At 54.8% G+C, this 136,643-nt stretch overlaps 6 protein-coding genes across 11 annotated transcripts in view; 3 read left to right on the top strand and 3 right to left on the bottom strand.

Moving 5' to 3' along the window:
- Positions 1-39,001, top strand: part of CBFA2T2 (CBFA2/RUNX1 partner transcriptional co-repressor 2) — a 63,495-nt gene extending 24,494 nt beyond the window's left edge. For 2 of the 5 annotated variants that reach the window (XM_035547938.2, XM_050713930.1), the window contains exons 2-11: positions 20,182-20,325; positions 23,908-24,149; positions 26,392-26,481; positions 27,044-27,225; positions 27,857-28,110; positions 28,849-28,934; positions 30,076-30,271; positions 33,393-33,464; positions 33,852-34,042; positions 36,559-39,001. In XM_035547938.2, coding sequence (XP_035403831.1) covers positions 20,182-20,325; positions 23,908-24,149; positions 26,392-26,481; positions 27,044-27,225; positions 27,857-28,110; positions 28,849-28,934; positions 30,076-30,271; positions 33,393-33,464; positions 33,852-34,042; positions 36,559-36,843 — 1,742 coding nt within the window. In that variant the 3' untranslated portion in view covers positions 36,844-39,001. Of the gene's footprint in view, positions 1-19,689; positions 19,775-20,181; positions 20,326-23,907; positions 24,150-26,391; positions 26,482-27,043; positions 27,226-27,856; positions 28,111-28,848; positions 28,935-30,075; positions 30,272-33,392; positions 33,465-33,851; positions 34,043-36,558 lie in introns of those variants that run through there. The other 3 variants (XM_050713931.1, XM_050713929.1, XM_035547939.2) reach the window with 3 other exon arrangements.
- A 1,387-nt stretch (positions 39,002-40,388) lies between these two features.
- NECAB3 (N-terminal EF-hand calcium binding protein 3) lies at positions 40,389-67,194 on the bottom strand. The gene is made up of 13 exons (XM_035547940.1): positions 66,960-67,194; positions 63,085-63,109; positions 61,956-62,064; positions 52,994-53,019; positions 52,554-52,651; positions 45,554-45,690; positions 45,254-45,375; positions 44,886-44,965; positions 44,624-44,677; positions 43,955-44,067; positions 42,657-42,734; positions 42,197-42,288; positions 40,389-41,539 (listed from the first exon to the last, which is right to left on the bottom strand). Exons 1-13 carry the CDS (start codon positions 67,047-67,049, stop codon positions 41,511-41,513), a joined length of 1,053 nt encoding a protein of 350 aa, XP_035403833.1. The 5' UTR covers positions 67,050-67,194; the 3' UTR covers positions 40,389-41,510.
- A 3,973-nt stretch (positions 67,195-71,167) lies between these two features.
- Positions 71,168-74,505, bottom strand: E2F1 (E2F transcription factor 1). Its single transcript, XM_050714082.1, has 7 exons — positions 74,304-74,505; positions 73,840-73,944; positions 73,112-73,331; positions 72,776-72,925; positions 72,524-72,638; positions 72,204-72,408; positions 71,168-71,763 (listed from the first exon to the last, which is right to left on the bottom strand). Exons 1-7 carry the CDS (start codon positions 74,503-74,505, stop codon positions 71,513-71,515), a joined length of 1,248 nt encoding a protein of 415 aa, XP_050570039.1. The 3' UTR covers positions 71,168-71,512.
- Positions 74,506-79,367: 4,862 nt separating this feature from the next.
- On the bottom strand, positions 79,368-85,072 carry PXMP4 (peroxisomal membrane protein 4). 2 transcript variants are annotated; one of them, XR_007708894.1, is made up of 5 exons: positions 84,906-85,072; positions 84,477-84,539; positions 83,855-84,053; positions 80,690-82,868; positions 79,368-80,391 (listed from the first exon to the last, which is right to left on the bottom strand). XR_007708894.1 is itself a non-coding variant. In XM_035547941.2 (4 exons), exons 1-4 carry the CDS (start codon positions 85,043-85,045, stop codon positions 82,605-82,607), a joined length of 666 nt encoding a protein of 221 aa, XP_035403834.1. In that variant the 5' UTR covers positions 85,046-85,072; the 3' UTR covers positions 79,368-82,604. The 2 variants fall into 2 exon arrangements, 1 of the variants encoding a protein (XP_035403834.1); XM_035547941.2 differs by having other exon boundaries at positions 79,368-82,868.
- A 168-nt stretch (positions 85,073-85,240) lies between these two features.
- ZNF341 (zinc finger protein 341) lies at positions 85,241-109,367 on the top strand. Its single transcript, XM_035548406.2, has 15 exons — positions 85,241-85,294; positions 89,166-89,276; positions 90,630-90,817; positions 91,636-91,788; positions 92,471-92,710; positions 93,838-94,033; positions 95,259-95,343; positions 96,413-96,603; positions 97,580-97,773; positions 100,845-101,053; positions 102,469-102,565; positions 104,117-104,249; positions 104,697-104,808; positions 105,595-105,665; positions 106,849-109,367. The coding sequence occupies exons 1-15, from the start codon at positions 85,264-85,266 to the stop codon at positions 107,361-107,363; spliced, it is 2,526 nt and encodes an 841-aa protein (XP_035404299.2). The 5' UTR covers positions 85,241-85,263; the 3' UTR covers positions 107,364-109,367.
- A 3,405-nt stretch (positions 109,368-112,772) lies between these two features.
- Positions 112,773-134,471, top strand: CHMP4B (charged multivesicular body protein 4B). The gene is made up of 5 exons (XM_035548430.2): positions 112,773-113,095; positions 129,540-129,717; positions 130,512-130,626; positions 131,013-131,139; positions 133,662-134,471. The coding sequence occupies exons 1-5, from the start codon at positions 112,900-112,902 to the stop codon at positions 133,727-133,729; spliced, it is 684 nt and encodes a 227-aa protein (XP_035404323.1). The 5' UTR covers positions 112,773-112,899; the 3' UTR covers positions 133,730-134,471.
- Positions 134,472-136,643: the final 2,172 nt, after the last annotated feature.

The following is a 136,643-nucleotide window of genomic DNA, read 5'->3' as shown; positions in this document are numbered from 1 at the left end:
CTGGCGGCGGTAGTTGTGTGGGGATGGGGCAGCGCGTCCGAGTGAAGCCGTTTTCAGAGCTGCCCGCTGGATGACGCGATTTTCAGTGTTAATCTGGAGAAGGAGAAGTCTCGTCTGATTTTGGGTATTACCCTGGCTCGGTCGGAATGGCTGAGGGCCCCCCATAGGTGCCTCGGCCCCGGGGCACCCAGCGCTTCCAGCAGGCAGCGACCGCTGCCAGACCGAGGGAGCCTAGACGTGGAACAAGGGGAGGAGGCGAAGCCGGGGCGGTTTGGGCAAATAGTGACTGCAGGCAGGGATTTGAAGGCTCTGAGGAGGGACGAGAATCACTAAAGGCAAGGAGAATAAGTGGTTAATCTGAGGAGTGCATTACACAGGGAGTGCCCCTAGGAAAAAGAGCAGAAACTCCATTTAACGGTGAAAAGGCCAAAGCAGCGCTGCCAGCCCGGGTCCTGCTCCGTCGGGTGACAGGAGTGAGGGCCCCTGCCGGCCTCCAAGGCCCTGCGCTTTCCGCAGGCTGCATCCGCTGGGCGTGCGGGGGGCGTTCGGCCCGCCGAAGCCAAAACCGAAGGGAACCTGTGGTCAGGCTCTTGGGTTTGTTCCTGTTTTGTTCCTCTTAACCTTACAGGAGCCGTGCCCCCAGGAGAGGTGGCTTTCCTTTCTTGCTGCAGCCGTGCTGGTAGGATCTTGTGCCGGCCCCAAATCGCCTCACCTCCATTTCAGAGGGCACGGGGCGCTGCCGCACGGCGCTCCCCATGGCTTTTGGCTCGCACCAGTTGTTGCTGGGGGACAGGGCACAAGAGGGAAAGAACGTGGTTTGACTTCAGAAGCCAGGCTGAGCTCTCAAGGCAGCTCCTCGCTGCCCAAAGTGCCCCCTGAGCGCGGTTTTTTGTGAGCTCTTCTGCACTGCTGCCTTGGGGTGGGTGAGCCAGGTGGCTCTTGCTTTTTCCAGCTCTGATTTTTTTTTTAGGGTTTGGACAAAAAACAAGATTTGCTTGACGTGCGCGCACAATGTTTGTAATATAGCTGGACAGCTGAACGAAGTCAGCTGAGGACTTGGGCATATGTAATGGATTTAAGGGAACGCTGGCTGGTGTCTTAAATCTGAACTGGAGGTGGTCGTAATGGGCTGCTGGTTGGGTTTTCCCCGTAATAAAAGGGCTGACTTGTTCTGGGTTAGGTGGGAAGCTTTGCTTTGTCCCAGCATCTAGTGAATATTTCCACGTTGGGTTGCTTGTCAGGGGCTAGGTATGAAGTGGGTTTTGAGAGAAATTCCGGGGTGGTCCCTGGGGACAGCATCCCCCCAGCTTTCTGGGAGCCCGTTAAAGTTTTTGTCTTAATTGACGTGGCATTCGGGGAACTGCTCCCGGTGGGAGCTGGAAAACCAAGCGGCTGTTGAGAGCAGGAGCCGGGAGGAACTGGTGGGCAGCGAGCCTTCAGCTGAGCGGAGAGGCTCGTGTTTGCTTCCCGGCTCTGCGAGCAGTCTGCGAGGCAGGACCTCGACCTTCCCACCGCTCCGCGTGTCAGCCGCTTACGTGCGAAAGGACAATAGCAATTCCAGAGGTTTCAAAGCGTTTTAAAGCGTAACTATCATGGCTTTTATAGGGGCGGTACAGTGGCGTTTTTATAAGCGAAGCTCAAGGCTTTAGGATAACGTGTATGGAGTCCCCTGGGCGCGCTCCCAGCCGTGGGACTCCCGTCTTTGCCACCAGAGGCAGGACGGGACGTGTGGGGGCGAAGGGGGACGGCCCCGAGACCACTGTGAAGACCCAGCACTGCTGCAGACCTGCTGCTGGGTTTCCCCCGCTCCTGGGAGAGGTCCAAGAGTCGGTTTCCCGTACAGCAACAGGACACCAAAAAAAAAAAAAGAAGCCGCCAACGAAAAACCCACCCAGTTCCCCAAGGCGTCAGTAACGGTCCCCCACTGAGCCGCCCCAGCCGAGGTGGGGAGGAAGAGGAGGAGGAGGAGGAGGATGCGCGCGGAGCCCGCTGCAGCCTCGCCGCGACTCAAACCTGTTGCTCTGCGGCAAGCCGGGCGCGCTGAAAGCCCTCGCCTCGCTTAGGATGCTGGCGGAGCGTCGGGGGAGCGGGTGATTGTGGGGGAACAGATGTGCCGTGCGCTGCTGCCGCGTGCCGGCTCTGTGCCGCTGCGCCCAGCACCAGGTGCAGCTATTGTTCCGGCTGGTCCCTATTCATCCGCCCTCGTCTGCTGCGCCCCGCTCGCTCCCTCATTGTTTCCCAAGGAAATTAGCATTAAAAACCCATCCGAAACCCCCACGTCCCTCAACTGCAGGTGACTGTTATTGGCCCCAGCTGCCACCCTCGTGCTTGATTACTTCCATATGGGGTTGTGGCAAGAAGTAGGATCCACTTATTGATTTTTTTTCCCTTTTTTTTTTTTTTTTATTCCCCCCACCCCACACACACTTCAGCACTCCCAAAGAACAATGCCCTGAAATCTATTAAGCCCCCGACAGGCTCTGCATCCCAGGCACTGTTACAACTGCGATGAACATTTTACAAGGAAAGCTAATTACACCCTCTCCCTGCCTTCTTCCTTTCTTCAGCCCCCACCCCATAAATGTAAAATAGCCAGAGGGCAAGTGGCAGTAAATTAAATCTTCGCAGTGTCCTGAGAGGAGGTCTCTTGCTAGCAGGAAAAAGTCTGGTGGTCTTTCAATGGTTGTTGTTGGGTTTTGTTTGCCTTTTTTTTTTAGTCAGAAAATGGGAAACCCGTCTCCCTGGCATGTTTTTATACCACACCTATAAAACAGACGAGCAGATCCCAACGTGGGTCTGGATAGAAAAGGAAAAAAAAAAAGAAACAGTTTGGTTGTTAATTTGTTAGTGTAGTCAAATGTTGAGAGGAGCTGAAGGGAAACTACATGCAAATCGAGGCTGCAAAATTCTGGGAGCGTGATTTTTCCCCCGGTACAGTGCATGCAGAGGGCAGCAGGTCGCATGGCACCCAAACCCCAAATCTCTTCTGGGTTTCTCGCTCCAGAGCAGCACTGGGGCAGCCCGGTGGTTCCTAGCTGAAACCAGGACGGTCCAGAAGGAGGATGGGTTGTGTGCTCCTACGGAGGAGCTCTGGGTGTCCCATGGGACACGCTGGGTCTCCCAGGAGGAGTTTGTTCAAGCTGCAGCACTGCAGCTGATGGCTCCTGGCTGAGCAGCTCGCTGGGGGCCGGTGTTCTCCAGAGCGCCCTGGACGAGCTGTTGCGTGCGCCGCCTGGAGCTCAGCGGGCTGGCTGGAGAAGAAAGCCCTTCCACGCCCTGTGAGCCTCAGCCATCGCAGCCCGAGAGGCTGTTTTGTAGAGGATCAGCGGGTTTAACGGATACAAACCTTGCCTTTGCCTTCTTGGAGTGCCCCAGCAGCCACATCCCCGAGGGTCCGCGTCGTTCCTTGCTGGTGATGCCCTGGGCAGCTCGTGCCCCTGCACTGCTGAAACCCATAAATGTATCCGAATCTGAAACCTATACATGTATCCGAGTCTCTGTCTAGAGAAGATCACAGATGTTCTCTTCTCTCCTTAGAGCAACCTGTTAAGAACTGGTAATTGTCCAGACTGAAGCAAAACTAAGGAAAATTGTTACAGACTATTTTTACTTTCCTTCTCAGTTTTTTTTCCAGGTTATGCTCAGTCTTTAGAATATGGCCCTTCCAGTGGAGGAGCCGTATTAGGATGCTTGGGATGGTCAACCTCTGGCCTTGCTTTCTGCCCAAGTCTGAGAAGGGAATTCTCATTTTCCCCCAGCTACTCACTGGAAGGTGTGTTAAAAACAGAAAAGTCTTTTTGTTCGGATAACGCAGCGTCTTTGGGCAAAGCATCCCTCTTGCTAGCCTGGAAGACGCTGAGGCAAGTGTTCATGCACGTCCATGTCTTTGGGAGCAGCTGGGGCTTGGCTGGTTGACCTCACGAGTAGGAGTGCCAAGTTTTGTACAGGCGAGGACCAGGCTTGTCCGGAGGCTGTGCGTCTCACGTAGGTTCCTTGGCGTTTGTCCGGCTGCCTTCCACCCCGAGGACCACCCTGCCTTGACAGTGGACTCCGCCAGTGTGGTTTGTGAGAAGGACTCGGAATAAAACTCGGGCTGGCACCTGAGGAGATGGGTTTTACTGAAGCAATCGGATCACTTGCTGCACGTGCCTCCTACCTGCCACAGACCCACCCTGGGCGAGCTGCCCAGCGTGGGGCGGGTTGTGCACATCTGGCAGTAGGCTTGTAAAAAACAAAAACAAAAAAACCCAGCCCCTTAAGGTGAGTCGCCAGGTAATGGGGTCAGCAGGATGAATGAAGCCAGTAAAACAACCACACGCAGTATCCTGAGCAATTTTCCTCAGACTTGTTTTAAACCCTTCAAAGTCAAATCTCAAACTTAGGGGGTTTCTTCTCCCTAATTAAATTAACAGGCCATATGGTGTTTACTGTGAATGCCTGCAATATGGAAGGAGCTACCTCCTGGATCACTTTCTTTTTCAGAAGAAGCTGCTTTACCTGATGTCGCTGTTCTGAAATGTTCTTTTCAGCAGCGGGTGAGATGGGTTATTTCAGCCACCGCGCCGCCGCTGGTGTCACCTTCTGGTCTGGGAGATGAGCTGTGCCGTAACCTTTTCTGTGTCTGCAGCCGCCTTTGTCTTCCCCCAGCGTTTGTAATGCTGTTGTGCTGCCCAGTGGCAGCACGTACAGGTCAGGGTTGGTTTTTCAGGCATTTTCACATGTGGGTAATGATTGCTTTCTTGATCTTGGAGCTGAGGAGCATAGAAAACACCTCAAGGTTAGGGTTTGGGTGGGTGTTTTTTAACAACTACTACTACTTTTGTATCAAGGGAAACGTTACCATCTCAGGAGTACGTGAAACAGAAGGTTTTGGAGTTCTGTTCTTTATTAATGGAGTGCTTAAAAACGTAAGTTTGCTTGAGCTGCTTTTATCTTTACGTGAAATCTGGAGGAGGAAATAAAGACTTTGGGGAAGTAAATCACCGGCTTGTTACTGGGCCCTTGTATTTAGGTGAATAGCAAAGGGGGGAAGGCATCTCCAACCCTACAGGAGAAATGAAGGAATCAAAGCTTGGATTTTGCTGTCTGTGTTCAGCTACTCTAAGTCATTTAGCAGGGTTTGGGGTAAGCGTAATTCTTGCGTGCGTGTGGCCTTTGCCATCGGCTCATCCTGCATCTCTGCGGTGTTGGAAGTTAACCTTTCTCTACAATCTTAACTTATTGGTAGATCTCTTCTGCAGGGGCTCACGGGCGGGCTGGATTACCCTTCATCTTCAGCCAGGCTCGGTGTGTGCTGGGCTATGTGGGCTCCCAGGAACAGACACGTTTCCGTCCGCTGAAAACACCCTGCTGCATTAGCATATTCCCTGTAACGTATGTTCAAAGGGTGTTTCTGTGCAGAAGAGCCTCTCTAAAGATAGTATCATGAAGTTCTGTGTTGTCAACCAGGGACACTTGATCTAAAAAACAACATTTGATACACAGACAAGGTTTGCAAGTGCCATCTGGATTCTGGGAGATGAGCTGGGTTGTGTCTGTTTTGCATAAACTCACCCGGAAAAAAAAAGTACTTGTAGGCAGATTAATTCTTCGGGATCACCTGAGCAGGACTGTTTATTCCACTCAAATGCCCTCGGTGACATCGGACACCGGTGTAATCCCATACTGCTGGGCAGCATGCGCTGGTTGTGCATCCTTGGGGTGCTGGAAATAGTCCTGGAGCTCAGTGCTGTGCAGTACTCGGTCCTGCCTGAGTGCGGGACTGAAACCCAGGTGCAATCTATTTAAATGCTTTTGAGCCTGTAATATTTTCATCTGTTCTCCAGCCCGCTGCAGGACAGGACCCAAAGACAATGCAGAGCCCTACAGAAATGGCCATATTTTTAGGGAGATGGGGGTGCAGGGCACACAGATGCCTGTCCTCAGAAGTATACCAGCACCCCAGCAGAAACCCAAAGAGCATCAGGCGCAGCCCTGGGCTGAGCAGCGAGCTTGCTGTCCCTGTCCTCCCAGAGACCTGGCGGCCAGCGGTGCTTGCATGTAAGGTATAAAACATATTTTACTTCAGGGCCTGTTTTTTGACATTCTATTTATCCTCTCATATGCAAATCTCATTTGCCTAATGGGCTGGTGAGTGTAATTGAAAGGCAGCCTGCACTTACATGATAGTGAAAAGTCTCACCTGTGCCCAGGCACAGATGGGTCCCTGCCTGGCTGCTGCATCATTAGAGGGAATTTATAGGCACCGTGTCACAGGCTTTGCTGTGACTGGGGGGAGGATAGCAGCTTAAAACAAACTTTTTTTTTTGCTGTTTTTATTTTTTTTTTCCACTTGTTGGTTTGTGGGGTGCCGTCTCTCTTTCCCAGTTTGCAGTTGTGGTGGTCACACTTCTTGTTTAACCTCTGTCACCGCTCCAGGTGATGGCGAGCAGGTTACTGCTGACTAGTTTGTGGCAACCCGCAGACAGACCTAGGAGTTTGAAGCCCTTTCTGTGCTGTCGCAGGACGATGATTTGGAAACAAGTGCATCAGCAGCCGCCCCGTTTGCATCCCAGTCCCCTGGGAGCTGGGCCGAGCCCATCCTTCGCTCCGTCCCCTGGGGAGCTCTGAAGCCACCAGGGCTGTCCATGGGAGACCTCCGTCTGCGCCGACCGTGTCCGTATGGTGTCTGTCTGCTTGTATGGGGCTCTGGCTTCAAAAGACCTTACAGGCCTGTAGGTGCCCACCCACACCATCTCTCTCCCGGATGCCTTTAAAATCCGCCCCACGTGCCTTGCTGCCAGGGCCCAGCGCGGCGGGATTGTGAAAAGCTGGCTGGGTGCAGGGCGAAGGGAAGAGCTTTTTGTGTGGTGATGTGAGGAGTTTTTCTCACAAACGTCCTCTTGGCAGGGATCCCGTGCCTGTCGTTGATCAGGAGTGAGTGTTCGCTGGGCCGCAGGTACCGTGCTCAGCACCCGAGGGGACGAGGCACCTCTGGGAAAGGGGCAGAGCCCCGGCTGGCCAGGGGGCGAGGGACGCCTGCGGCCCTCCCTTGGGACTTGGGCACCCGCACGAAATTGTTAACGCCAGGGGTGGAAATGACTTCTGTACCCCTCTGGCACGCTGCAGGCCTCTGGTTTCATAGAGACCTTGTTTTAGGTCACGTTTGGCGCAGTGTTAGCCCTGGGGCTGGTCGGCAGCGCCTGAGCTCCCGCTCCTCAGCCCTGTTGGGCCCTGCCCTGCGTTTGGGACCGAGCAGGCCATTGGCGTCATCCTCCAGGGACCCAAGGAGGCTCTTCCAGTCACTTTTCCTTTGTCCTTCTATGGCTGCTTCGTTCTGGGCAGCGTTTGGATGTTTTGTCTTGTTCTGGCAAAGAAGACCTGTGTTTTCACCTGACCTGCCCTCCTGACCATGATGAGCTTCAGGGCTCACACATGCCCTGCTCCGTGCTTTACAAACAGGTTGGCTTTTTCTAGTTTAATTTAGGCTTTTGGTAATAGCTTCAGGCGTCCTTGGTATTACTTTTGCCTCTCTGTGGTCTAGTTGATTGGTACAGATGGTGATCTTCTGCCTTGAGATCTTCTCACTTCTTTAAGAAGTGCTTGTGCTTTTTTACTTGGTGTTATTGACCAGTTATTGGTGTGCTGCTTGGGGTGCTGGTATTTCTGGGTCTGTCTCGTATGAGTGGACTTTTTTAATCTTAGTTCCTATATTGTTCAGTCTGAGTATTTTCTACTCATCAGACACCCTCACCCCTTAGACACCAGATCTGCTGGGCCCATTCTCGTTAGCTTCAGGTCCCTGCATACTCAGTGCATCCATGATGCTACAAGAAATCCAGGTTTGCTCAGTACTAGCTATTTTTTCAGTCAGTGATGTTTTTTTAGGTTGATTTATAATGATGGGAACCAAATCATTGAGCAGCAGAGCTTGGGAGAAGGAGGAAGGGAAGAGAGATGCAATCCTGAATCATTGTTTTGAAGCTTCTGACTTAAACCATCCTCCTGTGGATCTTTGGTAATTAGGCTTAAAAATTCTGAAATCTTGAATTATTCAATGACTTTAAGGAGAGTTGGTTGTGGCTTTCAATCCATCCTCTTATTTTAAATGAGAATGTTTCCTCCTCTGGTAACTTTCAGGCTGTTCCCCTCAGACCTCCTGTAGTATTAACGCTCCAGGTGCTCTGAGATGCCCCTGCTGTGTGTAGGATACACATTTCTGTAAGGTGTGTGTCTGCACTGTGTGCCTCTTCATTCGGGCAGAGCAGGACAGGACTGAGAACTGGGGCAACTTATGAAAAATGCACGTAAGAAAAACTCTGCTCCAGCGAGGCAGAGTCACTGTGAAGGCACCATCTAATCTCAGAGATGTTCAGGTAAGAAACCCTTCCATAGAAAGGGGTGCCATTCCTGAAGGAGGCCTGTGTTTGCCTGCCGCTGTTCTTCTCTAACCATTTCTGGGTTCTTGGAGAACACAAGACCCCATAAACCCTGCCCTCAGCAGCTTTCTCCCAGCCCTGGCCCTGCGTGGGCATGCCCTGCAGCGTGCTGCCTCTGGGGCTGCCCAGCCTGTGCCCAGGTTGCCCATCCTTGAGGTGTTTTAGCTGGCCCTCCTGGTTCGGCTACGCTTGGAAGTGCAGCTGAAAACCTGCGGTTTTGCCCTCTAAAGCCCTCCTGGTGATGAGCGACTTCCCTTGTGGTGTGCTGGAAGTCAGAGGGGGATTTAGGTGGCAGTCTGCAGCCAGGAGCATCGGGGCTGGGACATGAGGATTTGCTATGCTGGACGCGTTGGTGAGAAAGATCCTCTTAAGGATGGGTGGGAGCTTCTGTAGAAACAGAACAGCCTCGTGCCAGTGCATGGGCTGCCTGCTTCTCTGCTTCGTCCCCTGCAAAGCAGGCACGGGCTTGCCTGGGACCCGCAGCAGCTCTGCAAACGTCAGCTGGGACGGAGCACGGTGGCCACATGTCATGATGCAGAGGCAAGTGGTTTGACCTCGATCTCTTTCATTTGAAATAGCATGTCTGCAAGCGCAGAGGTTAACAATGCACCAGCAAATGAAACGGACCCTGCTTGATGTGAGGTTTTTCCCAAAGGGAGCTCCCTGGATGACTGATCCTGGGCAGGCAAGGATTCATCACATAGCGAGGAGAGAGGGACCGCTGGTGGGAAGCCCTTAAGCAAAAGGGCTCACTGCAGTGACCTAGAAACAGCATCTTTCTCAACATCTGCTAAATTTCTTACAGAATTGGCTAGAAAATCACTTTCTCTTCCACAACTTTATTTTTCCTACTAAAATTAAGATCTGGGGAATAAAACATTGGGCAGTGAAAAAGAAGGGTCAGCAGCCTGGTAGCTCGGAGCAGACCATCGTGGCTTTTTTCTGCTTCAGGCAATGAACCAAACTTGCAGTGTGGAGGCTGCAGGATCTGTCTGCAAGATATATAGGCTGTCCGATGCTCCCTGCTACAGCCTGTGCATACCAGGCAGGGTGCTTGGGTTGGGAACATCACTCTCAGTGCTCATCCGAACGTTTTGCAGCAGCCCTGCACAAAGAAAGGGCTGCATCGGCGGCGAGCGCTGCTGCAGCGTTGTAGCTGTGGCCATGATTTTGCAGCACCGCAGCTCAGCTGCCTGGGAACAGAAGGGCGCTGCAAAATCACAGCCCTGCTGCTGCAGAAATGTTTCCTGAAGGTTCCCTTCCCTGGGCTGTTTTGTTAAAGAGTGAGGTGGGGCAGCTGCAGAGGGTCCCAGGCTCCCGGAGTTGGAGCAGAGGTGAGATGCGTAGCTAACATCTGCCGTGTCCACGTCTCCTCGTCGACGGATGGTAAGCAGCGAGCGCTGCCGACGTTGTGCACACCCTGCTTGTCGTGCCCGTGCCGGGGTGAGTCCGTCCTGCAGCCGGCGACGGCCTCCGTGCCGCTGGCCCCATGCAGGCTGCTCCACGGGCTGCTTCTCCTGCCGGGGCCGCTCCTCAAAGTCTGCACCAGCATCTCGTAATTTTCTACTGCGAGCCCATATAAATCAGCGGATACGTTTCCATTGACCATTAGGAGCTGTGGAGAGCCCCTCAGAGCTAATTAGTAATAAGAGGATGCCAATTAAATGCTGCTCCCTGGGCTGTACTGTCACTTCTCCGATACTGCTGTGTTGAAAAGGAAGGTAACAAAATGGAGCTCAGCGCATATGTATTCCATCTGGAAAGCAGGAGAAGGGTGGAGCCGCTTGTTAAATGGCAAGCGGTCCAAGTTTTAAAAGGGTTTATGAGTGCTAGATAAAATCATATCCTAAATGCGGTCTCAAAGCCTCTGCAAAGGTAGAAAACATTTACAAAAGTTTGAGCTTGCTTTTGTGACTGTTCTCCTTTTGGGGTCACCCGTTTACAGGTATGATAGTTGTGTCTTTATCTAGTCTATAGTGTTTAATATAAGCAGGAAGAAAAAACATTTCCACGCCGCAAATTATAGCGCAAAGTTGTTCTATATAACATAGGGGAATTCTCAGAACAAATTAGTTTCTTTAAACCTTAGCAGACCTTAGCACAGCTTTGTTTTAAAAGCAGTACTTGCAAAAGTTTTGAAGGCAGTCTCACCCATACTGAAGGTTTTGTTTTGTGAAACTGGAGTCCCACCTTAACAGACTGGAGGATGAAATGAATTTCGTGCTGTTAGTACCCTGTACAGCAGGCTGACTTTCCCAGAGAGTGCTTGTGCTGAAAGCCTGCTAAAACTGGTGGGCACTGAATAGATACCAAAAACTAGGCCACTAATTAGGAGTGAGAAGAGTTTCGGGGTTGTTCTAAATGGGTACCTCCGTAACCAAGATGTGCTCCTGAGGAGCATCAAGGAGGGGGAGGAAGGTTGCAAGACACCAGTGGTGTGCGAGGGGCGGGCAGCAGAGCTGGTGGCTTTGGCCTTGAGGCGCAGAGGCCGCCTTGCACGCTCGGTGCTGCCGAACGGAGGCTGGAAAGGGCAGGCCTTCGGGGACAAGCCCTTAAAGCCAACTTCTTTAATGCCCTCTCATGCCAAAAGATTGGCAGAGATGGTAGAAGTGCTGTATGTCACCCCTGTAAGCGCGGTTAACTCAATTCTTGCTTTCGCTATACGCAGCATTCGCTGTAAGTGAAACTCGGTCTCTTTGTTCCAGACACGACCTTTCTTTGTATGAATAAGTCCCACAAAATGGTCATTTCAAAAAAAAAAACCAAAAAAACCTGACACCAAGCTGTTGCTCCGAGACTCTTTCTAAATCGTATCCCTTTTGTACTTGTTGTGTCTGGGCTCCGCCGGACTCGGGAGCCGTTAATCTTCCTCGTGTTTTCTCCCCGTGGCAAACGAGAGGCAGATGTTCCCATCTGGAGAGCCCGCGCCAGCCTCCGCCGCTCCGCTCCGAGCCCAAACGCAGCCGGGGTGCTGGGAGAGCCGTGTGGCGGGCAGAGACTTTTGGGGACTAATTCTTCCGTGATTGTCAGAATTGTCTGTTTGATAGCCAGGGCTGCTAGCGTCTGGCGTTCGAAACGCTTGAGCCTAATAAGTAAATGGTGCGGGGGAGAAAATATCTCCTCGTATCGGAATAGTGGGGGCGATTGAAAACAAAAAAAAAACAACAAAAAAAAAAAAGCCTTGATTCTGTGACTTTAAAAGGAGCAGTAAACAAATGGAAGAATGACCAACTCTTTAGCAGCAACTAATGAAACTAATCAGCGGGCGTCTCGGGCGTTGGACGAATGCAGTTGGCTCCGACGAGGCCCCGGTTATAACCCGGCAGGGTGGGCTGAGCCGTGCCGGGGTTGGCTCGGGGGGGAGCGCTCTCCTGATCCCCACAGCGCTTTCCTTTCCACCTTGAAGGCGAAATCCTGGCCGCTGCCTTGGTTTTGATGCCAGGGAGCCGAAGCTCGGAGCCAACTCCTGATATCCGAGTCCCCGAATGTGTTTGCTTGGGCGTGAGCCGTGCGGGGAGGGCAGGGATTGAGACGGCTTCTTGGTAAGCAGCCCCAGCTCCCAGGTGGCTGCTGAGCCAGCTGTGGGTGGCTGTTCGGCCAGCTTTCACTGTCTTAGTACTTACTCATAGGACCATAGACTCATTTAGGTTGAGTAAGACCCTTCAGATCACAAAGCCAACCAGCAGCCTAACACTGCCAAGTCCGCTGCTAAATCATGTCCCTGAGCAACGTGTCCACTTGTTCCTTGGTGTAGGGATACCGGGGGTACCATGCTGGTTTATTTCCTTGCAGAAGCAAGGCTATGAGAATCTGGGGGCCCTGAGCAAGCCTGTGGGGGATTTTAGATGCGATAATAGCTCGTGGGGTGGATTTCTGCAGCCCTTGGTTTGCACCACTGGCTCCGGTATGGATCCATCTCATCTGGTTGGGAACAAAGCAGAGGAGAATTGCTGCAAAGTCCAACCTGGGCTACTGATGAGTCTGTACAGTCAGGAACATTAATAGGTTTTTATAAAAGTCACTGAAGGGCAAGACAGATAACGATCTGCAGTCTGCCTTCAGGAATAAATTATTAATCTTATTTCCCTTATTAACTGCTTTCTGGACTGGTTGCGAACGATAAAATACTTTGCTCTTTCAAGTTCTTCTATCCAAGCTTCGTATTGAATTGAGATTTAAAGTGAAACAGCTGTGTGTGGGAGAGAAATAGATGGCAATGGAGCTACACGCGTTTATTTTTGATTTATAAAATGCCTGTCCCAGGCTCAGCAGCTCCCTCCTGAGCGAAGCGAGGCTCTCCTGCGAGGTGCCGAGTCCTCTCCACTCCCACAGCATCTCGCAGATCAGGAGCCTAGATGTGCTATAAACCCAAGCAAAACAGTGTAAAAATAGGCTGATGGCGTTTAGTGGAGGAAGTATCCCTGCAGTAACATAAGTTACCCGCTGCAACAGATGCTGTAGTATCGTCTTATACAACTCCCTGCCTCAGCGCGGAGGCAGGCGGACAGGAGCGAGTGGACTCAGTTGACCAGCGTTGCCACTGACGCGTTTCATGCTCGTGTCCCCCAGTTCTGCCTGTAAGTTCTCATTTATTGACTCGAGCAAATGGAGACCTCTGGAAGCCACCCTGAATGCAAACAGATGTCAATATTTGTGTAGAAATGTAACCTCCTAACTTCAGACCTCTTCGCTCTCCCTCTTCCCATCTCCCTGTCCCCCGGTGAGGGCTTAGTTAACCCAGTCCTCCTTGTCTTCCTCGGGCTGCTGCGTCAGCTGCCTTGTTTCCGATGCTTATCTTCTGCCTTTCCCTTTCATCGCTTTCTGATGCAGTGATGCTGCAAAAAGATAAAATATGGGGTCTTTCCTAGGCGACGTGATTTCATTTTGAGCTTTGGGGAGCTGCCTGGAAGCAGGTGATGGAGAGATTGCGATGGAGCAGCCGTAAACAGCGTCTGCTGGAAGTCTGAGTAACGGCTCTGTTGCCTTGCATGCAGATGAGAGGTTATCTGCAAGCCTTAGAGAGCTGCAAAGGTGCTCTGCAGATGGCTTAGAGCTGTCAAGGGGAGGGAAAGGCAACCTTAGAGCAGAGGAAAGATGTTAATAAAATTTAAATGTAATTCTTCCCATTTCTCAGTTCCTAAATGTGAAAAATATTAGCTTGGTGGAGACTGAAAACAGATGGTGAGCAGTTGGAGCAGATAAGCATGTTATTCAAAATAAACATTCGCCAAAGCTGGGGAGGTGGCGAACCATATTTCATTTCACCCTATTTACATTATCGGGTCAGGTTACACTGATGCTGCCTCTCGTTTGCATTCAGATTATCAACAGGGAACCCTGCAAAGCAAGCCTACTGCAGCGGGCCCTTGTAATCACAGACACGGTTGGGCTGGAAGGGAGGCTTTGGGGCCATTTCCCTGGCCTTTTCTCCAGGACAATATATTAGGTTCGTTGTGTTAAAGGAACTCTCCTAGACCGTTGGCAGGGTCCTGCCAGCCACCGGAGAGGGCACCGGGGTCCTCGGCTTCCCTCTTGCAAATGGTCTCTCTTACCATTTAGACAAGCTTTGTGTTGCTTTAACCTAAAGCTGTGACTTTTACCCATTTAAATGGGCGGGAAATGAGCCTCTGCTTCAAAGGGCTGTTTCTAGAAGGGTTCGTCTGGCTGACCTGTAGGCATTTTATTATTTATGCCTCTAGTCCGAGCGGTCGTCTGAGGTGCTAGGGCCAGTGGAAATGGAGACACATCTAGAGCGCGGCTCATCTCACCTGCTTTGATGAATATTTTAGGACGGGCTGAGCTGCCCTCGGAGGTCTCTGCCTTTCAGTGGGCTCCAGAAGGTGCCTGCGTGGCCGGCTCCAAGCAAGCGCCCGCGTGCCCGACAGCTTTGTTGTGCCAGACCTGACCTTGGGCTCTGCTCCGGGACAGCAGCCGCAGAGGCAGGTCTGAACCTGGGGCTCTTCACTTTGAGGCGAGGGGTGGCTCTTTAGGGTGGCTCTTTAGGTTTGGGGCACATTCTGCCTATTCTATATGAAAGGTGAAAACATTTGCTCCAAGTAAACCTCTTCTCTTCGCCTGAAGCCATTACCTACTTCACTCCTCTGACTTTGAACCCCTAGACAAACCCGTTGTGGACAGGGATGTGTTCAGAAGACATCGACTAAAAGCAAAACCTTGTCAGGGCACAAGCCGTGCTGACGGGGTCTCATTTTGAGACTGCTGTCTCCATCCTGCAAGCTGCAGAAGCGAAAAGCTGTGCGGCACTGTATCCTATTTAATGTGCTTCTTCCTTATTTCTTCCAACGTGTTTCATGTTTTGACTTCTACAAAAAGCTGGAGCACGATAAGCTAGAGTGCCTGAATCTACCGAACGGGTTTGTGAGGAGCAGTTCAGGCTCCGTGCAGCTTTTGGCAGGAGGAGCCACAGCATCGGTGCCAGTGCAGGCAGGTTCCTCCTGCCTTCTGAGCTGGTGACAGAGAGCCAAGGGGATCCTAGACCTGCATCAGAAATACTTGGAGATACCAATGTCTGTGCTGTGTGTGCCCTCCAAACACTCAGCCACGGGCTTGAATCGCTTTCCTGTAAAGGAAGAGGAAAGGCTTTACTCTCTTGAGCTGGCAGCAGGGTTTAAGAGCCAGCACATACTCCCTGTGCTCACGCAGGGGTTGCTGTATGGTGGTAGTTGTGCCCGTATAAACGTTATTATGTAAATTGGTATAAAGCTCTACGCTCTCTGTATCATATCGGTGGCTGTCTCTCTTCCTGTGCCCTTTGCTCTCTGCAAACTCGGGGCTCAGCTGGTGCCGCCAGATCAAGGCTTCTGCTTTTGCATCGCTCTGCAGAGCCAAGAGCAGAGCGACGGGTGTGCTGGGCTGTCCGCCTGCCTCCCCGGGCATCCGCGGCCGTCCTCGGGCTCCTCCTGATCCTGCTTTGCTGGGGAAGGTAACGTCCTGCTTCCATCACACAGCATTTTTCTTTCTTTTCTTTACTTAGTTTGCTCTCTAATTGCTAAAGGCATTTAAGAATTAATTTCAGCTCCCGAGTATTTGAGATAGTCCCTAACGTGTGACTATTTTTACTCGTGCCTTTTTCCTTTTCTCAAACCCGCAAGCACAAGGAGATTAATAAAGCGGCTTCTTTATACAGTTTACAATGGGAGCAAATGTTAGCCATTCTTCTGAGGTTACCTATCATAGCAACACTCTCTTTATACTAAACGCGATAGCCAGAAGACTTCTTTGAAGAAAATAAACCCAATGAAATCTGTCTGGGTGTTCAGACTGCCTGCTCCAAGGCATGTCCTGCATTGTACAGCTCAAGGGAGCTCAAGCCTTGGTGAGCAAAGCGTGGGGCTTCTCCCCTGAGCACCACTCGGAGCCCCGGATTTTCGCCTGATGTGTGCAGCTTGGCTCTTCCTCCTCTCCACGCAGGGGACCTCGTGGTCTCTTGTACACCTGGGTCCGTAACTGGGACACACGGTATGTAGGGCACGCAGCATAAACTTAAATATGCCTACAGCTGTCCCCGATCCAGCCAGAAGCTTTGCAGCATCTGAAATCTGTAACTCCGATCGCTGTGAAATCTGCTCTTCAGACTTCATCAGCTTTTTGAGAATATGAAATTCTCACACCAAGCCAAGACTAAAACAGCATTGCCGTGCTTGGGTTTTGCTTTGCTCCAAGTGAATCATCTTCCCATGTGGATCTCCAGCACTTCCCGGGCCTGAAGGCAGCTCTCCCACCTGCCCCGCGTGGCCACGGTGCTTCATCCTCTTCCCAAGTTGACATTTGCTGTTTCTGGGCGCCAAGTTAGCGCGTGGCGCTGTGATGTCTTGATGGTTGGCAGCTCAATGGCAAAAGCGTTGTGCCATAAACACATTCAATCTGTGTCCTGCAGGCTCTGTTGGAAAAATAACGACACAACATTTGTAAATGTTTCAAAAGGAGATGCCATGAGAGCAAACCTTCCAGCCGAGCCCCCTTCGGCAGGGACGGCGGCTGTGAGGAGCCCGGGGTGGCTGCGCGTCTGGCACCGAGGTCTCGGTTGGGGTTGGAAGGAAGCCTTTCTGATGGAGAACCCATCAACATTTCCAGTGTAGGCAGACGTCCTGCTCTGAGACTCGGAGCATTCGGTCATTGACAAGAATTGCTCTTTTTGGCGGTGTGACCCAAAGAGCCCCGGTGGCATTGAAGCACGGTTTCAGGTGGCTGACGCGCTGCTGGGACTTGCAGGCGTTCTGAGGAGCTTCTCAGCATCCTCTGTGCATCTGGGTGTTGCCATTGGTGAGCAAGTAAATATATCCAAACACCGAAATGTGGAAGAAAGAGTTGGGGAAGGCGTCGTTCCGCCAGGGACAGACCCGCTGGCTCGTTCGTAGCCCCGGGTCAACGGGAGGCTGACTCGAGTCCTCGTTCACGGTCTGCTTTGCCCACATGACTCTCATTAAATGGATGTGTTTGGACTAAAAATCGGGAGTTTTAGAAAGATGGTTTTTATCTGTGTTTATAGATGCCCCGGGTCATTAGCAGGAAGCTTTTAAATTTAACAGTCCTGTTTGCTTCTTGCATGTCTGTCAGCGCGCCCGGAAGAGGAGGTGTTGGCTTCTCCCGGGGCTTGGGTTCGGTGCCTTGTGCAGTAGCACGGCGGTGACTGGGTTTATTTTGGGGGAATAAACTCCATCTGACTTCCCCCCGTCCCCCCTGCAAATTAACTTAATTAGCTCTGCTTTCTTTGCAGGTGCTCCGGCGCCGTATTTAACATGCCCTAGGACCGCTTTAGGAGGGAGGAGGAGAAACCTAAAGGATTGGTCTCTCTTCCCCGATGGAGCAAGCGAACTCAGACCAGGCTCTGACTCTTTGGCTCTTCTGCTCCATTTGCTTAGGGTGGGAAGAAAGAAGGGGTTTGTTTCCTCCAGCCGTTGCCATAAATCTACCCGCAGGAATGTTACCTGTGTGCACGAACACTGGTGGTCTTCCTGCGGCCGTGTGTTGTTAGTTGTACGACTGCTGTGTTTGTGCTCGAATGGCAGGGAGAGGCACGTCAGTGTCAAATCGTGTGAGTGGGACCAAACGCGTCTGAATAGTTGGCAGTATCGTATTAGTGTCGTTATTACATTATTGTGTTAAAATTGCTTGTAGCTTCCCGTGGCTTTGGTATCTCTCCGCTTTGTTCGTGGTAGCAAAGCCTAGCAAATTCTGGTTTTTGAAGGCAGGCTGAAGCGAAGACACAAACCTGCTCCCGTGGCAGTACCACGAGTGTGGATTTCACAGCGATTCCAGCCCCACCGCCCCAGTTACTCCAGCGGTGCTGAAGTGGCAGGAAAACACGGGTCCCCAGCATATATTCATCGCTGCCCCTGCCTCCCCCACATAGCCCCGCAACCAGAAAAAAAAAAAAACCACACTAGGAATAACGAACTGAGTTTGTTACCTCGCTGGCTTTAGCGGGGACGTGCCATAAGGGAAATAAAGGAGCCAGCTCGTGCAGGGCGCGCGGTGGCAAGGCAGGTGCTCGTGCCTTGCCGAGCGGATTCCCAGCCAGCGGCTGCCTGCGGAGGGCTCGCCTGCCAGCTCGCCGCGGCTGCGCTCCCGGAGGCGGCAGCTTCGTTGTCAGAAGTGGCGGAGGAGCAGGTTTGGTGGTGGTGTTCCTGAGAAGGCTTCGCTATCCGCTCAGCGCTTCTCTTGGTGGGAACGCAGCGTTTAATAGGAGCTGCCGGAATTTGAGAGCTGGTTTTCTTACAGCTGATAGGTATTTGTAAAAACAGCGGTGTTGTGTGGCACGGGTGCATTTCCGTGCCACCAGCGGTTGATTACGGCATGCGGTCTCTCTAACAGCAGTTTAAAGAGGCATCACCTGCCCTTAATTATAGGAGCCAGCTGTCCCAGGCGCAGGTCAGGACGGTGGCTGCCCTGTGTTGGTTTTTCCAACGGTGGATTTGGAAGCACTCTCTTTCAGCAGGCGATGCAGGCTGCGCAAGTGGCAGGAGCCCCGATCAGATGCTAGCAACGACCAGCATCCATTTGGCAGGGGCATCGCGCGGCGGGGAGCTCGCCAGCCGAGCTGCACGTGGCGGAGGAGACCCGGGCAGAAGAGCCCTGCCTGGCAGGGAGGGGGCACGCACGTGTCGCTCTGCTGCCTGCCTCCGTCCCTGCGACGCGCTGCGAGCTCCTTTGGCAGCGTGCTGAGCAGCGACGTTTGCTTTCCTGGGAGCACAAACCCATTTTGCGGGTTCAGATGTCTCCGCTTACCAACAGCAGCCGAAGAAAATTGCTCCATTTCACCCTCTGTAAGCATCGAAGCCTCGGAGTTTCATCTCTTCTCAGCTGGATCGAAGGGGAGCTCTCCCGCTGGACTCCCACTGGCCCCGCTGCTCACCACTGCCGGGTGCTGGTGGTTGCACCACATCGAGCTGCTCCTCTGGGCCCTTGGCTCCATCGCCCAAAAAGCAGGTGGCCCGAAGCATGGCATCCTCTGGGCTGCACGCAAGGGAGGGAAGGGGAAGACAACTGGCAGCCCCTTCCCTCCCCACGCCGCCCCCAAACCAGGGCACAGATGGACATGCTGGAAACCTGTCAACGTTTTTGTGAGGGGCATGCTGGAACGCAGTCACAACTCATTAGTGAGCTAATCAAATGAGACAGGCGTCGCTCGGAGGAGCAGAAACTGGTCAGCGCGTTGCCGAAGGGATGGCTCGCGTCGGGTGGCCCCGCGCTGCTCAGCGGAGGTTGCGGTGCCCAGTGCCTCCTGGGGAGGTTTTGGCTGCTCTTCGGAGATGCTCAGGCTTCGTTTATAGTGTCAGAAGTATTTTTCTGTCTGGATTTAAAAACAAAACAAAAAAAAGGCTTGCATTAGCACGTATTTCCTATTTCTGTCTTGTTTCCTTCCGAGGATGAGTTTGGAGCCTGATGCTGGAGCGAGGAGTGCAGCCACCCCAGCCGAGCTGTGTTAGACACTGGAGATCCCACACAGAAGAGCGGCTGAAGATGCCTTGTGTTGACTTGTTTTCAAGACACTTTGACAATTCCGGTAGCTTGCTGGCGTGGATGCCACCCGCCTCACAGCTCAGACCCGGCAGTGGTTTTGGAGAAGTCATCTCGGGGCCAGGCGCAGCAAACACGGGGCGGTGCGCGCTGCCTGGGCGCCCAGCCTTCGGCAGCAGGCGGGAGGCGAAGGGCAGGGGCTGTGGTTTCGGCAGGGGCTGGCGCTGCCTCCAGGCACCCGTGCGCTTCCTTGTGGGCCAGGAACTGCGTCGCCGCGTGGGCTTGCTCATGCGTGCGTGTGCGGTCGCGTCTGTGCAGCGCGGGGAGGCTGCGCTCGGCGTTCACGAGGGAGAGAAGGGGCACAAAACGCTCAATTTGTGAGTTTGCTTTTAAAAACCAAACATGCAACCAACCCCTGAACTGTGATGGGCATACCTGGGAGTACCGAGGGGATTTAAAGGATGAGGGGAAGCAAAGCAAATAGGAAAATGTTTGTGGAAGCATTTTTGGGCTTGAGGGGTGAGAAAGAATGGTCGAGAGACTTTGATGGTGAACATCAGCATCCTGAGCCTGTCTGTCAGGGTCTAGGGGTGCCCACTGCACCCCAGGTGTGTGGCCACCTGCACAGGTCCATACCCTGCCCCTTCCTGCGTGCAGAGCAGCCGGGCAGGCTTGTGTGACTGTCCCTCCTCTCATCTTCACCACCGCAACTCTGCTTCGCGAGCTCAGTGGGGAAATCCTCGTCTGTGACTGTCAATAACGTTACCACATTCTCTTTGTACAGTTGCTGGTGAGAAGAGGGTGCCAGTGATGCCCGGATCGCCTGTGGAAGTGAAGATTCAGTCCAGATCCTCTCCTCCCAACATGCCGCCGCTCCCCCCCGTCAACCCCGGCGGCCCCCGGCCCGTGTCCTTCACCCCAGCTGCACGTAAGGCACCAGTAACACTGCCTGTCCACGAGACTAATTCCAGCGAGGAGGGAACTTGGCTTGTAGAAGTCACTGGTGGGGTTTCAGCTGTTTGCCAGGGCCGCTCGCCAGCATGGCAAGCATTGGCAGTGCCGCGTAGTGGTAATGGAGCGAGGGCTGGGGGCATCCTGCTGCTTCGCTGCTTATGCAGGACGTGCGATGGGGTCTGTAATGTTCCCCCACCATCTGCCAGCTCCTGCCTTGGCCCCAGTGCTGTTGCAGTCGCTTCAAGTCACTCTCCTTGCAGGTGCAGCCCTGATTTCTGCAATAAACTCCTTAAGAAATTGAAGTCTTTTATCAGGTTGGCTTCAAAGGAGCCAAGAGCTGGGTTTTTCACTGTATCTTTGGAGGAGTTAATTCCCACTCTGCTGTATCTTGCTTTGCAGACAGCATTTCTGCAGCTGAGATTAGAAAGTTTTCGTCTTTTAATTTCCCAGCCTCAGAAATTCCTTGCTGTCCATCCAGATTCTCTTTTCTCCATGTTTGCTTCATAATCTTTCCTATTAAGCTACAGTTCATCCTTGTCCTGCCCAGCCGCAGAGCAGCCTCGCACACGCCAGCAGCTTCCTTCACCTAGCAGGGTGTTGCTTGGAGGTGGCTTCCCCAAATGGCCTTTTTCTAGAACGAACACAAGCTCCTTTTTTCCCCCCTTATACAACATTTAAGCCATCGTCTTTTAAAAGCATTATTCCAGAGCAAAGCAATTTTACTTAACATTTGGGCTTGAAATTATCTTACCCCCACAAGTGGCACATACATACTTTTCAGGCTCTGCCTGCCTTTTATTCCCCGTGCTGACAGTCTCCCTAGCTGGTTTTGTATTGCTTTGCTATCCACAGTGGTGTCTGGGATATCTCACAGTTTCATGTTGGCAGGGGATTTCGCAGATTTACAATTCAGCCTCTCTTTTAGGACACTCACTAATGTATTGAGTGATGCTGGCAATAACGCTAATCACTGGGTTATCCCGCCAGACACGTTGTCCCCATCTTTATACACTGAGGGTTTTTTAATGGCTCTCCTTTTGCGAAGGCAGAAAAAGACCATTAGCAAAGTGACAGAAATTAATTTTTCCAATAAGGTTGTTTGACACACTGTTAAGGTCCAAGTAGCCTGAATCTGCTGATTCCAGATGACTTAATTGCCTCTTTTCAAGAGAGATGAGAGCTACAACCTGTAATGAAGTTTACTCTTGCTTTTTAACATCTCAGCTGTGCCTAAGGGTCTTGGTCAAAGCCAGCCTGCGCGTACCCTGCCCTGTAAAAGCCCACAACATTGGTAAGCGAGGAGGAGCACGCTAGAGGAGGGCTTTGCCTGCATGCAGGCAGCAAATCAGTAACAGAAGGGTTGGAAAAACAAGGAAAGTCTTAGACTGTTCAGTACCTAAAGCAGATTTTAATGGTGTTGCCCTAGGCGATGACTTTTCTGTTCCTCCTCACACCTGTAATTCCACCAGGGTCTGTGCGCCATCTCCCCAGCCCCGCGCTCGCTTGCTTCGGCGCTGCTTTCTCATCTGGAGCACAGGACCTGGTAAGGCTCTGTGGTCTGTGGCTGAGCAGATCCTGGAGATAGGCAGGATCAGATAACTGCCAGCTGCTCTGCGGTAATCCAGTTTGCAAGAGGGTCAGACAGGGTGAGCCTAAAAATGCTGAGAGCAGTTACCGGAGCTGCGTCCATCTAAAGACAGCCCCGGCTTGCTGGGCTACCGCAGCATCGCCCGAGTTCATCAACCGCTGCCTCCTGCCCTGGGCAGCTCCCTGCCCCTGCAGCCCCTGCAGCCCCTGCTTCTTCCTGCCTGCACACAGAGCAGCCTGTGCTCTCCTCCTCTTTCCTGTGAAAGAAAAGAGGAAGAGAAATAGAGAATGGGGCAAAGTGCCTCGGCCGCAGGCTTCAGAGAGCACAGAGCTGAGCAGCCCGCCTCTGCTTGAGCGGAGCTCCTTCTGGGTGGCTTTGCCCCATATTTATAACATTTGTATTATGAATTAAATGCTCATTATGAGTATTTGTCATTACCTTTCAAATTAGCTCAGTGCTCGCTGGTACACCCCGTATTGCTAATCCTGTGGGTGCGTGCAGTGTCTCTGCAGGACATATCTGCTCCTTCACTGGCTCAGGGAAGCCGGTGTGGACAAGAAGTTCTCAAGTTGCATTGATCCATAACAGAAGGCATGAGCTCATTTTGCCTTTACACCTCTGTCCTCACAGTCTGAAATGAGAATTTACCTTCATTTCATCGTCCCTGTGTGTGCAAAGGGACGTGTCTTTGTTATGCCCCAAAAAAGCCTTTCACCCCTTGGTTAGCACGAGCCAGCTTTGAAGGTCTCTTCAGCCTTATCTTTCCCTTGGATCTTAACTGACTGTGGTTCATCTTCCCCGGGCTCACCACGGCAGGTCCAGGTGTGTGGAGCCTGCACAACCTCGGTGTGCCCCAGGGCGGTTTAACTGCTCAAGTACGTCCCGTATTTTTCTCTGAAAACCCCTAACCGGTGGTGTTCTTTGGAAGAGCCAAGAAGCAATCTTAGTGAAACCGCGGTGGAAGTTTTTGCATCTTTTATGTGCTGTGCTCCTTCAGGAGCAGCACACGCCTTCCCCTGCCCGGGCATGCCAGGGTGTGAGGGCAGCTCTGGCAGAGCAATGGCTCTGGTGTCCTTCAGCACTTGCCTTCACAAAGGGTTTGGGTCTGGGCTTTTAAGGATAACCCAGTGCGTCAGCTGAAACTGTATTTAGATGATGTACTTTTCACCTCTGAAATTCTGGGTTTGTGAGGAGTTGGGCCCCAAGCGCACAGCTGCTCTCCACCATTTCCCAGACACGACTTCAGATTGCACAACTGCAGTGTGGGGATGTCAACAATTTATTCTAATCCCTTGCGGACTTCCCAAACTTCCACAACCAAAGTCTGTTTCAACACGCTTTCTGCTCAGAGGAGGCAAAGTCACAGATGGGACCAGGTTGGGAAAACAAGCGTGCTTGCGAAACGCCCTGCAAGTCCCTGGGGAGGCACGCGGCTGGGCGCACGGGGCAGGAGGCACCCCTCAGGACGTGCCGCCAGCCCTCCGCAGCACCTGAGCATCGGTGCCTGTCAGCAGGTCCCAGGCTGCGGCGAGCACTGTGGGCTGCCTGTAAACGATGTGGCTGGGGGGGGATTATTGGATCAGCTGGGGTCATTTTCTGCATGACACAGACAGAACAACACTGCTTGGTAGTTCTTGCCGAGGGCTGTAAACTTTGAGATCAAGCCTGTTCAATTCCTTGGGCTGAGCGTATGGCACGGTGTGGGCTGCCGTGGCGTCAGCTTCGTGCAGCCTGACCCCCGTCCCCTTGAGCTGCCTCAGATGAAAACCGAGGGGCACCTGGTCTGTCACTGTCTGAACCCTAACTCTGTGGGGACACCGGAGCTGGAGGAGGGGGACTTGTGCACGAGGGCCCACACAGAACATCGCCCCGAGCAAGGTTGCTGGTGACCATCTCCATCCTCTTAAACAGCAGCCCCTGGGGACATGCCCGCCTCACGCCGATAACGCTTTTGTCTCTGCCTTGCAGTGCCCAACGGGATAAACCATTCCCCCCCGACGCTCAATGGGGCACCGTCCCCACCCCAGCGGTTTAGCAACGGCCCTGCCTCCTCCTCCTCCTCCTCCCTGACGAACCAGCAGCTCCCAGCCACGTGCGGCGCCCGGCAGCTCAGCAAGCTGAAGCGCTTCCTCACCACCCTCCAGCAGTTTGGCAATGACATTTCTCCAGAGATCGGGGAGAAGGTCCGCACCCTCGTCCTGGCCTTAGTGGTAAGCACCGCCAAGCACAGCCCTGCGAAGCCACAGAGCGGCCGCGGGGGCTTTGCTGTGGCAAAAGCATCGTAGTGATGGGATCCTGGCAGCCGCCACGTGCCGGCATTGCACAACCGTGTGTGTCTTTACAAGCGGGGCTGTTGACTAAGCACGACTCTGCAATGTTTATGCTTTCTGGTAAACTCGCTGACTTTTTATTTTCTTGTCTTCAGTGGGTTTCAAAAGCTATTTGGCCAGTTGCGTTGCTTTGACATGAGCCCGGCTGCAGCTGAGCTTAAGGAAACCTAGAAGATTTTGGACTGAACTTGATTACAAAAGCTGCGTGCCTGGGGCTTTTTGCCATCCTCGCTGGAAGCTATGGCTGTGCTGTGCTTCCTGGTTTGCTGTTGTGAGTGGAACTTCCACAGAGTTCAGAGGAGACTGTAGTTTTCTACTAGGGAAACATTTTATTCCTTGCACCCTATAAGCCTAGAGTAGAAGGGATTTACGACTTCTGGAAAATCGGTAGTTGAAAATTGAAAGCCGCTCTGTCTGAGAGCACCTCAGACTGCAAACCAATGGCTTGTGCGCTCTTTTGGAAAAGCCCCGTCGTGGGTAACTGGTGAGCCTGTCATGCCCGGGGCCCCATCCTATTTCCTGCAGCTCCACAGTACGTTGTGGGGGTGTTGAAAGCACATCTTTCTGAGGGGAAAGAGGGTGATGCTGAATTCTGGGGCTTCTGGAAATGCCGTGTGGGGGTAGTGTCTGCGTCTACTCCTTTTCAAAAGTCCAGTTCGAAGTCTGGAGTGTGTGGAGAACATCGTGATGCTTCAAGCATTTCAGTTCTGGTATGCAGTGCTGAGCACAGTGTGTATTTAATGGGCTTCTTTCCTCTTTATGGGCTGTCCCGCACAGCTTAACACAGCCCCACCAGCACTGCAGTGTTTAACTATTGCCGAGGTCTGTAGGAGATGGGAAATGTGCTATTGCAGCTGGAGGCCTCAGCTTCTGATATTCTGCTGCTTCGCCTGCGTTAACAAAGAAATTGGTGGCTGTGCAAACTGTCATTCAGTCATGTTTGTATTTAGGACAGTCTGAAGGTGCAAAGACAGAAAGGGGCTTGGTAAATCACATTTCTGTGCAGCTTTTGCCCTTGGATTTGCAATACCTGAGATCGGTGGTGGTGCGTGCCTACGCAAACAGTAGACGTATAGCCTCCTGCCTCTTTGCGTCTTCGGAGAGCTGAAAGCGTCCTTCAAAAAAGAAAAGAATGGGTCTTGCTGCAGGATTGTATCTAAGACGTGCAGATTCACAAATTCACTGGTAGAAATGGCTGTGCAATCCCCGTGCAAGCCTAGCCAAGGCCCTGGAGCACAGCACCATGCCACCTGCCCAGCTGCACCATCACCCAGCACAGCTCCTGAGCTGGTCTCTTTTTGGCAGGCTTGCTCTTGAGGCTCAGTGCACAGCAAATGGGGCTGGACTGCAGGCACAGAGTATTTCTGCTTCCCAGATTGGCATGGGCAGAACAAACGTGGGGTTGTATGCAGCCTCGGGTTTTCACAGAACTTGAGCACGGGATGCAAAATGCTGCCTCTGAAAGAAGGCAGGCCTGTATATTTCTGTGGATGTAAGGTAGTATCTTAGCTTACCACTTCGGAAAGGAAATTAAAAGCTGTTCAGGTTCCTCTGCTCATCATTCTCACCCCTGACAGCGATTACTGCTGCAGGGACGAGCTTCTTATGTGCAGCGTATCAAATGCTGCTTGTCCAGGGAGCGCACAGCCTAAACAGCCTTGGGGGAGCCCGTGCCACTGGGGTGAGCAGCAGGCTGGCGGTGACTTTGTGGATGGCAGGTAGGTTAGATGAGCTGAGCTGAAAGGGAGGAAGGCAGGGAAGGAGAGCAGCTCAGAGCAGCTGGAGCCGCTGCCTGGCTCCCCTGGCCTGCCCCAGGCCACCTGGCCAGGGTGCAGGAGGTGGCAGCTGGGTCCCGCTGCCTCCGGAGCAGGTCCCTGCCTCCCACCCCAGAGCTGGGAGCTCCTGGCTGTGTGCCACGTTCACCCCTTGCCTGGTGTGGTAGATCTTTCTGCTCCATTGACCTGAGTCTTTTTGGCTGTGCTAGGCGGGATCTGATGCAAACGTTGTCAGTCCTGTCATGGCAGATGCAGTCTCCCTTCCAGTTCTGTTCATTTTGAGCTGTTTCCCAAGTGTCTAAAAATAAGAACAAATTGTCATTTCATTTCTTAATTTCTTTTCTCAGAACTCAACGGTGACAATTGAGGAATTTCACTGCAAGCTGCAAGAGGCGACGAACTTCCCCCTAAGGCCATTTGTGATCCCCTTTCTGAAGGTGACAGTGAGCTGATGGGGCTTGCTAACAATTTGTGTGTTGGTCTGTGCTACTTGGCAGCGTGTCACTACTAGCAAAGCTCTCATTTCAAGCACCAGAACAATTTCGTTGAAGTCCAAGACAGACTGCGCAGACCGTAGCGATCGCCATGTGCGACTGGCTCACAGGAAGCTAACGTTGTAATGAGTGCCACATATGTCTGCTTGTGTGTCAGGGATAAGTGAGACAAACCAAGCTCCATGCTGCACCTTCTGATCCTACAGTCTTATTTGCCAGTGCTCAGATCTAGAATATTTGGGGTGTTGGCATACAGAGCACGCCTGGAGCAGCTAGGTGCTGGAAGCATGCAGCGCTTCCCCCAGCGCTTTGTTTTCACGTGCGCCAGCTTCGGGTCGTGCTCAGCCCTTGAGAACACGCAGGTAGATCTGCATGGTGCAGGCATCCCGGGAGGGAACACACTGAGCGGGGGCCCAGGCTTCATCCTTTATTGCTCTGAGGGGTTTCGTGTATGGAGCAAATGCCTGCGCAGCCCGCGTGAAGCAGAGCTCTGCCTGTTTTCCAGGCCAACCTCCCTCTGCTCCAGCGCGAGCTGCTGCACTGCGCCCGGGCTGCCAAGCAGACGCCGTCCCAGTACCTGGCGCAGCACGAGCACATCCTGCTGAACACCACCACCGCCTCCCCAGCCGACTCCTCCGAGCTGCTGATTGAGGTCAACGGCAACGGGAAGAGGCACAGCCCGGACAGGTAAGAAGAGCCTTTAGCACTGCCAAGTTCCTGAAGACGTGGTTTTTGACAGCAGCAAAGGTGAAACAAAATTTGAAGTGGTGTCCAGGGCCAAACCATAAGATCTTAGCACTCATAACAGCTATGTTAACAAGACGGTGCTGACTATCTGTGGCTGTAGCTTCCCCTCACAGGACTCCTGCACTGAGAACTCAGCTAGGGAACCTTTCTGAGGGCTTTCAGGCAGATTCTGTCCCAGAGGGACTAGTTCAGTAGATGGTCACTGAAATGCCTGGGCTGGAAAGGTGGAGAGCAGCGGCACTGTCAGCGCTAGGAGGGATACAGCTCATTTTCACTACTTTTATTCCAAGAAAAAGTCGTTATGTAATTATGTGGAGCACACATCAAATTTATAAAAACTGTGAAATCTTAATTCGGTCATGCCTGGAAAGATGAATCACAACACTCAGGCATTTTGAACTTTTTTTTTTAACAAGGTCATTTCGTGGATTTGTTCCCAAGTTGAGCGTGTTTGTTTTAGCTTCCTGCTTTTACCTCCCAGTAAAACCATCATTGCCCAAAATCTTCATCTTTCCCTTTCTGAGCACGTTGATGCGGTGCTAACGAATCCTGTCTGTCGGTGTGGTTGCAGAAGAGAAGACAACAGCTTCGAGAGAGAGACGCTGCCGACAGAGCCTCCGGCCAAGCGGGTGTGCACCATCAGCCCCGCGCCGCGGCACAGCCCGGCCCTCAGCATCCCCCTGATGAACCCCGGCGGGCAGTTCCACCCCACCCCGCCGCCCCTCCAGCACTACACCTTGGAAGACATCGCCACCTCCCATCTCTACAGGGACCCCAGCAAGATGTTGGAGCACAGGGAGATTCGGGACAGGCACAGCAGCCTCGGTGAGAGGGTCTGACGGGCTTTCCGTTGTAGGAGCTGTGAGGTCCAGCAGTGGAGCTGAGGTGTCTCTCCCTGGTTAGCCCCTGCTCAGCCACTCACCTGAAGCTGTGCAATTCCAGGCACATCCCCAACAGAAGGATGAGAGTAGGGAATTCAGAGAAAACATCTAACATTGAAAGGTTTGAAACAGGAAGAATGAGAGGCAGAGTTGCTGTTTCCCCCTGTATGTATAAAGGGTGGAGCCACCGAGGATGAGGAGGAAGGACCTGGTGTTTGTGTTGAGCGTAGCCAACCCAGCAGGCAAAGACGAAGACCATGGAAACGGAACTGAACTTTTCAGAGGTGACTCAGCCAGGAGATGTGTGAAGCCTGGAGAGAACAGAGCTTGACCGCCTCCTCTGTCCCCAGCCCTGGTGGGGATGTGTAGGTGAGCTCTCTGTTTCCAACAGGGCAGCCTGAATCATGAGCTCTGAGCTCCTACGGCTTTATAAAACGGGAACTGCCCTCCCAAGCGAGTCAGGTCCAGACCTGTGAGGGGACTGTAGCACTTTTGAGATGGTGACACAAGCAGGGGTAAAAGCACCAGTATGCAATTAGCCTCCTCTTTGAGAAGTGTTTAAAATCACAGCTATACCTGGTTAGAAATACAGCTCTGTTTATTGCTTCAGGGCCACATTACCTCTCCAGCTCTGAAAGCACTTGGTCCGTCTAACCACTGTTCTGGCTGTGGTTTGTTGCAGGTTTGAATGGAGGGTACCAGGACGAGCTGGTGGACCACCGCTTAACAGAGAGAGAGTGGGCTGATGAGTGGAAGCATCTGGATCATGTAAGGAACATTGGGAGCTGTGGGAAGCTCTGTGGGACACAACCCAGCACTCACCTGCCCCAGTCTGTGATTTTCTTCTTGTTAGTACCATATCCAGGCTTTCCAAGTAGCTACTACAAGCTACCACAGGAAGGTCGATGGTGGGGAGGGCAGATAGGAGCAGTAGCAGTTTCCTGCTATTTTTCTTCTGCCCATGGTCAGTGAAAGCCAAAACCAGTCTGGACTCAGTGCCTGAGCCGGGGAGTTTCTCCTTTAGAGCATGGCTCTCAGAGCAATCAAGCCCAACCTTGTCCCTGCAAAGGTCTTTTCTGCAGCTGCCCAGGCCAGCACTGTACCAACAAGCATGCAGATGTGTTATGTGCAGCAAGTATATGGAATTTGCAGAATAACCAACCCCGTCATTATTTTTTAAAAGCTTTTTTTCCTGGGTTGCCAGCCTTTTGTGGGTCACAGCTGGGTATGGACAAGACTTGGTACTTCTGGCAGACTCTCTGCGGAGCCTGTTGTTCTGCACCGAGTAAGGCTGCTGGTCCAAGCTCTTCACTGGAGCGTTTTCCCTACAGAGAGGGGATTGAAATTCAGCTTTAATCACAAATGCAGAGCGACCCCGTGCTTGCTTATATCCAAAAGCTGATGTTTTGTGTGGGTGTCAAGCCCCATAGCTGAATATTGTGAGTTGGGATGTGGCTGTAGAGAGCTGGTACCAAGCCCAATTCCTCTAGGTCAGAGACAGAGGTGTCATAAAAGTCATAAAAACCTGTCCCCCAGCCAATAGCATGTTGCATGGACACACTATCCCCTTCGCAAAACGGTTTGTTCTTGCCTCCACCTTTAGGAGCATGGCCCTAAAGGTGTTCAGCCACACCTGATGTTGACCAAAGCCAAACGGTGCAGGGGTGACCACCTGTTTCCCAGCTCGTGCTGAGTTCAGTCTCACCTTCACTCCATGCACGGGTACGGGACCCACCGCACCTCCCTGGTTGGGTACTGCTCCCTCTGGGACACAGCGCTCAGAGCCCGTTCCTCGGCAGAGACTCGCGTTTCACCTTCCCGGCACAGCCCCCCGGGTACCTCCAACGAGAAATCCCGGAGCAGCCCTCGTCGGCAGGCGGAAAAACTGAAAGCTCGTCCTTCCCTGCAGGCGCTGAACTGCATCATGGAGATGGTGGAGAAGACGAGGCGCTCCATGGCGGTGCTGCGGCGCTGCCAGGAGGCAGACCGGGAGGAGCTCAACTACTGGAAGAGGCGCTGCAGCGAGACGGCCGAGACGCGCAAGGCGGGCAGCGAGCTCGTCTCGAGGCAGCACAGCCCCAGCAGCTCCGACTCCATCGGCAGCGGTAAGCGCTGCCCCCGGCCCCGCCGTGAGCGGCACGCGGTGCCAGGCTTCGCGGGAGGGCAGAATGCTATACGAGGAAAAGCCTTTTTCTTTAAAAATGATCTCTTTAAAGTAGTTGTCTAATTATGGCAAAGCTATACTAAGCATAAAGAGACTGTAATAAATTCAAAATGTAATACAAATTAATCACAGATTGGTTTGGGTTGGAAGGGGCCTTAAAGATCGTCCAAAGCCCCTGCCATGGGCACGGACCCCTCCCACCAGCCCAGGCTGCCCCCAGCCCCATCCAGTGCGACCTTGGGCACCGCCAGGGATGGGGCAGCCACAGCTCCTCGGGGCCGCCTGGGCCAGGGCCTCACCACCCTCCTCATGAAAAATTTCTTCCTTTTACCTGGTCTAACTCCTCTCTTTTGGTTTAAAACCATTGCCACTTGGCCCTGTCATTACATGCCCTGGTAAAAAGACTTTCTCCATCTCTCTTCTTCACCTCCTTTACACATTGCAAGTCAAGCTTTCTCAGTTTCTAGAAAGAAAAGGCAAGGCCCACCTTTACGCCTTTCGCTAACATTTCTTAATACCTGCTATACAGAAGAAAACAAAAGAATATATGTGAATTTTTAATTTCAAAAGATTCCATTTTAATTGTAAACTTTTTAATTTACAAAAAAAAAAAAGGCTAATGATTTCTTCTTTCCAGCATGGTGACCGAATGCTGGCTCTAAAACTCTTTAGACTGATAATGAGTTGTTAAATAGAACATACTGAAAAGATCAGCTTGACTTCCCTTAACGAAATTATAGGGAAAAACTCACGCTGGTAAATCACTTTCTGTGATAATTCATCTATCATCGTGGCAATTTTGAGCATTACCTTGTAGATGAAAAGCTGCCATTACTCTCCCCAGTCAAGAACACACAGTTTTCACTAAAACCCAAACTATTTTTGACCTTGAAGAATTAAAAAAAAAAAAAATCTTGATTAGTGCATAACTGTTCTCAAAGCTTTGGAGAGAGACGAGTCATTGACCGTGTGGGAGCTCCTGGATGAGCTCCTGGAACCAGCGCTTGCTGAAGTGTGAAGGCACTTTTTGGCAGCAGCTTCTGCTGGTGCTGAGAGAGCGTCTTCCTCGGCTGGGTTTGGTCAGCAGGTGCAGCTCAACACCAGGATCCTGCAAGGCTGAGAACCCAGCTGGGCAGGAAAAGTTGTTGGTTTCCTTCCTCTTCTGCTTCTAGCCTGTCTTGCATAAAGGATTTTAAAGGGCAGGACCTGCTAATTCTGAAAATACTGAAGGCTGGTGTAAGAGCTACTACTACCTGTAGTTCAAGTTATTAATGCTTTTTTTTTTTCTATCACGAGTCAATTAACTTCATTGCAACTGAATATTTTTCCCCCTCCAATATGCAAGGGCTTTTTACCCTTCACAAAATCCAAGCCTGACGTGCTGATTTTATGCATGTGGATGGTAATTCTAATCTCCATCCAAAAGCATTTGCTACAAGTGCTGGAAAAAAAATCTCATTCATTCAGTAATGAAAATATATGTTTTCTAACAATAATAATAAATGCCAAACTCAAAATGTCAATTTGATGTAATACAAACAAGTTGAATACGTTACATAAAGAGAGTGAATCTTCCTGCATGTCAAAAGAGCACCTGAATTTGGGTCCAGCTTAGATTTAGCTGCAACTGAACAAGTTTTGATAGTTCTCAGGCAGTGAGAATGAGTATGTCATAGGAAAACAATAACAAGTACATGAGCAAAAGCAACTAAAATAGAATATGTTAATGAGCATTTGCTGTTTGCAGCTTTAAATCTTAATTTACCCTTAGGGTTTTAACTCAGTTTGATTTCAGTCATAGCACTTCTAAACAGAACCAACAGGGAGGATTGTGTATGTGGAAACTTCAGTGTGGGAGCAAGTGCGTAAATGGAAAGAAGAATAAATTAAAAAAAAAAAAATCCTGCTTCTAAATCAGCCCTTGCCCTGCTTTGGGAATATCATGCAGATCTGAATTTCAGATTTGAAATTATGAATGGCTTTTAAAGTTTCACCGAAAGTAGGTAACTTAATTTTTGGTTAAAAATAAATAAATTCTGCAATAGCTTGAAGGCTTCTTTTAGAACAATTCTAGAACTGTGAAGAGCGTAGAGGACAAGAAAAGCGTGCAGAGCTTGAGGTCAGGGAGAGGGGAACCAAGCGCGCCGGGCTCCAGCCAGTTGCTGAGGGTAGGGACCCAAGGAGCACAGCCAGCCTCTAGCCCTCCAGCACCGGTGTGTAGCACAGCCTGTATACTTGCAGCCCCGTGCTGCTGAAGGTGATAACATTTCTGGTTTTATCGGGAGCCTTGTTGATGTTTTCTCCCTTCCCGGGAACCCGGAGCCAATTTCCAAACTGTCGCTGTTGCGAGAAGGTGCAGCTAAATGTCAGGAAGCTTCCCCGGGCGCGCTGCAGACTGCCACGAGCTTAAATAACCTCACAGCCCTTGACATGAATCAGCTTTCGTTCTGCCAGTGCCATCTGACCCTTCAGAAAGTTACTCTGAAGTGTTAAAAAAAGGGATGCGGATAGAAGACAGTACCAGGTTTCTGCAGCCTGTGTTTAGATCCTCATATGAGTGTCCCCATCTGTCACGTTGGCTCCCTGGGGGCGTACGGGTGCTGGGGAATGTATACACCTCTCACTGCAAGAGAGCGTGCAGGACGCTTTGTCCATCGAGTCGAGTCTTTGAATTGCCCCTGGGAATGGAAAGTGCTGCCTTTAATGTAAACTGCTGCTCCTATAGATTGATGTTCCAAGCCAGTGGGCAGTGCAGATGTTTGATGGCGTATATTTATAAGCATTGCTTGTTGTTATAAAGTACCAGGAGATGGAAATGGGTTATACTGCGTCATAAATTATGCAGGGCGCTAATTAAATGTTGTAATTTATCACCTAAGTGTTTGATGAATGGCCCTAACTGTAGGAATCCTTTGTTTCAAGTTTTAGCCTGTTAACCCTACCCTGCCTGGCCGATGTCTGTGCCAGGTCCGCAGACACAGCCGGGCATTCCCCAGCCACCCCGCGGCCGGCAGTGGGCCGGGATGAGGCTCTGCCAACCTTTCCTCTGTCCCTTATTCCAGCAGATTCGTTGCGGGAGTTCAGCAGCAGGTCGGGAACGGGCTACGTCACCGAAGAGATATGGAAAAAAGCTGGTAAGTGTTTGTTAGGAACCTTGGCAAGGGATGCTGCCAGATCGTTTGAGGTAAACACAGATGCTGCACGTCGCTCCGCAGCAACTGGAGAAGCCCAGCTGCAGGAAAGCCCCAGGACGTGCACATCTGGCTGCCCGCACCCCTGGCCCCGGCTTTGCCAAGGGCGCTCCTTCGTACGGTGTCGGCGGAGAGCCCGCGGGGCCGAGCCTGGCTCTGCTGCTCGCGGGAGCAGCCGTGGCAGCGGCACCAACCGAGCCCCTTGTCCCCCTCCCGCGGGTGTCCCAAATCTAGAGGGGACGCGGCACAGCAGCTCCGTGCCCCCGTCGTGCCCAGGCTGGCGTCCCCCCGAGGCTCGGGCAGGCTGCTGAGGCTGCTGTTCCCTTCCAGAAGAAGCCGTGAACGAGGTGAAGCGCCAGGCCATGTCGGAGGTGCAGAAGGCCGTGGCGGAGGCCGAGCAGAAGGCCTTTGAGATGATCGCCTCCGAGAGGGCTCGCATGGAGCAGACCATTGCGGACGCCAAGCGCCAGGCTACTGAGGACGCTTTCCTTGTGATCAACGAACAGGAGGAGTCTACAGAGGTACGGTGCCAGGGCCGGTCCAGCTGCGGGGACGTCCCCAGCGGGGAGTTTCAGGGACTTACCAAGGCCCTGGGTCCTGCCCAGGGATGGCTTGGAGCCTGCAGGTCCCTATCCCTTTTCCCTTTTAAAAGCCTCTCTCCAGTCAGTAACTAAAAGGATGCATTGATACTGTAAAAAAGAAAACTTTAGCTTTTATTTTATTGGCAGAGGAATCAGCCTAAACTGATTCCCCTCTGGAGGAGCCTCTGGCACCCTTGGGTGCAGTGCGGTTGTGTGAGGGCACAGCTGGGCAGCGGTAGCTGGACACAGGGTAGCCACCGGGGATTTCTGTGCATTTAGAGAGCAAAGAGAAAAGGGTGCTGGTGGGTACGGCTTGCCACTTTGCTCAGAGATCTGCTGCTGTGGAGCACCTGATGGGCGCAGATAAGGAATTGCAGTTTGCAGGCTTTAGAACAGTGCAGGGTAGAAACTGGGTCAGAATTACGCATTTCTCGATGGTCTGTAATCACACCCTGCGTTGGTGCTGACCAGCGTGGTGGATACATACTGCCTTGGACCTTGTCGGTTTGTTAGCTCACAACACGCGTGCCCAGGCAGCGTGTGTTAGCTTCTCTCCAGAAACAGGCTCCGCAGTGCTCTTGCTCCTCTGATCCCTTGAGATCAGGGAGAAACCTGTGTGTGGGACAGCCTGCCCTGCAGAGGGCTGCTAACACCTAACGAGGTTTTTGCATCTCAGAAAAGAACGGATGGCTCCTGGTTTGTCATAGCCAGCGACACCTGCGGAGTGGGTGTCTCAGGGAATTCCTTTCCACCCCTCAGTCATTAATTATTACTCTCACTGTTCTTTAACTGGAAACACATTTCATTAGGCTTTGGAGATCTCAGCTGGACTGAGCACAAATTGCTCGGTTAATTCCTACGCTGCGATGTCACAGCCACTTGTGGCTGGCTTATTGCTTTCATTTCTCTGCACAAACACTTTGGGCTTTGCCTCTGTTTCTGCTGACCAAAAATCTGATGGGAGTGAGGGCTTCGTGTCGCTTCAGGCCACGTGGGCAGCGAGTCCGGTTCCCTTCTCCCGCGGGGTTCGGGACGCTCTGGTCACCCCGCACGGCAGGAGCCATGTAAGCATCAGGTGTTATTCCAGCGGTGGACATGCTGTGATACTTCCCGTTAAATCACTGAAGGACAAATGCGGCAGTCAGTAAACACACGATGGGAGTGGGTGGAACTGCTCGGGAAGAAATGAGATAAGCAATGATCTTTCTGTAGGGGAATACCAGAGGAGCGTCCTCCTCCTGTCTGCCCGTTCCCCTCGCGGTGCTGCTGCACAGGAGGGTGGGAGCCGTGCAGGACCTTGGGAGCTGAGTGAGCACCCCGTGAGCCCCGTATCCCTGGCCCGTTTCACTGGGGGCCCTGTTGGCAAGCTGGCGTGTGTTCTGGCGTGCCGGGGAACCTCAGCAATACGACTGAAGCTGCTGCTCCAAGTGTAAACAGCCGCACAGCGGTGTCCCAGCTCTCCCAGTTACTGCAGGCTGCCGTGGGGCTTCTCTCGGTTGCGAGACCTGCTTCTCCCAGCAGCTGCCCGCTCCTGACCGGCTCGCTCGGGTTCTTTGGCAGCCCCCAAGTCGCTGTGGGCTCAGACCCCGTCAGTGGGCATGTGGGGCGCGCCGTGCCGCCCGCCTGCCCCAGCAGCCTTCCGCTCGCCTTCGTGGCAGCGGCGGCCGGCGAAATGTGCCCCGTTGGGCCAGGGTTAGAGAGGCCCGGGGCTCTGGCAGGGGCTGCTCTTTCACAGCTGAACCTGCCCTCCCAGTAGGCGTTTGCTAATGCACGGCTCCAGCTGCAGGGAAGCTAATCCTCCCGCTCCCCTCTTCGGAGCAGCTGCGGCCGCAGCTCCCGGTGCTGGCCCCCTGCCCCCGTGCTCGCGCCGAGCGGCGCGGGCTGCGAGCCCACCAGCTGACGCCTCGCCCGCCGGCCAGAGGGGCTTTGCTCCTCTTCCAGACTGAAGCCTGCGCGCTGGCAGCGCTTCCACCTGGCTGGGAGGCTTTCAAATGGGCTTTTTCTTTTCCAAATTAGCCGGCTCTGACCTCTTGTGCAGCTAGGCAGGGTGCAGAGCAAATGGTGCCTGTGCAGCGCTGTAATCCCCGCGGAGAGCGCTTGGCTGGGAGCGGTACCAAAATAGAGCTGCTTAAAACAGGAAATAAAAAGACCAAATAGCAGCATCTGTGGTGTGTTTTTCAGTCCTTGCCTGCTGTTTCCTGTGTGCGTTTGGGTGGATCTAGGGGAGAGGATGTGTGCAGTGCAGTCTGGCAGGCTTTTGTAGGGCAGAGGAGTAGGGGTTAGTACCCTTGGCAAAGGTCTGTGAAATAGCAAGATTTAATGGATTGCTCATCTTAACATTACTAAATCTGGGCCAGAGGGCGATGAACGTCCCCTCCAGAGCTGTCGAGTCAGCGCTGTCCTACAGCTCTGGAAACTAAACCCGTTCTGAAGTGTGGTGTCTTGGGTCCTTTCAGAGTTGCTGGAACTGCGGCCGCAAGGCCAGCGAGACCTGCAGTGGCTGCAACATCGCCCGGTACTGTGGCTCCTTCTGCCAGCACAAGGACTGGGAGAGGCACCACCGGATCTGCGGCCAAAGCCTGCACAGCCAGAGCAAGCCGCTGGCTCTGCCCGCGGGGCGCTCCACAGCCGCCAAGGGCATCGACGGCGTGTCCAGCCCGGCCCTCGAGAAGACTTCGGCAGCCACATCTCGATCCTCCACTCCAGCATCTGTGACAGCAATAGAAACGAACGGACTCTAAAAGGAAAGTTTTGGTTCAGTCCATTTGGTTAGTTTTCCTGATTTTTTTTTTAAGTTGGAAAAAAAAAAAAAAAAACAACACCGCAGAAACTTCTGTCACTTGACACAATTGACAAATCCACGCCGCCTCCTCCAGAGCACCGGCACTTGGGCTTTGCCATCTCATTCTGCCTTTTTTCAGGCTCATAAAGGACTTGGGTCGGCCTCGCTCAAGGTGCCTCCGTGCTGGTCTCTCCGAAGGGTCGCCCCAGAGCATTGTTTGGGACCCAGGGGAGGCCGGGTGCTCGCTCGGGGGAACCTGGCCTCCATGGAGTGCCAGCAGGAAATGCTGAGCGAGCAGTGCCCAGCCAAGGAGCCCTGTTCTCAAGGGTCAAACATGCTCAGGCTCTTTTCCTGAGGTGTCTGAGCTGCCTCCTCATTCAGCTACCTTTTTTCCATAATATGCATCTTTTCTTTTTTAATCTTGCTCTCAGACAATGGTTTCTCAGTTAGCCGTGCTGGCTCTTTGTTGCTTTGAACAGACCAGAGCCGATTTTCCAGCAAGAGCATCTCATTCTCTAGTGCAATGACAAACATGTAGCTGCTTGGGGATAGCTGAGCCTGCTTCTCGTCTCCTGCCTGCGGAGGGTGGTGGCTCCAGGCTGCAGAGGCTGAGGAGAGGACACGTCTGCTGAGGACAGCTCTAAACCAAATGTCAGTACCAGGGAAGTACAGCTGGTCACTTCTGGAGGGCCTGGTTTTAATCCCTTTCTGTAACTGGACAGGCAGTTGCGTGATTCTTGGGGTTGGACCTTTGCTGAGTGAAAACATGCAGACCAAATCTGGATTCCTTGTGGGCAGTTACTGCTTTTTCCACCTGGCTACCATTATTTTGCTGTGCAGAAAGCATTTTTTCATTGCATGGAAGTTGTTGGTTTGAGAGTTACTGGTGGTGTTTTTAACCACTGAGATTGCCACGGGTTATTTATAGCCCATTCTCTCCCCGCACGTTGGCCAAACAAACGATGCAGGACTCGGCAGCCTGTGCTGGTTCTTACCCACCCCGGGGACCCCTGGCCCCACTGGAGGTGCGTGGGGACGCGCGGCCCTCCCGGGGGCCCCGTGCAGCTGCCCCCGCCTTGTCGGCACCCAGAGCCCAACCCAAAACCGCGGGGGTGCAGGGGGGACCCAGCACCAGGAGGCTGCTGGGGGAGAAGAGCCCCTGCTTCGGCACGCAGGGAGGGCTCGGGGGCAGCCTGCGGAGCTCTGACCCGCAAATAGCTACTGCGGGGCGCCGGGCACGCAGCGGGGCTCGGCTCCGGCGCTTCCTTTGAGATCTCCCCTTGGAGGCAGCACGGCTGATGGGAGGCATCGGAGCGTGCCCTCGGGGATGCGCACTGATTGCACATGCTGTGCGCAAATGGGATCTAGGAAACCATCTATTCAGCGAAGCTGTGTTTCCGTGACTGTTTTTGTATGATTGCTGGGTTGGAGCCCAATGAGGCAAGTAATTCCCAAATTATTTTTGATCACTTTTTCAATTGGAGGTGAATAATAGAGATGTGATGAACAGTCACCGAGTTTGCCGTGGTGTAGCTGGCTGCTGCCTGTCAGTGGCGTGCCCAGGGATAACCGAGTTACCCAGCAAACCAGCTTTGTCCCTCGGGAAACGTTGTTTTGGAAGCTGCTGTCAGGGGACAGAGTGGGTGAGTCCCGCATCGGCGAGGTTTTAGTTTGAAAACAAAGCCATGAAGTCTCCTGGTTTTCACAAAAGCTCTCAAGTGGCAGCTGGGACTGTCCCGTGTCCGCAGCACAACGCACAAGAACTCGGAGCTGCCTCAGGTACCCAACACGGGGCTGCGGCGTCCCGGCGGTTCCCTGCAGCCCTGGCCGCATGCCAGGGGCCAGCGGGGGCCGAGCGCTGCCAGAGCGGCTGAGAAAGGAACGAGCGCGGTGCAGTGCTGGAGTAAATTGCTTGTAAATAGATTGTCTTCCATAATTCTCATGCAACTTTGGCTGTGTATTAAAATTAACCCCAGTGTAAATGAACGAAGTACTAACGGTCATGATTAGAACGATTGCTTTTTTTAAAAAAAAATTGTAATGATAAATGTGAAATTCAGACATGGGAAGAGGACTTGTTGGGTTGAGTTTTCTTTTTTTTTTTTTTTTTGACATTTAATTCTGTAATAGGAATTTGTTACTTCATTCCTGTGCATAACTTATTTAATGTACTGTATAAAGGAACCCAAACTGTTACAGATGTATTTAGTTTGTTCTACTCAAAAGTAGTCAATAAAAAGACTATATTCATCATACAGCTCCTCATTCCTCTTTCTTTAAAGGACCAGCGCTTTACGGCGGTGCCCAGGCAGCTGCCGGGGTTTCTGCAGGGGCGCAGGCAGAGCTGGACTTGAGTCAGGTACTGGGGAACTTTGGGTCTCTTTCCATCCGCATTTAAGCATGGCCTTTCTGAGCACATTGTTGTTGGGGCGCTGAGGAGCCTGCAGCGTGCTGTGGGGGGGGCTTGCGGTGCCAACCCTTTGCTGCCTGCTCCCCAGCACCTGGGGGACAGTGGGGGGACCCCAGAGCCTGGCTCTCCTGCGTGGGGGGGCTCAGAGAAGCAGCAGGGAGCATCTCAGCAGTGCCCCCACCCTCCTGAAATAAATGCAGAACTCGGGGACAAAGCCTCCAAGTGCCCATGGCCGGGGGTGTCCTGGCAGCCAGGGGGCCCTGGAGCTTGGGTGCTGTGGCCACGGGGGTGGCAGCAGGGTGGTGCCACTGAGGGTGAGCCCGGGCTAGGAAACGGGGCTGCCCAAAGCTGGGGGTGGCTGCACGTAGCCCCGGGCCCAGCAGGAGCAAAGTTAGCGCAGGAGCTGCCCTGGGGCTGCTGGCTGCACTTTGCCTCGGGACGTGCCCGGCTCTGCTCATCCATCGGGGTGAGCAGCTCCAGCCCCCGACTGTCCCCTGGTCCCTTCCTGCGTGGCTCCAGCAGGTGCTGTCCCCCTGCTCCCAGCAACCTGCTCCTTTGGCTGGGGCAATGAGGCCGTCGATGTAATTAGGCAAATGAGCAGGATGGGGCCCAGCTGGGAGCTAGGCCAGGCTGCGCACTCCCTACCTGCTCGGGCAGCAGTTGGGTTCGATGGCACAAGTGGGGGTTTGGGCTGCTGGGGCTGCAAGCTGGCAGCAGCTGCTGCTATTCCCCTGCTAGGGAAGGGTCTCGCTCTCTCCCGACCCCATCTCTGTGGCCAGGGATGAGCTGGGTCCCCTCCTGCACCCCGTCCAAGCAGGGAGCCCCTGGCTGCTGCCACCCACCAGCACGGGGCGAATCCCAGCGGGTTTCGTGCCCATCGGTGATCCCCTGCGGCGGCGTGGCGCTGGCGGGCAGCTCCCAGCCTCAGCACTGCTCCTCGTTACCCCGACCCGTGCAGGGAGCCACCGCCCTTCGCATCCTACGCCCAGGGGGCTGCTCGTGCAGCCAGGCTGGCCCCAGTGAGCCGATGCACGTGTCTGTGTGGCCACGGCCCGCAGAGTCCCCCCGACGCGAGAGCTGCACCCCACTGCCCCTTCAGCCACAGAGTGAGTGCGTTTTAATAACTGCAACTGGGGACGGGGGGAGAACCGGTCAAATTCACGTTTCGCCGCATCTCTGGGGGTGCTGCTGGGTTGCAGCATCCCTCGGGGGGTGGGAAAAGAGGGGAGCTGGGGAGCACGGGGGGCAGGTACCCGTGTGTAGCTGGGCAGGGTGGCACGAGTACAGCGCTGCGTGTCCGGCTTGGGCACCGCACAGGTCCATGACAGCAATGCTCAGCCCCCTTTGCCCTCGGTGTCACTTGTTCCACGTCATGCACGGCAGCTCATGTCCTCCTGGCTCTGCAAGGCGAGGATGGGGTGGGCTTTGTGCTGCTCCAGCCCGAGGGGCTCTCCTGGCTCCTTGCACGCCCCGAGCCGCCCCGCTGGGCATTCAGCTGAGCAGCTACAGCCGCTGCGTGTCGGCACCTCCCGTGGTGCCAGTTCTGGGTTAGGGTCACTCAGCTGCAGGACGAAGGGGAGGCAGGTGGAGGGGACGTGGCGGCCCCGCAGGCAGCAGGCTGCAGCCCCGGCGCCACCCTCACCCACTCCCCTCACCCCGGTTGTGGGGTGCTTGGGGCCCGGCCGTGCCTTGGGGCACGCAGCCTTCGGGACGTTGGGTGGGAGCATGCACACGGGCTGCCCCAAACCCCAGCACTGGCTGTGCAGGCTGCGGCTGGCACTCCTGTCCAGAAACACACTGCTTGCCTTTACTGAATCCTTTTTTTTTCTCCTATAAAACACTATTCACAGCACGAGCCAGCCCAGCTCCCTGGACAAAACCACTGCTCACCCAGGGGTGGCTCTGAGGGGTCAGGGACAGGGATGTGACAGCGGGCCAGAGCCACCCTTGCCGTGCCACGTCCCCCAGCCCATCCCTGCACGCTGTCCTCGGCACCAGGAGGAAGAGGAATAAATAAATCACGCGAAACGAGCAAAAGGGTAAAACTGCCAGAGCTGAGGGGCGGGCAGCCCCCAGACTGCAGGAGGTGAGCACGCTGCACCGGACGCAGGGCAGGGAGGCGGCGGTGACAAACGCTAGCGAAGGCGGTGGCTGTGCAGGGGGCTCTGCGTCCTTCTGCGTGCCAGCTGCGTCCTGGGAGCTGCTGTTCGCCAGGGTCAGTTGTTGTTCATGATCCACCAGGATGCTGGGGAGAGATACAGGGGAGGGGTGAGGGGGCAGCGGCAGGCAGGAGGGCATCATACGGGGCGCTCTGTGTAAGCTGTGGGTGATGGAGACCAGGGCTCTGCCCCTGCTCCGCAAGAACTGATGCTCCTCTGTAGGCACTGGGCTCTGAAGCACCAGTACCCACCTCCACAGGTGGTGACAGTAAACCCAATAGAGACCCTAAGCTGGAGCTCGATCTGGTCTTGTCTCTCTCTACACTCCCCCTGTTCCTTACTTCTTGGTCAGATTTCTGCTGCTACCCCAGGGAACACGCATCTTCCCTGACCGGGTCTCTCCCTTGCCTCTGCACCACTCAACCTTAAAAATGAAGCTGGGACACAGCCACTGTGAGTGGCCCAGGAGGGCCAGCACTTCACAGAGGGGTTTCAGGGATCTGGGGAAGAAAAATGAGGCGTGAAGTGTGCTCGAGCCAGGGCTCAGGCTGCTATCAGCGGGACTCAGCATATCTGCCATCTGGGAAATGCTCCCAGCTGCTTGGCTATCCAGGCCAGAGAACATGCTAGAAAACACAATATAAGTGGCCCCCAAGCCAATTTTCTGCCCCGGAGTGAGGCAGGGCACCTGCTCGCCCTCAGAGCAGCAGCGCGGCACGGCCGGCGCCTCGCGCCCCGCTCACCTGGGAAGAGCATGGTGGTCAGCAGCTCCGGGGACTCCAGCAAGCTGATGATGGCGCGCTGGAAAGTCTTGCTGTAGCTGGACTGCAAGTGGCTGTAAGGCAGCGCGCAGGGTCAGGGCAGCACGGGGCGAGGAGGCCGTCCTGCTCCAGCCCCGGGGGCTGGGCTCGCTCGTGCCCCTCAGTTGTAGGAGAGGTTTTGTGCCCCGGCACAAGGCTGTCCGCTTCTGCCCCGCTCCCCACCCCTGCCTGGGCTTTCATCCCCCTCTACTGCAAATGCCCCTGGGGCACCAGGACGAGCGTGCCAGGCAGGGCAGTGCAAGCAGCAGCACAGGCTGCGCAAGAAGGGGGCGAGTGGAGTCCACTGTGGAGTCCCAAGGGAGCCCTTTCACCACCACCCCAGCGCGTCTAAGAGCACCCGGACCCACCACCACCACCACCACGCAAAAGGAAAGCCTCCAACCTCCTCCACGAAGTCACGTCCTGCCAGAATTCGTAGAGGATGAAGCAGGCCTCGTCCGTCAGCTTGCAGGCAGACACGCTGCAGGGACAGGAGCAACCCTGAGCTGGGGACGCCTGGGAGCGAGGGGCGCGGATCCGCACGCCAGCCCCACACCGGGATCCCGAGGGGCGGCAGCGACCTCTGGGCACAACCGCAACTGCTGGCTGCTCCAGGGGACCCTTCACCCGAGTCAGCTCCTGTAGCCAGGAGCTCTACAGCTGTTAAACTGGGGGCTGCGTCCCCACGCACGGGACCGCGGCGCCGCACCGTGCCTCGCAGCTCCCTGGCGTGAAGCGGAGCCGAGTGCCCCCACGCCTCAGCCCAGCTCTGCCCACCCGGGGAGCCCGGCTGTCACACGGGCAGCTCTCACGCCAGACAAGCCCGTCAGTTCCAAAGAAAAAACATCATTCTCTCTGGACACGTCAAAACAAGGATCTTCCTTTTGTTTGGCCTGAAAATGCAATTTCGTATGGTTGGAGCTGAAGGGCTGAAAGATGACACTTTAAATGGGAACAGTACGAACATTTCCCTCCGCAAGTGCCTTGAAGTCTCCCGTGGGAGAAGGAGAGAGCCTCTCCAAGCGCAGCTGCGCGATCTCCGGGGGCATCTGGCAGAGCTGTGCCATGACGCCGAACCTGGGGCTCCATCCTCAGCCCTGCCCCGGCTCCGGAGTGGTGCCGAGCCTTGGTCTCACGCTGCGGGGGCAGCTCTAGGCGGTCACGGATGCTCCCCACCAGCATTGCACACGTTTTAAACAAGGCGATGCTGCGACGTGAGCTCTCCCCTGACTTCTCCCCCTTCCTCTCAAGTCCTTCAGTGCTGGAGCAATGCTGCACCCTCTCGCACGCGCACACCACCTCCGTTACTGTCGGTGTAAACGCCCCCGCTCCTTGCCCAGCCCACCCCTGTGCTGCTGTGACCAGCGTGGGGGGATGAGGGGCTGCCCTGCTCATTCCCCAGGGAATTGGGCTGACACAGGGGAGAAGCGAAGCCAGGGCCCCTCTCCCCGGGTCTGTCCTTATAACCCTGCTGTCCTGGGGAGCCCCCCCCACGTAACAGCACCCCCCTGCAGCCCAGGAGTGCTGTGAGGCTGGGCGAGCCCCACGGGCAGGTGTCTGTGCTGCTTGGTGCTGCATCCCCACCCGAGCAGGGACACCCTGCTCGACAAAGAGCCCTTCTGCCCATCGGGGTGCAGCGTTACAGGCCCCAGGGACGGGGCCCCCCGTTTCTGGGCAAGCCCTGCCCCCTACCCCACTTACTGCAGGCAGCTGCTCTGCCCGGCGGTGACCTCGGTGTAGGACCTGAACGCCTGGCGGAACTCCTCAACGCCGCTCTTCGCCACCGAGATCTGCCTCTTGGCCACCAGGATGTGCTGCGGGGGACAGGCGGTCAGGCGGGGGGGCACCGCAGGCAGAGTCGTCCCCTTGCCTGCCCTCCTCCCACCCTGCTGCAGCACTGGGCAGTGACAAGCACGGGGCTGGCACCACCACGCCGGGGACGTACCCAACATCATAAACTGTCCTCTTCTGAGCTGGGCACATCCCCGTTACAGCAGAGACTGCGCCCGCAAAGCCAGGGATTCGTGCTCCACCTGGGGACAGGGCCCTGCTCTGGGACTGCCGCACGTCCCCGTGTCCCCTGCCAGCCCAGAGGGGCACCTGGCGTCTTTCTGCTGGGGCTGTGCACGGCCTGCAGGGGCTCGGAGAGAAGCCGGGAGGTCTGGGCGCTCCCGAGCAGGGGGCTGCCTTCCTCGGACGGCTCGTGAACACCCACGGCCCCCGAAGAAGCCACGTGTGCCTTGGGCAAGGAGCCCACCCAGAGCAAAGGCAGCAGCTAACGCAGGCGGCCCGTCCCGGAGCACAGAGGTGTGCAAGAGGCAATCTGTGTGCACCCCAGTTCCTGCACGGACAGGTGGGACCAGGACTCACCTCATCTCTTCCTTTGCACGCTGCTTCCTCCTTCAGGGGCTCCAAGCGTGGGCTCTGCATTTCACAAAACCATCGTTAACGGTAGGGGTTTTGTAATAAAGCAACACGAGAGGCACCCACAGCCCAGCACAGCTCGGTGTGAGGTGGGCATGGCCCCAGAGACATTCACACCAGGGCCGCTGTCCCAGGGAGAGGTCCTCGTGCCGCCCTGAGAGGCATCGAGGCGGGGGGCAGCCCCCAGCCCCTCCCTGCTGCCACGCACCTTGCACTCCAGTTTCTCGATGAGCTGCTGGAGCCTGGTGATCTGGGCCATCCACTGGCTGTCAGCTTCGACACAAATGCCTGCGCAGGGGAAGGCAGAAGGCTCGCTGCGAACTCAGAAAACCGCAAAAGCTTCTAAACTCTGGAACCGAGAAACTTATTCTCTCCTGAAACTCTTCCCGCTGCCCAGGAGACACAGGAAATCCTGCCATGGTCAGGGCTGTTGTTCCTGGGTACACCGGTCCTGACCCCGCTGCAGACAAGACCCCGCTGCCCCGTGTCGCTGCTCTCGCACCCAGCCTGGGCTGCAGTGGGGCAGGGGCAGACGCCCCGACCCTCACAGACCCGGGGATGGCCAGGCTGCGGTACCTGTGGTCAGCATCCCGGAGTAGGGGTCCGTCGGGGACAGACAGACGTTCTTCTGCCCTCTGCGCCCACACCGCCTCCCTGACCTCAGGCCCACGGAGGTCTCCGACTTCTTTATGTCCTTCCTGAAGGAATAAAACACAACAGGGCAGCTGGAGCCATTCCTCAGCGGGGCCAGCTAAGGTTGCAAAGGGCAGATCCTGCTCCCCGCTGTCCCTCCCAGGGGTCCCGTGAGCCCTGCCCGCGCCGCGGCCCCGCGCTGGGTGCTGGAGGGGCAGCGCGTCCCACCGGGCGCCCCCTTACCTCTCCCGCCCCGCCTGCTCCTCCATGGTGTCCACGGCACACTCGAGCGAGCCCTGCAGGGACTGCAGCTGGTGCATGGTCTCCCGCAGCAGGAAGCGGGTCAGGAACTGCTCCGTCTTGGAGGAGGTCTCGTACCTCTGCGGGGAAGGGGGGAGGAAACGTCAGGTGCCTCCCGGGTGAGGGAGCCGAGACACACCTGGACGGGGCTGGCCCTTACACAGACACAAGTCCTCAGCTCCCGGCTGCAGCGGTGCCAGCAGGCAGGCTCAGGGAGGGCTCGAGGAAAGGCACGAGGGTTTGCCTCTCCTCCACCAGCCCCAGCGGGGTGGATGCCAACCGAATTTTTAGGTGTCAGATTTTTAGGTCCCAGCAGGGAAGGCAGGCTGCCACCCAGCTCTGCCTGACCCACAGCCCGGGCGGCACGGCCCCGGGGTGCCCAGGAGCCGCGGGGACGCAGCGATGGACACGCACGAGCCCCCGGGTTAAGGCTGCTTGCAGAAACAGCCCCAGCTGCAGGGAGGGCTTTGGGGTGGGCTGAGCAGCCTCCTCTGCTCCCAGCTGTTCGGGTGCCGCTCAGGCGGCAGCGGGGCTCGCAGGAGCACGCAGGGCAGGGGCTTTGCAGCCGGGTGAGAAGATGCAGCGGGATCCGTCGCGAGAGGAGGGTGCAGGGCGGCACACGGGAGCTGGGGAGAACGAACGAGTTCCCTGCCTGCACACAGCAGCCAGCGCAGCAGGAGCCCCGAGGGGGCAGGAGGGATGAGCTGAGGTCTACACGGTGCTGTATGACAGCAACTTTACCCCAAGAAGTGGTTCCTGACCTTGACACCGCAGCAGCTTGGCACCGGGTACAGAGCAGGAGCTGATGAAAACCAGGAAACTGAACTCACTCCTGGCAATTTTGGTACAAAGGCCCTTCGGTGCTCCGGGGAGCTGGCAGATTTCACTGCACTGTCACAGAAGAGCTCACTGGTCTTCGCTGCAGCTTTAGCAAGGTGCCTCAGCTCAGCACACGGTTAGACAAGGAACAGAGGTGGCAAAGGGGAGCAGCTGGGAAGTGCTGCCAGCGGCCTGAGGCCAGCCCCCGTGCCCAGCATTTAAGACTCCCAAGGGACAGAGAAGCCACGGGGCATTGTGTGAGCATTCCCGGAGCCACGGCTGGGCGGTAGGAGGCCACGGAGGGAGTCTCCACCTGATGCAGGAGAGCTGGCTGGTCTGCAGGAACATCCAGCAGGAGGGGACAAGCCCTTACCTCGAGGAGACCACCAGGCAGACCAGACCACAGCCACCCCCACCCGCCCTGCGGTGTCCTCACCCCTGCCCACCGCCACGGGAGCCTGGCTGCCACCCCTGCACCAGGCACTGCGAGCTCCCTCTCCCCTCTCCAAAACAGCCTCCACGGATGCGACCGCATTATTAAGGTCAAATACTTCCAATTCCTATTCTGTTTCTCTCCAATGGGCAGAAGAACCGAGGATCCCAAATTCCAGAAGTTCTGCGTAAAAGCACTTGGACTTCACTCTTAACGCCGGTGCCAAAACCGCGGTGCAAGGCCCAGGCCCCACCTGGGGACGCCCCACTCCTCGCGCTGGGGCTCAAAGCCAGTCTCTCTGGGGGAGAGGGGTGGCACGGAGCCGGCAGCCCCCGCCCCAGAGGACAGGCTCGACACCTACGTGGGAGAAACGAAGTCACCGCCTTAATTACCCAAACGCAGCAGCCATCCAACCTGAAGCTGGAAACTGCTCCATTTGAAGACGCATCCTCGCAGGGCTACAGCGTTAAGGAACGCCAGCTCCCGGCCTTGGAAGCGAAGAGGGTGCTCGTCTGCAGAGCGCCGACAGCCACCGCTGCTCCCCACCCAGCCCACCGCCCAGGTGAGCAGGCAGCTCTCACCGCAGCGCCTGTGCTATGCATAGATTTCCATCCGTCTTTTAAAATGAATCTCGTTTTTCTGCCACAGTAAGAGGACGGCAGAGGAGCAGCTGACGCGACGTGGCCTTGGGCAGCAGAGCCCCAGCTCTGCCCCTCTGTGCCTCCTGCAGCCGAGCCCCCCCTGCTCCCCCCAGCATCCTCACCCTCGCTCTGCGCTGGGGGCCATTATTCATCCCTGGGCGCAGCCCATTTTGTTTCCAGGATGGAATTGGTCTGAATTTGACCCCCCTGCCCCTCTCTCTGCAGGAAGAGCCCTTTGCAGGCGGCTGCTCCTACCCCAGCGCCTCCCTGCAGGCAGGGGCTGGCAGACCGCCTGGGGTGTCTGCTCCCGAAGCACACACACCAGCCTGAAGGAAACCTGTTCCTCGTGCAGCTCTTTCGAAGAGAAACCTCTGCTGCCTGGCCTGGCTCGGGGGAAGCGATTCCCCCTGCCCGGAACGGCGCTGGGAAGCCGGCAACACCTCTAGGGCACTTCTGGGAGATCCCGTGCTGGGTGCCTAGCGCTGTGACAGGCCTGGGCTGCCCTTACAAGCTCACCCCCAGCCGCACGCGAGCTCAGAGGAGAGCTCAGGCTCCTGCCAGATGTTTCTGGAGGCTCCAGCCCACGCTGACCCCTGCAAGTTGGGTCCCACGGGGACGTGCCAGTGCTTCAGGCGGGCATTGCACCCGACGAGCCAGCCCCCTCCCGTGCCTTGCTCAGCCCAACGCAGCACGCCCCAGGGAACGCACCAGAGAGAAGGCTGGAAATAGCCGCTTCTCAGGAGAGCCCTGCAAAGCTCTCGGAAACGCAGCAGGAAGCAGCAGTGCCCAGCCCGGGGCACGTCTGCCCAGCGAGGCCCTTCCGTGGCCGAGCAGCCCTCCTTCACCCAGCACCTCCGGCTCCTGGGCTGAAACACGCGGCCTTCGCGCCGCACCAAGCGACGTGCGTCCTGTGCTCGGGGTCACAGGAGGCATTTCAGCGCTCTTCAAATGCTATTTCGCTCCTCTGCACCAACCTGGCTGCTTTCATGCCAGGGGAGGGAAGCAATTGACTGAAAACACACCTCGCTGGTTCAGCTGCACTCTGGGGGGAGAGCAAAACCCTCGTCAGGTATTGCAGCAAGCAGCCCCAGCCCCCCCCCGGAATAGATTCTCGATAAAGCTGTGTCTCGCCGAGCACACAGCATTTTTTGCTCCCAGCAAAGGCTCCTGGAAAGCTGTAAATAACTCGGCAGACACAAGAGAAGTTTTTTGGTTGCAGAGTGGTATTTCTGCTCTGTTGACCCAACTGAAAATCCCAAAGCTGCCAAGAGCTGCTGCAATTGTGCTTTGAGAGGCTTTATTAGTTTCCTATGATGATGTTCACGGAACGGAATAGGCGAACACATAATTCCTGCCAACGGAGACGTAAGAGCATCTGACTTGGAGAGGTATTTATAGCTTAGTGTGCAGCGATGGCAAGCTAGAGAATGAGAAGATTCTAGCACATGGGTTCCTGAGAGAAATACCAGGCTGCTGCCCGAGGTATTTCCATAGTCTGCTCCTTGCTCTGAAACTATTACACTGTAACCACAAAGCGTAGCGACAGAATAAGGTACATTTAGCATATTCAGCATAGCTATCAGCAGTTACATTTTAAGAATACGTAAGAAAATGATGGAATTTGGTAAAAAAAAAAAAAAAAAAAAAAAGGCACCTCGTCTATGAAGAGGCATCTTCCTTTACCACGCTTTCAGCAATGAAGAACGGGCACAAGCCACTGACAACGTGCTTTTGTTCTGCCAACCGTGGACTCACAAGAAGCGAGGTGCAGGTTTGCTGCCCACACAAACACTGCTTCCTACAGGAACTGCAGTCTCGGAGGCAGCGAGGATGAACGTGGCTTCCACTTCCCATGCTTCGCAGGCTGCTGGGGAGCGCTGCGACAAGGTGTGCTGCGGGCACGGGACCAGGCAGCCTGGCAGAGGGCACCGAGCCCTCTCTGAGCAACGCCGCTGAGCCACGCCAGGTCTCCTGGCCCGCAGCGACAGCGGTGGCATGCAGAGAGGTGGGAATCCCGGACACTGAACGGACTTTCAGTGGCACCGCTCCAAACCACGGCTCCCAGCACGGCCTCAGCGTACTCCCCCTGAGCTCTGGTTTCCGTGTTTCCCTGCCTCACCCCGCTGCAGCACTGTCCTAGCGCTGTCTGAGCGCGCCACGCGCAGCTCCCGTGAGGCGTGCTTTCCTTCTGCTAACAAAGCATCTCATGCTCTGTTTGGTTTTCATCTTGCAAAGTGGGCTCGTATGTACATGAGACCTTCTACAGCTGCGGAATAAGTGCCCGGAGGGTGCAGGGCAGAGCAATCCTCTGGCAGCAGAAGTACGGAGCTGCTGGAGACAGATGGTGCCCTACCCAAGAGATGCCACGGTTTAACTGGTGAGACGCAGGTCCCATTCGAGATGCCCTTCTTCCTCTAGCTGGTACGGGTATCACTGCCTCCTTGGGCATCACAGGAAGCTCTCTTAAATACAGCCTGGGGAAAACCAGGCAGGGACTGAAAATTATCTTCTGTTGACCCCGCAGCCCTGCTCCGTAAGCAGAGCTTTATGGAGAGGGCCACGCCAGTGGGCAGATCCCTTCCAGTCTGCTCAGCACCCAGAGCTGCTGTACCTCCAGCAGAACCCCCAGGGTGAGGTTTCATTCAGGTGGGCTGCTCCTCTGCCAAACCGGAGCTCTTGGTCCTCAGCCCCAGGGGCGTTAGGGATGTCTGAAGTAACAGAGATGGCAGGCAGACACGTAAGATGGGAAACCTCTGTCCTCTGCCCTCTCCTCTGGCTCTGAGAGGTGTGAGCTTTGGCTAAAACCTTCCCATCCAACCCTATAATCCCAGAATAGCCCAAGACCAATCCCCACCTGGAAATACAAACACGGGTATGCATCCAGGTCACAGCAGGTAAGAAAGCAGCATTTTATCTCCGCCAGCCTCCAGCAGCGACAGATCTCCCACAGCTCCAGCACAAGCCATGGCTACAGAGCCATAGCATTGCCCTTCTCCTGCCCCCTCCCCGGTGCGGAGCCTGGCTGAGTGCGGAAGTGCAGGGAGCAGCGCCCCGGGAGGGTCAGCACCTGCCCCGGGACACCCAGGAGCTTGGGGCTGAGCCACGGGTGAGAGCAGTGCTGCAAATGCCTGCCCGCCCTGTCCTCCTCTTCCTAGCTCTGGGCAGAGCCATCACAGGTGGAAAAACAAGCCCACATCAATCTGTTTCAGTAGGGGAAACCGGCTTCCCCTTTGCCAGGAGTCCCTGCCCAGCTCCATTTCCTAGCGGCTGCATCCAAGGTCTTGTAACTTAAACAACAAACCCAGCCCAGGTTGTTTTTTCTTTCCTCAAGCCCAAGGAAAGGGCCAGGAGATAAAAATGAGAAGTTAATTTAAGAAAATGATTAGTTCAAGGTACGTGCTGAACACGGCTGCAGAGCGATGTGTAATTATAATGGAGCTCACTGGGATGTTTACAGCAGGAACCATTAAATGAATGAATACATCATGCCAATACTGCGGAGCAGACAGTAATTGTGCTGTACTTTGGAGAAACGCGTGAATATACAATGAATTCATTATTAAAATAAATAAATATATAAATAAGGCAGAGAAGAATTCAAATAAAGCACGGCTCCCTCCAGATGAATCATTCTCCCTCTGGACTCGCATTTAATAAGCTTGTACAGGGAGACGCTGCTGAGGCTGGATACGGCCAGAGGGAGGTGCAGGGGGCAAGATCCCGGGTGACTTTACAGAGATGTAAACACCACTGAGGGCTGCTCGGCAGAGCCAGCAGCAGGACTGGCCCTCATTTGCTTCTCTGCTCAGCAGGAAGCTGCCGTTTTCCCTGTTCACCTTCCTTGCGATGGCCGACTCAGCCTTGCCGTAACTCCCCCAGAAAAACACAGCTCACGGCAGGTACACGGAAAATTTGGGGCCAAACTTCCTCCCGTGAAGTTCAGGACACCTCGAGCTGCGGGTGCTTCACTCTCCCTGCCTGGAACCGAGGCGATTCTTACCGAAGTCACGAAGAGCCAGCAGAGAGCTGCGGCCGCCCTGCTGGGCAGGGACACGCTGGCTCTGCCGCCCGCAGCAGCGCTGGGCCAGCACGGCGTGTCACCCGCTGCCCGCCAGAGCCTCACTACCGGCCTTTTGGCCCAGCGTGGCCCAAAGGGGGAACCTGCCAGAGCTGCAGGCGATGCAGGGCTGGGGCTGCAACCTCCATATCCCTCCCTCAGCCGCCTGCTGAGACGGGGGCACGCGGAGCGTTGCTCAGACCCGCTGCTCCCTCTCCCACCTCCGCCAAGCAGAGAAGAGCAGCTCGGCCACATCCACCTCACGCTTCAGCCCCAAGAGCCCTGCTGCTCCAGGAGGAGCGATCAGTGCGAGGTCCTGCTCGTGGTCCTGCTCCCGCAGGCACGTGCCGTTCGTCCGCCTCACACTGAGCATCAGTCAGCTGGAAGGGAAAGAAAGGGCCAGCCCTTCCCACGGTCGCAGAACAGAGCAAGACCCAGACACAAAGCGAAACCATTTTATACGCTCCAGATGCGAACAAGATGCCGGTACCCACGGGGGTCCCTCGCGGCACTTCCCACAGCTGTATGTCAGCTGCAGTGCTGGGTGCCACAGCCCCCGCCCCGCAGTGTGCAGGCAGGAAGGCTCGCAAGGCAGGACGCTGCTCGGCCTCATTAGCAGCCTCAGATCTGCCTCCCGTCGGCGCAAGCTGCAGGAAGAGGGAAGGCATTCGCAGCGGGGATGGGCACAGCACGAAGCCGGCAGTCAACGGATTTCACCATTTCTTCCCTTCTGACCGTTTGGCACTTTCCCAAAGCAGCCCTGTCCCTACGGATACTCACACAGGCTGCGATGAGCTCAAGCCGCCTGCAGCAGGACTGACCCGCGTGTAGCCCACCCATGCCGCACCTCTTTGCAGCGCGCAGCCCGGTGCACCTGGGAGGCACCACGGTTGTGGCCCCTGAAGCCCAAGGATAACACTAAACAAGGAGCTGAGCTCACCGCAGCTCTGTTACCCCCCCACCTGCCCCATCACCCTCCTGCCCCGTCCTTACCAGCTTGGTTTTGTCCATGGCTGCCAGGACAGCAGAGTTGAGCGTTTCCAGTGCAGAAAGCACGTTCCTGTACTCTCCAAGATACGCTGAGAAATAATCTGAAGTGGGAGAGAAGACCCCAGTGAGCTCCCAGAGCAGCTCCTTCCCAGCCTCCCCTGTGCCAGCAGCCCCCAGCACTGCTCGGGGCATTCCCGTCCCTCTCCCAGGGGTCGCACCTCCTGCCTGGCAGCAGGTGGAGAGCCCTCTCCTCCTCCCGTGACAAAACCTCTCCCTGGACGAAAGCACAGACGCCCTGGGACACCCTCCCGGAGGGATTCACACGCAGGGTCAGTGTCCCTGAGCCACCCAGCCCTGCCCTGCCCTGCCCAGGTGGGCACAAACCCCGCTGCAGACCCGCAGGAGACAAAGCCCACCCCGAGCAGGAAGGTCGGCCGACTTACCACACAGCTTCTCTGTGTCCACGTTGCTGCAAGAAAAAAAACACTCCTGTTAGATGGTGGGGCTGGTCTGGGGGAAAGAGTTGTGGTGAGCAGGGTCTCGAAGGCTTGTCTGGAGCCCCCCAGTGCATTTTTAAAAGCTATATTAGAAAGATAAAAAGCCACACAAGCTCAGGAGCTGCGCTCAGCACCAGGAAGGGGTGTAGGGCATCACCTCTGCCTCAAGGGCTGAAGGAGGGCTGCTCCGTCCCCATCTCCCGTCCAGCAGCAGGAAGATGGAGCTGCAGCACGCTGAGAAAGCGCCTGTGGGAGCAGGACGGAGCGGGGAAGGGGGCTGGAGGAGGCAGGCACTGCCCCGCACCCCTGGGCTGGGGAACCAGCCCCATTTCTGGGTCCTGGACCTGACGAGACCCAGGAGCTGCTTCTGCAGAACCTCTTCCCCCCCAGGTCACAAAGTGCTCAGCGAGGACATCCCCCTCACGTCTCAGCCCCGGCCTCTCTGCATGGCAGCAGGCCCTCTCCTGGCCTCTCTGCCCCACCTGCCCCTGGCGCAGCTGCTGCCAAGGGGCCCTGGAGCTGCCTTCAGCCCTCTGGGGGCAGGGGAAGTTTCACAGCTGCAAACAGTCCAAGGGAGGAGTTGTTCCTACGATGAAGTCTGTTCTGGGCTCAAAAAACCAGAGGGGCTTCACCCTCCTGTCCCTCTGAGGCAGCCAGAACCAAGGCTGGCATCCTGCAAGGCTTGGAGCTACACAGAACCCGCAGACAGCAAGCGGATGATAAAGAAAAAAAAACCAAACACATACTGAAAAGCTTGTCGGATCCCTGAGCCTCCTTGATGCCAGGTGCCAGACAAGGCAGGAATCCCGTGGAAAAGCCAGCGTACATCCAGGTAGGCAGGGAGGCCGCCCCGTTAGTGCGAACGGGGTCGTGGCAGAACAGCCCCACCAGCCCCCAGCCTCGTCACCCCACACCTGCAGCTCTGCGAGGCCAGCCCTTGCCTCCTGACTGCCGAGCTAGCGAGCACTGCAGGCAAAGAGGGCTGAGCTCCTTCCCCTTGCTAATAAAGGCACAGCTGGGGTGGAGAGGGAGTAGGAAGCATCGAGAAATACCTACCTACCGGCTGTCAGGAGAGGATTGTGGGCAGAACCAGAGGTTTGAGGCAGGGCTGATTGCGATGCCTCACATCACCTGCGCGGCCTCCAGGGAAAATGCCCCAGGATGGCATTCATTCACATCAGCCTCCTCTCCAGAAATTCTGCTGTCTCAAAATCCCCTAAGTGCCTGCAGCCATTTCTATTTCTGATTGGGAAAGTGGAAGACAGCACGAAGGAGATTTTTAAACGTTTAAGCACATGCAGAGGAACTGGAGATGCCTGCAGCTTGCCGGGCGCCAAGCACAAGGACGCGGCACCACCGCCCGTGTGAGCGCTGCCACGGATGGTTTCTGGGTCCGCCTTCCTGCTGAGCTTCCACTTCATGGTTTAACAACACGTAGTGCTTCAAATTAGGAAAACACGCAAATCCTGCTGGGCAAGGCCACGCACGAAGCCTCTCATTTTTGATCTGAGATCTCGAATTTTAGGTTTCCCCACTCCTCACAGGGCAAACACCACCTCATCACCACTCCTACTGCGAGCAGAGCTGTCCGCTGGGACCAGCGACGCCTGCAAAGCTCAGCAGGCTGCACAGCGCCGCTGTCTCCCAGCCAGTCACAAAGCCTGCCCCGTGCCTACGAGCAGGCTGCAGGCTCAGGTGCAGGGCAGCCACTTGGCAAAGTCCCCACGTCCCTGGCTGCCCTGGGCTGGCACCCGAGCCCGTAGGACCCCGGAGCTTGCACAGCCACCAGAGGCCAGGGTGGGCAGTGAAACGCTGGGACTGGCGGTGAGCGAGCGTCCCAGGGGAGGGAACTGACTCGGGAGGATGCTCCCCGCTTACAATTTGCTGGAGAACCCAGATTCGGGGTGCTGGGAGGGGAATCTCCGGGTGGCATGAAACAGAAGTTAGTTGCGTTAAAGCAGGTTCACCTGAGAAGCAAACCCAACCCCCTTTCGGTGTGAGGGGTCACCACAGCCCCCTGGCAGCGGGATGCAGCCCCCTGCCCCGAGTTCATTGCATCAGGCCCCTGGTTAGGCAAGGGAGACAGTTTTAGGGTGTGGTTCGGCTCCTCCACTTCAAACACCTACTGTAGGAGCTGATTAAGGCGGGGATCTGCTGCACCGTCCTGGCACTGCAGACAGTTTTTGATGAGAATAAAAAATAGTATTTCCCTTGAGAAACTATCCTGATAATCAACGAAACCAAAGCCCCTTCATCTGCCAATTCCATTCTGTCAAACTTTGCTGATCCCATCTCTAAGCAGCTCCATGCATCCAACCACAGCTCCGCAAGGATGACGGGGGTTTGAAGCATAAATTTAAATTGCAAAAACCCCTTGCTCCTTCTTAATTTGTTCCACATAATCCTGAAAGCTGCCTGGAGCCTGCAGAGCCACTGAAGTGCCCTGCTGCTGCAGTGGCACAAGAGACTTGGCAGGCACCGCAGCACCCGTGGCGTGGCTTTTGTGAGCCCCGTGCCCCAGAGGAATAACTGCAGCCACTGGTCCCCGTCCAAGAAATAGGTAAAGTTCGCAAAAGCGGAGATGTTGACCCAAGTTAGCAAAATGCAGTCACATACCTGGCACATACATTACCCTGGCATCTGCATCTGTCCCCAGCAAGAACCTGGAGCTGGGAAAACTTTCAGCAGGAGTGAGGAGGGGCTGCCAGCCGAGACCATTGCCCAGACCCCAAACCGGGCTCTAGCAAGCAGGTGCCCGTGTGTCAGAAAGCTGCCGTCAGCACCCACTCTGCGGCTTGGAAGGAGAGGCCAGAGATTGCTGGTACCTCTTTGTATCTTCTCTTTTCGCTACTTAAAGCGAACGGTAACTAATTAAAAACTAAAACATGGAACAAGTAAACTCTGAACCCATCACCAAGATCCTGTGGCAAACCCAGCCCCCTGCAGCAGGAGACCCGCTCCCTTCCCAACCCAGCCCCTTCCCAGGTCCTGCACCCCCCCGCCCCTGCCTTACACAAGTGCAGAATCACGCCTGGCTCTTCCCACGTCGGCACTGACACAGCAGCTCCCAGGGCACAGCGTGGCTCCGTCAGGAGAACAGAGTGCAGCAAGAAAACATCGGTACCGACAGCATCGTTCTTCTGCTACCAGAAGCTCTCTCACACCAGAAAGCAGGAGAAGCTAACGCAGAGATCCTGCGGGCCAAATCCTGACCCCTTTGCAGGACTGCAAGGGTGCAAGAGGCTTCCCTCTGCCCCTCCCTCCGACATCCCCTCTGTCACTGCAGAGAGGCACCCTCTGTCTCCAAAGCACTTATCCTGAGACGCTCCACATTTCCACATAGCTGTATTTTGACTGTGCTCAAACCTCTGATTAACTGTAATTAAGCTTGAACTGATGATGGAGGATCTTGTCATCATTATGTTGTTAGGATTTTGTCAGAACGCGCCTGGAATTTATGCAAGAAAACATCAATCAGCTTCAGCAAAGCAGATGGGATTTTTTTCTTTTTTTAAATCATTTTTTTTTTTAATCATTTAATGTTCAGGTTGGAAACCTCTGCTGTGATCACAGGCCTGGTTCCCAAACCCTCACACCGCACTCTTAAGCGGGGCGGTTGCTCTCCAGAGCTGAAAGCTGAAAGACCGGCTGATGCTGTGACATTGAGGATCTGACCAAAGACAGGAGGAAAGTTTACACAACCACCCTTCCACAGCACCAAAGGACTGAGGTTATTTCCTCTGAGATTGTCTTTTTGTCTGTTTGTTTTTAAAAGCATAAGGTCAGTGCATCTACTGAAATCCAAAATCTTCCACTCGTGGCTCAAGATCACGGCCTCAGGCTCCCAGCAGTCTGTACCCAACCTCCTGCCACTCCCATTTGACCGCTACCTCTCGCCCAAAGGAGGATTTTCTGAACCTCATTTTTCTAAACCTTCCCAACAGATGCAGGACAGAAAGGTCCACGGGGACTACACGACGCCTCCCGGGGCAGACTGCAGCAGTTCACGCCACGAGCAGCGAGCGCCCAGCACGCACACCTCGGAGCTCAGTGCGGACGCCTTCAGAGCTGGGTCTCTGCGACGCTGCCCCCCCCAGCGCCTGGGAGAGGACGAAGGAGCCCGGGGCTGGGGGCTGCTGCAGCGAGGCCTGGGGAGGCTGCGAGCAGACCCCCAGCCCTGGCAGCAAGCCGCATGTTGGTTCTCCCGAGACCCTTCTGCAGCAGTGAAGCTTTTTCACCCCTTCTAAACAGGTTTGTCTTTTCTCTCCCAGAAGTTCTGGTGGATGAAAACGCCTTTTCCCCGGGAGATGTAGCTTTCTGTTCTGCTCCAGTGCCAGGTTCGGCACTGTGCTTTCTGACAAGCAAAACACAACAGCGAACCTAGCTGTTGGACCCAATTACAACGAGAAGTTGCATTTGGTTTCAACGCGGAACATCATCTTTTAAATGTCAAAGAATTAAAATAAGGAGATATTTAAAGCCAAAATGGAATAATTTACGGAATACTTTTGAGAAATGTAGGAAAAAGAAGTCTCATGGGGAAATGTAAAATCTTCAAACAAAATCAGTCAAACATTTTGGATTCAAAGATTTTACAGGGGACATTCTGACGAGCTTTACTGTTCCCACCACCCAAACCACCGAAGATATGCCGGCCTATACCTCAGGTTTTATTCCACCGGCTCAAAACAGAAGCGAACCTTACGGAGGTGGCTAAACACAGGGGCTGCCAGCACCCTGCCCCAGTGCCAGAACAAACAGGAGGTGGAGCACGACCTGACGGGAAGGACAGAGGAGAAGGAAGGAAAGCGTGGTGCTACGGCCTCTCTGGATGGAGAACGAATAATGTATGAGACCTCTGAAATATTAATCTTCACAGATGTCAGCTTTGTGAGCCAGAGGAGCAGATGCAGTCTCGCAGTGATGAAAGAGAGTCAGGATGTGTCTGGGCAGCACTCCATTACTCAGACACGGATAACGTCTGGGTGTAAAAATCTCTGTTGCTGTGTCTCCTTCGGTCAGGCTGGCACCGACAAGAAAACAATCTTTTCAACCCAGACCTGCTGAACACAGCACCCTCACGGCCAAATCCAGCCACTGGATTAGCGCTGAAGCTCTCCCATCACCAGACAAGCCCCGGGGCATGAAAGGAGAACGCCGGGTATGTTTGCAGAGCTGACCACGGTTGTGCTGAACTCACGTTTAAGCAGCACACCGGCAGCAGGTTGACCTAGAGCCTTCCGAAGGTCTCTTCCCACCACTGCTCTTTGAGCCTTTGATTTCAGACACAAGCAGACTGCGTTTGAATGTGCTCTGCTCAGTAACGAAGCATTTTTTTCCTTCCATAAAGCCCAAAGCAATCACAGCATCTGCAGGGAGAAGGCTTCGCTGACCACCTCGCAACGCCTCTCGTAACGACCTGCAGAATATCACACACGGCTGGCAGACACCAGCATTAAAACACACCGAAGGAAGATCAGTTGATGCTACACAGCTCCGTGGAACTCACTTTCAGCCTGCGTGGTTGAAGCTGGAAGTCTAAATGGCTTCAGAACAAAATTAGACAGATTTGTGGAGCAGAGGACTACAGGAGCTGGTGGTCTTGTCAAGGAGGTTCCAAACCAGCGACCACTGGAAGCTGTAAGGGTGCAGGTGCTTCCTAGCTGGTCTTGTTAAGCACCTTCTGTGGACACTGGTGGCAGAAAGATACTGGGAGAGAAGAGCCCTGGCCCAGTACTGCTTGGCTCTCCTTGAGTCCTTTCCCATGCTCACAGCCCCTCCACAAGCAGTGGTGTGGACAACCACCACACCGGGGGTTTTACAGTATCTCAACCGACTCAAGGGCAGGGCAAACCTGACGTGAAGGACAGGATCCCCTGCTTCTGTCCTCCCCATTGAGCCAGCAGCAGCCAGCAGTGCGGGCAGGCACGGTGCTGGCTCAGGCGCCCAGCAACACCCTCCACTCCAGGGGAAACCTCACCACCTCCTTGGGACGGCAAATTGTTCGGAGAGGCGAGGAAGAGGACGCGAGTGTAAAGAAATGTGGCTCACAGAACCACGGTCTTGGGCATCTCTTGGTGTCCTTAGGCAGTAACTCTTGGATCCGGTGGCAAGTTTCACCCAGTTCTCCAAAATACCGAGTCCCTGCAAGCACAGAGCAAGCAGGCAGCCCTGGAGGAAGGTTCCCCAGCAGCTCTGCCGAGGGGGTGGCAGGGGTACGAGCACAGCCCTCAGGAGCCACGAGTTCGCACGAAGGGGAAGGGCTCCCTAAACACCCCGAACACGAGTGACAGAAAGCCCAGCTCCAGAGGCAGAGCCACAGGAAGCTTTCTTTGGCCCAGCACACTGAACTGCCCGACTTCTGTCGCCCGTGCTGTGCAGTGGACAAGTGGCTCTGCACACAGCCCGGTGTGCACTTTTTGGTCCTGTCTTTATACAAACACAGAGCACAACCCGTTACATCCCCGAACTGAAGTCTTTGGCAAGCTCAGCGAAACCTCACGCATCCCAAGGCTGCCCAGAGCCAAGCCTGCTTGCCTGCCCCGGGCAGGGTTTCCGTGCCACGTGTGTGACAGCGAATGCCACGGATCAGCACAAGGCCAAACCCCGCCTGGAGCGGCACCAAGCGAAAGCTGACGCCGACTCCTGGCGGGCCGTGCTGTGTGCGACGCCAGCCAGCGGAGGTGGCCCAGGGGAGACACGGCACCCCAGAGCAAGTGGCAGCCTCTGGGCAGTATCTCCCTGGGGACAAGCCTGTCTTGAAGTCCCTGAGCCCGGCAGGCACGCAGCTCCAGGTCAGGATGACAGCACTCTGAGAAACACGTCTGCAGGGGACAAGATGCCTCTCACCAGGTAGTAAGAGAACCAGGCTCCTGCTCCAGGACGTGCCACCCCCTCCTCCTTCACCAGCTGGGGGTCAGGCTGGAGCGATCGTGCACAGCTCCCTGCAGCCACAACCCCAAATCCATCCCTCTCGCATCTGCTCACACCATTCCCTATGTGCGTGCGGGTCACGTACCGGCCTGGGACAGAAACGGGGAGCGTCCCCGAAACGGCCCCGTGGCTGGGCCTTCCAGTCTGCTCTCGCAGAAACGAGGGCATCCTCGTGGGGGCTGGGGGCCTCCTACGCGTCCCTGAAGTTACAGGGCACACAGATTTGGAAACCAGCTCTGTCTGCGAGGTCCCTTCTGTTCTTCACAACAAAAAGGGATCAAAACCACAACGGTCGTGCCCCGCTAATAGATGTCACCAGCTCAGTGCTGCCACGTCGTCATGGCTACCGCGCCGTCATCGCGGGCGACGACTTGCAGGGAGCGCCGCCGCTGCCAGGGCCACGCACGGCGCTGGGAGAGGGCGCGCTGCCGGGGGGCGCGGGGGCACAGAGCCCGCGGGGCAGCTCGGGGCTGGCCTGGCCCCTGCCGCCGCGCACCCCGGCCAGCTGGGAGGGTGTCTCAGCGCCCTGCCCAACCCCAGGCGGAAGGGCTGAGGTTGGGCAGAGCTGCCGCGGGCTGCGGTGTCGTTGGCGAGGCTCCGCGGTGCCGCCCGCGTGCCTTCTGGCAGCCCTGTTTTGTCGCTCAGGACGGGCGGAGGAACCCGACTCGAACGCGGTGGTGAACCAGGAGACGTTCGGCATCCGGGTAAAGCCCCTGCTCCGTGCCGCCTGCTTTCCAGAGGTATCGCCTTGGTGACGGCTCCAAAGTCGCCCCAAACCGCAGCTCGACGGAAGGAGCGCTCGCACAGAGAGGCGACGGCTCTCTGCTAAACCCCTGGGATCTCCAGGAGGACGAGGAGGTGTTGGCAGGTCACCTCCTGCTGCCTGCGTCCAACGAGCCCAACCGACCGCACGCCCAGCAGCGAGCAGCCACCGGAGGAAGATACCCCCTCACAAACGGCGCGGGATCTCCTCAGGGGACACCTGGACGGAGTCAGTGCCCCCAGCGCACCCAGCTCAGGGCGGATGACTCGGGGACACGCAGCCACGGACTGCTCAGGATTTGCTGCCAGCGGCACCAAGCTCCCGCAGGCTGGGCCCGGCGGGCGGCGTGAGGCTGTCCCACGGAACGCCTCCCCCGCGGGCAAACCGCTCCTACTGCCCCAAGGGCACCTGACACACGCAGCAGCTCCTCGGGGCGCTGGGGATGGGCACGAGCACGAGCCAGAGCTGAGCCTGAGACCCAAGGGAACTGCAGACGCTTCCTCCTACAGCGGCACCGTCAGCTTTAACAGCCAGCTCCCAGACACACAATCAATCAAAGGCCAGCTTCTCGCAGTGCCAAAACACACTTGCTTTCAGCAGCAGGCAGGGCAGAGGGTCCCCAGCGAGGCCGTGCTGATCTCTGAAAGACTGGGACAAAGCCAGCCAAGCCCAGCAGGTTTCTCTGGGTAGCCCCCATCTACAGCAACCGAGAGCTAAGTGCAATTATTGTCTGTTTTTAAAGAAGCTGGCCTAAATTCACAGTTACACTGACGCTCATAAGGCCCATTTCTGGTGGAAAGAAGTTCTTACATAAGTGAAAACGAGTTCCCAGTGTCAGCAATCGCCAAGATAGCTGTCTGCTCATCGTCCTCACACCACCACATGCTCCTCCTGCAGATACACAACCTGCTCTGTAGAGCTGTGTATTTCTGGAATACATTTTTCAAACCAACATAATGTGATTTTAAATGGATGCTTGCTTTTATAGCACTAAAGTAAATCTGATAACGCCTGTTCTCAAAATGTCTGGCTTCTCTCATCAGCAATACTTGTACCCGGTGTTTAATGGGTTTTAACATCTGCGTGTTACAAGAGGTAGGTTTATCTCACCCTGACTATTTATTGCACCCGCCTCCAAACGTCCTCCATCTACAGTCAAGCAGTTTTATATCCTCCTTCATCTCCTCTCCTCTGCGCCACCATGCTACTTACTCTGAATGACGCCTGTCAATGCCACTGAACAACTCCCACAGCTCCTCCGAGCTCAGGATCCCATCAGCGAAATAGTTCTTGAACTCCTCAAATGACAGTTTCCCATCATCTGCGTTTAAACAAAAGGGAAGAGTAATTATATATCTGCAGAAAGAAGCATACAAGCCCCAGCAGTCCTCCCAGCAGCCTCTTTACCAGCAGCGTGGGATGGTTGGGCGTGTTGTGCACAATAATTAGAGCGGAGATCTCATTGAAAGCATGTCCCACCAGCCACAGCATCCCCACCAAACACTAGGAAGGCTGGCAAGCAGTGCTAGTGCTGCCGGGTGGGCATTTCAGCCACTCCAACCCTTCCAAAAGACCCCTTTGTAGCATTTTCAGAAACACATTCAGACGCTCTGTACTTCAATGACTTTCCAGGCAGGCTTTCCATTTAGCTCTCCCCAGCACGGAGCTATTATACGCAGTACAGCGAGGACGGTATCAGCTCTTTAGGGGAAAGAAAATCTCTCGGTTGACTCATGAGCTTCCCCTCTCCCGCGTGTGGAGAACTTCAGCTCCCAAGCTGCATTTTGATCTGCAATAAAAGCGGCTCCTGGCATCTGCAATCTGCCAGGAAAGAGAAGAGCCCAGGTGGGAGGAAGGCTCAGAGAAACGACCTGTGACGTCGGACTTATTGGTTTCCAGGCGTCGAATATAATCCCGGCCTACAGAGCCGAACTCTCAGACACCAGGGACTCCGGCAGGACCCAGGAGCGGGGTCGCCCAAACAGGGGGCAGAGACTGAACCAGTCCTGCAAGGGGTGGAGAAAAAGCCCGACGGAGCCCGGCCAGCCGTGCTGCACGGCCTGCTCTGCCCTCCCTCCCGCTGCTCGTCCCCACTGAGCGGCACCCAGCGCCGGGAGGCTCTGCCCGCAGCGACACGCAGGCGGTGAGGCTGGGGAGCCCCCTCCCAGCCCCTGGCCGGTGTCTTCTCCATCAGGCAACGCAGAAAGGCGTTTTTCTTCCAGGCAGAGAGCTGCCTGCCCTCGTCCTTTGCTCTTGCAGCGAGCCTCTCGGCGGGGAAGGGCTGCCGCTTCGCCCGGAGCCAGGCTGCGAGGGGGAGGCGGCGGCAGAACAAAGCACTCACCGTTCTTGTCGGCTCGCCGGAAAATCTGAAAGGGAAAACACGACAGGGTTGAGGGGGGGGGCAGGAAGAGCGGCGCGGCTCAACAGCGAGCGAGGCAGTCGCCAGCCCTCCCCAGCCACCGCGGGGAGACCTCCGGGCCCCGCAGGAGCCGTGCAGGAGCCCACGTTACCGGGGCCGGGAAGGACAGCGCTGCACACGCCGGTCTGCGGGAAGCTTCCCTTTGCAAATGATGAAAACCATCCCTCTCCTCCGCCGCACAAAGCTCCCGGCACACCCGCTGCTGCCTGAGCGGGCCCAGCGCTTGCCCAGAGCGTCTTTTAGAGAACGGAGGGGGACAAAGTAGAAAGGGCATCGCTGCAGCTTTGCTACAGACTTGTGATGGAAGGTGTTTAATTTTTCAGATCCTTTAAATGAAAGGACATCGAGCAAAAAAACACTCCGTAATGGAAACGCTTTGGGCATCACCGCTGACACTTCAGCCCTCCGCACTGACGGGCAGCTCTCGTCCTGGGCGGTGTAACCGCCCTCCGCAATCCTCCTGCCTGGGACACCTGGACACGTGAACCCCCTCCAGCGCAATTAAGAATTCATTCATTCATCTGTAACGAATTCTGCCCCAGGGCACAGTTTGAGAGCCGCTCCAGTGACACGTCCCGACCCAACTCTCCCGCCTGCGGCCCAGGAGAAAGCTGGGGCTTCTCGTTCCTTCCTCTCTCCCCGCTCACCAACAGTTATCTGCAGGTCTCGGCTGATTCTGGGGAGGAACAGCACGGTTTCTGCAGCCTGGGAACACCTCGCAGACAGCACAGTACAGGCTTTGGCTAGCACATCCTAACAGGGCTGACAACAGCGAGTTGTGTAACAACTTTCTTTTTAACCATCTCTTTCAGGTCTGAAGAAAGATCAGGAATGAAAAAAAAAAAAGGCAGGAAAGGGGGAAGGCAGACTGCGCTGTGTTCCCTTCCAAGCAGCTGCAAAGTAGAAGCCGCTGATAAAACCACCCCAGACCAGCTCTGCTCCTGGCTGCAGGAGGCCCCATCCCTGCTGAGCTGCCCCTGCACCCCCTGCTCCCTGCTGATGCTTTTGCTGCGCTGTTTGAGGGCGCAGCCCGCAGTCAGCCCTGCGTGCACGGCCACCGAGGCGCTCGCGACAACAGCCCGGAGGCAAAGACAGCTGAAACCAGAACCTCGCTCCCAAAGATGCTGCTCCCTCGCGACTGGGCAGAGGCTTTTCTGATGCTGGCCCCAGCAGGGAACTCTCTGGTCCGTCCTCGTGGCCGAAAGCAGGGGCAGGGACGCCTCGGAGGATGCTCGTCTGAGCAAAGCAAGCTCCCCTGGAGGCGCTGCCCTGAGCTGCCCAGCGTTAGGTAACGTACCTGCGGGGTGCTGGCCTCCAGCGGGGCCAGGCTGCCTTCCTGCGTGAAAGCAGAGCAGGGAGCTCTTTGGACGCCCATCAGGGCTCCCACGCCGCACTCCGGAGCTTCCTCGCTAGAACGAAGTACAGAAACCTGCAGTTCCCACACGCTGGGGATTTCTCCGGGTTTTAAAGCAAAGGTTTCTCCAGGCTAACGGGTCTGCTTGCGCATCTGCTCCCACTGGGGCTCTCGGGGCTGCACTTCCTACGGTCACTGAGCTCAGCTAGCTCACCCACCTGCACCCCCAGACACCGCAGTGTCGCCCAGGCACTGCCAAATGCGACTCAAGGGAGGCCAAACGTCCCCTGCTCCCAGGATGGCCTGGGCCAGCACAGTCTGCCTGCGGGCTAGAAGGGAAGGCACAATTCTGGGGGGACGCCACGGGGCTGGGAAGGCTGTGGGTCGCTAACCTGGGGTGGTTTTGTCCCGGGTTCGGTGTAAATCTCAGCAAGGACAGCTGATCTCAACCACACGTGGGAGCCTCTGCCCCAGCAGCGTGTTAGAAAAGCCCTGCCACCGCACGCACGAGAGCTGCGTCGAGTTCGGCTCAGCTGGGAAGCAGAGCCACAAGAGCCCTGCGAGAGGGGGCAACGCCTGCCCCGTGTCCCCTGAGGCCGGGTGACGCTGGGGACGGCGAGGGGGACTCAGCCTGGGAGCGGGAACAGGTCTGTGTTGGCTGCTGGGGAGCCCTGCCTCAACCCTCACTTGCATGAAGGACAGCTGGCAGCTCCAGAAGCACAGGAACGCTGCTGCGAGCCTGAGAGAGAGACGTCCCTGTCCCTTCGTCCCTGTGCCCAAGCAGCCGCACCCCACTCAGCGCCTGCGATGGCACACAGGCTGAGAACGACGGAGGAAGCACCGAACCAACGTTTACGAAGCCCCCCAGCCCCGGGAAGGAAGGACATCGCAGGGCTTATCCCCGCACGCAGGACTGGAAGCAACCCCAGCTCCCGGACACTCAGCCAGGGCCGGGCTGGCTGCGGGGAGGGGACAGCCGCCCTGGGGGCACGGCGGGGTGAGAGCACCAGGCACACGGCCGGCTGCCCAGGCGGCTTCGCTCAGTCTCTGGTGTGCAGGGAGGAAAACAAGCAAGCCCTGAGGTCCAGTCTGGGGGCCAAATGTCCCAGAGGCTTCAGATGTCTGCAGAGAAAGAACTGCAACGGCAGCGCTGCGGCTCGCACAGCGCCCGCACCGAAGCATCGCAGGCAAAGCCCTCCTCCTCCTCCTCCTCACCTCCCCAGGATGCAAGCAGTTTCCAGCAGTGGCGAACGCCGGAGTGCTGGCCAGGAGAGGTGACCTGGCTCATTAGAGCTGGCCTGGCACAACCTGACACATCCAGGCAGGGAGAGCCTGCTTTTCTCCCTCTCATCTGGCCCCCTCCGTCCCTCCCAGCCTCCTCTATCACCTCTTCCTCTGGATCTTCATCACAGCAGAAGCACCCAGGCTGCCCAGGTGCTCTCTCCACCACGTGCATCAGAGGGGAACCCACTGGCGCTGCTTTCAGCCCCCTGCTCTGCTGCCTGCCCTTCCAGCAGCCCAGGGCTCCCCAGTCCCTGCTGGGTGCCACCGGGTCCCAGGGGTACCCGGAGAGCCGCGGACCCCCCAGCACCATCTCCGCGGCTTTGGGGGAGGGCAAAAAAAGCAGGTTCGCATCTTTGGGGGCTCCTGGAGGTGCCAGAAGCAGAGGCCGTGCCCACAGCGGGGGCGATGCCCAGGGTCTGCAGCGTGTTCACACACACACGGGTGCCCGCGGGACGGGCTGGGAGCTGCAGGAGGAGCGGGGAAGGCGCACAGCTGAGCTCCACGGACCCAGCTGGAAGGCGGCCAGCTGCAGAGCCGACCGAGGAGGCGTTCGAACCCTTCCGGCAAGCTCCGGAGCCGAGGCAGGAGCAAAGGGCCCCCGGGGGGAGGCGAAGGGAAGCCGCGAGGACGCGGGCAGCGGCTGGTGTGCCCAGAGGCTTGCTGGTAGCGCTGTTAACGCTCCACGTTTTAATTGTCTTAACGACGCTCGGAGGGACAGAGCTGGGACGAAGCGAGTACCCGGAGGAGCTGAGCTGCCAGCCCCGACCCCCCTCCCCCAGCCCACGGGTTCATTAGCGCCGCTAATGACGCTGCCGGGAGGGCCCCGCGACCCCCGCCCCTCCAGCTGCGGCTCCAGGGCACGGAGCTCAGGGCACGGAGCTCAGGGCACGGAGCTCAGGGCACGGAGCTCAGCCTCACGGCGGCTTTGCCCAGGGCCCCGCGAGCCGCCCGGCCCGGCCCGGCCCGGCCCAGCCCAGGGAACCCCCCCCCGGGTGCCGCAGGGCCACATCCAGCCTGCGGAACGCGGCGCCGCCCCCCAACCCCCGGAGCCCCAGCACGCAGAGAGGGGCAGCTGCCGCCCCCCCCCCCCCCCGTCACGGAGAGCCCCCCGGGGGCGGCCCCCTCGCCCGAGCGGGCCCGGCCCGGCCCCGTTACTCACGTCGTGGAAGATGGGGAGCGGCTCCCTGCGCGGCGCGGCGCCGGGCTTGGCCGGCAGCAGGCACATCGCCAGCAGCTGGGCGCACGCCATCGCGGGCAGCCGGCGGCGGTGCGGGGCCGCGGTGCGGGGCCGCCGTGAGGCACGGCCGCGAGGGGGGAGCCGCGAGGGGCCGCGGGAGCCTCGCGCTGCCCCTGAGCGGCTCCGCAGCCGCCCGGCAACTTTGCCTCTCAGCCCCGGGCCCGCCCCCGCGGCGCTCCGGTTGGCCCAGCCCGGTGATTGGCACCCCAGGGCCCCGCTCGTCATTGGCGGAGAGGGGCGGGGCGGGGCGGCGCAGTGAGGGCCGCGGTGGTCGCCGCGGTGGCAGCGGCTGGCGGGGGGCGGGGCCCGCTGGGGGCGGGCGTGGGGCGGCGGGGCTCCGGTCGGCCCCAGCGCGGTGCCGGTCAGCTCCGTGTGGTGCCAATGCAGCCACAGCGCGTCCCCAGTGCGGTCCCAGTCAGCCCCAGTGTGATCCCAGTCAGCCCGGCATGACCCCAGTGTGGTCCCAGTCAGCCCCAGTGTGATCCCAGTCAGCCCGGCATGACCCCAGTGTGGTCCCAGTCAGCCCCAGTGTGGTGCCAGTGCATCCCCAGTGCGGTCCCAGTCAGCCCAGTGCAGCCCCAGTCAGCCCCAGTGTGATCCCAGTCAGCCCGGCATGACCCCAGTGTGGCCCCAGTCAGCCCCAGTGTGATCCCAGCCAGCCCAGTGTGACCCCAGTATGGTCCCAGTCAGCGCCAGTGTGATCCCAGTCAGCCCAGTGTGACCCCAGTATGGTCCCAGTCAGCGCCAGTGCGACCCCAGTTACCCCAGCGTGACTCCAGTGTGATCCCAGTCAGCTCCAGTGTGATCCCAGTCACCCCAGTGTGATCCCAGTTAGCCCAGCATGACTCCAGTATGGTCCCAGTCAGCTCCAGTGTGATCCCAGTTACCCCAGTGTGATCCCAGTTAGCCCAGCGAGACCCCAATGTGGTCCCAGTCAGCTCCAGTGCAATCCCAGTTACCCCAGTGTGTTTCCAGTCAGCCCAGTGTGGTCCTAGCTGGCCCCAGTTGCCCCCCAGCGGTGCCAAGGGCTCCTTGGTGTCCACGGCTGGCCCAGGTGGCCCCTGCAGCCGCCCTTCTTCCCACTCCTCTCCAATCCCACACCCCAGGATTTTATTTACCAAACGGGGCTTCGTCTGGATGCAAAACCACAGCCCGGCAGGCTCCATCTGCACAGCTCCTCTCTTCACAAGGCTCTCAGGAGCTCCACCTGTTTCGCTAAGCTTGGCTTCTCGTAACCCAGCTTTCAGAACCGAGATGCTTCCCAGCCCAACGTGATGGAGCCACAGCACGTGGAGCTGGCTGGCTCCCCCCTTCCCCAGGGGGAACCGCTGCAAGCAGAGCACGAGGCCAGCACAAGGATGCCTCACGGTGAGTTTTAGTCTCACGGCTTCTCTGGGTGCATGCAAGGGAAGAGGATTCCGCCCAGCTCTCCTTCCCAAAATGCCTCCTTCCCAAAAGAAGCCACGGCTGAATATCCGAAAGCCTCCAGGAGGGAAGGAGGACACGGCCTTGGTGCTGGCCTTGCAGCAGCAGCGCTGTCCAGGCTGAGCAGGGCACAAGCACACGGCCGGGCACGAACCAACGAAGCACCCACTTGCCGGTGTCTCATGAATAAACGATGCTGTTTCACCTCCCTGCTTTCCTTTTATTTCCAAAGAAATGCAAGTGCTTTTTGGAAGGTGGAGTACGGAACGCAAGGCGAGGCAGAGAGCGCGGCAGTGCCCGACCCTGCTCCGTGGCTGCCCCACCTGCAGCGGGACGTCGGGCTCCAAAGGGGGCTGGGAGTCAGGCCCCAAGCGGGGCTGGCAGTCAGGCTCCCTCCCATCGTGCCCAACTCCCCGCTCCAGGTGGCACAGCCACGCTCGCCCAGTCCCCCATGCGTGCTTGTCAGAAACGAGAACTCCCACACGGGCGATCAGCTCTTTCTGCAGCAACCCGAAATAGAAGCAGGGAAGCCCTTCAGCTGCACCGTGACTCATCCCTGGGACACAGCAGCTATTTCTGTAGCGCTCTGCCTGCCGGGGGGCAGCCAACGCATCGCTCCGCAGATGGGCTGCGTGGCACAGGGGGGACGTGCCCTGTCCCTGCCAGGGCTCACGGCGCTTTTGTAGGGACTGCGGATCCCGAGGGCTCCCGTCCCGCAAGCACAGCGGTGAGCGCTGCTGCTGGTGGTGGTGGTGGTGCAGGGCGGTTCACCTTCGCTCACGGGAAGTGGAAAAGCTGTGCTGCTGCTGCGGGTCAGCTTGTTCCAGGGAAAAGCAGCGCTGCCCCACGCTGCGGACATCAGGAAGGCGGGCAGGAGTCCTGCATAGATTAACGCAAATGAAAATAGGGAGCTGAAAAATGGGAAGGGATAAATGACTGCTCGACACGCGCCACGTGTCCACCCAGTCCAGGCTTGGCAGCCAGGCTCTCCCAGCTGGGGTTTGTTTGTCAGGAAACAACCCCGAGCACTCACAAAGAAGGAAATTCCTATCGGCACGACCTGCCACCTTCCCACCGCCTCGGCCCGGCCCAGACCCAACAGCCAGGGAGGCTTGTCCCAGGGCAGGAGGCAGGAAAGGAGGTGAGCGAGGATGCTCCAGTGCCATAAACCCCTCTGGAACCACCTCCCTGCAGTGAGAGGCGGGCACGGGAGCTGGGAGATGTCGATGGAGCTCTGGGCCGCTCCTGGCGCTTTCCAGCAAGCACCACGGCTGCTCCTTCGTGCTGGGAGCACGGTGTGGCGCAGGGGGCAGCTCTGCAACCCCGCCAGCCCTGGGCACCCTGCAGCAGAGAAGGAAGGGACCAGCGCACCTCTGAGGGCAGGGTGCCCTTACACCCAAACCCAAACCTGTCCTGGCTCAGCACGAGGAGCCGTGTGAGTACTGCACCTGCCCCAGCAACACGGGGCAGCCCGATACCGGGCACCACATCGCGTTGGATGCCCGAGTAGGAGCAGGGGGCTTATGCAACACAGGCCGGAGTGAAATATTTATCAGGGTATTTAAATAACACGCAGGAAGCCAGGCAGAAAGAAAGAGGAGCGAGCACACAAAGACGGGAAGGAAGTGGCGCGTCCCAGCCACCCCCAGACCCACCACGCAGTCCTCCCCGATGTCCCGTGCTGGTCCCCGATGTCCCTGAGAGCCGCAGTGTCCCCAGCCCTGCAGGGACACCCGCTTCCTGTCCCAGCACCCACATTTGGCCCGGGGCAGAGGCTGTGTCACACAAGAGGACCAAAGTGCTTCCTGCAGACTCTGAGAGCCCCATTTCAAGTTAAAATAAACAAACAAACCAACCCAAAGCCCTTAGCTTTGGGTGTAGGCAACATTTCAGGCCCCCATCTGTCCCCAAGCAGCTGAGCCCAGACCTAAAGTAGAGACCAGAGTCAGTAGAAACCTTTATTAAACACAAAGCTCAGAGGAACACAAGCTTGTTAAAAGGCAGTAAGTGAAAGTGCGGCTCCAGCCCGGCCCAGGGCCCCCCCTTTCTCCTTGCCACCCCCTCCAGACCCTTAAGCCAGGGAGGAGGAAAAAACCCCAAAAGGGGCTCAGCCCAGATGGCTGCGCGGGAATTTAAGAGAGAAAACCTGGAGACAATGTTTGGTCCTCACCGGCACCAGGGGGTGGGGATGCTCCCCGGCCCCACGCACCCCCGGGACCCCCCCCTATCCCTGGGGGACACATGCACGGCCCCATTCCCATCCCATCGCCCTTCCCGCAGCCATCTGGCATGGCAGGGGCTTTGCCAGTGCCCCGTCTGGGGGCAAAAGCAAAGCTGGGGTGTGCCAGCAGACCCCCGCCGGGACCCTCCACCAGCACCATTCCCACCCCCACTTCATGCCCCACGCCTGCTCCCCCCGCCCACCACGTCCCAGGAGAGCTCCCACATGGCATAAATAATAAATAAATACCCCACGCTCAGCCGGGCACGGTGCCCTCCCCGCACAGGGGGGCTCACACCGACCCGGCCCCCCCACACCTCCGCCAGCCCCTTCCCAGCATAAGGAAACCTCCCGGCACCCCCACACTGCCGCACGCCTCCCCCCCCCCCCCCCCCACGGCCCCTCCCAGGAAACGAAACGCTGTCCCCAGGGAACAAAAATAAATTAATACAATCTATACACAGGACTGCTTAAAGCTCTGCCACGGGCACCTGCGGCAGTGGTGCAGGCAACCCCGTGGCGAGGGGGCACCGAGAGGGGAGCCCCCCCCGCACCCCAGCATCCCCCTCCCAGGACCAGAGCAGCCCTGAGCGGCGCTGGGCTCGGTCGCACCGCGGCGAGATGCTGGAGGGGAAGGAAATATTGCGGGGGGGGGGGGGGGTGGCGGCGAGAGGGCCTGTGGCTGCTGCACTGCCGAGGGACACCCCCAGGAAAGGCACCAGAAACCACGCAAAGGCAAAGCCGCGCTGGGGACACGGGGTGGCCGTCCCCTGCTCTGCCCCACGGCCCCTTTGCAGCGGGGGGGCTTCGCCCTCGGCACCCGCCTGCCTCAGAAGTCCAAGGGCGTGAAGTCCCCAAAGTCACAGTCGAAGAGCTCGCTGATGCCCTCGCCCTCCTCCAGGCCGAAGTGGTAATCCTGCGGCTGTGGCGGCGACAGGGCAATGAACTCGTCCGCCAAGAAGCCCGAGAAATCGTCCTTGCTCTGCTCCAGGAGGGCGTCCATGGAGGCCAGCGGCGAGAGGCTCACCTCCTCAGCGGGGCACTTGCTGGGCAGCACGCTTGCGCCCGGCAGCAGGGCCTCTGTGGGGACACAAAGCGACTCTCAGCCCCACGGTACGCCACGAAACAGCACTTCTGGGCAATGCTCCGCACCGCCACGGAGCAAGCACGCATGGCACGACCTGACCACACGCACAGCACAGAGCCAACGGAAGAGCTCAGAAACACCCACGTAATCTGGACAGCGTGGCCCAAACTACTTATGGGGCGCTGGGACGGAGGGGAACAGCGACCTCTCCTTGGCAGAGGCCTCCAAGGCTGCCTCTACCGAGCTGCCGGCGGGCAGCCAGCACAACGCGAGGGCGGAGGCCAGGCCACCCGTAACAGGCAGCAAAAACACAGCCCGAGCATCGCCCGCAGCCCCGCACCCTCGCCCCAGGGCTCGTGGGGCTCGAGCCGTGGTGACGACGCTGTCCCTGTGCCGCAGAGCCCGGGCATTGCCCCCAGCCCCGGCCGCCCACCTTGCTCGCCGGGCAGCAGCGGCATGTTCACGTCCTGGGCGGGATGCAGGAGAGGGGAGGCTCTGGGCTGCGACGAGCCGGGGGACAACTCCTCCGTGGGCGCTTTGAAGGGGCTCTTGACGGGGCTGCAGACCCCCGAGCTGTCCTCGGGGCAGAGGAACACGTCAATGGGGCCCTGAGTGCTTTTCACGGAGACCTGGAAAGCCTGGGGAAAAGGCAGGACGGGTGAGACACGGTGCGTGGGGACACCCAGGGAGCCCAGGCGGGGTTTACCAAGGGCTCTGCAGAGCCGGGGAGGGGCCGGGGGGCCCCCCGCTCACCTCCGTCGGGTCTGAGACCTGGAGCTGGGTCTCCGGGGGGGCTTTGATAACCATCACCATTTGCTCGGAGGGGTCCACAATGCTCCGGAGGTCCTGGCAGGTGACGTAGGCTGCGGTGTGGCGGGTCAAGGAGCAGACACGGGGACGCCTTCACGCACCGAGCCCCGCACGGGTGACCGCAGGCACCGGGGCTCGACCGCCCCCAGCCCTCCAACCCCGCCAGACCCGGCCCGGCCCCGCACGGAAGGATATTGCTGGTTGGCGGGGTCCTCGGTGAGCAGCCGCAGCTGCACCGTGCACGTCTGGATGAGGTCGTCCAGCTGCCGCTCGGCCGCCTGCAGCTCCCGCAGCTCCTCCAGCAGCCGGTGCTGGCTGGAGGCCCCCGCGGTGGCCTGGCTGCCCCTGCAGGACACACGGGGCTGTCACCTACCCCCGGCACGGCTGCTGTCCCACGCAGCCATCCCCCCCCCTCCACGGCCACGGCCATGGCCATCACTGCCAGCGCTCTGAGCATCACCCTCCCCGCTCCATGCTGCGCTCAGCCCAGGTGGCTGCCAGTGTTCCCCCACCCCATCCCCGGGGACATACAGCCACTGGATGTTGTTCTTGGACTTCTTGGTGATGAGCTGGATGCCCTCCAGGACGTTGGTGATGTCGTAGATTCGCCTCTTCTGCACCTTCAGCACCTCGGCCGCCCAGTTGAGGTCCACCACGCCATCGGGCGACTTGCTCAGCAGCTCCAGGAAGCGCTTGGTGGTGAGGTTCAGCGAGGTTTCGTAGCGGGACTTCTCCCCAGGAGACTTCGCCCCTGCCAGCGGCCAAGGACAAGCAGGATTTAGCCGCCGCAGGAACCCAGCCCCGGAGCTGGGAGGCCCCCAGACCACCCCGGTGCTGGTGCCACCTTGCTCAGCGTGCCACCAGCGACACCCCAAGGTCTACTTTTTGGGGGCGGGGGAGTCCTCCCCAGGAAGGCTGCTGCAGGGCCCTGGGGCACGGCTCTGACACCTGCACCCGACTGCAGGTGCGAGCTCAGCTGCGGCACCGAGGTGCCAGGCAGGGCTCGGTGGCTCACGCAGGGACGCCGCAGGGTGGCAGCCGGGTCGGGAGGCGGGTGCGCGCAGGAGGCTGCGGTGACAAGCACAGCCCCAAGCCCAGGGGAAGGGCCGGAGCCCCACAGACGGGCAGGGTGGCCCCTGGAGGGGGGCCTCGCCCCCGACCCGGCGCACAGCAGCGCAGGCTGGGGACAGCGCGGCCGGAGCGGGACCAGCCTCGCCCCCGGGAAGCGGCGCGGCGGGGCCGGGCCCCGGGGCCGGTACCTTTGCCGGGGTTCCTCGGCTTGCCGCGGGCCGCCGGCAGGCTCTCGGCTATGTACTGGTGGTCCGTCTCCAGATTCAGCTTCCGCTTCACCTGCGGGACGGGGGCTCCTCAGCGGGGCGGGCAGCGCCGGGCGGGCAGCGCCGGGCAGGCACCCAGCCCCTGCGGGGGAGCTCGGCGCTGCCTCCCCCGAGCGGGGCTTCCGGCGGGCGGCCCCGCGCAGCGGCCCGGCGGGAGGCGGCCCCCGCCGGCGGCTTCCGGAGCGGCGGCGGCGCCCAGCGGGGCCGGGCAGGGCCGCGCTCGGCGGCTGTCCCGCGGGGCACCGCGTGGCACTGCCCGGCCCGGCCCGGCCCGGCTCGGCCCTGCCCCGCGGCCCGCCGCCCCCCCCCGGCCCGGCCCCTCGCCCTCGCCCCCCCCCCCGGCCCGGCCCCTCGCCCTCGCCCCCCCACCCCCGCCCTCGTCCCGCGGGTTACCGGCGGGCGCCCCAGGGCGGGCCGGCGGGGCGCGGCGCCGGGGCGGGCGGGCTGCGGCGTGGCGAAGAGCAGGAGGTCGGCGTCGGGGCGGCAGCCGCCCGCGGGCTCCTCGGCGGTAGAGACGATGAGGAGGTGCGGGGAGGCGCTGCCCAGCAGCGCCGCCAGCCCCGCCGAGCCGCCCGCCGCCGCCGCCATGGCTCAGGTGGCGGGCGGCGGGGCCGGGGCCGGGGCCGGGGCGGGGGCGCGGCCCATGCCGGGCGCGGGGCCGCTCCGCGCCGCGCCACCGCCGGGCAGTCCCGCGCTCCGGCCCCGCGCGCCTTTGCGCGCCAAATCCTTTTTGCCGCGAAAGCGGCGCCAGCCTCGCCGCGCCCGCCCATTGGCTGCGCCCTTCGCCCGGAGCCGCCCCATTGGCCGGCGCCGCGGGAGCGAGGGGAGGAGCCGGCCGCCTATTGGTCGAGCTGGGCGGTGGCGGACGCGCTGACAGGCGGCCAATCGGAGGCGCCGCGCCGAGGCGGGGGCCAATCGGGGGGCGGCTCCGGGACGCGGCGGGGGCGCGGAGCGCGCCCGGGCCTTAAAGGGGAAGCGGCGGCGGCCGCGGGCACGGCGCGCCCGGAACGGCCCCGGGGGCGCGGGCGCGGCCCCTCCGCGGGGCCCGGGAGTCGGGCGGGGCAGGGCCGTGACCCCCCGTCGGCATCCCCGGGTGCAGGGCCCCGATAACAGCCCCGCGTGGGAAGGCAGAGACTAAAAGAACCCAAACCAAGGGTGTCTGACCCCAAAACGAACGTGAAGGCGGGGCGCGGAGGCCCGCTGGGCTTCGGGCGAAGAGCTCTGGGGCTGGGCCGGGCAGCCCAAGCCAGGCACGGAGCCGCTTTTGGGCTGCGTGGGCCGCAGGGGCTGGGCTGGGCTGGGCTGGGCGCCCCAGCAGGTCGGGGGCTCTGCGGGGCTTCTCGTTGCGGGACGTTCCCCCGCGGCCCCCCCCCTGCGGCCCCGGCCGCATCCTGCCGCCTCTCCCCGCCACGCTCCTTCAGCAGCGCAGAGCGCAGAGCGCTGCCACCCCGCTTCGGGGCGGTGAAGGCAGTTGGTCAGCACCCGGCCCTGCCGATGTCCCACCCGGCCGAGCCCAGCGATACCGTCGTTACTGCGCAGCGCAAGCAACAGTTAGACCAGATGTTTGCACGTTTAGTGTTCCTTCCGTCTGGGGGGGGACACAAAAGCCAACCCCAAGGGCTGCCGGTGCTGCCCGTCCCTGGGGAGCCCCGGCCAGGCGAGGCAGGGTTTGGGAGGCAGCTGCCGCGCCAGCTGCTCCCGCTCCGCTCACAAAGGCCGGGGGGCAGCTGGGGGGATGACGACCTTAGTGCTTATTTATTTTTTTTTATTCCCCCCCGATTCGCACGGCGGTTTATTCAGAAGGAGCAGGCTGAGCCCTGCACCGCGCCCCCCGCACGGCTTGGCTGTTTCGCGGGGCCGCGGTGCCAAATCTCGGAGGCTTTCAGCGCTCGTGGCGCTGAAAAAGGGCAGATGCAAGGACAAATGGGAGGCAAACCGTCGCTGCAGCAAGTGCTGCGGGGGAACAGAGGACGGGGGCTTCTCCTGCATGCAGATGAATCCCCCCGGCACAGCTGCAGGGGCCGCGCTCCCGATTAGCCGCCCGCCGGCTGCTGGGCCCAGATAAACGCCGGCTGCTGCGCCGCAGCCCTCTCCATCGCTGACAGGGTCAGGAAGGCTCCTCGTGCTCCGGACACCACCGGGATTTACCCCATCGCTGTCACGATTTTTGGCTGCCTCCGAAGCATGCATTGGGTCGGGGGCTGTAAGGGTGCGCGCAGGCAGCTCCCGGCCGTGGGAGCACGCAGCAAGGAGGGCCGGGAGGATGTGAACCTGCTGGCAGCAACAGGCCGGACCCAAGCTGTCCCACCTGCCCCCAGGAAGGTTTGTATCAGAGCACCGGGGCTGCCCCCAGCTTGTGGCTGGGGTGCCTGTGGGGCCCCCCCGCTGCCATTTCAGATTCCCCCAAAGTGACCGGACCCCTGACTCTGATCCTGGTCCTGGCTTTTTCTTGCTGGAAAAATATTTCCAGTTTATTGATCTGTTTTTTTCATTCAGAGATCCTAATGGTAAACCATTTTCTGGTTTGGAGAGCCTTGCTGCTGCAAGGCCAGCGCTTTGCGTTTGGAGAGGCCAGAGGGGTTGTGGGGGCCTGCAGCCTGCCTGCAAGGCACACCTCCTTCGTGTATGCAGCTGGAAAGAGGTGGAAGAAGCTGCTCCATTTCTGATTGGGGCTGGAGCACCCCGTGCTCATCCAGCCTTAGCACGCAGAACCCCCAGACGCATTTACTGTCCTTGTCAGCTGCAGCTCGCGCTATGAACTGTGCTCAGCTCGCGCACCGGCACAACTGCACCCGCACGACTTCCTCCAGCGGGCATCCTGCTGCCGCTCCCCGTGGTTTGTCTCGGCTGGTGGCACGGAGACGCCGAGGAGAGGAGCAACTCGGCTGATGGCACCTCTTCTACTCCGTGTTTCCCTCTGGGCTTCCACCTTCACCCAGTCGCGCGGCTGGGCTCCACTTCACGCAGGCTGAGCTCCCCTCCCCGCAGGTGCCCAGCCCGGTTCCTGGCACTGCAGACCCAAAGGGCAGGTGAGGCCTCAAAGCCTGTGGCTCGTTCAGTTCCACCTGGCAAGGAGGCATGGCCGGGACCTCCCTCCCTCCCTGTGCCGTGTGGAGTTCCTCACCTAGGGGCTGCTTCGGCTCCGCTATCACAGCTTTGACCTCTGTGGCATATCTTCTCTGTAGCTCTCAGCTCTGAAGAGGCACCCAGACCATTTCTGTATGTCCTTATTTTTCTTAGCTAATGGGAGAGGCAGACTCAGCCCTGTGTTCTTTGGAAGCCGCTTGCTTTCTGAAACCACCTGCCCACGTCAGCAATGGGCTGCAAGGTACCGAGGAGCAGCCTGCCCTAAAACCACCCCACCCCAGGGATCCCAAAAGAGCCAGACTGACTTTTCATGCTGCAACGCAAGAGCCGGTCATGTTCATTCCTGCTTAAACAGAGCACGTCCAGTTGGCACATGCTACGAATCGCACAGCCTAGCCCCAATTTGACTCACTTGGTCTGAAGATACAGCAACACTCGAGAGGTCCAAGCAGCCAGTACATGGGAAAGTTCGTGCTTCAGGAAGACGACATCTGCCCCGGTTTGTCTTTGGGGATAGGATCCTTACCAGGGGCTGCAGCAGTTCAATCTGACGGCTTGGTAAGCCCAGCACTGGCTATTGGGAGCAGGTAACATGAGGGCACCGCTCATTTGAAAAACCCTCTGTGCATTACTTCTCTACAGACAGGACTAGTAGCACGCAATAATTAAGCATTACTTTAAATATTTTAGCTTCATAATGACGACAGTAAAAAAAAAGTCAAAAAAAATAGTTTATTATTATTATAGAAAGCACAACATGATCTTCAAAACCCAACTATACAGAAATAATCTGCAAATGAGGTGAGCAGAAATCTTACGTCAGACTGACTGCTGCACCAACTGCACAGGAAGTCGATTCACAGCAGACAGAGCTACTCCAAACCCACTGCCCCTTCCTTCACACCGCTTAAACCCACTGGGGAGCTGCCACAAGCATTCTGATTGGCATCATCACAAGTTACCTGAGTTTATGGACTTAATGTTATCCTACGCCATCAGACAATCAGGACCTGGATTACGTGGCAATTATGAATGAAGAATACATACAGCGAGGCCAAAAGCAGAGGTAACAATACTGGCATTATAGAGCATTTAATTTGTTTTTCCCCTCCTCATCACTAGTCTCATAAGGAAATGAGAGAGAAGCAAATTCTAAGTAAAGGAAAAAAAAGTTACCTCCTCCAGCAATCTGGTGTGAACATACAGGTTGAGAATTCAAGATTAGCACCCCTAAAATACTAACAGTGGCAGCCAGACATGGCACTGGGCAGCATTACGCCTCATTTTTTCTACTCCTTATCAGGTGGATTTCAAAACCAGCATCAGAAAAGTGAGCACAGTCTGCTCAGGTTAGCATGATCCAGGCAGACAAACACAACCTGACAAATAGGAAACAGTATGCGGCTCAGGATATTTTCCAAAGGTCGTGTTTGTGCTGAGGCGGTGAAAATGAGCTCGAGTCATACCAGTTTCTCCTTCGTGAGGATACCTGCAGTGGTTGCTGGTTACTTCACTAGCACCAGCCATCCACGAAGGCTCCCGACTGGCTGCAGAGCTCAGAGTGCGCGGGGGATGTTCTGAACACCTGCTTTCGGTCTGCTTCAGGAGGCTGAGGCCATCCCATCATTTCCACCCCCCTACCCAGCTCGGTTTAAAGCAGAGCTTAAACTTCTCCACCGGGGCAAGGAAGTCTTGCAGCACCGATATCAAAGATCTTCTGCAGTTTTTCTTTCAGAATTACCCTCTCCTTAACTGAGAAGATCAGATGCAGTACCTTAGCTAAACCAAATATCATGCACCCATTCAGCTTTCACCTTTGTTAAATAATGTAATTGTCCCGGAGATGTTTCTTTCAGCAATCCTGAGAAAACACACTAATATAAGAGCAATTTTCCAAAGAGAAGTGAAGCACAGCAGGTATGCTGGGGCAGCATGCGGCGGCTGTAAATAACCCTGAGCTTGCTTTGTTCACTCATAAAATAAATGATTAATAGCTCAGGATACAGAGTCTGCTATTCAAGGCTTGGTGAAAACTTTTGATCAGTTCAATTCATTAACCTTTAAAATTCCCTCTGTAAAAGAGACTTAAAATCTGAAGGAGGAGCATCAGTTTGAAATGAACACACCAGTTTTATCCAGAAATCCCAATTTTTGACAAACTGAGCTAAACACTGAGATGCCCTGCTCCTCTTTCGAGGCACTCAGCATCTCAGAGTCAGGTGCCTGAGAAGAAATAACAAGAGGAAATAAGGTTGACGCAGACAAACAAAAGCATGTTCATCTTAAAATTCAAAACTGATCAGGGTTGGGGAGAAAAAACGGCACTCCTTTGTGATTCCTTAAGCATTTGGCCGATTCGCAGGTGGCTTCCCAACTGTCTCTTTATTCCTTTTGGTTTTAATGCTAATAAAAAAGAACACAAACGGGGGACTCGATTCCTTACACAATGCACTGGGGGAGGGCAGGGAGTGTCACTTATGTATCCAAAAGTCTGACTCAGACAAATTACTTCTAGTTCGCTTCCTTACTACACGCCCGCATTGTTCCAGCACATCGGCAGCATAAGGGGTCCATCCCCAGCTATCTGGTGGCAGAAGCAGCAATGTGGACTAATGCCGTTAAAGACCCGTCCCAATTACCTCCCGGGGGAAAGGAGTGACTTGCAGCTTAACGCCCTGCCCGCACACAGCAGGAACACAAACGGTCCCCGAAAGCGCAGCGAATGGCCGCTGCCGTGCAGAACCTGCTCCTGGGACGAGCTGCAGTTTGTTTTCCAGGGACAGCAGCTGGTTCCTGGGTCACAAGTACAGATGGCTGGAGTCTCAGGCACGATTTACTTTGAAAGTGAGGTTGGCGATAGATTCCCAAGAGAAAAAGGGCATTTTGAACCAAGGACAACCGACGGCCACTGTTGCCAAGTTGCTACTAGAGCCCTGCTATTGGCTTGATTCTGCCACCTAGAGAGGACAGAGGTACTGCGCGTGGTAGCACAAAAGGGACAAGACATTTCCCTCCTACTTCACAGGCAGAAAAGTGCTTCACAAGCGGATGCACAACTACTAGCAGAAGAACATCAGGCTTAAAGTTCTCTTACACGTGAACTTTCTCCAGAGAGAGCGTCAGCAATTTGTTCAAAACATTAAAAACTTCAAATAGACACAGCTCACGCGTCAGCCAGGCCGCAGCGGGTACTGCAACAATCACACGTGGTCAAGGGTTTGTCAGTCTAACAGTTTTCGGAAGAAATTCTCAAGCCGTTGCTCCGAGATTCTGGAAGGGTTTTCTCAAATCCCATCAAAGGTTGTTCAGCAACAGTAGCTCAATATTAACACGCTCGTTCGGAACAATATTGAGGCTTCTGACACAAGGATCAGGTGCAGCACTCTCCTGTCAGAACACACTGCTTCAGGCATCCACCAGCGGAGCAAACAGAGACATGATATTTATAAAGTAATCAGAACTCAGCTACAGCTTCATTTTTTTTTTTTTTTAACTCTACTTGAATCTTTGAGATCACCTAGACAAAAGAAAATACTTAACTAGAAAGAAGTGCAAAAACAATTCCTAACTTCTACAGGCCCAGAAAAACTGATGAAATACTGCTCCGTGTTCCAACTCCAACATTCCAGAAGGACCATAACAGCAGGTAAAGGGACCACAGGCAATCATGACGGTAAAGTAATACCTTGTCTTCTGGGCAAGGAGATGAGTATGTCATGGATCTGCACGGGATGAGCCCAAGGACGCTTCCATCTCTGCACTGTGAGACTTCACAGCGCACGTAGCTCTCCTCAGTGTCAGATGCAGGTCAAGACTGAATAGAAGACTTGATTTCTACTCAACCTGAGCCTCTCTGGATGCGATTCGATCCTGAACCTCACAGCAACAGACAGGCTGTGGGGAGGGGAGCATTCAACTCTCCATCTTGTTGACAGAGCGTGGAAAAATAAAAAGCAAAGCAGCACTCAGAAGATGTAGTAATAAAAAAGCTTAAGAGATGAAGAAAAAACATCTTTACGATATCAAGATTTTTTTCCTACACAGAAGGTACCTGAACTTGGACTTCCTATTCCAGTCATACCATTAAATACAACAAATCGCCAAAGCTTGGATTGTAAAGAAAAGACTGCAAAAAATGATGAAGAGCAGCATCAGTGGGATTATGAAACAACAAGGTCAGGATGGAAAAGTGGATGCGTACACGGACAGCTAACTGCTTTTAGACAACAGAAGGTAAAAGAGGAAGAAACAAGTAATACCGACTGAGACAAAAGGGAACAGTTAGCACAGGGAGCTTAATGACCCTTGTGATATCACACTGAAATAATTCCTGACACACTGGTTTCATGTACCATCATTAAGTGAATGAATGGTGCAGTGTCACATCGAAGTATCAGTGCTTACTACTATTAACAGTTTGATTTCATCAACTTTAAAAGTTTTTGTTTTGATGAAATGGAGCATTTCTCAGCCGTCCAGTCAACCCCCGGTGAAAGCCCAGCGCTTGCTGTTTGTGGGACTCAGCAGTGCATTTAAAAGGAAGAGCCACCTGGATATTCCTCCACGACCTCAGCCGGGCCCAGCAAGAAGACTGCACCAGCTAGAGGTACATTCGAGCTTGATGACACCTAGCACATCCCACTGTTGCGGGGGGTGGACTCTGGACCTCAGAGAAACCCACGGGCTTCCACCAAACTGAAAGTGCATCTCACTGCTACGTATAAAGTATCCAGCGTGACAGCTGAGGGCACGCGATGTGCCTCAGCCTGTTTTCAACGGAGTCTAAATTGCGTAACTGTTTTTAGTATTTAATTCAAGCAGCTTTCAAAAGCTTTACAAATAAGTCTTAAATAATTACAGGGTATTAAGTTAGTGCACTGGGTAGAAAGACAGATTCAGCCCAAGTGGATGAGAGAAACTGAGAAAAAAATATTCCTTCCAAGCCTGATTTACCACACTCGTACAAGAGAATCTTAGAAGTTTTATTCTCAAACATCTTATTGCCTCCCCGAGGGAAGAAAGATTGCAGAGGAACTCTCTTAGGGAGCACGCAACCATCCTTGCAATAGTTTAGAGATCAAGAAGTTATGTCTCTGCTTCCAGAACCGAGCAGGGCTCCCACTCCCATCTTCCCACGACAGGGAGCACAGCAGCACAGAAAAACGCTTCCATCTTGTGAGAATTCAGACAACTCCTTGAGCATTTTTTTCATGATTAGACCTATTCCCCAATTACTGTCAAGCTGCCATTTTATACGTGTATTTCCTTTCTTAAAAGGAAAGGAAAACCCAACCAAACAAAAAAACATTCATAGTAAAAATAAGGCATCTTTAAAAGAAGACCGATTTTAACTGAAGGTTCCCAAGGCATTTTACTCCCCCTGAGGAATTGCAACAAGTTTCTGTGGGGTATTAACTCGCTCTAAACAGAGCTAATAGAAGCCTAATCACAACATTTTGGTCAGGACACAAGAGGCAACTCTCCTTGATAGATGTTAATCAAAAAAAAAAAATAATAATCAGTCAAGAGCGACAGAATAACCTTTTCCCTTAGCTGCTGGAAGGCAGCATCCCATTCGCAGGTATTTTCCAGGGAACCAGCTACTCGCTTGCAGGCCTTTTGTTGTAAATGAGGAAGTCAGAAATGTCGTGCCACACGTTACTGTCGTCATACAGATAGGTCATGGAGGCCTGCAGAGACGGTTGCAGAGTCTGTCGGTGGTATTCAAAGAGCCAGAGAACTGTTCCCCATACCAGAGCAGCAAGGAGTGGAAAGGGATCCTGCTTTGGCTGCAGGACATAGCCCTTTTCCACCGCCAGCCGAGACAAGCCAAACAGGATACGAGACAGCAGGTACATAACGATCTGCATAAAGAGAAAACCCAGAGAACATTAGGAAGAGAACCTAGCCAGCAAGTCTGGTCAGGGGAAGTGATTTAGAAGTGATAAGCTGCGCAAGAGAGGCAGGAACAGTTTACCCAATGTAACAGCAAACAGACTGTAGGTTCACATATCAAAAAATCTTAAACTGGAGATGTTTGTGTCTTCCTTATGTCCTCAAAGCCTTGCTTCCCTGCAGGTGCTCTTATTTAGTAAGGAGTAAATTACACCTGATGCAACAGATCTTTGCAGTTGCAGATCAGTTGCACAACTTTCATCTTTGCTAACTTAACACTACCCCAGATGCTGCTGTCGATAGTCACAGAGCAGCCCTGTCAACCTGCCAAGCAGATACAGACAGGCTCGGTAGTATGGACACATCCTAAAACCAGACCGAAGGTGCTGTCTTGCAGGGGATTGCACAAGTAGAACGCTTCTGATTAATCTGTGTCTGTGTTTTTCTGACCCAAACTGAAGCCGGTAACAATCAGCTCTAGACCAGACTCCCCCTGAGCAGCTTTTGTCAGTTTAACCAATTCAGTTAAGCGTAGCTCTGTAACCAGTCGTTTTCTACAAACAACAAAGCTCAAGCTTGTGGGTTTAACTCTGCAAGCAAGCAGGCCAGGAGCGCAGAGGCAGGCGGTTACCACAGCTCAGAGAACGTGTGGGGGAACCAGGTGGCTTTGGGCTGGGAACCCGTCGTCCTAGATATAAGTGCAACTCTGGAGGCAAAGCAGAGCTGTTAGCTCTCAAACTGCACGCTGTCCCAGAGGCACACAGCCACCTCTCCCAGCACTTGAGTGTGGAGCAGTCAAAAAGAGAACTTGTGCAAAGACGAATACTGTAAAGGGGTCCTGCCACACAGCAAGGACCACCAGAGAGTATGCCACACTACGCCGGCCAGTTCCTGGCACATAACCACCCATCCGTTAGTCTTTTTTGTCAACCCAACGTTTAACAAAGACATTTACCTGGCTGTTGATGGGATTGTTCTCACCAAACACTAACCAACCCCCAATGCAGGCTGCAAAGAAAGAATGAAATGGAATTTTTTTCCCCTGTAGCCAGGACTGCAATGCCATCAGCCCCTTGTAGGTGAACACAAAATACGCCAAGTTCCGGGAATGAGTGTACGTAGCCTGAGCAATCGATTTCAGTTTCTCTCTTAAACTGAACAAAAGAAACAGACAATTAGGAGAGCAAACAGGCAGCACCACCAGCGACCAGCCCGGACCTTACATCCCTCTGGCCTGCCCACCTCGACCATCAGCTCTGGTACCCCAAGAACTTCTGCTTTGTAAGGGGGAAAACACAGACTCAGGGGCACCCATCCGAATTCAATCAAAGCTCTTCTCACGTTGTGCTTCTGCCTAATTCTACAAAGGCCCGACCCCCAGACAAGCGAGTGACCTGCATGACTGTATGCATTTGTGCATGTGCTTGCATACAAGTTATCCTGCCTAGTTACTGCAACAACGGGCCAGGAGCATGGCTCACGTATCCTCCTGCTTTTAAACCTGGGCCTTTTGGGAACAACGAAGACGGAGTAACTGAGCAACAGCACCCTAGGCAGCAAGGAAGCAGGGCTGGTACCTTCCACTCCTGAACAGGAAAGTCATCACCAGGGCGTGGGGGGCACGAATTTTTGCTCCGTAACTGTAAAAATGAAGAAACGTTTCGGAGTTTTTGTGCGACAACACTAAACGAGCGTCCCATCGATTAAACGAGCGCCCCGCTGATTAAATGAGCCCCCAGTTGATTAAACGAGCCCCCCACCGATACCCAGAAGACGCCACCGAAGCGACCGCGGTGTCCTTTAAGCCGCTTTACCCTCGCCAGGCCCTCCCACCAGCCCGGGGCCGGGCCCGGCGGGCGGCAGCAGCACGCCCCGCAGCCAGCAGGGCCGGCGGGGCCCAGCGGCGCTCCCACCGCACCCCCCACGGGAACGGGGCGCACACCCCCGGCCCCGGCCCCGGCCCCGGCCGTGCCCCACGGCCCCGGCTCCCCGCCCGCCGCACTCACACGGCGCCGTTGCGGAAGCCCTTGAGGACGGCGAGCGCGGCGCGGTGGCGGCGCTGCCGCAGGAGGGCGTTGACGGCGCGGAGCAGGGCCTGCAGCGGGACGCGGGGCGCGGAGCCCGGCGCTGCCCCTCCGCCCGCCATGGCGCCGCGCTCCCCGGCCCCCCCCGCCCCTTTCCGGGGCCGGGCGGCCGCCTCCGGGCCGCCCCCACCGGGCCGGGCCCCTCCGCGGCGGGACGAGGCCGCCCCCTGGCGGCGGGCGGGGTGGGGCCGCCCCTCCTCGCCCCTCCCCTCCCCTCCCCTCCCCTCCCCTCCCTCCGTGCCCGCCCCGGCCGCCGGGTCGCGGCCGCCCCGGCTCCAAGATGGCGCAGGCGATCTTCGAGGCGCTGGAAGGTAACGGGCGGCCCCGCTGCGCGCCCAGGCTGCGCCCCCGCCGCCGCTCCCAGCCGAGGCCCGGCCCGGCTCTGCCCCCCCACCCCCCCCCCCAGACCCGCATCCCCCCCCCGGCTCCCCGCTGCCCTCCCCGCCCTCCTCCTGCCGGCCCCGTGTCCCCCCGCTGCACCGGGTCCCACCCCCCCCCCCCCCCCGCCCGCTGGCCCCGGCGCCCCGCAGCCTCCCCGCGCTTTGCCCTGCCGGCCCTGCCTCGGGTGCTGTGGGGTCCCCATCGCCCCGCTGCCCCCTGCACGCTGGGGTGCCCCCAGCACCTCCCTGGGGTAGCGGTGTGGCACGGGGAGCACCCGTCAGCCCCGTCAGCCCCGTCCCTGCACGCTGGGGCACCCCCGGCATCTCCCATCCCCGTGACCTTGCGTTCTGGGGGCTCCCCATCACCTCACTGCCCCCCGCGCGTCGGGGCACCCCCGTCACCCCCCTTCCCAGCAGACAGGAGCAGCCCAGTCCCCAGGGCACCCCGTCACCCCTCGCTCCCCGTCCCCGGGCCAAGCACGCTCGGTCACGGCCACCAACCCAGGCTGCGGGGTGCCCCCTTTACCCCAAACCCGGGGCTCAGGCTGCAGGATCTGTCCCCGCTGCTGAGCTGCGCCCCCCTCCTGCCCCCGGGCTGCTTCTCCCCTGTGGGCATTTGTGCACGGCTCTGTGGGTCTGTGGGGCGTGTGGGGCTCTGTGGCATGGCCAGCGCCTGGCAGCGCAGGGAACGGTTTGTGCTTGGGGTCAGCCCGTTCAGAGGAAAGCTGTTTCCCAAAGCATTTATTCTCTGAATTGGATCACACGTGTTTTCCTTTACGTGAGGGGACGCCGCTGGCTGAAAGGCCTTGCAGCGGCACCATTGCCCTCTGCTTTAGGAGCAGCTCCTGCGATCGCAGCAGCGGGAAGACGAGCGAGAAGCGATACTTTGGGTCAGGTCACTTGGCGCGTTTGACGGCACTTTGTGTACCGTCGGGTGCCCTGTCCCTTCTCCACCATCAGCTCCTCATTGTGCTGGTTTCATCGCCAAATTCAGGAGGGCAAAACATCTCAGCAGAGCGTTTGTTTTGTTCTGTTTTCCAAGCCCACAATAATTGGCAGCTCTTGGTATCCGAGCCTATTTGTTGTGTTCTGTCAGTTAGATTACAAGTTGGTGGTGACTCGGCATCTGAAAGCGGTCGTGTCAATAGTCTTGGCTCGTGTCAAATCAATAGCCTTGGATTTTTATCCTGGCATCCCTCAAATCCTTGTGTTTTGGTCAGGTTCTAGGGAAGGCTTGCTGCTGCTGGGAAGGCAGAGGTGGCTTTTTAAAGGTCTCACGGCTCCAAAGAACATCCTACAGGCTGCTGCTGGCTGTGCTCAGTGCAGAACTGCTCCGCAGCTGTCTCATGGAGCCTGGGGATGGCATCAGTACAACCCAGTAGCTGTGCCTGCGTGGCCTGGTTGGCTCCTGAACCTGGGATGCCGTGGTTCCGCTCCGTGTTACGTGTGTCACTGTGCATTTAACTCGAGAAACTGGGGGGACTCCCTGCGTGTCTGTGCTAAAGGGAGATGGACGAAGAGCAATTGTTTTGGTTGTCCCAGGCTGCTGTTCTCTGGCTGCATGCGATGCCGATGCTGCCACAGCTCTGCCTGTCTGTAGGTTTCAGTTTCTCCTCAAGCCCCTTCCTGCAAGCCGGACCGAGGCCATCACGCGAATTTTTCGCTCTGAAGAGCTAGAAAGAAACCCAGGCGCTAAGTGCTGGGCATAGCGAGCGTGGGGGTCTTGGTGCAAGCGAAATGGGAGTAATTCGTCATTTCCACTCTTTTTGTTTATCTTCATAACATACTGAAACCGAGCATTTGATCCCTGGTTTTATTCTGTGTCCTGTTAGCTTGCTTCCCCCGCAGAAAGGCTCCGTTTTCCCTCTGGTTTGGATGTGCCAACCACAGCCTGCAGTGCCGCCTTTGCAGTTGCCCAGGAGATGATGTGCAGAGCAGGAGGTGGATTTTAAAGCCAGCCTGCGAAGATCCAGCGGCGTTGTGCCGGCGGAGCTGGCCTGCAGGAGGGACCCGGCTCCGTGTGAGCGCAGGGCTGCAGAGCTGGCCCCGCAGCCTTGCTGTGCCTCTGTGATCGATGTCCAAGGGCTCCCTTCGGAGCGGGGGTAATTTTACAGAGGGTGTAAGGCGGCGTGATCTGCTCGTGCCCTCTGCTCCCCGGCAGCGGCAGAACGGTGCTGTCCCACCAAGGAGGCGTTTGTGACCTCTCCTTGGTGAAAGACGATGAATGGAAAAGGCATTCGTGGAGTGCCACTGTTCATTGCTTCGTGCTTGAGGTGCAGGAGAAAGGAGTTTTTAGAGTATCTTTAAAATGCTGTGGGTTCTGCATGTGCTTCCCGTCGGGGAGGTAACATCCTTGCTGTCCAGGAGAAATTCTAAAATTGCAAGAGGAACTTGTAATGGTGAAGTGAGGCTGTCGCTTCTGCTGCGCTGTGCCCCTATGCCGGGCTCTGTTGGGCCGTTTTACTTTCCTTCCTGGTGCTGTTGGCCAAGTGACCTCTCGTCGGGTTCTGTGCTCACCTGCACGGTTTGAAAATGAGTGCAGGGACACATTTTCTCTTCACTGCAGCATGTAATCCTGAGTTCAGAGTTAGTCAGAGCTTTACAGATTTCTTTTTTTTTTTTTCCAGATCTGCAAAGATCTTGATGAAAAGTAAAAAGCAGCCTATGAACTTCCCCCTACCCCTTTCCCCCTTAATCTCCACATATGGCCTTGGCATGCTATTTATTGTGTTTGTGGGTTTCTTGTGATAAAGGAATTGGTAGAGAGGAGTGGTGCATTAAAAAATCACCCCTTTTAGCTATTTTTTTCATGATCAGGTTGTTCTCTGATTCTTTACCTATGATTTCTAAAAAGAAAAGGAGCGTACGGGGTGTGATGCATCGGCCACGTGCTGCTGGCCAGGCTGTGTCCCTAGGCGAGCAATCCCCAGCTCCTGTATTTACCTAGAACGTTTTAGAACATTTTAGCTGTGGTGCAAAATATTTGTGCCAAAGCAAGCGAGCTCGTTCTGACAACAAATCTGTCTGGGTGTGCATGCGCTCACGGAGTCCCGGGGGAGATGGAAATGACAGAGAGTCACCGGCAGCTGTGAGGGAGAGGCACCTGCAGAGGCTCTCAGCGCTGGGGGCTGAGGGAGCTGTGGTCCTGCCCGCCTGCGTCGCAGCACCAGGGCGGCAGCCGGTGGCTGAGCCAGGTCCGCCCCAAAGCATCTCTCCGAGGAGCCTGTGCTTAATCTGTTCTTTTTAAGGCTGTATCTGAATCCTCCTGTAGTTCATAGCCCTGTGTCTGATCAGATCCAGGAATGCTAACCTTGAAAAGAGGGAGGTGTTTCTCCTGCACCGTACAGGAGCTCAGGTGTGGGCTGAATCCAGGTTGCTGCACCCCAGGCATTTCGTCTCCAGCGAGCTTGGTGGCTTGCTTGTGCTGTATCCCACGGTGTCCCCAGAGAGAGCCCCTACATGGGCTGCATGGCCCCTGACATCCCAAATATCAGCCTCTGAGCTCTTTTCATACCCGCTGTTTGCAAGCATCCTTCCTCACTGCAACAAGTGCCTGAAATGAAGCCCTCTCTCAGCTTTCTTGCCCTTCTTCCCTTCCTTCTCCTTGTACCAAAGGAGTGTACAGGGACAGGTGGGAGCGTTGCTTTAGTGTTACTGCCTGCGGAGCAGAGCGCTGAGAAGGTCAGAGGGGCTCTGTGGGGAACACTTCCCTTCGCGACTCATCGTGAGCAAGCTCCCGGTCCCCAGGTGCTCTGCATTCACACCACCCTCCATTCACCACCCGTGCTTTGTCTCCTTCCAGGAATGGATAATCAGACGGTGCTGGCTGTGCAGTCCTTACTGGATGGTCAGGGAGGTGTAACGGACCCGTCTGCTCAAAGTGTCAGCTCCTCCACCGCCATCCAGCCCATGGGTGAGTCCCGAAGTGGAGGAGAGACAGGCAAGGGGTGGTGGGCTGCAGGTCTCTTCCTACGGCGCGCTCTTGTGACTACCAGACCAGGCACCCTGTTTGTGTAGGGCGCTGCTGCAAGCGTTGTGACCCCTCAGCGGTGCCGGGGCAGAGCAGGAGGAAGGGGCAGAGCAAGTGCCCATGTGAGCAGAAATGCTTTTGGGCAGGTCGTGGCATTAGGCTGGACTATGCGTTTCCGTTAAAGGTACGGAAGAAGGGAGCAGCCACTCTCTGCCATGACTGCGTGTTCATATTTTATTATTTAACGAGCCATTCCTTATCCTCTGGGGATGGCCTAGTGCAGTCACTGAGTGTCTCATCTGTGTGGCTGGATATGGGACCTGGTGGCTCATGTGCACTCAAACTCTCAGTGCTCGCCTACGACAGGGGGTACTGCGTTGTCCCCGGGCTCCCCGCATGCTGCAGGCTGGCAGTTTGGCTGGCAGCAGCCCCTCCAGCCAGTTCGGTAGACTGATACGTTGAGCCTTTCCCTGTGAGTGTTTTTTTTCTCTTCACTCTTTTTCCCCTTGTGTGGCCACTGGTCGGATCAACTTAGACAGTGAGTTCCTGAGGGATCCCATGAGAGAAAAAGCCTCTTGCAGTGACCAGAGTCTGAGCTGTGCTCCAGGAGAAGTTATGGCCATGTCCCCAAAGCAGACAGGAGGTACAGCTTGTGAGCCACGGAGTATTTTTTTTTCAAGAGGTTTGAGTCTGGCTGGCTCAAGTGAAAAAAGGTGTGAGCTTATGTGTTTTGCTCATGCTGCAAGTTTCCTCTAGGCTAATGATAATTGGGTTGGGGTCTGCTGCCTCTGACACCAAGTCGAGGCACCAAAGACCGGTGGTCTTGTTGGGGGTGGGTCTCAGACAGAAGCCGCCCTTCGCTGTGTGCCCTGCTGCATGTTTCTCATCCTTTGTGCAACCTGAGCAATAAAATCTGCCTCAGCCAGGCTAATGCAAATGCTTTGGAAGAAGCTACTTTAACTAACAGCAGAATTTGCTGGGGGAGCAAGGCTTCTTGATCGTGTCTTTGGGATGAGAGGACAGGTGATGGGATTCAGCTTGTCAGAGGGCGACAGCAGGGTTTTGTCTGTGGGAGCGCAGCCAAGACGGGCTTGTCCACATCAGTTGGCTTTAGGCAGAACTTGGCATCGGGGAAGAAGGACAGTTGCGCCTGATCTCTCCTGACGATGATGTCCGTGAGGTGCCAAGACACAGCGGGTGTCTGCTTCCTCGCCTTTACTTGTTGTGGTTGTCGGGTGTAGCTCTGGGGAATGCTGAAGAAGGCCTGCAGCAGCGATCTGTTTCTCTTAATTGCAGATGACGAAGACGTCTTCCTGTGTGGGAAGTGCAAGAAGCAGTTCAATTCCTTGCCTGCCTTCATGACCCACAAGAGAGAGCAGTGCCAGGGAAGCACCCCTTCCCTCTCAACAGTCTCGCTGGCCAGCAACAGCGTGTACAGCCCCCCCATCACAGCGGTGCAGCAGGCTCCGAGCGCCAACCGACAGGTACCTTGCTGCGGGCCAGCAGGCTCTGCCACCCTGATTTTGGGAGCGGGGGGACCCCTACGTGAGGCTTTCAGGTCCAACAACGCCTCACGATTGACCTCTGTCAGTTGCGGTGCTGTTGGCTTTCGACCTCATGGTTAAATCTGTCTGGTCCTCTGCAGTGAGGTGTCCTTCAGCACCGAGCGTCTGATAGCCCTTTTTCTGGCTGGGAGGGGTTTCCCAGCGTTTCTGTGTTACAGCCAGGCTTTGGTTCTGCTCAGGAGCCCCAGCGTCACCACCTGGCAGGTCTGCGGCGTGCTTGGGTGCTCGCTGCGCAGTGCTCAGTGGGGAGAAGGTCTCACTGGCTCATGGGCAGAAGAGGAGGGCAGTGTCTGTGGCAGCCTCATCCCTGCATTCCTTTCTCATTCTCCTGCAAACAACTTCGCTATCTGGACCTGGAGCAGCCTCCCTCCGTTCTCCACCTTTCCTAGCTGGGGCGAAGTGTCCAGTAAAAGCCTGAGCTTGTCTGTGACCAGTTTGTCCCGCAGATCTTCTTTAATAACCACAGATTTTAGCTGTAGCCAGTGTCCACCTTCTCAAGGCACTGTCATCTTTTTTACCTCCTTTTCTGAATGAAGAACATTTCTGGAGCTGCCTTATTGTTACAGCTAGGAACTACTAGGGACTCTTAGATAATTACTGTGGCTTTTCACAGCCTCTGGCCAGCAGATAGCAGAGACTCAGAGGCTCAGCAGAAAGTAGTGCCGTAATTTTTCTGAGTTTATTATTCTGTCCCGTTGCTGGTCAGCAATGCGTCGTTTTATTTCTTTTTCTTTCAGCAAATTTCTACATACATCACCGTTCCCCCATCACCTTTGATTCAGACCCTGGTGCAGGGGAACATCCTGGTTAGCGATGAGGTGCTGATGTCGGCCATGTCCGCGTTTACATCCTTGGACCAGCCCATGCCCGCGGTGCAGCCCCCGGTGCAGGTAAGGGGCACGCGTGGGCCTGGGAGCGCTCACGGCTTGGGGCTGTGGTTGGGCAGCAGGAAAACCCAGTTGGCTGATCAGAGTCTAGTGATCTGCTTCCATGTGGGGTCCTGGGCACCTTCCCGCAGTGGGACAGCCAGCCTTGGGTGGGAGCACTGCATACGTGACAGGGTAACTCCAGGGCCTGCTCTCTGCTGGTGTCCTTGTTACTGGATGCCCAAATGTTTGTCCTGTGGTATCCCTGGCTTTCTGTTGCACTGACGTGTAGTTGTTGGCTTTCAGAGCCCTTGTCAGTTTGCCTCATGTATCTCCCTCCTGGGATGGTTGTTCTGGGCTCTCCACAGGGCTGGCCAGGCTGGGCACACTCCCCTTGCTCTGAAAATGCCTTTTGTAACCGTAAGGGTTAAAACCTTTAGAAACGAAGCAAAAAAAGCAGTGGGGCTTGGATGCTTGTGTTCTGGAGGAGACAGTGCCTACTGATGGGCCAAACCAGCGTGGTCTGATCCAACCTGATGGTTGCACGGTGCTGTGTTGTGTCAAGACACCCCCGCTGTTCTTGCAGGTGCCCTTTTGTGTCAGGGCTGGGAGTGTGTGTGAGGGAACAGCCCCTCCAGCTTCCTGCTGCTACAGTAGGGCTGTTTTCAACGTCTCGTCTCTCTGTCTTTCCCTGTTCTGGTTTTAGAGCAGCCTGAGTATGCACGCTGGGGCTGGTTACCTCTCGCAGCCCCCCCCGCCGCCGCCTCCCCCGCCGCCGCCTCCTCCTCAGCCCCCGCCGCCTCCCCCGCCAAGCCTGGGGGCTCCAGGACAGCCCAGCGCGGGCGGCGGCGGCGTGGTCGAAGTGTACAGTGCTCCTGCTCCTCTGGCAGCAAGCAGCTCGGTGGAGATCCAGGCGCTGGGCATGCAGCCCTACCCGCCCATGGAGGTAAGGCTGACCCCGGGGGCTCCGTCCCCCTGGGCCTCTCGGGGCGAGTCAGGCAGCAGCGCTGCTCGGGGGTCACCTGGGCTCGAAACGCTGAGTTAGAGACTGGGAGGATATGTTAGGTTACTTGACAGTGATTATTTCCTCTGGGAAGAGGTGCTGGTCAGAAAGGTGTCAGCAAGATGAAGGGGGTTCTGAGAACACGAAGAGCAATAGAGAGGGCTGGAGGCCTTGGCTGATGCGGGCTTCCTGAAGGTGTTGCAAGCAAGAGCTGAGGGGAGGCAACTGTCCCAGAGGGGCGCAGAGTACTACGCTGCACGTTGCGGGCTTCAGTGGAGAGAAATATTCAATCTGAATATCAGTGAGCTTGACAAAGGCAGCTTCTCAAGAGAGGCACAGGCAGGAATGGATTTACCTGGGGGTCAGCTGTGCACAGCCTCCGTGCTAGCGTCGCCATCCTCGATGGAAATGTTGGGCGTGAGAGAGCTTTGCCAGCCTGCCCTTTGTAGCTGGCATCTGACCTGGCAGTGCGAGCGTTCAGAACTGGGTGGGGGTGTTGGATACCTGGCACTCCATCTTCATTTATCAGGGTGGGAAACAGAAACGCCCTGAACCCATACCACCCTGGACTCTTTTACTCTAAACATCCATTTCTGGTAGCAGCACTGATGCAAGCAGCTCTGCTTTGCCACCTGGCGTTTTCTTGTGCTCCTCCTTCCCCTCCACAGTCCTGCCAAGGCAGGCACCTTCAGGGTGGTGTGAGCCCACAGGCTCAGCGGTGATGGTCCTGGTCACCTGCTCTGAAGGGATGAGAAACTCTTGCAGGCACTAGACATAGCTGGGTACTAGAGGTCTCCTTCAGTGTTTCTTTGCTGTTCTGTTCTTGCTGTAGTCGCTCCCGGGTACTTCGTGATGTTCAGCAAGAGTTTTGCACTGTGCGCATTGTTAGAGAGACACCGTTGGATTGGTGAACCACAAATTTGGTTGTTTGGCAGGAGGGAGAAAACTCAGCCAGGCTCACAGCTTGGTGGGGCAACTGTTGCTGGAGTTGGCAGGTAGTAGGAGCTGTGCTAGTCACAGTGTCACGCTGTGTAGCAAGCCTCTTTTCTCTGATAACTGGACTCTTGCAGGTACCAAGCCAGTGTGTGGAAAGTCCTGTGTACCCCTCTCCCCCTGTGTACAGTCCTGGGAAGCAGGGCTTCAAGTCCAAGAGCACCAGTGCTCCCACACCTTTGACCAGCTCAGGAGGAGGCAATGTGGTTGGTTTTGATTCCACCTCCGCTGTCAAAAGTAGGCGTTCCAAAAATGAGAGTGGGCTGCAGGAAGGTAAGTGTCCTTATGGCAGGTGCCCTGCGCTAGTCTGCAGGCCGCCGCGCTTATCCTGTGCCACAGGCTCTCCAGGTGCAGTGGGGTGGCACTGGCTGTGCCTGCAGCTCCCAGGGAGGACACCGTGCCCTGCCCGAGGCTATCAAGAGCAGGTGAAAATGTGGATGTGCTTCTTCATCACCTCTGAGTGCACGTGAAAGGACTGTCACTGTGCTGCTGCATGGGCGAACTTGTGCTAAACCTGTGCAGCTCCACGCTGATTGGATCACGCTTGAAAACGGGGAGATTCTGCGAAATAGGGTGTTAAAGCTTGGTCCTTGTTCTCCAAAGCAATAATGCCCAGCCACAAGGTGTGTGGGCTCGATGAGACCCGATCCCACAGGGCATCTTACAAAGAGCTCAGCAGATCCCCTCCCTTTGGGTGTTTCGCTGTCTGTGAACAAAACACGCTCCCGGGTGAGGAAGGACAAGGGCGTGCCCAGTGGCAGGACAGAGGAGCCACAGATCCTCCGCTGCCCGTTACTGGTCAGAGCCTGCCCTTTACTGGTGCGGTGGACACGTGTCTAGCCAAGTGACGAGGGAGGTCCCAAGCAGGAGGTGGAGGAAGGCTGCCTGGCCTCGCTCCAGGAAGGTTGGGCCCATAGAGTTACAACAATACCAGGCTTTAACGTTGTTTGCAGAGGTGTGAACGATCGTGCAGGCTGCAGCTCTCAGTCCAGAGTTTCGTAGAGCAGCCCATGGCTCTGCTGTTTTCCATTGATTTATACCCCATCGTAGTAGACAGAAGATGTGGCTGACTGATCTTCTGGATGGGAGAAATATGCATGTGCTCTGGCTGATGGCTGACCTTGGTGAGTTCATAGGAGAGACAGAATTGGGGCCCTTCCTCTCACTAATCTTGTGTCTTTTCCTAACACCCAACAAGCCTTTACTGTAGGTACTCTGTAGCGTAGCTGGAAGGGTCCCTGGAGTGGTTAACGCCCGAAAAGGATTCCCTGTCCCCCGCTTCTGTTCTCCTCAGTGCTTATAGAGTTAGCTCAGGCTACATTAAATACATGCTTGTCCCGTAGCCTCTCCCTGATCTGGCCAGGCAGATCTTATCCTTCCATGAGCCCTTTATTATTGGTCCTGAATAGTCATGTCTTGGGGTGAGGGCCCTGCAGTGCAGGGGGAGGCAAGGTTATGCCACATCATCTCATTCCTGTGCACGCTTTTGCTCTTTCAGGGAAACCAAAGTCCCCCAAGCTGAAATGCACTTACTGCGACAAGGCCTTTACCAAAAACTTTGACCTGCAGCAGCACATCAGAAGGTAAGGGTGACGTTAGTCCAGGCACAGCAGAGTCCCTGAGGTGGATCCCTGAGGGAGCCTGCGCAGCCCAGTAGACCTTGCATTTGTCGTGTCTCCCAGAATCCGTGCTGCACTGGGAGGTCATCCTTCATCCCCCTGCCTCCAGGACTGCTCTCCCTCGCAGTAGTTCAGTAGCTGGGGTGAAGGCTGCATTGCAGACATAATTTTCTTGCTGATTATGGGCTGAGACTGGAGCCTGCTTTCCCCACTGATGAGACCTTGAAAGCCACAGCTGTTGTTAGCTGATTGGTGGAGCGGTGTCATCTCCACTGCTTCCCTCTGCCCTTTCTTCCTCCATCGCAAGCTGCAGCCTTCCTGCTTGCAGGAGGGCTGGTATTAGCAAACCATAAGCCAAGCTCAGTGTCTACACGGGGAGCTCTTACAAGAGCCAGAACTCTGGCAGGAGGCAGTTGAAATCTTCAGCATTTTCTCCAGTGCAGACTGCTGAGCTCAGGACAGATGAGAAGGAACAAGTGGTGATTTTGCTCCCCTTCCCATCCTGGACTCCTCAGGTGACACACTCCACGTGTCAGAGCCAGCTTTTTCTCCTGCAGCAGAGGAGGAGGGCAGAAGGATGTTTCTGCTGTGCACAGCAGGGAGCAAATTCAGAGAGACTGGGGGACTCCAAGTTAGAAGCCACGTGTGCAGGGGAGGGAGGGGTAACAGGGAAGAAGAGGCTTGTACCCTTGAAAAGAATGATGGGGCCCCAGGGGTCCATGCAGAAATCCCAAACTGAATGCCCTGATGTTGCTGCAGAGCTATTTTCCTCTCCCACTTCTTCCTTTGGTCCCTTGTTATCCCCAGACTGTGCGTGTTGCATATGTGTGCCAGGCTTGTTTCCCCCAGGCCTCTGACCGTCCTCTTACCCTGGTTGATTGGGTCTGAAAGCCCTTGTTTGTCTGGTCCAGGTGCTGATCTGCTAAGCAGAGAGTTCCTAGTGCAGTCCTGCAGCAGCCACCCCACCGCGGTCCCTGCCCGGGGACTGCCTCCTCTCTCTGCTGGCTGCTGATACGGTGCCTTCTGCCTTCAGTCACACAGGCGAGAAGCCCTTCCAGTGCATCGTGTGTGGCCGAGCCTTTGCCCAGAAGTCCAATGTGAAGAAACACATGCAAACCCATAAAGTCTGGCCTCCGGGGCTGGGCTGCACCATCTCCCGCAACTCCATCACAGTGCAGGTCATGGCCTTGAACCCCAACCAGACGGAGGATGAGGAGAACACAGGTTTGCTGCCTGGGAACGTGAGCTAGGGGCAGAGCAGTGATGCGAGGCCTCCACACATCCCTATGTCTCTTGGTCCTGTACAGGGAAGGAGCTGTGTGCGCTGTTTGTAGTCCTGCTGTGGGATTTAACAGCGCACACCAGGGAAATGCACCAGATGCCCGGGTCACATTTGCTCAACTCTAGCTGGCGGCTGCGTCCTTGGGTGCCCCCAGCCTCTGCCAGTTCAGTTGCTGGTGAAGACAGGGGCTCCAAACTGTGTGCCAGGACATGCACAGGAGCAGGGAGAACCTTTTTTCCCCTTTTCACTCCCTGGCAGGTGCAGCACTGGTAGTGCATGAGCCACCCTTGGCTGCTCTGGTCTAGTGGCTGGGCAGGCCAGTGAATTTAGCACACCTGGTGCTCCGGCCTGTTGGCGATGTGCAAGTCATGCCTGGGCTGGGTCCGGCCCCAACAGCCAACCGAACATACCTGAAGCAGAGAAAAGCTTCTTGATGGTGTCCGCATGTCCTTTCTGCTGGTAGCCCCAGTCCTAGGCAGGAGGGGAGGGGACAGCACTGTGGCAATGTCATACCTAGGGTAAGGTCCCTGGGAGCTGCTCTCTGCAGATAGCAGGGCTGCTGCTGGCTGGATGTGACCACCTGTCCCCTGCTGGAGGTGGGAGAGAATCTGGCACTGGTTCCCTGGATGGGGCCTGTCACGCTGACAGGGCACAACAATTACGTCCCTGGAAGCACTGTGGTAAAGAGAATTGGTCAAGGAGAAGAAGATGGAGTAGTCAGAGCCCTTGGTCATCTGTAGGCAAACTTAGAACTAGGCCGTTAGAGTGAGATTCTGATCTAAAGATCTGCCTTTGAAAGGAAGAAAGAGCCTGGATCCAGAGCCAGGCCTGGGTGTCTCTCAGCAGCACAGAGCTTGCAGAACAGCTTTCAGCGCTGTCTCGTGGCAGCTTGTGACTTTCTCTCTCCCTTTTCTCCAGGTTTGACTCAGCCCTCGAGGAACCCCGCACAACCGCCCCAAGACATGAGCCCCATGGAGGAGAGTGAGGCAGGCAAACTGGAAGCCAAGCAGGTTGTCTTGATCGACAGCTCTTACCAGTGCCAGTTCTGCCCCAGCAAATTCAACACCTATTTCCAGCTCAAATCACACATGACACAACACAAGAACGAGCAGGTAGGAACCAAGAGTATCTTGTGGTGGTGGTGAGATTAAGGCAGGATCGCAGGGTCTGTCCTGAGCGTGCTGCTTGCTCAGTAAATGCTTGCGGTGCAGCTCAGCTCCCTGCACGGCTGGGTTGCAGCTGTGTGCTCTGGGTGGCTTTGAAAAGCTCCCCCGCCCCGTTGAGCCACTGGTGAAAAATTGGACAAGCAGGTTTGGGTGGCTAGAGGAAAAAGAAAAGAGGCAGAGTCCAAAGTTTTCAGCGTAGGTAGCAGCTCTCAGGCTGTAGGCTGGTCACTGCTGGAGCGTTGTGGTCTCACCCATTCCGGTGTTTTCAGGAGCTCACGCCGACACCCCTTTCTCCTACCTTGCTTTCTTGCTTGTTTCCTCAGGGGAGTGCCCAGGCAGTCTGTGTTGGCAGAACAAGTATCGTGTGGAAGTTGAGTAGGTTTGGCCCAGCTCTCAAGATGTGGAAGAGGCAAGGGCTAGAGGGGTTCACTTCCTGGAGCTACATCTGCTCCTGGGCCTGGTCTCACCCCGGAGGTAGAAATGGGAAGGGAGCGAGCCGTGCTTTGGGCTGTGTGAAACTTGTGTGTCCTCTGCAGCTGCTGGCCAGCAGCTGAAGTGGCTGGGAGTGTCAGGGAAGGAGGCTGGTTGTATGGGGCTAGCTGTGCCTGGTGGGGTCCTTCCCTGAGCCAGGTGAATCAGAATGGTTTGGGTTGGAAGGGACCTTAAAGATCCCCTAATTCTAACCCCCTGCCATAGGCAGGGACACCACCCACTGCATCAGGTTGGCCAGGGCCTCGTCCAACCTGGCCTGGAACACCCCCAGGGATGGGGCACCCACAGCTTCCCTGGGCAACCTGTGCCAGGGCCTCACCGCCCTCTGAGTGAAGAATTTCCTCCTAACCTCTAATCTAAATCTCCCCTCTTTTAGTTTAAAACTATTCCCCCTCCTCCTGTCAATATCTGATTGAGCAGAGTTGCTCCCCATCTTTTTTAGAAGCCCCCTTTAAGTACTGACAAGCTGCAATGAGGTCCCCCCGGAGCCTTCTCCTCTCCAGGCTGAACAGCCCCAGCTCTCTGAGCCTTTCTTCACAGCAGAGGTGCTCCAGCCCTCTGGGCATCTTCGTGGCCTCCTCTGCACCTGCTCCAACAGCCCCACATCCTCCTGGTGCTGGGGGCCCAGAGCTGGACGCAGGGCTCCAGGTGGGGCCTCAGGAGGGCAGAGCAGAGGGGCACGATCCCCTCCCTCCCCTGCTGCCCACCCCTCTGCTGATGCAGCCCAGGACGCAGTTGCCCTCTGGGCTGCAGGTGCACACTGCTGGCTCTTGTTGAGCTTTTCGTCCACCAGAACCCTCAAGTCCTTCTCTGCAGGGCTGCTCTCAGTGAGTTCTTCTCCCACTCTGTGCTCAGGCCAGGTAGATGACATTGGTTGGTCTTCCTTTGTCAACTGATGCGGTCACTCCATCGTAGAAAGCCACCAATTGGTCAGGCACGATTTGCCTGTGGTGTTCCCCAGGGCTCGGTACTGGGGCCGGTCCTCTTTAATATCTTTATCGATGATCTGGATGAGGGCGTCCAGTGCACCCTCAGTAAGTTTGCAGATGACACCAAGCTAAGTGCGTGTGTCGATCTGCTCGAGGGCAGGAAGGCTCTGCAGGAGGATCTGGATAGGCTGGAGCGATGGGCTGAGGTCAACTGTATGAAGTTCAACAAGGCCAAGTGCCGGGTCCTGCACCTGGGGCGCAACAACCCCAAGCAGAGCTACAGGCTGGGAGATGAGTGGCTGGAAAGCTGCCTGGCCGAGAAGGACCTGGGAGTATTGGTTGATAGTCGGCTGAATATGAGCCAGCAGTGTGCTCAGGTGGCCAAGAAGGCCAACAGCATCCTGGCCTGTATAAGAAGCAGCGTGGCCAGCAGGTCTAGGGAGGTGATTGTGCCCCTGTACTCGGCTCTGGTGAGGCCGCACCTCGAGTACTGTGTTCAGTTTTGGGCCCCTCGCTACAGGAAGGACATGGACGTGCTCGAGCGAGTCCAGAGAAGGGCGACCAAGCTGGTGAGGGGTCTGGAGAACAAGTCTTACGAGGAGCGGCTGAGGGAGCTGGGCTTGTTCAGCCTGGAGAAGAGGAGGCTCAGGGGCGACCTTATCGCTCTCTACAGTTACCTTAAAGGAGGCTGTAGCGAGGTGGGGGTTGGTCTGTTCTCCCACGTGCCTGGTGACAGGACGAGGGGGAATGGGCGAAAGTTGCGACAGGGGAGTTTTAGGTTGGATGTTAGGAAGTACTTCTTTACCGAAAGGGTTATTAAGCATTGGAACGGGCTGCCCAGGGAGGTGGTGGAGTCACCATCCCTGGAGGTCTTTAAAAGACGTTTAGATGTAGAGCTTAGCGATATGGTTTAGTGGAGTACTTAGTGTTAGGTCGGAGGTTGGACTCGATGATCTTGAGGTCTCTTCCAACCTAGAAATCTGTGTCTGTGTCTGTGTCTGTGCCCTTGATGAAGCCGTGCTGGCTGTCTCAGATCACCTCCTTGTCTTGCATGTGCCTCGACGTTGCTCCCAGGAGGATCTTTTCCAAGATCTTGCCATGAACTTGCCAGGTCCTTGTGTGTCAGCCCAATGGGTGCTGTGCTGCGGGAGTGCAGTTCTGGTTTCTGTTCAGCTCCCAGCAGTTTCTGCTGCTGCCTTCACCTAAAGCTGTCAACCGTATTTTGGTGCTGAGCTCTTCTGCACTGTTCTTCCTCATGGGAAGAGGATGGTTTTTTTTTGTTTGTTTTTTGTTTTTTACTGTCATGTTGTGCTCCTGCTGCAGTCGAGCGCTGGGTTTCATCGCTCTGCCCTGACTGAGCCCCGTAGCCAATGTGTCAGTGTGGTGGGGTGCTCTGGGAGCCTTGGTGCTGTTTTGTTCATAACATCAGGTCAACTACTCCCCAGTGCAGGGCACTGAGGGGCAGCAGTTGCGTTCTGTAAAGTGCGCAGTTGCAATGATTTCCGAGCAAGGAAGGCTGCTCTGTCTGTTGGCGGAGGAGTTGCCCTGTTTGTCCCCGTGGTGTGCCCCTCCCGTTGCTCTCCCTTCTTCACCCAGGTGTACAAGTGTGTGGTGAAGAGCTGCGCTCAGACCTTCCAGAAGCTGGAGTCTTTCCTCGACCACATCAAGAGTCACCAGGAGGAGCTGAGTTATCGCTGCCACCTCTGCAGCAAGGACTTCCCCTCTCTGTATGAGCTGGGCATCCACCAGTACTCCCACAGCCTGCTGCCCCAGCACAGCCCCAAGAAGGACGTGGCCGTGTACAAGTACAGTAGCAATCGGTGCTCACAAGGCTTGTAGGAGTGAGTGTGTGCAGAGCGTGTTTGGCTGAGAGCGGTGGGGACGTCAGGGGGACGAGGGGGCTGCCTGCTCAGCAGCCACGGTTCTGTCGGGCACGCAGGTGGTAGATGGGGTTCCACTGGGCTGCTAGAGCCAAGTGTTTTGAATGCAAAGGGCCTTTCAGAAAGACAGTGAAAGGCTGGGTTCGGTTGTATGGGAAGAGTCCACCACTGCAAGAGCTCTTATCCCCCAGTCAGGAGTGAGGTGAGCACAGCTGAGTCTGCCCCACGCTGGGACAGTGACCCTGGGAAGCCCCTGCCCAGGCTGATTCTCTAAACTGCCTGCAGCAAAGGGAGCGTGGGCTGTAGAAGCTGTGCCCAGGTAAGATGAATTACTTGTCCTGTTCTTATGCTGTGAAGGGCTCTGCCTTACCTGGAAAAAAGCCCTTCTACTCGTGTAGGGGGAAGGGGCAAGGGAGTTCTGTGAACGGCTCTCTGGAGCTGTTGAAATGCCTGTAGGGACATCAGGAAGAGAAGGAAGCCCAGAGGATACTGAAAGTCACCTCGGAGCCTAGTAAATAAATGCCTGCTACTTCTTAGACCATAACTTCTAGTCATCCTTGTGCTGTGGAGCTTCATCCTACAGCTTGCTATCAGGGATCTTTGGGGTTAGAGCCTTCCTTCTGTTTGAGGAGGTTTTAGTCTGCTCTAAGCAAAAGAGGCTTCACTGCAGATACACGGGGAGAAGAGCGCCTGTGTGCGTGTTCCTCGTCAACGATGCACGTACACATTGCCCATTACCAGCCAGGTCTGGCAGAGATCCCAGAAATACCACCAGGGTTTGTGAAAACAGGTGGAGAGGTCCCAGGAGCGGCAGCAATGTGAGCTGAAGCTTTGTTAGACACGGGGGACCCCACACTGGAGCCTTGCGGCTGCCCCAGCCATGGGTAACGCTGCTGTGCTGCGAGCCCACGCTCAGCTCCTTCACTGGGAGCTGCTGTCTTCATGCACTGAAGATGGGAGGAAGTGTTTTAGGCAGGGCGAGATCTGAGCTGTCTCCATGAAGAGGCCGTGAAAGCTGTCCCCATGGAACGTGTACGTTCCTTTGTGGGTGCTCCCACGGGAGTTTGTGTGGATGAGCACTGGTAATTTAAAGGCTTGTCCGCCCAGTTTTCCAGTTTCTCCCCCGGTGAAGGATGCTAAGTGTGTGTGTGATCTGGCCACGCGGGTTGCTGAGGTGTCAGAGCACGTGGGTGGTGGTGGTATCGTCTGTACCAAGCTGACCCTGCCAGCAGTCAGCCTGGAAGGCGGTTGGTGAATGAGCTGCGCTGCCCTGCGGGGCCGTGTGGGGTTTGCTGTCGGTAGCCTTGTTCACAGGCTCTGTCCTTTCTCTCCACATTCAGATGCGTGAAGTGTGTAAATAAGTACTCCACCCCAGAAGCCCTGGAGCATCATCTGCAGACAGCAACGCACAACTTTCCCTGCCCTCACTGCCAGAAGGTGGGTGAGGAACCGCTGCCTGAGCTGGTCCTGGACACGTAGCTGGGGCTGTGCGGGGCACGAGACCCCTCTACTCGCTCTCCTCTCCCTTCCTACCTCGCTATGGCCTGGCAGGCTCGTGAGGTGCTTTTCAGAGAGGCAGAGGTGACTGCACCTCTGGTCCTGGTCCCTGGCCTCACGCAGAATATCCTTGTAGTGCTGGCTTTTCTCCCAGCAAATAAACAGAATTTGTAAGGAGAGCTTCCTTATTCCCATGACAGCACAGAACTGCATTCTCTAGGCTGCTGTCCTTATTTCTTAAAGGCGGGTGCAGCAGTGGTGAGGCTGGTTTTGGGAAGTCTTAGACTGGTGGCACTGCCTTTGACCCACCATGGCTGGCTACCAGTGTCTGGAAGGGTTGTGAACAGAAATCCCTAGGTTCTGGGGCAGCTTGGACACCTCTGTTGCTGTCCCCATCTCCTGTTGCAACAGAAGTCTCTGGGTTTCCCCTTGTTCCTATCTTTTGGATGAATGTTCTGTATCCTTGGCAAAGGGAAACCTTTTTGAGTGACGTGACTGGGACCGGAGCAATGCATGGATGGGTTTGGGCTGGAAATATTCTCTTCAGCATTGCCTTGAAACGGGTTTGAGGGACAGAATTTTGTGGGGTTTGAATTCTAATAAATTCCTTTTTGAAATCCGGACTAAAACTTGGACCCTTGCTCCTCTGCTCTTAGCAAAGGAAATGAAAACCCTGTGATAGGGGCAGGAACAGTCTCAAAGGGTTGTCCGCTCTGTACTGAGGTAGCTAAGGAAGGAGAAACACGCTCCTGCCATGGTTAGTAACCCGTCTTTACCTGTCATCTCTCCACTTCCCTCCACCAGGAGAGAGAGACCCTTCTGCACCAGGATGGGGCTTTCAGCATGCAGCACGGGGGTTTGAAAGCCCACTGTCTGCAGCAGTATTTTTCACTTCTGTTTGTATTCTTAATAATACTGCTCTTTTCTGGAGATGAAAGAACACAGTCCTGGGCATCAGAAATTCAGGGTCTTCTGTGCTCCCCGTAGACATGTGCTTGCAGCATCCTCATCAGGAATTCACTTAGCTTGGGTATTTCCAGTATCCCTGTCAGCCAAAGGAACCATTCATACTGATTTTATAAAGACCATGAGTGGGAGCTTTTGGTAATAGAAACCGGGAAGCACAAACTGAAATCATCACCGTGGGGGTAGGAACTGTTGGGGGTCTGTGCGCAACTGGTCCCTGCTGGCTCTGGCAGGAGCCTTAGCATCCATCTGGGGTGCTGGTCCTCAGCACTGTGGTGTTAGAAAATTTAGTAGCAATGTTTCAGCTCACGTGTTTCTTAAGGATAAATGGTTTTGTTTGTTTTAAAACTCTGTCTATATTTTCCTTATACAAAGCTAAAGGTTTCCTCAGTGCTTCCGTTCCAGAAAAGCAGTTGCTGTGAGCTGCTTGTGCTTTTTGTACAGGCTAAAACTCTTCTGCCCGTTCAACTCAGTGATGTCCCTTCTGTGCTACTGGCTCTTAGCCTTGTTTCTGTGTGCTGACAGGTGTTTCCCTGCGAGAGGTACCTGCGCCGCCACATCCCCACGCACGGTGCGGGCAGCAAGTTCAAGTGCCAGATCTGCAAGAAGTTCTTTCGCCGCGAGCACTACCTCAAGCTGCACGCCCACATCCACTCGGGTACGGGCTCCGCCGGTGCTGCAGTGCTCAGTGTCTCCGTGTCGTGGTCCTTGCTGAACTCTGGTGCTCTGGCTATTGTCCTGATAACCAGAGTAACGGAGCTGACTGTATGAGTTGTCTCTAGTAATGTGGCTTTTAGGAGGTGTATGGCTTTGATTCAGTCCTGTACCCAGCACTGGACCAGCTAGAAGCAGGACACAGAACTGGCTTCCCCACTGTCCAGGGTTGCAAAAGCTAGGGAAGCTGCCCTGGAGAACAAGAGCAGCACACAGTGGGGCGGTATCCATCTATTTACCCATAAGGCGGGGTAGGGAAACTTGGGACAGCTTCTAGAGAAGCATAGTGGCACTGCTGCCAGAGTGAATCCTGCACGTGACTAGAAGAGCCCTGTGCGACTGCACCTTCCCCGACTCATCTCTCTCTCTCTCTCTCTCTTTTTAAATTCAGGTGAAAAGCCTTTTAAGTGCTCAGTGTGTGATGCAGCTTTCAATCGGAAAGACAAACTCAAGAGGCATATGCTGATCCACGAGCCTTTCAAGAAATATAAATGTCCCTTCTCGTACGTAGTGTCTCCAGCATGGCAGCATGTCTTAATGGCTCGTTGTGGGGTTTGGAAAGGAAAAAATGTCCCTTGTAGGTATCCTAGGGTACATGTAGCATCTTCCCATCCTCTGCTTCTTGGGGAGGCAGGAATGCTGCTTGCTGTTGCGCTGGGAACCCGGAAGCCTCAGTTGTCTTTGACTTTCTGTGGGACCACATCACTTCATCTCAATTCATCAAGACCTGTAAAATAATGCCTACATGCGCGGGAGGCTTGGGGGATTGCACCTGCAGAGCTCTGGGGAGGAGAGAGTATTATCTGAGTACCAAGCACAGGATTGCTGGACTGACAGGGTCTCCCCAGCTGCACTTAGAAGCAGAGGAGCTAATGTACAAGCCAAAGAAATCTAGGTTTAGAAGGTCCATCCCCAAATCTGTGGCACATTCATGGGCCTTCTGAGGTAGCCAAGACTGACTTCTCCCTGCTTCCAACCACCGTGTAGCTCCTTCCAACATTTTTCTGACTCTAACTGGGACCCTGAACCTGCTGCTTTTAGGAGAATTTGTGGCGAGGCAAAGGCGATGTGCAGCCTAGCAGAAGCCACGTGTCTCTGTAGCAGCCTGATTATTTCTCGTTGCCCTCCAGAAGGGCTGAAACACTGGGGCTCTGACTGTGACCACACGCAGGGACCCGTCTGGGTTCTGCTATAGAGAAGGGTTGTGGATCTCTCTCTGGTCCAGGATCTGTTTATGTATCAATCCTCAGCTGATTCATGCTGCTGACCAGCATGTTTTGTTCTTACAGAAGCCACACAGGCTGCAATAAAGAGTTCAACAGGCCAGACAAGCTGAAGGCTCACATACTGTCCCATTCAGGTAAGTGCAGCTGGCCCCTGCCTGTGCTGCTGGTGGTTGGGAATGAAGTGGCTGCGATTCCCTGGGCTGTGTGGGAGTGTGGTACGGGAGGAAACCAGAGAAACAAGAGAAGGAAAATTGTGCAAGTGCTTCAGCTTTATATCCCCAGAAGTGCCAGATGTTCCCGATGGGTGCTTTCCCTGCGGTGTCCCTTCACTTGGCTAACACAGTTACTGTGCAGTTTTGTATGGCAGAATTTTCCCCTGCATATGTTAGTGTTTCCCAGATATGAACCTAACTTCTTAAAATAATTTATCAGCTTTAGATTTTTTTTTTTATCTCCGTTGCTGCATGCCTGTTTAAATGAGCTTGCATTTTACAACTGTGTCTAAGCTTTAGGCTGTTTCCTAAAGCAATACAAGTCTGTAAGCAGGGCCTGCTGGGGAGACTTCGCAGCAGAGCTGCAAACTCAGTGTGTTTGCTATCGAATATCCAGAGTGCCCCGTCCACTCCTCACTGATAATATCTCACATTCAAAAAGAGATGTCTTGGGATTTGACTCCCTTCTTTCTGTGGTCCAAAAAAGGTGCTCCCACTTCTAGTAAAGACAAATCATTCCTGTGCCCTAGGGAACTTTTTGATTTTTGTCTGTTAGAGTAAAACTGAATTTCTTTTCTTGTGCCTGTCACATCCAAAGCCCTGCCAGCTGTGATCAGACGGGACTGTGCTGGCAGTGCAGTGGATGATGTGTTTCAGACTACCTTTGGGAGGGAAAAAAAAAGTGTTGTTTTTTTTTTTTTTTCCTCACCAAATACATTTCTGCATTTTCATCACAATCACCTGGCTGGTTTTTTTTTTTTTTTAGTGATATTTTAAACCTCTTCTTTGAGGCAAGAATGAATGTTGTAGCTGTTTGTAACCACTGACATTCGAGGTGTAGCAGCGCATCCTTTACTGGTTGCATATTTGCCTGACACAACATCTCCTTAAACTCTGGGGTTTTTGTTTGTTTTAGTTAGCAAACTGAAAAGAATGGGGCTTCTTGAGTGAGGAGGTGGCTGTATTGAGCTTTTATCAGGGAGCTTCTGCTTGGAAGAGGAGGTGAAGCTGTCATGCACTCCCTCTGGGTGCAGGTTTTCCTGAAGGTCTGTGCTGTGAAGCAGGGTCTCTAACTGAGCTCTCTCTCCTCCCACGCTGTGTGCAGGGATGAAGATCCACAAGTGCCAGTACTGTAACAAGTCCTTCAGCCGACGAGCCCACATGATAGAGCATCAGCGCTCACACACCGGCAACTACAAATACCGCTGCCCCACCTGCAGCAAAGGCTTCACGCGCCACAAGTACATGAAGGACCACAAGTGCCGTCTGGGCTCACCCAAGGACAAGGACCTGCAGCTCAGGAAGCCCCAGAAGAAACGGGTGGCACGGGGGCGCAAGGTGGGCCTGTCCATCCCCAACCAGCTGGCTCTGGCAGAGCTGAAAGACGGTGCCGCTGGGGAAAGCCCCCAGGACGACAGCCCGAACAAAGAACCGTTTCAGGAGTCGGACGCAGTCCTGTCCATTGTGGTGGGTGGATCAGGAGCTGCTGACTCAGACCTTGTCGTTCCCGGGCAGCCCAGCAGCATCACGTCCAATTTGTCCTTGGCAGAGCTGCAGGCTGCCTCGGACGGCCCCTGCACCATGCTGGCTGTCCCTGTGTACATCCAAACGACTGAGTGACTGTGTAGAGAGCCACTGTGTGGCTCAGGGCTGCTGCTGGGGTTGTCAGACGTGGTGCTGAAATTTGGCTCAGTGAAAAAGACCAAAGCTCTTGTGGGGAGGTGGATGGATATCGGAGAGAAAGGCTTTCATCTCCACTTGTTCTTCCCATCCTTGGGCAAAGGACTGCTTGGAAGCCACTGATGGCTACGAGGCACTGAAGGGAATGGCTCTGTTTTTTCTTGTCCCTCTGCATCACTGGTCAGCCTAGGGCAAGAAAGACTAAGATCCCTGAATCAGGGTGAGAAGAAGGAGCAAACAAACTTGCAACAAACAGAGCTGCTGAAATCAGGTGGCTTTGCAAATCACAGCCTGTCCCATCTGTGGTTTTTCTGGCCTTGAAAGCTATATTGCCCAGTATTTGGGTGGCCTTTCCAAGAGCAAACAAATGATCCTTCCTAGTGGAAGCAAGTTCATCCTGAGATCCTTCGGGAACACTGTTCAGAAACACCCTGACAGACTTGTCTGGTATCTTTCTTTTCTCTGTCTCTTATCAGCAGAAAGATCACCGTGTCTGTACTACGTGTTATAAACACCATGGAGCTGGCACGCCGTGTGGAGTCGATGGGTGGGAGCAGCTCTGTGGTGCTGGGTCCGGGCACACATCTGCTTGGTGTTGCTTCCACAGCGGTGGTCTTACGGTTTTCTCCATATCCAAGGATCTCCAAGTGCCTTAGATATCAGCGAGCCCATCCTTGTAACAGTTGAATGTGACACCTCCCTTCTTGACACTTCTGTACAGTGCGAGAAACTAAGGCCTGGGCGAGGCGACCTGTCCAGGGTCACACAGGAAACCTGTGATGTGCCCACGAGCCAGATTTGTAGCATCTGCTCCGGACTGAGTGCTGCAGGGTACTGCTGTACTCCTCCATTAGCTGATTCCCAGCCCTACGTTCCCTTAGCTCAGTTTTATGGGCTGGTTAATAATTTCAGTGGGTCGCTGTCAGCGGGGTGTCAGTGGTCAGGGAGCAAGGAAGTCCTGTGTGACTGGAACAACTCTTGTTGTCTACACGGTGTCTCCGATCTGATTGCCTAAGTAGGAGTCCCAAAAGCAAGGCGGGAACACCAAGCCCAGGGCACCTAATGGGAGGGAACTGAAAATTGTGTAACGTTGGGAAAGGAGCTGCGTGGGCAGGCGTGGAGCCCAAAGTAGGCAGGAGAGCAGTCGAGTGTGGTTTTGCCTGCTAGGCTCCCTCTTCCTTCCCATGCCACACTCAGCCTTAGTTCGGTGCTGCCATGAGGTGGTCCTGCCTGTTGGAAAAGGGAACTTGACCCAGACCTGGAGAAACACCCCTGCTGCCTCGGGGTCCACCTGGGACGTGCTGTCCCCATGCTCTGCTCCCCGCTGCGTTTTTCTTATTTCTTGTACAGGTCAGCAGAGCAGTTGGTGAATTTTGGGTGAAGAGCTGATCAGCTGTAGGTGCGAAGATGCTGCCGTTTCAGCCTGGGGGTGGTGCAGGGCAGAGCACCGGGTCAGTCAGCTCTGGGTACCGAACGCCTGGCTGTGGGGTGCCCTGCCTCACCTGCTGCTGCCACGCGTGGCAACCTGTGGCTGTTTCTGGCTGCTGGCGCAGTCAGCCCAGCATTACTGCTCCCACTGGTCTGACCCTGGTGCCTGCCAGAGCTCCAACCTGTGGCTGGACCTCCAGGTACTCCTCTTGTGTCCTTGCGGTGTATTTTGCTCGATTCCGAAACCAGGAGTTTGCAGGAGGGCGCAGAGAAGAGAAGATGGGGCTGGACTCTTCAGAGGTGCAGAGGAACAGGATGGGAGGCAACAAGGACGTGCCAGAACATGGCAAATTCTGACTCAGTGGAAAGAAGTGTTGGTCAAGAACATGTCAGGCACTGTGACGAGGTTGTGGAGGGGCCGGGAGGTTGCGGTACCTGGTTGTACTCAAAACTCAGCAGTACCCCGAGCATCCTGCTCTGAGGAAACATGCTTGGAGGAAACGTTTCTGTGCTTCTGGGAACCTTCTTGTCTGCTGTGAAGGGCAGAGTTTATTTGCCCACAATAACTTTTAGAAACAGTTCTCACGGGAGGGGAACAGTAGAAGGAACTAGGAAGAGTATATTTAGCAAACTGTTTTCCTCCCCTCTCTACCCACACTGCAGAGTGTCATTATGTGGCTTCGGGTGCTCGCTGCAGCCGGGTCTGTTCTGAGCCGACAGCGCGTGGGCACGGCTCTCCTTCAGCTCACAGGCGGGGGCTGGAGGCATGGCCCTTCCTTTCGGGCCCCTGCTTCCCCCCCAGCTCTGCTCACAGGTCAGCCAGTTTGAAACAGGGTGCTGCAATCTGGTGTCCGCTGGCTGCACTGAATGGAATTCAAGGGTTGGGAGCAGAGCTGTAAAACAGCTTCACGTGTGGCCGCGGGACGCTGGGGCCGAAAGACGCTGCACTGATGCTCGATACCTGCGTGCGCGCGTGGTGGGGCTGTGCTCACGGGCACTGCTAACTCAGCGCAGTTTTATCTCGGCCGTAATGATCATCCTCTTAGAGTAAACCTCCGAGTGATCAGTGTGAGGTAACAACACGGGGCCCTGAGCAGAAGAGAGGCTGGGCCGGGTGGCTGTGCAGCTCTGTGCCTGGAAGCCTTGTGCCTGTCTGATGAATGCTCCCGCCCGGGGGGGATTTGCAGAGGAAGGGCTGGGTGATGCCCGCGAGCCTGGCAGCTGCTGTCCCCCTGCTTCCCAGCGGGGCTGGCGCCTCTGCAGCTGCCCCAGGTCCCAGGTAGGTGGTCCTGGAGCCTTCGTGCCTTTGTTTGAAAAGGAACAAAATGCAGTCATTTAAAAGAAGAACAACACCCTCTCTCCTGCAGATTAAATTTTGACATGATGGAAAACCTTGTGGGAAAGATAATTTAATTACGAAAAAGAAGACGTCACTGAGACGCTGTGAGCTGTGAGCAGTGCTGTTCTGTGTGGGGAAGGGGGCTCGTCGCAGCAAGCCAGGAGCTCTGAAATCCCATTCCGTGCTGTTTTGCCCAGCTGTATAACCTCCAATGAAACCCAGGGTCAATTAAGATGTGCCCAAATTGTTCTGTTTCCCGTGGGCCAAACGGGGAGAACTCTCCCAGGAGCCGCGTTCCTGTGTGGCCGCTGCAGGGCTGGGGCAGGTCAGAGCGGCCGGGACGGGGCTGGGGCTCCGCGTGCACACAGCGCTCCTGGCCGCACACCCAGGCACGATATTGGTCTCTACAGGTCTGCTGTCAGAAGCCTCCTGGCGTTTTGTGGGGGTTCCCTGGGCTTGGTGTGTCCCCTGGAAGGTCTGGAGCTGGTGCTGGATCAGAACACGTAGGTGGAGCTCAGCGTCTGCTTCTGACAGCGGGCTGTGAGAGTCACAAAGGGGCAGGCAGAACGCTGTGTTCTAGCTCCTGAAGTTTCCAGCTACTCTGCGCACTTTTTCTCTAAGCCCCAGTGGATTTTCCTTGTGTATTTATCTGTGCGTGCGTGTCTTTGCTCTGTGCCTGCCGTTACAAACTTAACGAGCCGGGATGCGGCAGGGCTGCTGGAAACCCTCGCGGGTGAGCTCCTGCCGGCTGCCGGGCCTCACGGGGCTGCTCCTGCTCCTGCCTGGAGCTCACCACAGCACCTGCCTGCGCACGGGGCTCCCTTGGCGTTTGCTGAAGTGACGCCCCACGACCAGTACCACCAGTACTGACGCACACCGGTACCACCAGTACCGATACACACCGGTACCACCAGTACCGGCAGATACTGATACCACCAGTACCGACACACACTGATACCACCAGTACTGACACACACCGGTACCACCAGTACCGATACACACCGGTACCACCAGTACCAACAGATACCGATACCACCAGTACCGATGCACACCGGTACCACCAGTACCGATGCACACCGGTACCACCAGTACCGACGCACACCGGTACCACCAGTACCGACACATACCGATACCACCAGTACCGATACACACCAGTACCACCAGTACTGACAGATACCGGTACCACCAGTACCGACAGATACCGATACCACCAGTACCGACGCACACTGGTACCACCAGTACTGACAGATACCGATACCACCAGTACCGATACCACCAGTACCGATACACACTGATACCACCAGTACCGATACACACCGGTACCACCAGTACCGATACACACCGGTACCACCAGTACTGACGCACACCGATACCACCAGTACCGATGCACACCGGTACCACCAGTACTGACGCACACCGGTACCACCAGTACCGACAGATACCGGTACCACCAGTACCGATACACACCGATACCACCAGTACCGATGCACACCGGTACCACCAGTACCGATACACACCGGTACCACCAGTACTGACGCACACCGGTACCACCAGTACCGACAGATACCGATACCACCAGTACCACCAGTACCGACGCACACCAGTACCACCAGTACCGATACACACCGGTACCACCAGTACCGACGCACACCGGTACCACCAGTACCGACAGATACCGATACCACCAGTACCGACGCACACCGGTACCACCGGTACCGACGCACACCGGTACCACCAGTACCACCAGTACCGACGCACACCGGTACCACCGGTACCACCGGTACCGACGCACACCGGTACCACCAGTACCGACAGATACCGGTACCACCAGTACCACCAGTACCGACGCACACTGGTACCACCGGTACCGATACACACCGGTACCACCAGTACCACCAGTACCGACGCACACCGGTACCACCAGTACCACCGGTACCGATACACACCGGTACCACCAGTACCACCAGTACCGACGCACACCGATACCACCAGTACCGATACACACCGGTACCACCAGTACCAGCGGTACCGACGCACACCGGTACCACCGGTACCGACAGATACCGATACCACCAGTACCACCAGTACCGACGCACACCGGTACCACCAGTACCGATACACACCGGTACCACCAGTACCAGCGGTACCGATACACACCGGTACCAGCGGTACCACCAGTACCGACGCACACCAGTACCACCAGTACCGATACACACCAGTACCACCAGTACCGATACACACCGGTACCACCAGTACCACCGGTACCAGCGGTACCGCCGCACACCGATCGATATTAACAAAACCCCACCCCGCTGTGGGAGCTCCCCGGGCCAGGCCCTGCCTCAGGCCGCCGCTGCCATGGCAACGCCCCCGTGACGTCACCGCGCGGTGACGTCACCCGCCCTCTGTGGCCGCTTCCCGGTTCCTCCCGGCAGCCTGCTCCTCCCCGCCTTTCCCGGCGTGCCTCGTGCCCGGCCCCGCCCCCGCCGGGACTCCATTTCCCAGCGCGCCCCTCGCGCGGCCGCCGGTCGTCGGCGCGGCGCTGCGCCGCGGGGCACGCCGGGAGCTGTATGCGGCGGGGGGGCGGCGAGCCGGGGCGGGGCGGCGGCAGCGGCAGCAGGAGCGGCCCGGGCGGCGGCGGCGGCAGGAGGAGGCCGAGGCCGAGGGGAGCGCCGAGCGCGGCCGGACCCGACCCGTGCCGGCGCAGCCATGTCGGGGCTCCTGGGGAAGCTGTTCGGGGCGGGGGCCGGCGGGAAGGGCGGCGGGAAGGGCCCGTCCCCGCAGGAGGCCATCCAGCGGCTCCGCGACACGGAGGAGATGCTGAGCAAGAAGCAGGAGTTCCTCGAGAAGAAGATCGAGCAGGAGCTGGCGGCCGCCCGCAAGCACGGCACCAAGAACAAGCGCGGTGAGGGACCGGGGCGGGGGGGGGGTGGCGGCGCCGGGCCTCGTGTGGCCGCCTGGGGTTGTTGTTTTTTTTTAAAAAAAATCGCGGATTTGGGTTAAACGGGTTTGGGGCTGCTGCCGTGGGGCTGGATCTCAGCGTCTGGAGCCGCCTCGGAGCTCGGCTGTGGCGCTGGGGCGAGGCTGGGGGCCGGTGGCAGGGACGGGGCTCGGCCGAGCCCTCCCTCAGGAGGCTCCCTTGGGAGCAGCTCCACCCACCCAACAAATCGGCTTCCAAACCCGATCGTAGCTCGCTGCAGCAGCCTCAGTAAGGTTTGAGTTTCTCCTGTATTTTTTTGGCCCGCTTCGGTAACAAGCTTAAAGGCAGAACTCCAAGACCCATCGTTACAGCCCGCCTGTGCCGCGGTTCTGGCACCTGTTACCGATCCTCTTCAGCTGCTCCTCTTCTTTGCCTGCTACGGCTTGGGACGGGACGGGGGGGGTGGCGTTAAACTAGAAGAGGGCAGGCTCAGGTTAGATGTAAGGAGGAAATCCTTCCCGCTGAGGGCGGCGAGGCCTTGCCCAGGCTGCCCCAGGAGCTGGGGATGCCCCATCCCTGGGGGTGCCCAAGGCCAGGCTGGGTGGGGCTGGGGGCAGCCTGGGCTGGGGGCAGGGGGTGGCCCTGGGTGGGCCTTAAGGTCCCTTCCCACCCAAACCTGTGGGTTCTGGGCTCTGTGAGGCCTCTCCCCACGCCTCTCTGTGCTGTGGGCTGCAGCGCCGGGCAGTGGAGGCATCGCCTTTCCTTGGAGGCGCAGGAGGGAGAAGAACCTGCCCGTGCGCTGCAGGATTCTGGGTCAGGCTAATTGAGGTCTCCAAGCAGAACAGGATCCCGATGAGTAATTAAGGAGCTGTGAAAATGAGAAGGGCTGAGGATGGTTTTCTGGTGGAAAGCCAAAACATTCCCCCCCACCCCCCTTCTCCAAGGAAACTTTCCTTTTTTTTTTTTCTCCTCTCTGAAGCCAAGAGGCCAGTGTTAATACTGGGCTGCTGGGAAAGGCAGTGGGTATCTGCTGGCTTGCTGGGAAGTGAGCTCTCCTCGGGACACGTTGTTCGTTTCTGCACAGTTCGAGGTGTCAGTCATCAGTTTAGCTGGAACAAATTCCCTGTGCGTGTTTCTTTTTTGTTACACGGCTGTTTGGATTTGTCCATCTCTGACTTCAGGCTGTTTTATAATCCAGAAATTGTGACTTTGATGCAAAGTCACTTAAATTTGTAACTTGGGGAAAACAAAAACAAATTGGTTTTATTTATGAAAGTCTGCTTTTTAATGGAAATGTTTTGATCTAATGGAGACGTTTTAAGCAACACCAAATGACCCCTAATTTATTAGGGATGGTTTTTAAGGATTGGCTCTTTATTGGATCTGAACTTTTAAAAGACCCAACTCTAAACCAACTCTAAAAATCCTTAGAGCTTTCGTTCCTCACCGAGACTCCTGGCTTTCCCTCCGGGGGTATTTATATGTCCCCCCTCTTTAGCAAGATGCACGGCCGGGAGGTTTCGATGCTGTTAGCAGAAGCTGCTGTGTAAAGCAGGCAGGAGAATCTGAGCCTGCAGCAGTGGGGAGGGAGCTTCACGGGGAGATCAAGGTGCTCTGGGGAACGCGGAGCGATGTTTCCGTGTTCCTGGGGGGAAGATGCACGTCCTGCACCCTCGGCGTCACGGCAGGAGCCGCTCTGTGCTGCCGGCACACTGAGCCCTTGTTCGGCTGCCAGGCGCGCGCGGTTTCTAAAGGCTCGTTCACCAGCGCCTTCAGCACCCCTGGAGTCAGAGGGAAGCACAGAAACTTCATACTTGTGCCTGCCTGTGCCCTTGTGCCTGCCCCAAGCGCATGCAGGGCTTTTATTAATTTATGGACTTGTTTTGCGTGTGTGTTTTTCATCATCTGCATGGAGGGTGTCTAGGCTGTGCAACCAGACAGCTCCTCGTGAAATTCTGAAGCTAAAACGAGTAGCCAGCTGGTATAAATATCCTCAGCGTGCCCTTAGGGTGCTTTGCTTCTTGGCACGGGAGGCTTTCAACTTGTGTTAGGAAGTGGTTTTTTTTTTTTTATGGTCTTTCTTTTCTGGCTGCACGGCTGTGGCAGTTTTATGGTCGCTGGTGCCTTCGGAAGGGACTCGAGCGTTGGGATTTTAACAGGCAGCATTTTTTTCTTTTTTCTCTTTGCTCTACCAATTCCTTCCTGTTGCTCCCTAGGACCCAAGTAGCTCCTGGAGAGGGGGAAGACAACAATCTGCTAGGGTCAGGTCGACGCGAAGGCATCGATGCTGTTTTTGGCGCGTGTTAGGGAGAGCAGCAGCTACAGCTTTCGCGTGGTTACCATTTGTTGCCCATGGGGTGGAAAACTGCCAGGGAGAAGGTTGGTCATCCTTAGAACAGGATGAAAAGATGCAAGTGAGCGTTCTGTCTTCTGGGAAGGACCTGGGTTAGGCCTGTGTCTTGTTTTGTTATCTCCTGTAAGTGTCCAGCCTGTTCTTTTGCAAACGGCGTGAGTTTGGGGGTTCACCTTTTTTTCTCAAGAGACTCTTCAGCGCTTTTGCTCTAGCTCACGAGCAGTGGGCTTACTCCTCTCAGTGAATGTAAGTAGCAGCACTGAGTGTGATTTGAACAGCGGTCAGCCCTTACCTTACCAGGTACTGCACCTGTCCTGAAAGTAAGCTGCGTTAACCAAAGATGCGTGCCCAATGGTTCGGAAGTGCCGTGCAGTTGCTGCATCCTTGGCATCCTTTTATCCCGCTCCAGGTGGTGTTTGTGGTGGTGTTGCATCAAGTCAGGATAGCTCGGGCTGATCTTCATCACCCCTGCCCCAGCTCTACGCCTTTGGCCACCACCGGGCTAGCTCGGGAAGCCAGGCTGCAGGGGGAATAGCGCGTACAGAAAGTGCGTTCGTTCCTTATCCCTGACCTCTGTGGGTGTCGTGCTTCAGCCGGCGTCTTTTCGCTGCCCTTTCTGATGGAAACCCCAAGGTGAAGTTGTCTCAGTGTGAAGTTTACAGCGGGGAGAGAGCCCTGATGCCCTGCTGGGTGCCACTTCTATGAGCAGCCCGCCGGGGATTAGATGCGGAGTAGATCAGTGCAGTCACGCTCCTGCCTGCCCCTGGATTTTACCTTTTCGTTAGTGCACACAAGGTCCCCAAATACTGGAAAGAGGGAGAAGCTGACACCAAGCTAATGTGCAGCAGATATATTCAGGTGTTAGCAGGAGACTGACATTTTATGGATTTTCTGTCAACTCGGATTTCTGCCAGCTAGTCAGAGTGCCTCCTTCTCTGTAAATAAACACAGCGCTGTTTTTTTCGGCACTGGTGACCAAGTACGAAACGGATGCAAAACCGCGGCTAAATACCAGCTGTGTAATCCAGGCTTTTCCTGGAAAGACAACACTCCTCTTTTCCGTCTCACACCGAAAAAAGAAAGCCAAACAAGACAGCTGGGCGTGAGCTGAAGCCGAGAGTCAAGGCGTTATGGCTCCCCCCGTCGTCTTTCAGCGGACCCTGGTGCTGCCGCAGGCAGGTCAGCTCAGCTGGCCGATCCCACCCTTCTCTGCCTGTCCATCCGTCGGTCTGCCGTGTCCGTCTGTCCGGAGCTCAGCAGGGCTGCCCGGAGCACCGCGGCTGGCGTCGGCTGGTCCCCAACCCAGGAGGGGCAGCGTCTGCTTCCACCGCCGCCCCTGCGCTGACGTGAGCGGCTGCGTGGGCAGCGCGTGAGTTGGGTCAGTGGCTGCTGCAGCCAGAAGCGGACTCCCTAGAGCACAAACCGAACCAAACGCCCGCCAACCCTGTTTTCTGCTCTCCGGCATGCAAACAAGCGCTGGGGCTGGCCCCGCGGTGAGGAGCGCGGCTGGAAGGAGGAGGGCGGTTCTGCCTCCTCGTCCTGTGCGGGGCCAGCCCCGGTGTTGTAACCGTGGTGAAACCCGAGCGGGACGTGGGTCTCCCAGCTGCGGGCAGCTGGTCATCCGCTGAAGCGTGGAAGCACGCCTGCGTGATGGCGGGGATGCTTTTGTGTAGGTGTCTGAGTGGCTCAAAGCGTCCAAATCACCTGGAGTTCAGGGAAGAGAAAGCTGCAGCCTCGGGATCAGCAGCCTGTGCGTAAGGGTCTCGCTTGGGATCGCTCGCAAACGTGCTTGTAAGGTCCTCCGTGATGTCTGGCAGGAGAAGTGACCTCTGCTCCCAGAGTCAAGTATCACGAACCTGGTTTTGCTGTCATAAATCAGAAGCCGCTGATGCAGGGAAGCAGAAATCCTGTAGCAACTACCGTCCAGCCCTCCTGGTAGCAAGGCGCTTGTCTGTGTCTGCAGTCACCGTCTGGTTCCGAAAGCACCTTTCAGTTCCAGGTGCTGAACTGGAAAGCGCGGTTTCAGTGTAAGAGCGTCGATAGCGATGCTGGCTGAGTCCTTCGTCTCTCCCGAAGATGAATGGGTTGAGTGTTAAGCGCCTGGCTTGGGGGAATCGTGCTGGTTACTCTGGTTTTAAGGAGGTGTTTCAAAGCAACGGGAGGCTTGTAGTCCGCCGTTCTGCCCTGTGCCTGTGGAACAGACTTTTGGAGTCCAGTTGCTGTAGTATAGAACAACTGGGGAGGGATGGGAGGATTCAAAACACCTTTTAAAAGACTTTGAAAAGCTGCACAAATAACCCCCCAGACCTGCAGTTCTGCCAGATGCGATTTGGTAACGCCTTGCTGCGATCCATCCTTCCCCTGGTCTGTGCCGTGCCCTGTCAGAGGGGAAGCCCGGTGTGTTTGCAGCCACTGACTTTGCTTTTATTGCTTTTTTATTGCTTTTTCTATCCCAGTATCACGTGCTGGATTCCGGTACCTCGGTAAGCCTCAGCTCTTGTTAGTAAAGCCTGCTGAAGGGCTCCTAGTTCTGGTTCCGAGCCGCAATTTGCAGCTGATGCGGAGTGCTGGTGTGGTTTAAGCCTCCTTCGCTCACTCGGACTCGTTCAGCAAGCTGCCAGCTTGGTTCTCGCTGGCAGGGGTTGTGCTGGGATTTCGGGCTTGGCGCTTGCTCCCTCCAGGCCTCCGGTGGCTTGCAGCTTTCAGGCCTTCGGAGCTTTCAGGCCTGCGGCGATGGCAAAGGACGCGGCTGTGCTTCGTGTCGAGCAGGGATTACTTTACAGCCTCTCCTTCCTCTGCGTCGCTGCTGGGTGCTGGAAGCAGTAGCACGCCGTGCCGTACGCCGCCGGCTGGAAGGCCGCTGCCAGGATTTGGACGGATTTTTGCTCTCCCCAGTGAAATCCTTATCTGTTTTGGAAAAAAAAACCTGGAGTCGTTAACGCTGCCCTTTCTGTTGTTCCGGGGCAGTGCGCGCCGCTCGCCCGGAGCCTTGGCACGGCGTGTGGTGTGAGCGGGGAGGACGTGGCCTGGCCTGCAGGCAGCGAGGCGCTGCGAGTGTGTGTCTGGCAGGAGCGGGGTGTAAAGCGAAACTTCCCCGTTCACTCGTGACACCCAAAAATGCACCATTTTGCAAAACTAAAAGTTGGAGCAGCGTGGGGACTTCGGCGCGCTCTCTGTGGATTCGCAGCCAGGTACCCGGCGAAGCGCAACTTGTGGCACAAGGTGCTCGAAAAGGACAGCGTGCAGTTGGAGGATGCTAAAAACGCTCGTGTCAGACATGGGGAGAGCCCGGCCGTCCCCTCGGACGCCTGACGGCCCCACGGAGGTGCTGCCGGTGGCCGTGCTGGCAGAGCTGCCTCTGCAGGTGGGTGAGGCCGTTGGCAGGTGCAGGGCAGGTCTGCTCGCAGCGCCATGCTGGGCCCGGGCCAGGAGGCTGGGGCATCGCAGACCTTGCCGGTGGTACCGGCGTGGCGAAACACCTGGCTGCTGGTGGGAAGGGCACGGGCAGAGCTGGAGATCCCTGTCGGTGAAGCTCAGTGCCTGGCTGGGACCAAGGCAGTGACAGTTCTGCCCCAAATGGCCTCACCGTTGGAAATCCGGTTGGGAAGAGCCTGCTATGGCTTCCTGCGGGCTCATCAGTTATATGAGGCCTTTCCAGTGCCCCTTTTATAGGGGCTAATATAACCGGAGCACTGATGTGATATAATATAACCATTACACTGGCAGATGTTGTCTTTTAACTCTGAACTGGCCGGCAGTCAGCTGTGGCAGTTTGTGTTGGTGCTGTCCCAAGAACCAGGGTAGGCACCCGTTTTTGCGCGCACTGACTTGCGTGTTTTGTCCCTGTGTGCAGCGACTGAGGGCTCAGTACGGGCTTCCACGACTGCTGCCTTCTCTGTGCTGCGGTCCTGCGCTGCTCCGTGCCCCTGTGGTGATGGTTGCCGCAGCTCGGAGGAGAAGGCCCCGGGAGAGCTCCCAGCGCCTGCCCGGGCCTGAGGGGCTGCAGGAGAGAGGGGAGGGTCCCTGCCAGGGGGTAGGGACAGGACGGGGGGGTGGTGTTAAACTAGAAGAGGGCAGGCTCAGGTTAGATGTAAGGAGGAAATCCTTCCCGCTGAGGGTGGCGAGGCCCTGCCCAGGCTGCCCCAGGAGCTGGGGGTGCCCCATCCCTGGGGGTGCCCAAGGCCAGGCTGGGTGGGGCTGGTGGCAGCCTGGGCTGGGGGCAGGGGGTGGCCCTGGGTGGGCCTTGAGGTCCCTTCCCACCCGGACCATTCTTTGACCTGCGAGGGCTGTAATAACGATACGGGCTGGCAAACACCTTTTGGAGCTGGAGCCTGTACGGGTTTGTCATTAGAAATGAAATGAAGCTCTGGCTCCGAGGCGGGCTGCGGCCTTGCCAGTGAAGTGTTCAGAGGTTGAGTCAGGAAGTACGAGGTATTTTGAAAAATAAATATGGTTCAATTTATTTGCTTTATAATTTTGGGGTTTCCCCAGCTTTTTCCCCTTCCCATCATCGGTGTTGGAATTGGAAAATTTGTGAAAAAAAGTTAAAATTTTCACATCTCAAAATAGCATAACTTCACCAGACAAGATGTTGAGGGAAGTGCTAAATATTGTGACAGCCTCGATGAAATTCTTCAGCTTGGCGACACTGTAGTGGGAACTACACAGAGCTGGAAAAAGGGTGACAGATTACCTAGCCAGTAACTTACTTCATGCCCCGAGAAGAACAAGTCTCCAAATGAGCCACTTAAAGGTAGGATCTCCTGAATTTTGTGTCTTTAGTCTCAAAACTATTGCTTAAACTTAAGGATTCTTTTTTCCTGTCAAAAAAGAACATGTTGAGATGTTTAAGAAGAGCTACTTGTGTTCTTGTAAAGCTGAACCCCTCTGATGTGTTTCTGGGAAGGAGACTCAGGGGAAGACAGTAGTTTTTTCACTGGGATTCTCTTTAACTAGGCATCCTTCAGCAGTCACAAAATAAAGAAGAAAACTCACAACGAGCATTTGCAGTCTGTAAGGATCCCAAAGAGCCCTTAAGGAGCATACTTTTTTCGTCCAAAAACCTTCAACATTTGTTGAATTCTGAATAATGTCTCTGAGTGTGTATAAGTATCAAACTGATGTGAAGTAGGGTGCAGATGTTTAGCAGCAAGCAATGTTGGTGGGCGCTTTGAAAGGGTGAGAGAGGATCATTTACCCCAGTGGCCTCAGGGAAAAAGACAGAAGTGTCCAGGACGGCTCGCCTAGAGATTGTCTCAGTGAGGATTATTGACCAGAGGATTGCTGTCTTGGTGTTCAAGGGGCAAAGAAATCAGCTTCGAAGGGTTTCTTTCATCCTGGACTGTTAACCTCTGCTTCCTGCACAAGGTTGGGCCCAGGAGGAAGTTCCTCGTCTCGCCAGCTCTGGCCCCACGAGTGCAGCGTGCTTCGGTCTGCAATTTTCAGCCTGAGTGGCTTACTCACCGCTTCGGCAGTAAATCACGTTGCGATCATGGGTTGTGACCTTCAGAAGCACACTTTCTGCGCTCATAAAACTGGCTATTTCTGACTCACTTGTATAAGGAAGCACGATGAGGAGATGTGTTAGGGTTCAAGTGCAGCTCCTTCCACCCCAGCTGTGGGGTGCGGAGCCACGGGGCCGGTCCCGGCGTGTTACGGAGGTGGCTGCTGCTGTGGTGCTGCGGGTGCTGCTCGGGCAGGGAAGTTGGTTGGTACCGCTCTGCTTGGTACTGCACGTAGCAGAGCTTGTGGTGCTGGTGTGCAGGGGTGCTTTCTTCTTGATCGCTTCCCCCTTGTGTATTTACACATTTTTCAACGGTGAATCCGTATTGTGTAGTTCAATCTCTCGCACAACGGCCTAAATGCTCTTGCACTGCTTTCTTCAAGAGGAAGTTGTAATCTTGTTTTAAATTCAGAGATGACAGAAGCCTTCTTTTATTCTCTGTCTGGGTTGAGCTGCTTTATTCAAGTAGTTTTAATCAGTCGCTTAATCTTTGAGCTAGGAAACATTGCCGTCCTTTGAGCAGAGGGTTTGGGAACTAATAGATGCTTAGTAGACAGACACAAAAAGATAAATGGAGAAAAAAGACAGAACCCCAGTTTCTTCCTGGGCAAAACCACCGCCTCCTCTCCAGGAGGGGCACAGGAGCCTGCTGCCAGCCCTGGTGGCTGCTTTCTGGGAGCTCTGCTGGAGGTATTAAGCCCTGGTAGTGGGGGAAATGTGTGATGATGGCTTCAAGCATCCAGCATAAAGTGACTTTTAGGCCTGCGTATATCCTCCGGACATCACAGATCTCAGTAGGTGATCTTCCCTGGGAACGAAATCCTGCTGCTTTGCCCTGCGTTAGCCTTGGAGTTGATGTGAATTTATCTTTAACCATGCTTCAGTGCCTTTCTCCCATCCACTTTCACACCGTGATGCTTAAAATCAAAACTGTCTTCTCTGACCTCCGACGTTTTGTGCTGAATGTAGGCAGGGGATTGATGGGCAACCAGTTAGGAACAGGCTTACGTGCTGGTTGCTGGCCGTGCTTGCTTCCTCTGCAGTCCCTTGTCCGAGGCTGGTGTGTTGTTAGTGTCACTGAAAGGCCTCGTGTTCCTTCTCAGGAGAAGTGTCACTAGTGTGCAGGACAGGCACGAGGCTCTGTTGGAGCAGATGAAGGGCGGGAGGTATTTCCAGCACCGGTACCTGCGCCAAAAAAAAGCCCAGGCAGAAGTGTGAAGGACAAGGGTGCTCTCTAGCTGTTGTATCTGGACCAGGGGTTTTGGAAACAGCCCAAAAGGTTTTAGAAGTGCCCTGAAAAGATCCGACCTCTGGGTCCCTGAGCAGAGAACTGAGTTGCCAGCTGCTGCACGGTGTGAGCCCCGGCTGCTCTCAGAGCTTCCTTGGGACGTGCTGCGGGTTGGTTGTGGCAAGGTGCTGCCTGGGTGCTTTTCTGCTAACGAGTCTTTTCTGCTGGGTGTGAGCCCCTGCGAGTGTTCTTCAGCGTTTCTGAGCTCGCAGGCCTCAGAGGCGGTGCGGTTATTCAAGGCTGAGCTCAGAGGTATGAAGGAATTTGGGTGAGTGCGGTGGGATTTGTCATTGCTGGATTTACATCGAGCTGTTTGTGTGCTTGTAGCATTGGAGGTTTTTTTCTGAATTGCTTTAAATTAGATCTTTGTGGGATTTTTGTGAGACACTGTGAGCTGTTTGCTAATTCTCAGCAGAGTGAGAGATTAACAGTCACTGTCTAAGGTGAAGCCGCTGCAAGCCAGGCAGCAATTTACTTGTTACGCTTTGTGGTGCCTCTTGTTTATCTCATTTCAAGGGCAGCGAGGATGTTGTTGATGATTATATTTTCTGCCTAGGCAAGCAGCAGGAAGATGGAACCACATTTTCAGACGCAGCAAAAATAATGATGCTTCTTCTGTTGAGTAAATTATAGACAGGCTGACGATACAACGTGCAGGAGGGCACCCGCCGAGAAGTGGCTCCGTCACCTCTGGTGTCTGGGCTTTCTGTGAGAGGGGCCAAGAGACCCTTTTGGGAAGCCTCTCTGCTGTTACCTCACAGTATTTATTTTGGCATGGCACAGCTGATACAGGATACGTGATTTTTGAGGCTGCTGTGGAACGTTTTCGTTGCATATGAATATGGCTGGTGATATTTTCTGATGGTATCTCTGGGTCTGCCATTTCTTCTTTCATTTGCCAGAGAACCTAAGAATTGGATGTGAGATTACCCCCACTCCAGCTGCAGCAATCAGAGCTATTAATCCATCTTCCTCTGCTTCTGGTTTAGGTGTCTGGTGTAACTCTAACAGATCGTTGTCCCATTCCTTCCAGTTACAGGTGGGAGGTGGACAGGCAGTGAGCGTGCACCTTGTGAGCTGTCAGTCAGGACAAATTCCCCGGGTTCACAACGCCTGGACCTCCGTAGAAGCCTGGTTTGGAACTCAGTGAAACTCCCGAGTGTTTTTTGCCACTGTTAGGCAGTGCTCTTTGAAGCACCTGGTCCTGCTCTCCTCAAGTTGAGACATGTTTTTGCCAGCAGAGCCTGGAGTTCCAAGTATTTGGAAAAAGGAGCCTTGAGTTCTTCCTTGTTTCTTTATAAACCAGTCTGTATTTTGTTACTAACGATATTTAAAAGCATTTATTCAATGGGATTGCTGTGGGCGTAAGAACCCCATCAACACCGCTTGTCCTGCAAGTGTACAAGCAGGACGTACTTGCAGCAGGGCTGTTGACTTTTGATGGACTTACTGATGTTTCGAGCCAGTTTTTTTCTCTGAATGCAGTATTACTTAGCAAAAAATGTATTTTTATTATCCTGCTAACTCTGATCACTCTGAACCTTTTTCCTATTTCACTACCAAACTGTTGTAAATATTATGAGGGAGATCTTAGACTTATGATGGATCTGTTAATAATTGTTTGCATACAGGTTGAAATATCTTAAAAATTACATAAAATTCTTCCCGATAGCATTCTTTTGAGAACAAAGTGAAATTATTTGGGTGAACTGTTATGCTCTTTCAGACTTGTAAGCCCGGACAGAGGAGGATAGTCTGGTAAAATGACTCTGCCCTTTTCGCTTGTGAGTGTTCATTTATCGGACAGAGGAGTGGCTGAAAGCCATAACATGAGCTCCTGCTTATCAGTTGTGTTGGAGTGCTGGGCGCTGCTGTGCCTTCTTTTTGCTCCCTGTGGTCAAATAGCATAAAACTGCTGCTGGACTTCTGTGGGGGGGCTACCACAGAAATTCAAGTAGGTAGGAAATTTAAAAGTAACAAAAAAAGCACAAAAAATAAACTGATATTTTGCAGTTCAGCAACTGAAGACTAAAAAGGAAAGAAGGCGTGCATTTTTGTGTGTCAAAAAGTTTGACTTCCTAAGAAGGCTGTAAAATTTTCTTCAAATTTACTTTTGTACGTGCTTTTCTGTTCAGGGAATTGCCAGCAGTTTTCACCCAGAGCTCTGACCGTTTAAATCTTTATCAGTGCAGATTGGGTCCAATGTCCCAGCTGTAGCCGGTAATAAAGGTGAAGAATATGTCAGACTGCCATATGGAAAAGATCCCTTTGAGCTTGCTCACCATCTCTTAATGGGTAACAGGAGTCACCCAGTTGGCTGTAAATGTATTTCCGATTTAATTGTAATAATATACACTTCTGATTTTTCTCCAGTGGGTACTTACCTATGGAAAGTGCTGAAAACGTTACTAAAATTCAGATAAGTTTTGTTATCTGCTGTTAGGTTTTGGAGGGTATTTTAAGTGTTGGGGTTAGAAGGCAGAGCACACACTGTCCCCCTGAAGTCCGGGGGTTGTAAAGTTTTCCTAAAATACTGCGTTAGTGGGCTCTTGCTATTGTCTTGTGAAAACTAACTTTCCATATACCCATCAAATATTTTTTTATTGTGGGGTTTGCTTTGATTTATTAAGTGAAGATAACCAATCGATCTTGGGATTTTTATTTTTTAATAGTTAATTCTAAGTCTACCGCCAGTTTTTGCTTCCTGCATCAACGCATCGAATCCAACGCTGTTTAGCAGGTTGAGTTGGTCATCTGTCAGTTTGTTCTGGTGGTTCAGCAATCGCTGTCCTTTTGTGATTCCTGCAAGAGACTTGAGCTAAAAAGAAAGGAGAGGGGGAAAAAAAAAAGGCAAGCCAAAAGATCCCCTCCTAAAACAGCCAGTGCTTTGAAGTGGTGCCGCTGTTTTTATATAGAAATAGGTTAATTCAAGAGCAAGTTAACCCCGATCCAAAGCCTTCCTGCTTTTTGGGAGGAGAAATACCTGGTGTTACCTAACAACTTCTGTGGAACGCGATTCCTTGCGGAGGGAAGGCTGTCAGGGCGATGATGCAGCCTGCTCCGTGCTTTCTGAGCAGACACCGTGTTTCCCTTTCCCGTGCCTGGTGTCCTTCCGTGCGTGTCCTGTGCCGAGGAGCTGGTGAGGTTTCCGTGCAGAGCCCGGCAGCACCGGGCTGCTTTCTGCATCTCAGCCACGCTGCGCGATCCAGCGTGGACCCACAGCTAAATAACTAAGTGCTGATGGGTTGAGATCATAGCCTGTCTGTGCTTCATCCTGCGCAAAGGCAGATACTCTCATAAGAAGCACATAGCGCACAGTTTGGTGAAAGTCATGATGAGAAAAGCATTAATCCTATTTGCCTTGAGTGTCTGAATCTCAGGCACTTCACAGAAGCTTCTGTGGGATGCTGCTTTGATTTTGCAGTCTCATACAGTTTTTTTTATTCTAGGGTAAGGAAATTGTCACACGTGGAAAACGTAGATCAGCTCCTTCTAGAGAAACGTGCTGCCAGGGTGCTAGCAACAGGTTCTGGGTCGTGAGCGAGGCATCTCTGGCTAGGTCAGGGAATAAAGGGTTTGGGCTTAATAGATGGTTGCAGGTCCTGCTGAGGCAGTCCCACAGCAATTACAGGTGGGTATTGAATTACGTTGCCTGCCGATTTAATTGCTGTCTTGGAAATAGTAAAGGCATAATTAGAGGTGCAGGTCCTGAGGTCTCCTCTTTCATGGCTGCCTCTTCGTGAAGAGCAGAGCTGGGCTGTGTTACATCGCGACTGCAAAGGCACATCCGTGCCTTGTGTTTGTGTGAAACGCCGTCGTGCTAGAGGGCGGTCCTGTAGCCAACTGGCTCGTCTTCCTATTTATTTCAAGTTCTGAAAATGGATGTTGTGGAGAAAGATTTAATGCGGTTCCTTTCAGAGGAAGTATTTATAGCTTTGACTTCACTGGAAATTTAATAAAAATGTATTGTTCTGGTAGTGCAAGGTTTCAGTAGGTATTTGTGCAGATGGTGAGGACCGTTTCGCAGGATAAAAGCAGCAGAGCTGCTCGTCAGTCTTCAGAAATCGACAAATAGGAGAGCAGAGATAAAGTAGTTATAGATCTAACCAGAATCACCCCCTGAGATGTACGCTTCCATCCGATACCACTGCTCCGTGAAGTGTAACAGCAACGTGGACAATTTATAGCTCCAGAGACACCTGAAAATTAAGAAATCAGTCCTAAGAGGGAGATGGAAAACCAACTTAACTGTAACAAGCTTGAAAAAAAAAATAAATGATTTTAAGTATTTCACTTGAAAGTAGATGCATTTTTATTGATACTACTTGTTGTTATATGGCAGAAATGATTAGTTAGTGGCCTGCAGGGTTTGCCTGCGGTCCGGGCAGAGCCACACTTGTCTGTGAAGGGGACGTGGGGAGAGAATGGGGTCGGCGCTGCTGCTTGCAGAAAGGAGACCCCAGAGGCACGTGTCCTTTTGCTGGCGGGATGTGTGTGGGACTCAAATTGCCCAAACTTGGAAGATGAAAGTGATGTGGGTGACCTAACTTAACTGGGTGGGTTTTTTTTTTTTTTCAGCTTAATAAAATCTTCTACTTATAAACACAATGCGTTGGGATAGTTAAGCAAGGGAACCTGGATGAAAATCAATTGCAGGAAGCTGTGATTGTCTAATCTGAGGCACTAAATACCTTGTTCCGTGTTCCTTGGTGCTTTTAGCTGCAAGAAATTGCAGTTGTGTGAGGTTTTCGTCGTTGCAGAAACTCATTGATCACTGACCCTCCTTGGGTTGTGTCGATCCCGAGCTGCCCAGACACGAAGCTTTGCGTGCGGCCCTGCATCTCCAGCTAGGGCTGCGTATTGCTCCTTACCCCCCTGCAGGTGGCTGGAACATGGAGGGATTTCTAACGCTTTGTCTTCCAGTAGGTCTGGGTGAGCATCCGGGCCAGGGGGAGGTGGGTCCTGCAGGGGTCCTCGCTGCAGAGAGGGGGGCACAGAAACCTCGGGCCCCTGCTGGGCTTGGTGCTGGGGGGCGAGCAGCAGGGGCATGCCGAGCCTGGGTGCTGGGCTGGGGGGCGGTGGGGCTGCAGCCCGGACCCATGGGCTCGGCCCTGCAGGTTTTAGGAGCATGTAGCTTGTTTTTGCAAAAGCAGGAGCCTTGATCTCTGTTAATTTCTCCCCTGCTTACATAGGAAAGGAACGACAGACACAGACGGAAGGAAGGCAGCGAAGGCCGGGCAGTGCAGTTCTGGTTCGCTGAGCTGGCGTGCACGGGGATGGAGGGAGGGGTAGGATTGCACAACCGCCTGATAAACCCCGACCACGTGCTCTTTCACCATGATGCTTGCGGTGTTTGGTGCCTCAGGGCTTGCTTGAAGAGTACGTAAGCAGGAAATGTAGATAAACTGTGGCTATTCTCAGGGAAAGCTACAGCGGGGAACTGTACGTAAATTACAGTGCTTGGGTTTGCGTAATGGTTATAAACCCCCTGGTTTTGCCTATAATTCTCCTTAATGCACAAAGTCTTGAATAAAGAATGTTCTTTTGCTATCTGACGCTTTCCCGGCATCTGTCAGTGTATAAACACAGCCTATTAACAGTTTTATCTTTCTAAGATAACTCTGTATATCCTTAATTAAACAATTAGTGCAGAATTAACCAGACTGAAAGCGCCAGTAATGCGTTGCTCTGCGCTTTATGCCTGGCATAAAGCTGGAACGTTTCAGGTGACGTTTGTGTCGTGTCCCAACAAACGCTCGCCTTTGTGTTACGCGAAGACCCCATCCTGCCCTGCTTCTGCCAAACGGAAACGGCAACTGCTGCTGCCAGCGCTTCTTGGGTAGGGGGGGATTTACTGATTGCTGGGGTGGCAGCCACCGAAATGGCTTGTGCTGGAACAGCCGAGGTGATGCTCGTTTGTCCTTGTGATCATGTCTGCGAAGGCAGCCTGTGGTCTTCTCCAAGTGTGCTTGGCAGCCGAAGCTGCAGCTGCCCAAAGTACTTTTTTATTCCTCTAGACACCGGGGTAATTTGAAAATAATCAAAAGCAGTATATTCGTGGCCAATTGCAGAGCTGGGGGTCTATGTACAGCTTCTGGGTGCTAGGATGTTACCTTGAAGGGCTGTCAAGCTTCTCAAGATGGCATCTGACAATACAAGAGGTGTCTGCTGGCTTAATCTGCTCTGAGGAAACAAGCTATTTTGCTTCTGTTGCAGGAATTTACTCAGCGTGTCACAAAGTTATCATGGCTCTAGTAGGGGAGATAAGGGAAGCTGCCTGCTGCTGGGATTTCTTCCTCCTTAGTCCCCCAGCTCTCCAAAATATCTGCGAGGGAATTGTAACGGGGACAGGCAAAGGTTTGAAATAGTGTTGTAAGTTAAGAAACGGAGAGGAAGGCTGTCATGACAGCGGTTTGTGTCCAAGCTGAGTTTTTAAAGTGGGTGGGTGTATATTATACGACGAAGTCCATGACACCGTGGGCAAGAAATCTGCTTGTCGGGGGAGCAGCAGTGCCTCAGAGGGAAGTCGTCATCTCTCGTTTCCCACTGTTGTACTTGGTCTTGGTTCGTCAGTGACAGTGCTCGGTAGGTTTTGCCTCCACACAACCCCTACCAGACATTTAACCAAGTCCAGGTGAGGCCATTTGTAAATCCGGCTTGTTGTCACCGTGAGTGTCTTCGGATCGAGTGTGCACCAGGCTGCTGCCGCCTGCCAGGGTGCCTGGCGGAGCGTCTGCTGCTGCCTGCCCTGCTTGGGAGGAGCTGAGTGCTGCGGGAGGAGCTGGACCAGTCCATGCACAGTTTGTTTAGATAGGGCTACTTCTCTATATGTACAAATATGCTGCTTCTCCCAGCAGCTGCGCAGAAGTTCAGCTGGCCGGCAGGGGCAGCAGCAGCATAACCTCATGCGATGGCTGCTGCACCAGCAGCTGTGCCGTGATGTGCTTGGGTGAGCGAGCAGAGGTGTTCCCAAGCGGACTAGCTTGCAGGGTGAAGCCTGCTGTTTGCTGTAACGTGGCTTCTGCCTTGTGTGGTCTTATTATGGCTGGCTGGGCCATACTGAGCCCTCGAGTCGCTTCTTGGCTCGTGTCCTGGAGGCAGGGGATGGATGGGCAGCTCGCATTTGGCCACGTTTGAGCAATTTTTTTGAAGGAGGTAAATGTAAGGCAAACAATAGAAGATGTTAAACATTGCTCTGTACTGCGTACCATTAGGTACAAAACATGAGGGGCTGTCTGGGGCACAAATCTGACAAATCCTACTTTTTTTCCCTTCTGTTGATTAGCTGCTCTTCAGGCCCTGAAGCGTAAGAAGAGGTATGAGAAGCAGCTTGCACAGATTGATGGCACGTTATCCACAATTGAATTTCAGAGGGAAGCCCTTGAAAATGCCAACACTAACACGGAAGTGCTTAAGAATATGGGGCTTGCGGCTAAAGCTATGAAAGCTGCTCACGACAACATGTAAGTTACACCCCTCTTTTTCTTCCTGTAGCAATCTTTAGTTCGGCGTTTGCTTGGTCTGCTAAATACCAAGTTTTTCATAACTAAAGGTACAGTGAGCATAGCAAAATCTTTTTGAAAGGCTATAACTTAAATAAAGCTAAAATATTAGGTATATTTGTGTATTGACCAAAATATGAAGGACCAACACTTTCTCAGTTTGGTACCACTTCCTATGACGCGAAGCCAATAATGGCAAATGTACTTTGTCCAACAGAAGGCTAGCATCAGTGTAGTTTGAAGCAAATGGGAGGGTGTACCACTGCAGATCCACCTCACAACGGCAAGAATTTTAAGTCTCAAGGGGAGAGTTAAACTTCTTTCTTTGCAGTTTGTGTTTGTAGCAGTTTCTTTGGAGTTAGTGTATGTAGCAGTAATTAAAGGTAAACTGCATTATGGGAATGTTGTTCCAAAAGCAGATATTTTAGATGTAATATAATAGTGCTGGATTAGGGAACAGAGCAAATTAATAATAATGTCAAAATACAACCCAAAACCTCTTCGTACAAGGTCTCTATATAATTGCTGTGAGCTAAGCTTCTTGGGAAAAGTAGAAAAAAATGCATAATTTTGTTCTGAGATCAGGGTGTGAGGTGTAGGAAGATAGAACTTAGACTTGCATGCAAAATATTTTTTGAGAAAGAACCGTGTGAAGTGTCACCATGGTGTGGCATTACTACAAAAAAAAGGAAATATGGTTTTAAGTGCTGATTGGGAAAGTGCCTGATTTGCCTACTCTTTCCTTTGTTTTACAGGGATATTGATAAAGTAGATGAGTTAATGCAAGACATTGCAGAACAGCAAGAGCTGGCAGATGAGATTTCAACAGCCATCTCAAAGCCAGTAGGATTTGGGGAAGATTTTGATGAGGTATGCTTTGAATTTTCCTCTGTTCAAATGAAATCTTTTAATATCTGCATGCTGCATGTATCTAGTTATAGTACTGAGATATAAAATCTCTCCTGGAACTTGTTACTTGCTGTTTCTACCAGTACATACAGCAGTTGTGTACCTGACTTTATGCTGATAACATTTGGACTTGCACTATCTTCCTCTTCTCACTGCTTTCCCCTCCATCTTCACTACAAGAGAGCAATACAGGAATTCAGACAAAGATTCAGATTCCTCATCTCCTCAGATTGCTCTGATCCTGTGCATTTAAGATATTTTCTGTGATAACATGACCAGCTAAATCTGCTTGGTAATAAATATGATCTAAAAGTGTCTTTTTTTCTCTCCTTTCTTTATAAAACTAGGATGAACTTATGGCAGAACTAGAGGAACTAGAACAAGAAGAACTAGACAAAAACTTGCTGGAAATAAGTGGTCCCGAGACAGTACCACTACCAAATGTGCCCTCAATATCAATACCATCAAAGCCAGGTATTTATGGACCAGAAACATCTTGGGTTGTTGTAAAGTACACTCACTCAAATTCTAGCTCCTCTGATTTCAGAATCCGAGCTGCAGGCAGCACAGGCATGTTGCTTGAAACAGCTTCATGAGTTCAAAATCACATCTGGTGATGTTTCTCCAAGGAGCTAACCTGCCTTTCCCAAGAACTATGGGAATCAATAACTATCACAGGAACAGTTGTTATCTGTTCTAGCACTTCTAGTTTATCTACAGCGTGGATGACACTCAGGGTAGAGTCAAGTTGTTGAAGAAAGAAGCCAGTGGGAACCTTCTACCAGTCGCTGCTGATCCACCAGGGAAGTAATATTGACAAACAGACCATGGATATAAAAGGAAGGGAGTTGAGAGCAAACTAGCTCTTAGAAGTAGTCCCAGGCTGGTTATATCCACACTGAACCATGCTTCCTTGCTGCTGTTTTTTTTTAAATGTCATTCCAGTTTTTCTGGCTTTTGGGAGGAACTCTCTCCTATTTGGGGTCCATGGTTGCCTCCTCTGTCTGACATTTGCACATATTCAAGCCAGACTGTACCAGACTTGTGGTCATGACAGTTTTAGAATATGCATATCTAGCAAAAATTAGTATGGTGATGTAACATGGAGAATGGGCAAGAAGTGTTAGTATTTACACAGTTCAAAGCTGCTGTTAAATCTGAACTAATCATTTTTCTGTGAACTAGGAGTGATACCTCATGACTTATAGTTGAGTGGGAAAACCTTTGACATGCGTTAATGGGATGTGAAGCTTTACTACCCAGTTTGCTAAATCTGCCATAAGGCATTACAAGTAAGCTGTAGTCTCTGCAGCTCTTATTTTGTGTGCTTACTTAGGGAGGGGAAAAAAGGTCCAAAAAGCTGGAGGACAAAAAAAATATTCCCAGGTTGTTGTCAGCATACCTGTAATTACCTTGCTGCTTTCCAGGCCAATTAAAGACTTGGGAAGCAGCAGACAGTGCCAAACAACAAGGTCTGCTTCAGGTGGCATGCTATGAAGTTTGCTCCTTGCGTGCTGTTTTTGTTTCAATGTAATCGATTTTGCACTTTTTTCCTAGTTCTGTTTTGCTAGGCGGAGTTGTTGGTAAGTGTTGATGAGGAAGGAGTGAGTTACATGACTCTCTGGAATCTGAGACAATCCAAATTCAGATCCAACAGCAGGAGGAAGAATTTAAATAAATGTGGGCACTACCTTTTTATTTCATAGCTGTTTTGATGAGATTTGTTCTCTTCGTGTTGGTTGGATATGGACGTTAAAAACATACCAACTAAGTATACCTTCTGCATTATATTAGCTAGTAATGACTGCTGACTAGTCAGAGGCATTATGATTGTACACGTTGAAGCAGCTGTACAGCTTAATGTAACACTTATGTAGGCATACCTCTTCATAAAATAATAAATCATAAAAATTATGAATGTTTTTCATAGTAAAAACTGTAAATATAAAACAGTGTCTTACGGGATTGGTTAAGCTGATTTTTCATGGAAATTCGAATCCCATTACTCTTTGAATGGCATGCTACTCGCCTTTTGCTTAAAGCTCCCTCTGAGTCCAGCGTTTTGGGAAACCTGGGATTCTGGGGATGGTGTTGGGTGGATTTTTTCTGTAGTTGTTTGTTTCATTTTGTGTTCTTTTGTTTTCATTCATTGTTTTTCACTTAAAATTGACTTAATACAGACTGTGATCAAAAGTATTTTTGGTCACCATGGGCCGGACTTCCAAAGGGAGTGCTTTTCCTACCAGCTCAGGGGCATGCTTAATGTGTATTCCGCAGCAGAGGTGACTCTTGCCTCCTTTTCAGTCATTGGATGGAAAACAATTGTGAGCTTTCCTGCTTTTCCAGTTTTCAGGAGCTGTCTGGATTTTGACTTAATCAGCCTGAATTCGAGTTTTTTTTTTTGTTGTTGCCTGCCAACTAAATGGGTGTCTGAAAGAATCCGGGCAAAAGCTGTTTTTGTTTAGCAGAGACTGGAAGATCTTAATTTAGAAAAACAAGTTCCAAATCTTTCCAAGTAATAGTTTTTGAGTTTGACTTAAAGCTGACTCAGTTCCCACTTACGTAAAGGTTTCATTAAGATGATGCAAGCCATTCTAAGTATTAATTGACTCTTTTTTTCCCTTTTGAAACAGAGTGATTTTGAAGCTGAAACACTGTCTGAGGAAATATCTTTTTTGGGTATTTTCCAAAGTTATTGTAGCTATTTCTTGGTTAAAATGTTTTGCTAAGTTGATTTGTTTTCATTGCAGAAACCAGATTTATCATGTTATATCATAACAAACAGAGTGGTTTGCTCCACTGAAAGGACCAGAAATGATAGCACGATGCTTCCTAGTAGCTGCACCCAACCAACTCCTGGTGCTCATGGCACGAGGAGGGGAGTAGCACAGACCTAGAGCTAGGTAGCTCTTCAGCGCAAGAGTTGGACTCTTCAGACACAAGAGTTGGAAGTCTCTCAATTCCAAACTTACTGGTTTTCTTTTAATATTTTGCAGCCAAGAAGAGAGAGGAAGAAGAGGATGAAGACATGAAACAGCTGGAAGCTTGGGCAGGAGCCCAGTAACCACAGCAGTAAATGGCTGGAAAAAGACTTTGATTACCTATTCTGGGTGCAAATATGTTGTGTTGAGGAGAAAGCATAAGCAAAATGTCTTTACCTTTAATTTTAACCTGAAGCAGTGGGAACTGCACTGCTGTTTTCTGCATAGTGAGGTCTGCACGAAGGAAAGAAGGGGGAGCAGGAGGAATTGCCTGCAGTTTGTACGGTTGAATTTCTGTAAAAAGGTATTCGCAAAATCAAACATTCGGCTTTTGGACTGTGCTAATGCCACTGCTGGATCTTCATCTTCAAAAGTTTGGGCCATATTAAATTGACATAAGCTGAAAAACACTCTGTAATTTTAAGTCAGTTTAAGTGTGTTTAGAAGTCTTGTAAGGCATTTTAAAAAGGAAAAGCTGTAAGCCACCATCGGCTTCTTATTGTGTTTAGGTGCAGGAATGCTTTAGGTTTTTAGTTCTTTGCAAGTTATGTTTATATCCCTTTACTGATGTGCGGCTAGCCTTGTGTTTGTCACCGCAGCAATGTAGTCACTATTCCCATTTTAATTGGTGATAATGATTTGCAGTTGACAAATGCATCTTGGAAGTTGGGAAGATTTAAATTTCAGTTGTACATTTTTCTACATAGCACTATAATGTTTATTGCTTTTTCTGTGATAATAACCCATTCAGATACATACACACAATTATTTTAATTAAGAAACTACTATGGATTGCACTGTATTAAATATCTTGATTAATTTTCATCTGTGACTACTGCCATCAGTTCCTTTTGATGTTTAAGTTATCCGACTCTATTACTTAAGTGCCATTTGGCCTCTTCCTACACCAGTGACATATACTCTTTAAAGCTAGTTGAACTTTGGTTGTATAACTGTAGCTTAGTTGTATAAAACTAGAGTTTTAGCTGAGCAAAATTGCCAGAGGACTCTCACGGCCCTTATTCTAATAATCTTCTGGGGCACAGTGTCAAAGTCCACACTAAGGAGAAATGAAAGCTGGGTTAATAATGGAATCAACACGTTTAAGGACAGAGCTGAGAGCCTTGGCTTTGTATTTTTTTTGTCATAGAAATAACACCCATTGTGCACTGTGCAAACAAAATGTGTTTTAAAGCTCTGGTATTTTATAGGAGTTATGACTGACAATCTCAAGTGCAGTGAAGTGTCTTAGCAGAAATGTTTAGGTTTAGCTGGGAGAGGAAAAAGCAGTCCCGTAGCACCTAATGCTTTTAAGGCTGCTGATGCAGAAGCTCAGAACCTGTAAGTGACAGAGGCACCACGTGGCAACCCAGCTGTTTCCTGGGTCATGTTTTCTTTCCTGTTCATTTAGCCAATTGCTTCAACTAAAGGAAGAGCCTGGTTTGCACAGCAAGAAAATGCAATAAAGAGCGTCAAGATTCCTGTTTACTTTTAGCCAGATGGCTAGGACAATCTTGTTTCTTTTAACTTTTTTTTTTTTAGAAATGATAGGGTGGTTTCTTAATAGTACACTTTATTAGCACGTATGAGGATTGATCACTCTCTTTCTGCTTTGAATATCACTGGATTCCTTGATATTTTGCATAATATCAGGGAATAGCAAAAATTCTTAGAATAAAACTTTTCTGCCTTGCTTAGGCTCATTCTGTGGGCAAAACTTAGCTGTAAAGAACACCAAGATGCAGCACAGGAGGCAGCAGCTCTCAGTGGTGAGCAGGCTTTCTGCAGCTGTGCACCCAGTGCCCAGTTTCTTCCTTCCTAGGAGAGGCAGTCTGTCTCCTGACAGCAAACTATGGTCAATTAACTTGCCCTCATTGGACACCTCAGTTTGCAGCTGCGTTGGTATTTTCCTATTTTCCATGCTGTTAATTGTTAAAGCAGAAAACTGGGATCCGGATATTTTCAGATTTTGGTTAACCCTGTTTTTTTTTCCAACAGAAATTGTTCAAGCTTTGTCACTGTTGCATGTGTCTTGGATACTGTCATATTTAAAGTAGGGCACACATGTAGTCCAGGCTGGTGGACCTCCTCACGGCTTTGCCCTTACGATGCTCTCAGCCTTCTGCAGCGGGGTGGCTGTTATCTCTGTTATGCAGGTAGAGAAACCAGGACTTTGCATTCGTACTTTGACCCTAGGGACGTGCAGTGCTTCCACCAGGCGTGGCAGGGAAGCGTTTTGTATTTATGCTGTGTGTTTGGGTTAGGGGAGTTGGGGAAAAAATCGCTGCATTGTGGCTGCTTAAACATTGTGGCTGCTTAAAGGCTCAGGAGTTGAGCACACCAAGTATCTGCTTCCTACCTTCAGAGCGGGGTGAGCAGCACAAAGACCACTTGCAGAAGGTGCACCAGGGAGTGGCTGCGAGGGCTTTGCTTCCAGCAGCTCTGTCTGTAAACCTCAGCACTTATCCTGCCCCGGGGCCTGAGAGCACTTGTGTCGGTACAGCAGGTGGCACTGTTCCCTCCCAGGAGCAATGAGATCCATTGCTCAGCCCATCGCTGCTTTATGGGAATGAAATTAGGTTTTAGTATCATTGGATCTTTACTTTTCTAGATGTATAAAGGGCTTTTCTTTGAGCCTTTCCTGGCCTTGTCTCCAGCAGGCACTCTTTCTGGGAATATCTTAAGATGCAGCCATTTAACTGTGACAGCCTTCAGTGCAATGTTAAATAGGAGGAGGAAAGAAGGGGGCTCTGTTAGACACTGATGTGGCGAAGAAATTCCTGGTTGCTTAATTGATGGGTTGTAAGCAGTTAATGCATGCTAGTAATGGGCTCTTGAGAAGCCCTTTATGGGGCTTCCCTGATGAGGGCGACAAAGACCCAAGAGGAGCGATGGCCCTGGCGCACAGCTCCAGGCGCAGCAGGAGCCCCTGGATGCGTCCTGTGGGGGCAGCCGAGCACGGAGCCCTCCGGGAGCCACCTTGGGGTGCAGCGGGGG

Source organism: Cygnus atratus, chromosome 16 (assembly GCF_013377495.2).
Source record: "Cygnus atratus isolate AKBS03 ecotype Queensland, Australia chromosome 16, CAtr_DNAZoo_HiC_assembly, whole genome shotgun sequence".
Taxonomy (NCBI): Eukaryota; Metazoa; Chordata; class Aves; order Anseriformes; family Anatidae; genus Cygnus; species Cygnus atratus.
The sequence above is the reverse complement of the archived record's forward strand: the minus strand, read 5'-3'. Positions and strand labels throughout refer to the sequence as shown.

Bases quoted from the DNA above. Each gene is read 5' to 3' on its own strand.
- CHMP4B (XM_035548430.2), top strand. From the start codon at position 112,900: ATGTCGGGGCTCCTGGGGAAGCTGTTCGGGGCGGGGGCCGGCGGGAAG. The intron at 129,718-130,511 runs GTAAGTTACACC...TTTGTTTTACAG, and splicing joins AAAGCTGCTCACGACAACAT to GGATATTGATAAAGTAGATG. The intron at 131,140-133,661 runs GTATTTATGGAC...AATATTTTGCAG, and splicing joins ATCAATACCATCAAAGCCAG to CCAAGAAGAGAGAGGAAGAA.
- PXMP4 (XM_035547941.2), bottom strand. From the start codon at position 85,045: ATGGCGGGCGGAGGGGCAGCGCCGGGCTCCGCGCCCCGCGTCCCGCTG. The intron at 84,054-84,476 runs GTACCAGCCCTG...TCTTTTGTTCAG, and splicing joins TTCCTGTTCAGGAGTGGAAG to TTTAAGAGAGAAACTGAAAT. The intron at 82,869-83,854 runs GTAAATGTCTTT...CTCTTTATGCAG, and splicing joins ACAATCCCATCAACAGCCAG to ATCGTTATGTACCTGCTGTC.
- ZNF341 (XM_035548406.2), top strand. From the start codon at position 85,264: ATGGCGCAGGCGATCTTCGAGGCGCTGGAAG. The intron at 89,277-90,629 runs GTGAGTCCCGAA...TCTTAATTGCAG, and splicing joins CACCGCCATCCAGCCCATGG to ATGACGAAGACGTCTTCCTG. The intron at 101,054-102,468 runs GTACAGTAGCAA...CTCCACATTCAG, and splicing joins AAGGACGTGGCCGTGTACAA to ATGCGTGAAGTGTGTAAATA.
- E2F1 (XM_050714082.1), bottom strand. From the start codon at position 74,505: ATGGCGGCGGCGGCGGGCGGCTCGGCGGGGCTGGCGGCGCTGCTGGGC. The intron at 73,945-74,303 runs GCGGGACGAGGG...CCCGCTGAGGAG, and splicing joins GGGGCGCCCGCCGGTAACCC to CCCCCGTCCCGCAGGTGAAG. The intron at 73,332-73,839 runs GTACCGGCCCCG...GGCCGCTGGCAG, and splicing joins GCCGAGGAACCCCGGCAAAG to GGGCGAAGTCTCCTGGGGAG.
- NECAB3 (XM_035547940.1), bottom strand. From the start codon at position 67,049: ATGGCGTGCGCCCAGCTGCTGGCGATGTGCCTGCTGCCGGCCAAGCCC. The intron at 45,376-45,553 runs GTAAGGGGGCGC...TTATTCCTTCAG, and splicing joins GAGCAGGCGGGGCGGGAGAG to GAAGGACATAAAGAAGTCGG. The intron at 44,966-45,253 runs GTACCGCAGCCT...TCCCCTGCGCAG, and splicing joins CTCCGGGATGCTGACCACAG to GCATTTGTGTCGAAGCTGAC.